Source organism: Aythya ferina (assembly GCF_964211825.1).
Source record: "Aythya ferina genome assembly, chromosome: 1".
NCBI classification, from domain to species: Eukaryota; Metazoa; Chordata; class Aves; order Anseriformes; family Anatidae; genus Aythya; species Aythya ferina.
In genome coordinates this window covers 126,970,586-127,114,764 of record NC_140296.1, presented here as the reverse complement: position 1 = coordinate 127,114,764, position 144,179 = coordinate 126,970,586, and the positions used below count along the sequence as shown (strand labels likewise).

The following is a 144,179-nucleotide window of genomic DNA, read 5'->3' as shown; positions in this document are numbered from 1 at the left end:
CTCAAATATGATGGACAGTGGCTTAACAATTTCATTTGTCAGTTCCCTCAGGGTCCATAAATGCATCTCATCAGGTCCCATGGACTTTCACATTCCTTAGATGGTTTCAAACCTGATCTTCTCCTATGGTGGGTGGTTCTTCATTCTCCCAGTCCCTCCTTTGCCTTCTGTAACTTGAGCTGAACTCTTGCCAGTGAAGCAAAAATGCCATTGAGTACCTTCTCCATATCCCAGGAAATCAGCTTTCCCATTTCCTTCAGGCGAGGGCCCACAGTTTCCCTAGTCTTCCTTTTATCACCGATGTACCTATAGAACCCCTTCTTCTTGCTCTTGACATTAGCTTTCCTAACCTCATCCAAGGTTGCTCAGATGATTTCTCTGTATTCTTCCAGGCTATCTGTCCTTGCTTCTACCCTTTGTAGGCCTCCTTTTTCTGCCTGAGTTTGTCCAGGATTTCTTTGTTGATCCATGAATGACTCCTGGCATTTTTGCCTGACTTCATCTTTTTTGGGGATGCTTTTCTCCTGAGCTTGGAGGAGGTTATCCTTGGATATTAACCAGCTTACTTTGACCCCTTTGTCACTGACACTGGCATCAAACTGGCAGGAATGGTATGGATTGAGGTTCCACTCCTCCAGCAACTTTAGTTTAAAGCCCTCTTGACCAGTTTGGCAAGCCAATGACCAAAGATGCTCTTCCCCTTTTCTGATGGATGGATCCCATCAGCCCCCAGCAGACCAGGTTTCTCAAAGTGTGTCCCTTGGTCTACGTAGCTGAACCCCTGTCTGTGGCACCAGCCCTGTAACCATCTGTTGATTTGCCAGATTTGACTGGCCCTTTCAAATAATTTTCCTTTAACCAGGAGGACTGATGAAAAAACTGCCTGTACTCCTGAGTCCCTAACTGCTGCTTCCACAGCTCTGTAATCTGTATTGGTACTCCAGGATACTCCATTTAGCAGACTTCTTCAAAACAGGTGGATGTTGACACTGAGTAGCCTGTGCTGGAAAAAATCTCTTTGCTACATAGCCCAATAGTAAGAAGCTAGAAAATGGACACATATATAAGGTACTTGATAACCAAATTTCATCTGTAGACTAACACCAGAAAGCTGCCATCTCACGGCCAGTTTAAATTACTAAAAGCAGTTGCTGCTTACCCTTGTGTCATGGCTTTGTCTGAAAGAGTTAATTGTCTTTGTAGAGGCTCGCATAATTCTGTTTTGTATTTTTGATGAAAATAGTGATGATAATACACCAATGTTTTTAGTTGTTGCATAGAGTACTTACAGAGATTCAAAGACTTTTCTACTGATGCTGCCCTGCCAGCAAGGAGGCTGGGAGTGCACAAGGAGCTGCGAGGGGACACAGTCAGGGCAGCTGACCCAGACTGACCAAAGAGACATCCCATATCATACGATGTTGTGCTCAGCAATAAAAGCTGGTGGAAAGAGGGAGGAAAGGAAGGCATGTTCAGAGTGTTGTTGTTTATCTTCCCAATAAACCATCACATGTGATATGCCCTGCTTTTCTGAAAGTGACTGAAAATCTGCCTGACAATGGGAAGCAGTGAATGAATACCTTGTTTTCATTTGCACACACAGATTTTACTTCACCTAATAAACCATCTTAATCTAAGCCTGTGAGTTCTCTCACTTTTAACTCCATCCTGCCATGGAGAGAGGGAGAGAGCAGCTGTGAGGTACTTAGCTGCCTGCTGGGGTTAAACCACAACATCTTGTGTGCCTCTACAAACATTCACAAAACTACAAAATTAATTGCATGCTATATTGCTGAACTGATTGAACCTAGAACTAAGCTACAAGATTTCATTTCATCCCATATCACTCCACCTGGCTAACTGCGTGGTCATATGCAAATTCATGTGCACATACATGCAAATACACAGTAGAAGGTCAGCAGGTCAGTTCTGGTCACAATGCTCATGTCAGAAGTTACTCCACATAACTTGATTCCCAAGGTGTCATTTCGACAGAAATACTTTGATTTTTGAGGGCCACATCAATGTGACTGAAGAGTTACATTTGGGACACAGCAGCAATATTCAATCATGGCTGAAACGAGCACTCACGAAAGAGCAGGGTGCAATTATAAAGATCAAATTCAAGCCTTCAATAAAGCTGGATGCACATTTGGAAGTATGGATTCAGATTTTCAAGAAAAATGGTCAGACCACTCAAGGAATAATAAAGCCTCATTTCCTTTGAGCTGATTTCTCTTTTACTTCCTTCCAAAGCTACCTGTTTTCTATAAGTCTTTGCCTTCTGTTTCTGTACTGAGAATATCTATGCCTAGTATATATGCAGGACAGTCCTACGGCAGAGCTCTGAATTGTAAATGGAACCACCTTATTGAAGAATTCAGAAAACATGGAGTATTTGAGGATTAAAATAAGAATATTCATTCATCTTTTGGAGGTTTGCACTGTCTCCATGAAAACTAAGAAAACTCACACCTTTGCACATACATGGGCACAGTGGCTTGAACGCTTGCAGTAGAAATGGAATTCTGCATCAAATCTAAATAAACTTTCTTCTCCACTGAAAACAAGGTTAAAAACTGTAAGCATTTGATCTCTACTATTTTTTAAAATTATTATTATTATTTAAAACAGTGATTCCAGCTAATTCTAGTTGATCATGCATGTATATGCACATTCCTACTCGAACCATGCAAAAATGTGACCCTTTTTCTGCAGAAAGTCAGAAGAACAGCATTAAAGTCCAGAACCTGCCTCTGAAATTCAGGCACAGTGTAACTTGGTCATCTTACCAAATCATTCGTCCCCCACTAATATGATAAGACTGGCATATTTGATTTATCTGCAGCACCCAAGTGCCCTTAGCTTAGGGATATGGTTTAGTGGGAACTGTTAGTGTTAGGTCAGAGGTTGGACTCGATGATCTTGGGGTCTCTTCCAACCTAGAAATTCTGTGATTCTGTGATTCTAATACCTTTACTTCTTTGAGTTCAGCTGAGACTGCAAACCCAGCCTACATCATTAGCAATGCTCAGTGTTTGACTGCCAAGAGAGGCCTGGAGCAATCCAGGCAGGACAAGCCTAGTTCTGCCTCAACTTGTCCTGAGAACAGCTGCTTCACATGGGAGCAGTACATGCATGTCCCCTGCCAAGACTTTTTCACAATTGCATTCAGAAAGCCAGATATGAAAGGCAGCAGTTTCTGGAGTACTGAAATGACTGAGGAGCCCAACTACCTTTTCAAAGGAACCCTTTTCACTTACAGAGTTCCTTTCTGAAAGTTTTCTGAATCTAGCAACTGATTATTGCCACACATGTTTACTTACTTCTTTAGATGAATGGCATGCTATTCAAATAGGAAAAATACCCAGAGCATGGGAAAGTTGGAAAATAATATTTTCCTTTTGTATTAGAGCAGAAGAGGAAGAGAAAAAGTCAATAATGATAGTCAATATAAATGAATATTTCCATCCACTTAGCATCAGTGACAATAATCCCAGTTAGTCTGATCTCAAAAAGCACCTGGCACACGCTGTTTCTGTGAGTCTTGTTATTGTTCTTGGCCCTGGGGTAAAAACAGCAGTCTCTGTCCATCAGTATAATCTTTTTATCCTGAAAGAAGAGCAAAGAAAACAGAGGTTTCTTGGCATTTATCTCTACCTGTAACAGACAGTCCCTCACCTTTTCAATTTTATTATGTCTTTCCTCCTCCAGTCATTTTTTGCCATTTTTTTCCCAGAAACTGATGCCAATTTGTGCTATAGGCCAAGATAACAACTGAAACTTCTTACACTGAAATTTTATACAAAATACAGGTCTTTTAATTAATCACATTGTGGAGACTAGGTCCAGGGAAATAGAAGGGCTTGGTACCTCTATTTCTGCTCTCTCCCTCAGTTTGATGCATAAATAGATGCTATTTTAAGAACAGTATTTGAATGTGCAAATATTTAGGATGTACTGTAATGTTGCTAATGAGCACATCAGACCAACAGGACTCACAGAAATATCAGTCTGCATCTAACACTTTAATTCCTGTCTGAAAGAGATGAATCTGACTCAATAATGTTTTCTGAACAACAGCCTACGTTCATCATGATTGAGAAACTAAAGAGCTAATTGAAATGCAAAGTTTTCAAAAAACGTAGCTCCTAACTTTAAATCATGTTGTGATTCAGTTCCATCAGTCACTCAGGGAGGAGGCAGTATCTCTAGGATCAAAATATACCAGCACAAGAGGTATCATATATTTGAGCCTTGTACATACATGCTGTTATTCCACTTCCTGGATGTCAGCAATTATTCTAAACCAAAGAGTCTTTCAGTGTCCCCCAACTGTGAAATACCTAGGATACACTAGGATAAGAGGAGTATTAATAGACAATTCTCTTCGAAACCTGCCTTGTCAGAAGAACAGAGGAAGCTTGAGTTGAGAGTTGAATTTCAATGCCAGTGTGGAAAAACAGGTCTGTCTCACCCAGCATTTGACCCTCTTGGGTAAGGTGGAACAAAGTCTCTCTTGTCCATGTTGAAATCAGGATAACAGAATTCTATCTTCAAGGGAGAGAAAAACCTTCCCATACTCAGGCAGGTTTCCAACATGACCACTTGTTATCCAAGAATAAACATAATCCCTGTCTATCACTGATATCAAGACTGCAGGTGGTATCAAATCACTGTGAAACTCTGCAAAAAAAAAAAAAAAAAAAAAATCACTGCAAGAATATTCTTCTGTAATTCAGCTCAAACTGTTTCTCTGTCATACAAAGGGACTACACAAGGAAAAAGAAATGGTTACTGTCTCAACATTACCAAACACACATCTGTAGGGAGACAACTGCAAAACAATCAGTTGGGTACTTCATCCTGGTGGCAGCGATCTCCAGCAGTTTAGAGATTCTCTGTGCAATGATGGGTTAGGTCACACAGAACATTTCTCCATTTCTCCAGAACATCTCTCCAATTTGAGACTTGTTTCCAAACCTCACCATAAACTTTCTAGACAGCCAAGAGGGCAGAACAGAACATATAATGGCAATGTCCACCTAGCTTTTTGCAGCAAGGAAACTGTTACACCAAGAAAGAAATTAAGATGATAATGCTCATCTGCTGGCCCGCTGCAGGTATTTTACCTACATTTTCACAAACTTATGGGAAAGGTGGGACTCCATTGTAAATACTACATCCCCCTTTTAAAGAAAATAGGAGATTGACGTCTTCAAAGTCTGATTTAATATAGTACATATTTTCAGAAGGAATAAAAGCATATGATATAACAAAACTACTGGAGTCACATCCTGCCCCTACAGGTCATGCTGATGCAGAGATAGTAGCTGAATGCTGGATCATCTATGTGCACTGAAGAATCAGATATCCTCAGCTACGCTCCTTTTGACTCGTGTAAATACAAGTGCAGCTCAGACTGCAAGCCCGGGACAGTAAGCATCACTCAGGTGTTGATCTGTATCCTCCCCAAAGTCAAGGTGTAGCAGAGTGGAACAGCCTCCCTTGTTGGATGCTAGTACTTTAAGACAGTGACAAAAAGATGTCAGATGAGCAGTTTTGTCACTGTGAAATCATTTCAAAGAAGACAATATTGCAATTATGCAAAATTCAGAAAGGAACAAATCTAAAGTCAGTGCCATAGAGATTGAATCAGACATAGCAGATTTACATTCAGCAGATACAGGCAGCATACAGAACACATTTCTTTCATTTACTGATAAAACACTGACAGTTTTAGATAACTGGTTACTTTAATTAAAATTTGAAACATGAGGGAGATTTGAAAACCTGACATTTAATAAATGAGCCAGGTATTTGAGAAGTGTCATTGCTTTCAGCATGTTGCAGTTACCATAACCTTGTTACAGTTACTCTCTAGTTCGTAGAGACTGTGACTTCATTCAACTCCACATGTCAACTAATTGTCAAGTAGTGCTATGTGTTGAAAACAGGTACAGTGACTTGGACATACTCTTACAGCTGGTGTTTAAACATCAGAGCTCAACTAACTGACATGCAAGTTTCCCTTTTCCAGCAGGCTGAAGAGGCTGGACTCTAGAACACAACTCAGTTTCATTAAGTCCCTCTAAAACCATATTTGCATGTTAAACAGATTACAGAAGTAGCTTTTAATTAAAATATGCTTTGAATCAGCCACAAGACAGCACATCAGAACCCAAGCTGTCCAAAACAAAGAAGTCAACATTTCTTACAGACTACAGGAAGCTACTAAGTTGGAAAGAGAATTCACTATCTTCCCTCAAAACACTGCTAGTAAGAAAGGCTGTGCTATAAATCTCGAGAGAAACTAACTGGTCAACTTCTTATATCTGCCCTTCCATGGGACCAAAAAGTACATTTTGATATAGTTCACTTTACTGCTCACTCCTCCAGAGGAGTAGCACATCCCACTGCAATTCAACTGCATAGAGGAACACTTGCAGTTCATATCAAGTTGCAAATTCAACATTCAATAAAAAATTCAGAGCTGGCTTGGCAAAGGCTGCATTATTCCATCTCATCTGAGAAACACCACTGTGCTAACTCAGCAAGAGAGGGAGACCATTTGCAAGAGACAAAATCTAAAATTCAAGGTCTTTTCAAGATATTAAATGTTAAATAAATAAATAAATAAATAAATAAATAATCTGATGTGAATTCTGAATCAGCAAAGGCCTGAAAAAACTCATTCACTTGGAACAATCTCTACTTGTGGAAGGTGAAAGCAGGGAAACCATTGTGACCCAGAAGGAACCAAGTGTCCTTTTAAGGATGCCCAGGAGTGCAGAGCTAGGCTTCAGGAAAAAATGCACACATGGAAACACTAATTTCCTAACTCAACTGCAGATTATTAATTTCAGTAGACTGCAGTATAGACTAGTCTCCACTTTTAATTTTTGTTTTTGTTTTCTTATTAATGGCATGCTTTTAGCCTGCCAACACATTTTAGTGCAGGATTATGAATTAACAATCAGCTGCCCTTCTCTAAGAGTAGGTGACATAAAGGAGGTCTTGTGAGAGTCTGAATATGCTGCCAGAAAGATTTACTAAAAGGTACACCAACAGCAAGAAAAAATTGTAAATGATCTGAGAGCTGATGCTTCCTACTCCACTCACAGCTTTGGAAGTTTTGGTCTGCTTGGTTCTCAGGCTTTTCACTGAAGTGCTTTTTACATTCCTTAACACAGATAATAAATTTTACTTACTTTTTTCTTCAGTACCCATTTTTGGGAGTTTACAGAGCATTTTCCTGTGAGGTACAATATGCTACTTGCCCACTTGTGTAAGAAAGGTGTATTGTAACCTCACTGGCAGCACCTTTGGGTTGTCATTATGGTTTGGTTAGTGGAGGCACAAAAGCTATTTTAAATCTCCTTGTGGCAGGGCAACACACCTGAAGTTGCAGTGAGATGCTTCCATTCCATGGATTGATGCTGATGCTGCAAACATCCTCCTTGTCTCTCTGCAGTTACCTTGCCACCCTCAGTCACCTTACAAGTCCCAGGATGCTGGTGCCCCACCATGACAGCTGCTTCCTGCTTCTGACTGAGCCTCTCAGCTCATCCCACCAGGGCCTGGCAGGGTGGCAATGGGCAGGGTGCAGCTCGGGAACATGCCAGCTCCCGACAGCCCTGTCTTGTCAGCAGTGCAAAGGACCAGAACATGCAGAGTACAGAATACTCCCAGACTGTGCTGTCCCCAGCCCTGTTCCCAGCACATCCCTCCCTGCCAGTCCAGGGCTGGGCACTTCCCCTCTGTAGTAGTCATGACAGTCCAGCCCAGGGTCTGGGGGTGCGTGGCCTGGCCATTTTTTCCATGAACTCCATGGGATGCTCCACTGGGATTTGTCTCCTCAGCTCTCCTCAGCCACTGGGAGGGACAGCACTGCAAAGCTAGGGGTTCCCCACAGCCCAACAGCTCCCTTCTGGGGCAATACAGAAGAGAAGTAGATGAATTACTGAGGCTATTGACTCCACATACTGCTATGGCTCATACTGCATAATCTTCTCCCCTCTTCTGGTTGAAAGCTTTGCCTGCTGCCTGGAAAGCCAGAGCTTCTCCATTAGCATGATGCAAGGAGGTTGCAGGTGTCATAGCCTTGCAAAGCAAGTCTTCAGGCAGCTCCTGGAGTCCCTGAGATGTTGGTCGCCCACTGCCCAACTCTAGCCTGCTGACAGAGATATGTCTACAGTCATCCCCACCAACTTGCTGCTGGTTCATCTCCTCTCTCTCCTTAGCAGTCTTCCCCATCTGCCTCTTCAGCATTTGTCTTCAGCATTTGTCAGTATTTGCCTTGCTCTGTTTGACACAGGAGCATCTATCCAGTGTCAGCTTTCCATTTAGTTTCCCTTTGCCTCCTGTTTGCTCATCCATGCACTTCATGCCACGCCTGTGCTCACCACTCCCAATTCCTGGCAGTTGCAAGCATGTCATCCAGAGAGCTGTGTGTGATAGCTCCTTAATTACTGAGTAATCATTCCCAGATTATGAAAACTGTAATCATGGTTTATAATGATGCCACTCTGTACATATTGTAAGGGTATTTTGGCACTGTTGTCTAAGAGCCACAGGGAAAGATCCTATGGCTGCAGCAGCACCACTGTAGCTTTAGTCTGTGGTTGGAGGGTCTCATTCCTCTCTGTCCAGGGCAGTCCTGACTTATGCAGCAGGACTAGTTCTTGTGTTCACTCAGGAACTACGATTTTTACTTCTCTGCAGCCTGAAGAACAAAGGGCAGGTGGCTACAACACAACAGTGTAATCCAGGATTATAATGATTATATGCATAGTGAGGATGGCATTCATTTTAGTTTGGGGAAACCATGTAGTGATCGGTGTTACTGTGGTGGTAAGGGCTTATTCCTTCAGATGCAGGATATCCTTTTACTGTCTGAGTCTCATCTTAGCAGTCTGAATTCAGTAGCTTTTTCCACAGCAGCACCAGTCCCTAGGCATACTGTTGCAGACTGGAAGGTGACACAACTCAGTTCTAGGGATCTTCAGATTTTCTTTCAGTTGTCAGTGTCCCTAAACATTTACTTTCAATGGCTAGGAGTGTTAATAAGGTCCTTATATTTATATGGATGAGCAGAGAGATACTGGAACACTGGTCCATCTTCCGTTCCTGTTAGGAAAGTTCAAGTTTATACAGAAGTGGATTTCATGTAACATGCTTTTTTTGTCACAAACTCACAATAGCTTGTCTTTCAATGTACTATATTTTGCAGAGACCACATTATTAACACTCTGAAACATGCTTTGTGCAGTAGACAATGTATCATATGTACTGCAGTAAAAACTGAAACGCGGACTCCCACCTTCTGTTTATATAGCCACAGCAGCACACAGACACATTACTACTCCATTTCTATTTTTCCTGCTGTCTTGGATGAATTTGTTAATCTTAATTGAGTTCTGTACAAATGTCACTACCCTTAGCAGTTCCTAAGACAGGTATTTCATGTCTTTGACATTTTCTTTTATGAAGTGTCTTTCCTTAATCAGGATACAGAGCTTTATGTTGTGTTTCAGTATTTTAACATATCGCTTATTGGATACATTTCAAAAGATCTCTCTTAGGGAGGGCAGAATCTGGAAGCCCAACAGAGGTGAAGTTGTTGCAGCTCCTTGCTCTCAGGTGCAGCCAGTAGTGAGGCTGAGCATGTTATTCCCATTACACACACAAACACACACACACCACATATACATATATACATACATGTATATATATACACATGGCTGCCACACAGATCTACACAGACACATGGAGCACTCACAAGAACACAAACAGTATCAACAGCCTCAATCCTGCTTCCCTCTCTGGCTGAGCCAGATAGAGGTCCACTGGTGGGAAGCACATAAGCATATACAGAAGGTACCTCCAGCAGCTGGGCTTGGATACTCAGTCTGCCTAGTGATGGGTTTCACACCTGGAACATGGGGGCTGAGACAGCCCTGGGAGGGGCCCAGGAAGGGTGTTCATTCTTCTGAGTCCTTAATTTGGGTTCCCAGATGCCATTGTACCACTGGAGATGGGCCCTTAAAGAGCTGATGGGCCAAAGGTTAGCTGGGATACAGTATTATTTGGGTTCCTCCATCTGCCATTGTTTCTATCTGCTTCTTTATGGATGTGCAGAGGAGCTTTTTGTCACATAAACTAACAATATCCCTTTCCTGCTGTTCATCTTAAAACACAATATTCTGATTGTTATAATGATTTCATGTTGATGTTTCAGTTTCCAAACTCTCTGAAAGGAATTCTCCTCTTAATTTTCTCTGGATAAATCCAAGAACTGTTCTCCACGACAATGTGGATATAATTTTGATCATTAATAGCTTAGGAAAGAGTACCTGTTTTAAGCTTCTGTACAGAAGGAGCAAAGAACAGATGTGCCTAGAAAACAAAGATTGCCTTCACTTCATCTAGACAGTTTACTTACATGAAGACTAGTTAACTTTTGTTTCCTTCAATTTACCACTCTCGTGAAATCCAAAATATTATCAAGTCACTTAAAAAAGATAGGCAATGATTTCCATGGCTTGGATATGCTATATAAAGATAGATGAAATTCCGAAAATAACTTTGGAATTAAAAAAAATGCTTTTGATATGTTTCTGTCATTTGGTTTGAGATCTCATTGTCAGAAGTAGCTTCTTGTCCTCATAACAGTGAAAATATCCAGCTTTCGACATCAGATGAGTTTTGGTGTTGAGCTCCTTTTGTCACTGAGTGAAGGCAGCTATTAATCAAGTTTTTGTTTTTGCGTCTGATCAGCTGTGATGCAACCCAGTGCTCCTCAAACATCAGGTCCTATCCACAAGCTAATTGAGAAAGAAAAATCTGGTAGTTAAACCATGGAAATGTGTTTCACATTTTATTTCTGACGCATTTTATTTCTGATGCATTGTGATTAAGATCACAACCCTTGTCTGTACCATGCTTCACTTTCTTTTATACTATAGGCTGAATATTTTCTTTTAGACAATGAAAATAGCATGACCTGTATTGCATTTTGGAGCTTGTGTGTTATCTAAGCAGCTCACACCGAGGTAATTTTTAATCGGCTGCTGGTGGTTACTACCCCACAAGCAGATCTGTAGGGCTCAAATTACTCAGTATGAGCTACAGATTTTCAAGTCACCAATAGGAAAGAGCAACTCCACTAAGAGATGTAAATAGATTGCCTCCACTTCACCAGAGGAAAGTGACCTTCCTCAATATAACATGTCCTGCACTCGTATTTCCTGCTGTAACTAATGGACAGTCAAAAGGAGACAACGGAGACAGTATCTCCACTGCTAAATGCATCTTCCTTAGGGAGGGCTCTCTGATCAAACCATCTGATGATAAATGCCCTATGTCCACCAACTCAGGGCTCTAGAACAAATTGGTGTCTGTATTGCACAGTCTTAGGCCACTTCTTTTCTGTAAATGCAGAAATAACATGAGGACTTTGCTGCAATCCACGGGTCTATGTGTTATATGTCCTGACATGTCTAATGGAGGCATGTGAAGGTGACTGCAAGTACAAAGCCTACTGGCAAAACAAAAAGCAGACCTAATGTCGATGGGTCCAACCCCTCATGACTCAAGTACTGGTACCTGCAATGAATTATCTACAGAACTGGTTGGTTCATTCCATAATGGTTCACTGAGGTGAATTGATACCATCTAAGGTGGACAAACCAGGAAGTAGGACATGGGAGCCAGGTGATCTGATAGTGCAGAAAATACCCACATACGCAGAAAATGAGATTTTGGTGAAAGAGCAGATCATGACCACTTGATACACACCTGTGGCAGAGGTGATGTGTGAGAGTATACAGGTGTAGAAAGGTGGTAAAACCCTCTTGGGGCTTTGTAGTATTTAAGGTGTTTCTCCTGCAAAATGAAGGTTCTTCAAGAAGATGAGTGCAGGGTGATCCCATTGTTTAGAAAAGGTGAGGTGGACAAAATAATTTGAGCTGGGTAATCATTGTTCCCTGATCCTTGCAAGAGTGACAAGCTCTTTAGGCAGATGCAAAAGCCTTGTTTTTGCTGCCTGAAGATTTGCTCTTGAAGTATTTTCTAGTTTCTGGTCACTTACAGGTTAGCTTGCTTAGTGTTACCCTTTACAAAGTTACAGTGGGTACCACGGGATGTACATGTGGCAAACTGCAGTTAGGTCATACCATCAGGAAGACATTTTCAGCAGCCTCTAAGCCTTTGTTACAGGAAATAACATGCTTGAAAAAATGTCTTGTACTAAATGGAAGTCTGAGAGTTGAGAAGCGTGCTGTAGCCATTACTCACGCATTACTCAAAAGACTGGGAAAAGCAGGTCTTAAAATACAAAGTGGGAAGTCATCACTTTAAATAGTATCTTTTATTAAAACTAGTGATTTGCCTGAACCACTGGCATCTCATAAGACTTATTAACTAGTTCTTAGCGTATCCATGATGTCATATAGTCTTTGCAATATATACATATATATATGTGCTTTGTAATATAGTCTTTGTAATGTTTTCAATTAACAGTTTCATGATCAAGATGCCTGTTTACCTGCATGTGGTAGTTCACTTGGTAGTGATCCATTGGACCAAAGAGCCGGGAAACTGTTGCTCTCTGGTGTCTGTTCTGACTTGATTCTAGCTGATGGTACAGAGTGAGGGTCTGCTCTGGCTCATGGCTCAGCTACAACTTTAAACTGAGCATACCTTGTGAAACCTCTGTTACCAAGGATCATCAGCTTAGGGATATGGTTTAGTGGGGATTGTTAGCGTTAGGTCAGAGGTTGGACTCGATGATCTTGAGGTCTCTTCCAACCTAGAAATTCTGTGATTCTGTGTGATTCTGTGATCTCAAAGCAGCAATTTTTTCAGGTGTCAAGCTCTGCTCTCCTGTGATTGCAAAATATTCTTTTGACTTACAGAGTTTGCAGGTTTCCAGGAGAGTGAACACAAGAATATCTCATGAAATGGGTGATTGCTGAATGGGCTAGCGTAGGGGCAGACTTACTGTTCTCTTTGAAAAATTAAATATAGACCCCAAATTAACTCCTTTACCACAGAGAGTGGTAGGTTATTTAAAATCTGAACCTGGAGGAAGTGATTCTAACACATTTTCTTTATAATAGAATGCAAAATCTGAGATGCTGTTTTTTCAAAAAGGAAAGTCTGAAGTCTGTTTCTTTATTTTACCTCAATTACTCTTTGCCTTTTTTTCATCTATCTCCAGCTAAAACAAAAAACAATTTGAGTAAAAGAACAAGGGATATAATAAAGACTGGAAAACTTTTCTGTTGAAGGAAGTTTTTTGTTTGTTTTGTTTTGTTTTGTTTGTTGTTTGTTCCTTTCCTTATTTTGGTTGGTTGGTTGGTTTAGTTTGGTTTGGTTTGGTTTTTACCCTTCAAAATGTTTTTTTTTTGTCCTCTGTGATCAAGTGAAATACATGTTCATGGGTCTTTATGGCAAAAGTCTGTAATAACAAAGCCTTAAGTTAAATCAGTATGCTTTTGTTTGAAGATTTTGAGCTAATTCAGAATGGCAGTGATGTAACTAAAGCATCAGAATTACATTGTCCATAGATTGTTGGCTATTATTTGAAAAATTGATTTTTTATATAAAATAGTTTCTTTAAATGCAGTTATATTTAACACATGTTAGATTAACTAAAACAATAGTGAGTAACAGTAATTGCACTGCTCTTGCACTCTTCTTGACCTTATCTTCTATCCTTTTTGTCATGAGTCTCTGTGGATTCTCTGGCAAAAGAATTCTCCCTATTCCCATTGTTTGTGAAGAAAGATTTATTATTAGTTTTGAATGGTTTTGTTACTCTTTTATAAACTCTCTCTTGGCCTGCCTTGCTACTTTAATGTCCTCTTTTTTTCATGTTTTGGACACAGCAGGCTTTTTTTGAGACATCCTTATATGTTAAATTTTATAGATAAGAAAAATCAATGGTATTTCAAGTGTTTTGTTCCATATGAGGTTGTAAAACATACGTTGACGGCATGCTGATATATTTACTAACAGCCTACCTATAACAAAGATCTTGTAGGAGTTGAACAGTGTTCTGTTTACTTTTCCATATATAGGTGTTACCATGCTTAATGTTACTTGATCTTTGTTACTACAGAAAACATCCAATATCAGAAAATGTTCCATCATTCAACACGAAATGATGCGGCATATTATATCAATAGCACTACACACTGCCTGCTGCTGGCAAACATATTGACATCAGCTGATAGCCTAAAACCTTGCAGATAAGGATAGGCTTTGGAAGAGTGGAAGGCAATGAAGGTAAATTCATCTAAAACAACTAATCTCTGAGATATATACACTATTAAGAGACATGTTGGCTTTTTAAAACAAAATATTTTGTCAGAATGGGTTTGATAAATGTGTCATGGGAAAGCATCTCTCAAATTACAACAGAATTCCTTTAGAAAGCTAGCAAACTGTCTGGAACCTTTGATGAAGGTATTTGCACAAGTGATATGGAAGCTGGGGCTCTGACTCCTGATATATCTCTTTTAGAGACAAAAATGAGGCAAATTTTTAAAGAAGAAGAAGGAGGAGGAGGAAGAGGAGAAAAAGGAGAAGGAGGAAGAGAAGGAGGAGAAGGAAGAGGAGGAGGAGGGGGAGGGAGAGGGGGAGGAGGAGAAGAAGAAGAGATAATGCAGTGTAGGTTGGATTGTTTGTCCTTCATCTCAGGTTAAGTCACAACTTAGAAAGTACTCCCAGTTCTTGACTGTTATGCAAATGTAAAGTGGAACTGCCAAAGAGAAGCCAGTAATTACATATTACTCATTCTTTTGGAAAATCCAAGACTTCACTGCTGAAAGCCATTCCTATTTCATTCCTATTGAACTGCTGGAAGCCTTTCATTCTTCCACTGAACATATGTTCACTGTGTTGTGATTTAACCTGGCCAGCAGCTAAGCACCACACAGCCAGCTGTTCACTCACCCTCCCACCTCCCTCTCTGGGTGGGGGAGAGAATTGGAAAGAAGTGAAAATTTGTGGATTGAGATAAAGACAATTTATTAGGACAGAAATGATAATAATAATAATAATAGTACTACTAATAATTTGTATGAAACAAGTGGTGCACAATGAAATTGCTCACCACCCGCTGGCTGATGCCCAGCCTATCCCTGAGCAGCCAGGTCTCCCACCCTGGTCAGGCCCCCATATTAATTGTCCAGCATGACGCCTTATGGTACGGAATACCCCTTTGGCCAGTTGGGGTCAGCTGTCCTGGGTCTGTCCCCTCCCAGCTCCTGCTGCACCCCCAGCCTGCCCGCTGGCAGGACAGAGGGAGAGGCTGAAAAGTCCTTGGCTTGGTGTAAGCACTGCTCTGCAACAATTAAAGCATCAGTGTGTTATCAGCACTCTTCTCATCCTAAACCCCAAACACAGCACCATACCAGCTACTAGGAGAAAAATTAACTCTATCCTAGCTGTATTTTCTCTGACACAACAGAAAACAGGCATGACTTCAGATTTATACTGACTGAGAGTTTGAATTCTCCGCTGTTGGAATATGTGGTCTTCTGGGATCAGTAACTTAACTAATGTAATGAATTCAATGTCAAACTTCCAGAGAAGCAGGTGCCCTTTAATTGAACCAAACATAAAGTCATAAAATTTCAGATTTTCAAGTGCCTTATCTTTTCCTTTTTTAAAGTCTATTCATTTACTGCCAAGAACTCTAGAGGCTTGCTGCACTTAAATAAAAGGTGATGTTCTGGAACGATTTGCACCTAAGCCTAGGAATTGATTGCCATTTCCTTCTCCTTCTTTAATTCTTCTTTGTCTATTGCTTAGGAGCCGTGGACTGCTAGAAGTAATACATGGGATCTGAGGTATTTCAAAGCTACAAATGCAAACACATCTCCAACACACTTATCTGCCTTCTGCCCTGATTGCAAACAATGCAGCTGCTTTCCTCACAATGTTTCTGCCCTGTTTGCACATCACCCACCTGCCATGCAGAATTGTCACGTTAGTGACAGGACATTCGGGGAAGCTTTGTGCAATGTTTCTTGCTAGGAACTCACTGGGAATAGACAGTAGCTCCAGCAGCACCTTAGGCACTTCTGTTTGTGTCCTAACTTGGTCATCAGAAAGCTTCTGGGAAAGAGGAGCTGGTTAGACAGGAGTAGTTTAGAGTATTGCCTGTGCTGACAGAAATAATAACCCCTGTATGGCTGAGTCATTAGTAAGCATGTATTATATCATGAGAAATAAAATTGATAGGCTTTCAGCAGTTCTACATCCATTTGTACCACATCACTGTAATAGTCCTCATTTCCTTCTTACAACCCTTAGATAATTGCAGGCCCACCCTGTACTGCCTAACCTTTATTTCATTGCCCCTAGCTCTCTTCTGTGTCCCTAATTATTCCTACAGTATACTCAGCTCTCTCTCCCCTTTTATCACTTATTTGGCTAAAGAAGAGGAAGAAGAAGAGGAAAATGTGGAGAAACTGCCTAGGGTAGGCTGCAGTTACACACATGTTGATTAGATACTTTGTTGTTGGTTGTTTTTTTTTGTTTGTTTGTTTTTTGTTTTTTTGGTTGGTTGGTTTGGATTTTCTTTTCATACAGAAGAGTGTGAATGCAGTCCCCTACCAACACAGATTATTTAGTTTTCTATGTTCAGGATATATTAGCAAGAGTGTAGCTAACACATCGTGGAAATTCACTCTTCCCCTCCACTCAGCAACTGTGAGACCACAGGTGGAGTTCTGTTTTCAGATTTTGCTCCCAAGTACAAAAACAACATTAGTAGACTGAAGGGAGTCCAGTGGAAGGTAATTTGGATGGTTAGTGTCTGGAACAAAGAAAGAAACTGAGACAGTCTGTTTTACTCAGCCTGGAGAAACAAAAAGGGAATATAATTGCAGTCTTCCACTATGTAAAGTGGAATTATAGAGAAGACATCTTCTCAGAGGTGCATAGTGAAAGGACAAGACACAAAATACAGTAACAGAAATTCTGATTTAAAGAAAAAAATATATAGAAAAAATATATAGAAAAAAATATATATTATATCTATCTATATATCTCTATAGAAAATATATTTTCACAACAATGTATGGTTAAGCATGGGAGCAGATGATGTGGACTCTTCATCCCTGGAGATACTCAAAACTTGACTGGATAAGCTTTGAAGTTAGCCTTACTTAAAATGAAATATTGGACAAGACAACATCAGAAGGTCTTTTTCAATCAAAATTATTTTATGATTATATATATATATAGCTTGATTATTCTAAAACTTCTCCTTCTTGGTCAGATTTGCTTAAAATTCACCAACAGGCTTAAAAGTTCTATGATGAGGGGAGCAGGAGTGGAAGAAAAAAATGACTGACAGAGAGATGAATGAACAAATAAAATAAGGTTATAAAATTCCTTTCCCTAGAGATATACTTGTCCTGTCCACTGACAGGTAGACAATGGTAGACATTTAGCCAACACCATTCCTGAATAGTACTGAGTGCAGTAACAGAGACAGATTAGGAACAGGAGTTTCCTTCTGTGTTGTACTGAATGTTGTATTTTTGCTGCCCAGATCCCTATGTAGGCATACAATAGCCCTGAGTTATGATTACTTCTGTTTGGTGAGATGTTCCTAGGGAAAAATCTTCACAGAACAAGGAAATACTTTAGCAATGGCAAAAATTAACAAGTTGAAACATTAAGCAACCTTCACACAATGACGTTAATCACAGAGCTAAGCTTCAATAAAACAGATTGGCAGGAACCGGTCTGGCTAGCTTACAAAGCTATGTGAAGTATGAGAGCTTTCCTAATCTGTTGTTTGAGAATTCTAAGAGTGTGAGAACATACAGGTGAGAGGAAGATGAACCTATGCAAATTTTATGTAGATATTTTTTTGTTAGAATATGACTGAAGCTGTGAAGGAGGAGCACCATCCCAGGCCAGTTTAAAAGCCAGAAGACAGGCTGTCCACTTGAGATCAGTCTCTCTTCTTTCTTCCTCAAGGACAGAGATGTGGTCAAGGATACTTCTCAGTATTTTCTGCTTGAGTTGGATCACCACAGTGTCTTCTGAACCGTAAGAGATAATACCTTATGTGATTTTATGATACAATATTTCATTTTTTTTTCCTTCTAGTTAATTTATCATGGAACATCAATAAGTAATGTAACCTAGATTCTGAAATAAGTTTGAAATTGAAGTAGATAGCAATGAAGTATGGTTTGGAATGATGTTCTCCAACATAAATCTGCTGCAAAAATCTGATTTGAGTGACAGAAACCTAGAACCGGAGTAGGTAAAATCTGAAGTGCATTGAGAGGACATTAAAGACTAGCTTAGCAAGTAATACTAATGATCAGGAAGAGGTACATATTGGCAGTACAGAGTGAGAGTGTCCTACTGGGCAGATAATGTCTGGTTCCAAGGAGCTATGCTGAACAGTAATCCTGTTGTTATTATTGTTATTGTTATTGCTACACTTGCTATGCTATGAGGGCTTATACACCACTGTCAGTGTCTATGGCTTTATGAAAATCAAAGATTTCAGTCACAGTTTTGAAAAGTACATCATTTGAGAAAGGGATTTAACCCTTCTCAAAAGTGCTAAAGGAAAGCACTGTGAAGTGTTTAGCTTTCTCAGATACACTGTTGGTTTTAATTTTTGTTTTAATTATTATTTTAATTTTGATCTTTGAATATCATACATTCTGACTTAAGCAAGTGAAAATAGCAATACAGACAATATGAGTAAGCAAAAATCGAGGTGGAGGGAAAGGAGGGAATGGATCCAATTACCAAGAAAAGATTGTGATTCATATTGCATTGAAGACCTAAATCATCAGCTCTGTCATGCATTATTTCTTTCACATGTATAGCATTTCTGTGGTGTTTTCCTGTCCTGTTTGCTATTGTTTTCCTCTATGACTGAACTCTCTGAACTGGTCTTGCCTTCTTGCAGTCAGTATGTGCTGCTGGTACCAACAGTAGTGAGGAGCGACTCTCCACAGACCGCCTGTGTGCAGTTCCACAGCCTCAGCGAGCCTTTGTCCCTGAGCGTTGTCCTGGAATACAACAACATCCAGACAACTCTTTTTGAGGAGTTTGTAACAAAGAATGATTTCTTCAAGTGCTGCGAGTTCAAGGTATTTTATCTTTTGAGACTACTAAAGAGGGTGTAGAAGCTGGAAATATTTCAGTGCCACTGTCTTTGTCAGTGAGAGCATAAAGGTGAAAAGTGCAGGCATACAATATGACAAAAAATAATAATAAACTGTTGGAAAAGCTGACAATAAAGACAGAAGAAAAAAAAAAAAAAGATATCTGGGCTGTAGAGGAGAGCTGGAGAAAGGCTTTTCATCTCCATTCATAGAGTGAATAGAAAAACGCTTTTAATTGCCATCCCAGGTGCATACGTCCTATGGAACTGTCATAATTGCTAAGGGAGAATTGTCAAGTCACTGGAGAATCCAGAAGGGAAATGCTCATTCCCTTTTCTATGACTCTGCAAGATCAGGACAAATATGACAAACAAGACCCAAGATTATGTCTTCCAGAATGCAGCAGGAGAAACACATCAGAACTGAGCTGTACAGCTAGGAAGCTTGCCTATAGGCACGTAGCTACATGAGATGAGCAAATGCTTAGGACAGGGCATAGCTTAAAACCTTGCTACATGGTGACAGAGATTTCCACAGCATAGTTTACCAGAGACTATGTCACTGGTAAATGTGGGGTTTCTCATGACTTAGCACAAGCTATTAATGATTCACTTCACAGTCAGTATCTTACTCAAGAATCCAAAGCATCAGCGCACTTCAACATGCCTCATTTAACACTTTTCTTCTGGGGTTTTGTTTCTCTCCAGGTTCCTCCTGCTGGTTCTGACCCCTTGGCATTCATTTCTTTCTCTGCCAAAGGCTCCACAGTTCACTTAGCTGAAAGAAGATCAGTGGCAATCGAGAATGTGGATAACACACTTTTCATCCAGACGGACAAACCCATCTACAAACCAGGGCAAAAAGGTGGCTTGGGAGTTTGAGTCAGATAGTGACCTGGGAAAATAAGTGCAAGGGTGGGTCAAGAATGACAAGGACTTCTCTTGTGGAGGAAAAGACTGCAGAATACGAAGGCAGTGTATAGTGTATAATTGTCATCAGATAGTGTGTAATTGTCATCTGACTTTGGGCACATCAAAAGTCAGTGAAAAACAGAACCATTTCATAGAATTGCAAGAAACAAATAGGGTTCATGTGTATTTTCTGAGTTAATTTCATTTACATAATTTTGAGTTCTGCCAGATTTACTGAGATCAATCATGTAAAGAGCATCCTGAAAAAATACAGAAAATAATAGGTTAAGCTTGGAATTAAAATTCATATAAAAATTATTTGAGCATGTCGTTTCCTGTCAACAGTTCTTTATAGTTAACTGCTAATCTAATTCTTAGAGCTGGTTTAATTACCATAGTTAAATGACTACTGTCTGTGTTATAGTTACTTGTATCTTTTGTTTAAGCAAGTTACAGTGCTGCAGGGTTTAAAATCAGAATAAAGATACCGTCTTCCTTCATTTTGATTGTTTCATTGAAGTGTTTTGTATAGGTAGTTTCTTAGGAAACACTCCAAAGAACTGAATCCTTCAAGAACAACTGATGATAATGTAGGATATTTGTATTCACTTTATAATTTAGTTTAGTCCTGGATGGTCAGTATTAAAGACATTTCAGCTGATAAGTGTTTTGTTTTGTTCTGTTTTGTTTTTCACTGGCTAGGATAAGAAAATGTTTTCTAGTTCTCTAATTTCCAAGTACTTATTAGTTCCTCCTAAAAGCCTGAACAAATTTTGTTTCAGTTATACATTGAAAGTAATTTACCACTGATAAAGTAAATAATATTTTTTTGTCCTATATATTTTTCAGTGATGTTTCGTGTGGTCAGTTTGGATAGCCAGTTCAGACCTGTTCAGGAGATGGTAAGTAAGAGTGATAGTCAAGATTTTTCAAGCTCTCTCGTGGGGTACCCTTTCAAATAGACTCTCTCATTTGTATATTGAATAAGAAGGGACTGGAACAGGCCTCCTGCTATTTTGGGAGAACTTCTGTTAGTTGACACCTCATCTCTTTCCTGCCTTTATAGAGGGCAAAGTTTCTGAAAGCACTCCTGGAAATCTCTCACAGTGCTCAGATTTTGTAGTCACTCCATGTTGAGGGATTTTTTGAAACAGCAAAAATCCCATGGCTTGCTGTAGCTGAGCAAACCAAGCTACCAGGGCAACTATGAGAAGTTCCCATGACAGTGTTCCCACATCGCCCAATTGAGGAATTCACAAAAATATTGTTACCAGTAGCTGGCTTCAAGGACAAGGTCTATGTGACTGCTAATCGCAAGGGGGTTGTTTTCTTGCAGGTGGGGTTGTTTTCTTGTAGTTGTTTGTCTGAGTGCTTTTGACCAATAATCTTGTGTGAAACACTGTCCACCCCTGTTAAGTTCACAATAAAAGTTAGGCTATTCAGGCAATAAAATGGAGCATGATCTGACTCTACTGGTGTTTGTCATGCTTTCGGCCGTGCTTCCTGCAACAACTTCACTTCACCTGCCCCAGATCTGTAGAAAGAGATTGGATGCTTCTGTAGAAAATATAAATTCATAAACAAGTTGTCTCCCTAGAATTATCTCTTAAATTACAGACATGAATTTCAGATCATTTCCCTGACACAGTCTTCTGTATTCAGAGAAAGGAGTTCACAGTGTTCTTTATAGCCTAGTATTTTTCAAGCTCCACAGTTAATTTCTTGAAGTTTTGATCATTTTTTTCTTTTCTTTTCTTTTTTTTTTTTTTTTTCTCCTCCAGTATCCACGAATCTTCATTGAGGTAAGAGACACCACATCATTAAAGTGCAAATTTCCTTGGAAAGGCCACAGCCTTTCCAATGCTTCAGCATTCCTAAAACATGGCTTTCTCTTTTTGCCATTTCAAATGCATACTCCTCACTAGCCCTTCTGTGAGTACCAAGTATCCAAAACAAATGAAATCTATTTCCATCACGATTTAGGAAACTTGTCATACACAGATTATGGAAGAAGGCTCACAGAAAAGTGTTCCTAGATAATATCAGCTCTAGTATACAAGTAGTGCGTTTTCAAATGCTTGTGTGAAAAAGGTTCATATCTAATACTATGCAAGAATATTTACCAGAATTGTAAATAAAGCTCAGATAATTCATTCTTAATAGAGATGTATTATATTTAAGAATCACAGATGTCAAATGTGTCAAATTTTTGTAAGTCAGAAGATGTGGGTCTTCTTTCCACCTCTATTAAAACTGTTTTAATACAACTTTGAAACTGAAAGTTTTCTCCCAGAATCTTTGGAAGTCAGCATTGATTTAGGTCAGCAAGACTTAATATCTTTAGATGAAGGAAGACGTAGTTTTCACATTTTCCCATGGACTTTATTACATTGGATAGAAAATAATTACACACTGCTGTAGAGGTTGCAAGTGGTTCCTTCTCAAGTAATTTTAACAATCATTTTTTAAAAAAACTTAGGCTTGTTTAATGCGCAAAGAGATCTGGAAAACTAATGGTAAATCAGAACACACATCATCAGCCCAAACTCCCATTCATACAGTAATGCACTAAGCCAGCATGCCTGGGTACAAAACTTAAAGAAGACAAAAAAGAGGGTGACAAAGGTTTTCATTTTTCTTTTTATCCCACTCTCCAGGACCCAGAGCAAAACCAGATCCTGCAGTGGTTGGACGTAACATCTACACATGGCATTGTCCAGCTTTCCTTCCCATTAATCCAGGAGCCAATCCTGGGGTCCTACCACATCGTTGTGGAGAAGAAGTCAGGGGATAAAGAGTACCACTTCTTCACAGTGGAGGAATATGGTAAGCAAGTACTGTGAACTTCACTGCATCAGAGGCTGGCTCTGTCCAAGTCAGATGGGAGGTTTTAGTAAAGACTTTAAGATCTTTGAAATGTTTATGTCTAAGAAAGAAACACATGGAGAGAGCTGGGTGGAGCAAGTGAAGGCAAAAATTAAAAAAGAAATGCTGAAAGAGACAACATTTTTCATGAATTAAGATCCATGTCCTATCACTGAGGTGTTACATTCTTCATTTGTTCAGAGGCAAAATTAATGAGACCTGACTCATTCCTGTCCTGTTTTGTGGAGGTCATCATTGTATGAAGAGCACTAGGATAACATATGCAGCAGAAATCTGAGGAGGTTTTCTATCAGACAGTAGATGATGGTTACCAGGTCATTACTGGGAGACGCTGGATAACCAGTGGAAGTGCAAGGTGGAAAATAATGAGCAGTGGAGGTGCCAAAGCATTCATAGTGATCCCCTTACAGGGGAGTAACCCAATTAATTTTAATTTCACAACTTTTTCATCTTATAGGTTGTGGCAGGTTTTCCCTAATAATGCCTAGAGAAGGCTTAGACAACTCCCAGCCTTTTGTTCTCTTTCTTTTTCTTTTTTCTTTTTTTCTTTTTCTCTTCCTTTTCTTTTTTTTTTTTTTTTTTTTTTTTTATGGCAGTGTAACACCTTTCCTGCTCACCCACCAGATTTCTTTCATACCTGTCAGTCTCCTGTGTACAGGTGTGTGAAAAAAAGGCCTGTTCCAGCTGTGTTTTTGTTATTGCTGGTGACCTGGAATAAAGGATAGGCTGAAAATGGGGTGTGACAAAGGAGTGGGACCTGTTTTATTTTACTGTTTCACTTAATCAGTGACCTTTCTCCTTCAGTAGGGCTGGATTGCATAGTATCTTCTGCTCTACAGGGCTTAACTATATTTAGACATCAGTATTACTCCCACATTTCCCTTGAAGAAAATGCACACCCAACTAAAGTGATTTATCATAGTTTCTACTGTGGCTATTATCATTATTATGATGATTATTATTGCATTTAAAAGTTATTCATCTTACTGCTTAAGTTAAATTTATTGTCCAATAATATTTTACAGTGAAATCCTAGGTAGACTTCTCTCTCCCATGTTGGTGAAAATGCTTTTGACAACTACTGTTTTTTACCGTCTTCCTCATACACACCTGCTTATGGCATGCTACTGCTGATCAATCATATTCACCTTGCTTTCCCAGTGCTGCCGAAGTTTGAAGTGACAACTAGTGTGCCTAGGAGGATCTCCTTCTTTGATGAAGAAATCAGGGTGAATGTTTGCGCCTCGTAAGTATTAAAGCTGAGAATAACATATCTGTGAACAAGAAACATGGGAAAGAGGAAGGTGTGACATGCTGTGAAACAAGAAGCCTGCTGCTGATTCATGTATGGACTGTAGGAATTCCTTTAGCTCTGGCTTCCATGGCATGAAACATGATGATAACTCCACTCTGCTCCATAGAAGAATTAGAACTGGGAGGATTTGTGTGTGTTCAACAGTCTGAAGGTGTCAAATGGTACATGCTCAATAGCTGTTGATTTTATAGTACAGAGGAGAGAAATAGTACAGGAGGACAGACTATCAATAGGATTTCTGGTTGTAACATTGCCAAAAGACAGAGTGGCATAAGCCTGAGCACCAAGGACTGCAATACGTCCTGCTTTGTGTAAGGCAATAATGAGGAAAAACAAGCAGGAGGGAATAATATCCCAAACCTGAGTCCAACATCCCTTTCCAGCTGCAGGCCTTAAAGAATGGCTGCACCAAATCAATCATAAAGTGGGCTTTTTAAATAAGATGCCAAAGACTGCCTAAAAATATTTGAAGGGAATTCAGGTAGGGCTAACTGGTCCTAATTCCTAGCTGCTCTTCTGACTGTGCTCTGGGCGCTTCTGAGGGATTTAGAGCCTGCAACTCCCCACAGTATTTGCAGGTTTCATGCTAATTTGACATAATTGGATTCTTGCTTCTTCTCCTCTCTTAGGTACACTTATGGCCAACCAGTGCAGGGGAATGCAAGAATCAATGTGTGTCAGGAGCGTTTTTATAGCCCACGATGTAAGCAAAGCCAGAAACCAACCTGTGAAGCTGTCACCGGACTGGTATGATACAGGCCTAAGGCTTTCTTTCTGTTGAACTTTACTACTCAGCATGTAACACAGTGTATGAAGGCCCCATTCATTTCCTGGGGAACACCAGAGAGATAATCCCAGAGGCATATTTTTGTCTCAGTATCTTACAGGCAATGCTGAAAGACCACAAAGGTAGTTTTTGCCAATGACCTCATAAGGAGGCTGGCTTTTGCTGTTCCCCTTCAAGAAAGGGGGAGAAAGGAAATAATTCTTCATTAGAAATTTAAGTTCTGACACTTAAGAGTCAATTGGAGGGATGGAAACTTATAAAACTATGAATTTGTGATTATTCCTAAAATGCTAGATCTGTGTTCTTACTGGGGATAATCAGCAGACCTCTGCTGGGAGTCTTTGAGGACACATTGTTAAACTGATGATTAATTTCTCAACTAGATCAGGTTCAAAGTGCTTTAAAGAAGCTCTTATAATAGAGCTCAAGCATCATACAAGGTGGGTTTGAGAAGGGATGTGAGTGCAGAGAGGATGAGGGGGAGGGAGGAGAGAAGATTCTCCATGAAATGGTGGGGAGCTGGAGGGTAAGAAGTGTAAGGTAGAAGGGGAGTGAGTAAAAAGTAAAAGCTGAAGGAAATGTGAGCAGAGGCATGAAGCTCTTCAGAGACCTGATAATATAGGTTGAGGAGCAGTTTTCCAAACCTTGAGAACAATGGGCTTTTCTATTTGTGCTTTTTTCAGCTTGGGAAGGATGGTTGTCTCAGCACTGTCATCTCCACCAAAACTTTCCAGCTCTACCGCAGCTATGCCAGGATGTATGCCAGGCTCAATGTAGAAACCATCGTCACTGAAAATGGGACAGGTAACACTAAGTGAAGGTTGAGAAGTAGCTGAGTAAGTCTAAAGGGTAATACTTTTTGAGAGGAATCTCCTGGATCCCAATCTGTGCATCAAATGGTGAACAATCACCATTTTATGTGTAGCTCTTCCTCCAGAACACCACTTCTCCATATAACTTTCAAAAGAAACTGTTTCCTGCCCATTTCTGTTTTCTCCCCTTTATACTGGGTGTGTCTTACAGGTATCCAGATAAAAGACTATGACTATGTTGCAGTTAACCAAGAAAATGACAGAGTGATGTTCAGGAATATGGATCTGTATTACAAAAGGGGAATTCCTTACTTTGGTGAGGTGAGTGGCTGAGAAGATACATTTAGAAAGAACTCCCTCAGGTCCAGCATGATTTCTATGTTGCCCTGTTTATGTCTGCCCTTTTAGTATGTACTGATAGCTTCCCTTGATAATGTTGCATAGCAATGATTGCTGCATAGTTCTGACATTATATTAGATGTTCCTAGAAAAAATAAGAAAATTGTATCGATAATGCCCTCAGCCATAATTAGAGAATGCCTGAGAGATGTGTAAGTGAAAGGTCATATGTGGTGAAGACAGGTCTGCAAGAAACTACCGCAGCAACAGCAGTGCCTAACTGAAGGCAAAATTTACCCTACATTGCATCACACAGTCATGCGGATGTTTACTTATAGCAGTACAAGTGCTAGAGAACATCCAAATTCTTCCCAACCTGCACATTCAGGATAAACCCAGGCACAGAAATAAGGATGAGCTATTTAGCATTGTCCTTATATGCACTGCAGAAGAAAGGTTGCATATGGATGTCCAGAAGCTTACTGAATTATACTCCCTGAAAATGTCCTTAGTGTTTAAGTTATTATCCTCTGGTGAGCAGAAAATTTCTCACTTTTTTTTTTTTTTTTTTTTTTTTTTTTTTTTTTTTTTAACCCAAATCCTTTGTGTATTTTTTGTGTTCAGATCAGTGTGACAAATATGGAAGACAAGCCTCTTGCCAATAGGATAGTCGTGCTGGAGGTCAATGGAGAATACCATGCCAACTACACCACTGACAAGAATGGCATTGCTGCCTTTTCCATCAACACGTCTGACTTCTTTGATCCCAGTTTTAAGCTGAGAGTAAGTATGAGCCCCAGTCTAATTCCTGAAAAAATACTTCATCAGAGAGACGAATTAGAAGCAAACAGCGGGTGCTGGCAAATTGTTTCAGGTGGAGAAAGCAGGCACTCAGTCCACCAACACCTGCAACTTGTGCAAAACTAGTATGAGAAAATGTTAATTCCTGAGAAGCAGCAGACTGCACCTCAGGAGCGTTTTGTCTGCAGTGATCTTCATCACCTCCCTACTTTTTCCTCAGCTTAGAAGCCCTTTGTGTTGCCATCTTCCTTCTTTTTATTCTGTGGACTAGAGGACCTTCTTCACAGCCTGCCCTGCCTTCCCCACCCAGCTTGGCAGCACACCCACCTTCTTCCCTGCATTTCTGCTGTCAGATGTCCATGCCCATTACCACAACATGGTCTTCTCATGTTCTCATGCCTTTTTTCTGTTGTGATGGGACGAGGTGAGAATCAGCATGGTGTTTGAGACCAAAGCCATTCCAACTCAACATTAAGTCCTAACAACCTGTTCCAGTCCATCAAGAATCTGAATTACCATTCCTCCTGCAATGTGCCATGGATGTGTGGATATATTGAGGTATCCAGAAATGCTTCCACTGTGGACTCGAGGAACACAAATTTTTCACACCAGCTCTTGCTCTTAGTTTAAACAACCCCACAAAATCAATTTCCCAACAGGTTATTTTAAAGGAAAGATGCCTTTGTCTCACCTGCCAATTTATTATTTTCCACTTTGTTGATTCCTCATGTATACCTCTTCTGCATCATAGGCTACACAGGCACCAGATGACTGTGCAGACTTCTTGATGTGGAGAAATGACAATGAACCCCAAGCTTTGTTCTTTGTCCGTCGCTTCTACTCACGGACCAACAGCTTTGTGAGAATTGAGCCAGTGGAGGAGAAACTAAGCTGTGGCCAGCAGAGAAAGATCAACGTTCACTATGTCCTGAACAGAAAAGGGTATAGAAATGCCAACCACACAAACTTCTACTATGTGGTAAGTGCTACCTCAGTTCCCACAATGCCTCTTTTCTTCCACCTTCTCTTGAACACTATACAAGGCAGAAATCTCCAGGTCAGCCAGTGGCTATAAATCACAGCTTGACTTGATAGCCCCTAAAGCTTCTCAGAATACCACTCAATGCCAATGATTTTGTGGGGGAAGGTAGGAGGTGCTTTTGATTCCATCTCATACATTTTTCTATGCTTAGGTGACGGCAAAAGGAAAAATTGTTCTCAATGGCCAAAAGCAAGTCAGCATCTCTCATGGTAAGTTCTAGGCTGCATTACTGCTGTTACTTCAAAGCATCATTCCTAGTAGCAGAGCATTAGTAAGTTATGTAAGATGAGATGAAAGCAGAAAACTACAGCTAAATCAGATGCTTGTTCTTAAACTTCATCACATTTCACCACTTACAGTATCATTCACTTTTGATGCAGATTCTAATACTCCATATAATAATCAAATTGATCTTGTAAGTTGAAAGATGAAAACAGGAGGAATGTAACCTTTTCTGTTTTATTTCTTCTTTATCTCTTTATTTCAAATAATATTTACAATTTCAGTTACTCTGTGACATCCAAGCCTTCACCAATTAAATATTAAAAAATTCTGAAGTTTAAAGAATGGGTGTCCCCTTTGAGAGGGATATTTAGCAATTAACTGCTTGGAATTCATTGAAGTTTTGGAAATCTCCAATGAATGAGAAGAATTTAATCCTGCAAATGCAACAAATAGAACTCAATTTTTTTCTTTGTTAAAAACATATTTTCTTGCAGAACCAGGTCCATTTCCAGTCTTCAGTAGGTGTGTTAAGTAAGCCTAACTCCACATATAGGACCTGTAGTTTAGTATTTGTCATCTTTGGTCTTTCTCCGGGTACTCAGGCACTATGGCTGCACAGTATGTATTTCACCACAGTTTACAGAGAGGCAGCCCTGTCACATGGTTCTCCCTTCATTAAATCAGCTTGAAGCCATGTGGTTTTCCCATATTATTGGTGGCTAACCAATAGTAAGGTATGCAATAATATGTAACTCACCAAAATATATTTGAAAGCTTAGTCCCTGCTCTAGTAGCTGTGATCCATATTGACAAGAACTTCATAGTTCTTAGTGTTAAAGAATGTTCTTTTAGCTGGTCTATATAACTGGTCTATCTCGTCTGATATAGGAGGTTCTAGGTTTGAGATCCAAAGGCAAAGTTTTGCTCTTTTTGTAGAATCATGCACAGATTTTGCTGTCTAGCTTATACTGAGCTCAGAACCCTCTTTGCAAAGTATCTTGCTCATAGCATTGTCTAGTTTGTATCTGGCATTTTGCTGATAGGAGTTTTTCCTCAGCCACTGAAAGATCAATCTCTCAGTATCCAGCATCCCTGTTTTAAAAGTTGCAGGTGTAGGTAGGTTATGAACAAATATGTAGTCCTTCCACCAAAGCTGAGACCATGTCTAATCTCTTTTGTTGGCCTCTCTTCCCCTGTTCCATGCTTCTTCCACAGTTCCCAGAGGTACATTCTCCATTACATTGACCGTCAGTGAGAAGCTTGCCCCCAGTGCTAGACTGTTGCTCTACACAGTGCATCCTCACGGGGAGATAGTGGCTGACAGCTCCTGGATACACAGTGATATATGCTTCAAGAACAAGGTGAAAAACTTTGCTTTCTTATTGAGGGCTACACCTGGTGGTTTGTTGTTGTTGTTGTTGTTTGTTTGTTTGTGTTTGTTTGTTTGCTTGTTTGTTTGTTTGTTTCCTGAGGGAAGAGTTAGGGAATGACTTCATTATGAACTCTGCACTCAGGATGGCATTTAGGAACGGAAAAGGTACAGACATGCCTCGTAACTTGAGAAGCTGTCCCTGGAATTGACACATATACTCAAACTCAGACTAAGTTCTCAATGGAGTGGGGAGGAAGAGATGACTAGGGAATTACAGTGACTAGGAATTTTCAGTGAACAGAGATTCAGAAGGGCTGTCTAACAGCAGGAGCTTTGCCCCACAGAGAACAGAGAATAGAATGCATGCTGGTGAAAGGGAAGATTTAGATGCATGTGCCAAGATAATTCTCCTAATTTCTATTTGTTTGTCTGACTTATTCTTTTCCAGCTCCGGCTCAAATTCTCTGAGAAGCAGGGTCTCCCAGGCTCTAACATCAGTCTCCACCTTGAAGCTGCTGCCAACTCCTACTGTGCTCTGAGAGCTGTTGATCAGAGTGTCTTTATTCTTCAGCCTGAGCGACAATTATCTGCTGAGAGCGTAAGCCACATCCCCCAGGTTGTTATGTTTTGATCTAGGGACATCCAGAATGACAATTCCAATGCCCACCTCTCTCTCTGTTGCTGACTGCATTTTTCTTTTTCCTATATAAACAGGCACCTCAGTGATTGAAAAAATAAATAAAATAATAGCAGTTGTGCCCTTCAAAGCTGGTAGTGGAATACTTAATTTTGGAATGCACAGCAGCATTATACATTTAAACAGTATGCCGAGAGAAAGGGAGAAAGGGAGAAAGGAAGGATGGAAGGAAGGAAGGGAGGGAGGGAGGAAGGAAGGAAGGGAGAAAGGGAGGGAGGGAGAGAGGGAGGGAGGGAGGAAGGAAGGAAGGAAGGAAGGGAAAGAAAGAAAGAAAGTCCCATACTTTTGAAAAACTATAGAGATCCTGCTCATTTCATGCTTTCAGAGGCAGTTTTGCCTTGAAGTGAGAGAGTGGATACATGCTGCACCATGAGGATGCTTTAGAACGGACTGCTTTGTAAATCCTGTCACATAGTTTTCACTGGACTTACTACAACTACACTTTCAGTCTGCACTCATGAAAGTTTTTCATGGTATAACAGACAGAGCCCTTATACTGTATCACTGTGTCTTAGAGCTGGCTCACCAAAGCCAAGGGCTTTGGTGAAGCAGAATTTTGCACCTGCCTGGGACCTTTCCTTGTTTTTACATCTGTTGTTCTCACCTCCCAGGTGTACTACCGGCTTCGTTTGAGTGATTTACATGGCTATTACTACAATGGACTCAACCTGCAAGATGACAAAATCCAGGAGTGCACCCCAGTCAAAACCACCTTTTTTGATGGCTTGTACTATGAACCTGTTAATGTCAGTCGTGATGGTGATGCCTACAAGATTTTCAGGGTATGTGCTCTATGTGGCTCTTTAAGTGAGAAGTAGTCCAGAAGAATTCGTGCACATTAGAATTAAACTTTCTCAGGCGGTGGTTCTGATCCTTGGAACTACCTTAAGCCTCCAGTCACACAATTTCTGCCTTCTCAACCCTACATCTTACTCAGGAAGACTGAGAATCACTATTAGACATGTTCACTGGAATCCTGCCCATGTTTCAGTACACATTTCCTAAACAGGACAATGACCTTGGCTCATGACCTCAACAGTCCTAGCAAGGATCCAAGTCCTTTATGCAGGCCACTGGTTTCCATGGATGTCTCCATGACTTTCCTTGTCCGGTTGCAATGAACCTCTGTCAATACTGCACTTCACAGAACACCAGGTGTCTGCATCATAGAAATGACATAGATGTAGGAGAGAAGAGTGACCTGTGACATTCAAGGTTGAAAGGCTGGCATGTGAGGAGGGAGAAGAAAGATGAGGGATGATAACTCAGATGGGAAACATGGCATAGTATAACATAGCATAGCATGATAACTAGTACATGCACTGAGTGACAAAATTAATTGATTTGTTTACATTCAGGATATGGGCCTGAAGGTTTTCACCAACTCTGTGCTGCGGAAGCCAGTTCTGTGCAACGAAGACATGACAAATCGAGGAGATGACCATGTGTATTTAGAACATGGTGTCACTGGTGGTGCCTATGGCGCAGGTAAAAGAAAGTTCATGATGTGTCTCCATTCCCAGTGTGCCTAGTCTTCAAAATTGCTGCATGTAGAAAATACAAGATAGCATGCTGAGTTTTGGAAATAGGTCTCTGTTTCACAGTTTGCCTCTTGTTATCTCTTGCTGACAGTCCTCACAGAAGTGAAGTCACTTCTCTCTCACTTAGGTACAAGGTGAATATGGGAAAGACAGAGAATATTGGGATGCTGCTTTCATAAATTGATATCAGTTTTTCATTTTTTTTTATTTTTTTCACTAACTCACAATTAAATATTTATATATATATATATATATATTCCTTTTAAATAAAAGGAAATGCCAATGCAGAAAAATAATGCAAATTCCCAATGTTAAGAATTCACACAACATTTAGCATACTTAGCAAATAGTCTCAAAAGCACTTTATAGATCAGCAAATGGTATGGCTATTTTCCCTCCTAGTTAAGTTTTTACAGCAAAAGAGCAAAAGTAATCGTCATAGGTTACCACAAGGGAAATTACTGTTCAACACTAGGAAGAAGTTCTTCTGCATAAGAGCCATGCTGCACTGGAAGAGGTTCTCCAGGTTTTGGGATTTCCATCCCTGTAGGTTTTCAAAATGGAGCTGGACAAGACCCTTGAGCAACATGAGCTGACTTTGAAGTTTGTCCTGCTTCAAGGAGATTGGACTGGAAAACTCCAGAAGTTCCTCCCAACCTATTTTTTTTCTATGATTCTGTGATTCTATGATTCTAATTTCAGCAAAATAGCAAAGTGCTATCATTTCCATGATATAACTGACAAGTCTGAGGAAATTGGAAACACCTCCATGCTACATTGTTTGTTTAACATCTCATCCAAGTCCACAGAACCATGGTCTTAGGTTTTTAATCTCAGTCATGTAATTTGGTCATCTGAATCAAAGTAGTTTTCCAGTTGAGTGGATATTCAGCTCTATTTTAGTTGTCTGGACAGGGTAAAATGATCGAGTTCTAAGGGAGGTTTGTAAAGCTGTATATACTTTGGTGAAATTCTGGCCTGTGTTGACATTTGCAAATTGTAGAGAGCTAGTGATAGAGGACAAAGAAATGCCTTTGTAACTAGATGATGAGACCTTTCGATGTGAAAAAAGGTGAAGTGCCTTGTGAAATATCTACATTTTCCAGTATTTTCCCTTGGGAAGACAAAATAGGTAAAAAAAAATGTTCCTTCTTATGCCCTATATTTGTTAGAGTTTTCATTTTTCTTATGGGAAAAAATGGAAAAATGCTCCAATGGAATACTTAGTGTACATTTATGGTCTCACGCATATTTGATTGCAGTTTAGATCTCATTTAATTGTTTGTTCTGGCCTGACCTCTCTAATAGTATACTTAACCATATACAATCTTCCTAGATGAGTCAAGGATTACTGGTAATAGCCTTGTTAACACTGTTCGGAAATACTTCCCTGAGACATGGATTTGGGATCTGATTCATACTGAGTGAGTATTTTTACCTTCATTTCTTACCTTTTGTGGATTTTTGAGTTGCTGCATCTTGCTCAAATTAATTTTGGGAAGAATCAATGGAATGTATGTCTACTTTGTAGATAAGAGTCTCCTTTTCTCATTGTGCTCACAGATCTTTGACATCCCAGTCTTGTTTACAGTATCAAGCTTCCTTGAACCGTGACTCATATCTGCTCTTTTCTCTGCTACTATTATTCTGATGAGGAGAAAGAATAAGGGCTAAGAATAAAATAAGAGAATTTATTTAGACAAAAACAGGAGGAAAACTTGTTATTGTTCATTATATTTTTTATTTCCACCAGCAGAAAACTCAGTTGTTTTTTTTGTTGTTGTTGTTTGTTTTGTTTTGGTTTTGTTTCTTTCCAGGTTATAATAGCTTCTGCAAAGAGAATATCTCTGTCTTAACTATGCATCCATTCTAATTTTTTTTTTTCAGTATGTTCAACATTTACAAATGATATTTCTAAATTTAAAAAAACAAGTACTCTTCCAAGTGTTTTTAAAACTTAGCTCACCAACACCTTCATCTTTACCTCCAACTTTATATCTTTTAAAATATGGAGAGATATCTCATAAAAACTGAAATGAAAACAGAAGTACTAACTCAGCCAGGGGCCTATTCTGTAACTTTCCTTGAAAGTGCCAAAGATAACTTCTTAATCTGTTTTTCTTGTTTTCCTCAGTTCCCGTGGACAGGCTAATGTCTTTTACACCATCCCTGACACTATCACAGAATGGAAAGCCAGTGCTTTCTGTTTGCAGAACGATGTTGGCTTTGGCATCTCCTCACCTGTTTCGCTCACAGCATTCCAACCATTCTTTGTGGATCTCACCTTGCCATACTCTGTCATTCGGGGAGAAAAATTTAATTTAATAGCCAACATCTTCAATTACCTCGACAAATGCATCCAGGTACATCAAGTCTCCTTTCAATTCTGATACGGTTTGCCTGTTTCCCAGAGTTCCTAACATTGCTTCTGTATCCTGCATAACACATTAGAAATACAGAAATAAGTGTTTAACTTATGCCATAGCTTGACACATTACTCTTTCACCCTCTCTGCCAGTATCCATTCTTGATTCATCCGAAAAGGCCAACTAGTCCACAGAAGTTTGCTCCTTATCCCTACACAATTCAGTTATTTTTGCTCTTGAGGAAGGAACTTGAGCAGACGGTATGGGTACTGTGCAGTACAAAACAATACATACAGAGTATGTAGTATGTAGCAGTTAGTCATAAGAAGGCCTGACTGATAAAACAAGCACAGACACCTCGGCACACTTCTGTAAAAACAGCCATTAACAGTGGGCGGAAAAGAAACAGGCTTGCTACCTCCTTAGAGAAACGTGCCATCCCTATTTCCCAGAACCATCCTTCAGAATCAGATGACAAATAGCTTCTCCAACAAGTAACCATCTACTGTGACCTGCAACTTAATTTTAGGGACAGTCTACTTCATTTGTAATCTTCTTGCTCTTTCTCTCTGTTTCTCAGGTCAGTGCCATACTGGCAGAGTCGAGTGACTACAAGGCAGAAGTCCTTTCACCAGAGGGAAACACAGCAAGGGTGTGTGCCAATGAAAGAAAAACCTATATTTGGGCTGTTAGCCCCCTCAGTCTTGGTAAGGTTGTCTTTTGGTTACCCTGATTTATCCTTATTTTATCTTTCTACCTTTGTTGCTCTGACTCTTTAATGAAGCATCAATAATCCACAGGCAAACGTTTTTGGACAACTCCATTAGTTGTGTCAAAAATTTAATATTGGACCTCTGCTAAAGTTCTCTTATATGCACTGAAAAAGCAGTGAGTTGTTCATTTCCTGTCTACTTTAGGAAGAACTGTTCACTTGCGTCGTTATGTATGAAATACTGGCAGGGTTTCATGTGCCTATGATCCTTCAGTTTACAGTTTTACACCTAATGAGCTGTATTCAATAAGAATAAAATTTGCTAATAATTTTGTAGTGGTTTCTCAATAGGCAGAGGATATTGGTCCTTTACAGTTTAACAGTAGTGTCTATTTACACTGCCTTGAAGTCAACATTGTCTTTTAAAAAAAAGCAATCATAGTAGTTTATAAGTTTATATATGTTAGTGCCTCAAAAGCTGAAGTACAAAACAAACAAACAAAACCTTAAATTAGCAAAGATTCTTCTCAAAATGAACTACAGATAGGACTTTTCTTTAAAAGATGGTGAAAACTGATAGCGAGTACTGTCATTTGTTTAGCCAGGATCCATCCCTATTTCATCCCTTGTACTATGTCCCTAGGAAAGTACTCCTTGCCAATAGTGGACAGATGTGGAGTTTTAATGAAATTTGTTTACATTGCCTTCAGACTGAATACATTTATCAGCTGTCAGTCAGACTAGGAGGAGGCAGTGAAAGCCAGGTGTAACTGAAGATGATGAAAATAACTTTTATTCTTGGGCTGGTGGCTGGCTCTCCAGGTGAGGTGAAATTCACAATTACTGCTGAGGCCAAACTGGATACTACGGATGCCGGAAAGAACACGTCTTCAGAAGAGAGGACAATTCGCAGGGACACCCTGATTCAAACATTACAAGTTGAGGTACAGTAAAAAATTTACAAGGGGTTAATTCTTTTTGGAAAATTCAGTGCCTATGGCTGTGGGTTAGAAGCAGTTAACTAGTGTGAGGAGGCAAGACAGCTGACAGATAGAGCTATGTGCAGTAGGGCGTCTCCTTATGAATCCAAGAGTGGAATTCACAATGATCCATGGCATCCAAGAGCATACATGTCCTGACACTCCTTGAATGTCAGCAGAGCTGTAGCCATAAGGGACATTTAATTCCTTACCTGTATGTGCCTTTCACCTGTGACTGTAATACCAGGGAGGAGAGGACAGATATGAAAGGAATGGGATTTACCTTGAGCATCATAAAGCAGCAGGCACATGACTGTCCTCAAGTCCTTCTCAGAGGCTGGAACTGTCTATTTTATAACTGTTTTCTAAGAAGGATGGTGCTCAGCACAGTTTGTGGTTTAAGAAACAGAGTAAGCCACGGCTCAAGAGATATTGCAGTGGAGATGGCAGGACAGGGTACAGGAGGGTGCATTCTCTGGATAGCCACTTCCATGTAATGCTATACACTGCTTAATTGTTCCTGATTTCATAGTGACATTTTAAACTTTTTTTCTCTCTCTGACAACTTCTCTGCAATCAAACAGCCTGAAGGTATCAAAAAAGAATTGACTCAGAGCTCCCTAGTTTGCACAAAAGGTAAGGCAAATTTATTCATTCATTTGAAGGAACTGATGGAAATACCTCACTGCCTTCTTAATTTTCTCCTATGAAAACAGAGATCTTCCCAGGGGAGGAGGGATGGTCTCAGGGTTAAGGAGCTGGACTTACAATTCAGAGTTTTCAGAGATACCTTAGACTCATTGGGTATGGGCTTTGCAGTGGTTTCTTTACCAAGACAGCAAATAATAACTGTAGTAATGCATAGAAAGTAAAGATCAGGGGAAGGAAGATGTTTTCAACAATTCTTAGCTATATTTTCTTGTCAGGCAAAACAGTTTCAGAACCAGTGTCTCTCAACCTGCCAAGAAACCTGGTGGAGGGATCAGCCAGAGCTTATTTCTCTGTCATCGGTAAGTTTAGTATCTAGACTAAAATTAAAAGTAAAGCATTTTTTCCCTTATGATGAACCCAGAGCCATCATGTATACACATGCAAAACTAAAGTTGAGGAGATACTTCATCTGGATTTAGAGAAAATGTTTTCTACTTTCCAAAATGCCAAAGACAGAAGTTGCTCAGAATTATCTCATATTGTATCAAAAGAGGATAGAAAAAAGCAGTCAGATTATTACAATATATTACATTCCAGGTGATATCGCATTAGCATATAGTGTAGTATGTGTATGTATATGTGTAGTAAAACAGTTGATTCAGCTGAAAATTAAGCTACAGCAGACTTCTTGAAAAAACAAAACCAACACATTTTTATTTCTTGGAAAGAAGACTTCAGAGATATGCTGACAGCACAATTCAAATTTATACCTTTGCATAATGAAAAACAATTGTCAGTTTATAAATACCCATAGAATGAGACTTATACATCCCAATCAGCTCTGTGAACCTTAAAGTCATTATTAAGACCAACAGTTCTCCTCAATGAGGTTCTGAACTCAGATTGCTTTCTAAAAGTAATTGTTTTGCATGTCTGGGTCAGTGTGTGGTGTGATGGGACTGTGGAATACAGCCTCTGTAGCCCATCAGCAATATACCCCCAAACCTCATTTTCATATGTACCCACCAAATGGGAAGCACATTGTAAAGGCCAGGGTATTCTAACCCTTCTAAACATTCACAGCTAATTCTCAGAAAACATACCAGTCAGCATCAATCATTCCAGTGATTGGTTCCTTCCCAAATTTGCAGTTTTGCAGGCATTCAGCACCAAAAATCAAAATAAATATGGGGGTACTTCGGTCTTTCTTCTAAGCTGTGTCTTTGGTTACTGTGCTTACTATGTATTGGTCATATAGAGTATCATAATAATGAGCTCATAATAATGTAGAATGAAACAATGTAAAAAAATATGTAAGAAAATAAAAATTTGAACTGAACTGGACTCCTTATACCTTTCATTCTTCAGGAGACATCTTGGGCACAGCTCTGAGGAATATGGAAAACCTCCTTCATATGCCGTATGGCTGTGGAGAACAGAACATGGCCTTGTTCACACCCAACATCTATGCCCTTGATTATCTGAATAAAACTGGGCAGCTGACTGAAGAGATTAGAGCCAAGGGTACTGGTTATTTAATTACAGGTGAGAGCCTTTCACATTCTTCCATTGTGATCATTGTGATAGTACGCACTGAACTCTAGACAGTGAACACAGATCTCCGAATTCTAGCACCACATGTACTGCACACAAGCAGTCAATGACAGCACCCCAAAGAAGCAGTTGGTACTCTCAGGAGCAAAAGTAGCTAGAAATCCTAATGGCTGATATTATTCACCAGACATGTAGTACTTAATATTAAATACCAAAGTCTTACTGCTTCAGTTGAATAAACAGCAGGACTAGTCCTTTTCTGTGATAAGAAAATGTCTTCTTTATTGTACTTTTAGGCTACCAAAAGCAGCTATCATACAAACACCGGGATGGATCCTACAGCTCCTTTGGGACACAAGATGGGGAAGGGAGTGTGTGGTAAGTGGTGACACTTTCTATTTCCTTAGCTCAGAATCTTTGAAACAAGTTCAAAATTTTAAATGGTTCTTATTTTTAATCGTCTAAATGGACATAGCGCAATTAATTTGATCACCCAGTAAGTGAGATACTAATAAACTGGAGAGAATGCAACAGAACAATTATAAGATGATTATTGACTGGAACACATAATGTTCGAGGAGAGACAAGGAACTAGATTTGTTCAACCTCCAGAAGAGGAGTCTAATGGATAAACTAGGTGCAGCCCTCCACTACCTAGATCAGAAGATCTATAGAAAAGACAGAGTTGGACTTTTATCAGAGGTACACAGAGTAAGGAAAAGAGTTTTTCCATACAAAATTTATGACAGGGAAAACTGGACAGAATGAAAAAAAGTCTTTCCCATGAGAAGGGTGCAACACTCAACCAGGTGCCTAGGGTGGGTGTGGAAATCTCCATCCCTGGATCCCTGGACTAGACAAGACACTGAGCAACCTGACCAAGCTTTGAAGTTGGCCTTAGTTTAAGCAGATGGTGGGACTGCAGACTTACAGAAGTTCCTTCCCACACAGATTATTTCATAGTTCCATTAGTTATGATAAGAAATTACTATCATCAGTCATCAAGATGTGTCTATGCTTTACCCCTGCTCTGAAGGAATGGCTTTAGCACAGTAATAGAGAAGTTTGTAATACCAGGATTTTAACAATTTATTTAAAATTTATAAAGTACTCGTTTCTTTTACCACAAACGTTATGGAGTTCATTCTATGTTTGCTTCAATGCATATCCAATTGCTGGTAAGCATTCTTTATCTTGTTCACAACTATTTGCTTTCTGTTTCTGGCTCACCTGCAGGCTCACTGCCTTTGTGTACAAGTCATTTGCACAAGCCAAACGATACATCTACATCGACAACAATGTCCAGTCACAAACTTTGATCTGGCTGGCAAGCAAACAGAAATCAGATGGCTGCTTTGAAAATGTTGGGTCACATTTCAACAATGCTTTGAAGGTAACTGAGTTCAGTATATTCTGAAACTTCCAGTCCTGCCACTGGGATTGATTTATATTATTTCTGCCAGACCCAAATTTATTATCACACCCGTACTCTTCCTAGTACCGTTCTCTAGTGTTGCTCGTGTATAAGCTGGGCAAGATTGTTATGTCTTCTATTGATTATTAGGTAGAAACAAATAGAACTTTCTAAGCTAGAAGTCTCAGCTTTTATTTTCCACCACTGCATTTAGCTCAAGGCTATAATGTGCTTTATTGAAGACATGTAAAAGAAAAAAGACAGCAAAAAATTACAATTTTGGCTTTATCCTGAGTGATCTTTATTTTTCTTGTTCTTGTGCACACAGGGAGACAGAAGTTGCTTCTGGTCTCTACTCTATTATCTAGACCATGAATGAATTCATATTTCATTTCTTTCTAGGATAGCTGTACTGACCTAATTTTGCTTGTGTTTTCTTCAGGGTGGAAAAGAAGGTGAATACTCGCTCACAGCGTATGTTGTGGCAGCATTGCTGGAGGCTGGACACTCTGTTGAGGTAGATATTTTATGTTGTTATCTTTTATTAGCCTGGTCAGCCATATACGAAATAATGTGCAAGTCATAATCCTCCCATCCATATTTTTTATGTCTTAGATATTGATTCCAGGACAGTATGGTCAGCTCAGGAAATCTGTCTACAGAACTCTGCAGCTGCCAGAAGCATTTGATGTGTATTATAGATTAGTTATTTATCTAGTTTGTATAAGTTCATCTGAAGGTGTAAAATCCCCGAGGAATCCAACTGTGTTAAACAATCACAGTCTATGTAGGTATAAAATCTGGACTGAATTTGCCCACTCCATCCAGAGTCCAGTCTAGAATTCTCTCTGAATTTGTCCAGTCCAAAGTCCAAGCTATCCAAACCTCCAGTCCTACAACTTTCTCTGTGCCTTTATATCCAAGTTATGTTTCTATATTCCTGTGTGATTGTTAACACTGGAAGGAAATGATGAGATTTTTGAAATACTTAGCTGGCTGGAATACTTAATAGGTTTGGGGGAATGAGAACCGAGTTTTGTTCTCTGTAATACGCCTCCTGTATATCCTTGAGAACCTGGCCCAAATCTTTGTTCTTCCGTAAAATAAGGAAGAAGAGAATTGTTCCCAGTCTGACAACTGTATTCTAAGCACACTAAGTTTTACAAGACTAGATGCTGCGAGATGAGGCATCATTTCTGTATCTAAGATAGACAGGATAAAAACATTTTACAGGATGATTCAGTCTTGTGGACTTAGTTCCCAATGTCTGTGAGAATCTCTGAAGCCTGGTGTCACCCCTATAAAGTAAGGCTGCAGTCAGACTACAGTTAACAGTGTGGTGGTGATATCTGAGCTGAAGCAGTGCTCATAGAGAGACTCTGTAAGGCTAAAAGGGTGAAGAGTTTTCTTGATAGCTAAAGCTAGCAATGAGTAATAACATTCATCTGAGAGAATGTACTTCATTGTGAGTGATCAATATACTTTACATGACTCTTTAAAAATATTCTCTGTTTTATAAATGGAGCAACCAAGAGTCAAAGGATTCACCTGCATAAGATCATCACACAAGTCAGGAAAAGAAACCATGCTCTGTTAGTCATGCTGCCTCTAAATAAATGCAGAAAGAAGGCAACACTGCTGAAAGACCACATTTTATAGAACACACGCTGCAGGCCTTTAAACATGTAATGGATTGCATACATCTTAGCATGAGGTGTCAGTGATGGCAGCTTAAGAAATGATGAAGATCTTTAAAGAGATGTCGAGACACAAACCCGAGTAACCTGACAACCCTACTATATTTTGTATTACTAGCATCCTGTGGTTCAGAGTGGCATGAACTGTTTGGAGACTGCATTTAGCAATGGGATCCACAACCTGTATAACCAGGCCCTCTTTGCCTATGTTTATGGCTTAGCTGACAAAGAGGAAAAATCCAAATTTTTCCTTGAGAAGTTGGATAAAAGAGCTACCAGAGATGGTAAGTGAAGTATGGCCTTGATGCAGGCAATACAGCTGATGGGAAGGCCTTTGTTATGATGCAATTATTCTGATGTACAGTATTCTCATTCATGTTGCTCCCTTCTTATTTCCTGTCAGCTATGCTACTGAGTTTACCTCTATGATCTCTCTTCATGTCTTTTGGCCTCACAAAAGATTGAGCTGTGGCCTGGTGTTCTTAGAATTATGAAATAATCTAGGTGGTAATTGATGTCAGGAAGACTCCGGTCCAAGGCAGTGGAAGACTGCACATAGCCTCCTCTTCTACAGGCTGGACAAATCCAGTCTTCCCTTTACTGTGTCATGTGCTCCACTCCATGACCATATTGGCATCCTACTGCTGCACTGCCTCCACTTCATCCCCCACTTTGACTTGTACAGCTTCACTTTATTAATTCCTTTCCCATCCCTTCCTGTGTTCTTTTCTGTACTTAAACTAAAACTCATACAACTCAGAACATTATGGGCTGAAAAAAAAAAAACTCTTAGGTAAAGGAAGGTGGGGAATTGTATGCGTATCTCCCATGTGATTCTGCAGTGAATTAATCAGCAAGTAACATTTTCATGCTTTTTACATCCTGCTTTTCTCATTTCAGGTAGTTCAGTTCACTGGCAGAGAGAAAATAAGCCACCAGCAGAACATTACCCCATCTTCTATTCCCGTGCCCCTTCTGCTGAGATTGAAATGACCAGCTATGTGCTGCTGGCATTGCTCAACAAAGCTGAACTCACTCCAGATGACTTATCATACATTTCTCGCATCGTGTACTGGCTTGTCAAACAACAGAACCCATATGGAGGCTTCTCATCCAGCCAGGTGACAAATGGGTGTGGTAAAAAGAATAGATTCTGGGAACAGTCCAGCCTGCAAGCTGGATCTCAAAAGTATGATGTTTCTTCATCACATATTTGTTTGAATAATATTTGATAAATGGTGCTCATATAAGTCCCCTTGGTAGGGCACATTATGGTCTTCGTAGGCAGCTTCATACATTTTTGAGTTTCAGTAAATGGGAATTTACCCAATTTTCAAGTTAGCAGAAGATAAGGGTAACTGTTGACAGAGCATTACATGTATACCAGAGTTTCTGAGATAATTCAATCCCATTAACCCAGAACTTGTAGCTTCTCTCCTTAGCTCTTTACAAAGGCCTCCTCCTTTTATGACTGATCACTGACAATGGAAAATGGCAATTTTGCTAATTTCATGCTCTATTTCACAGCTGTGTATCTGTCTAATTAGGGATCGTATTGTTCTTTTCAGGACACTGTTGTTGCTCTCCAAGCTTTAGCCAAGTATGGATACCTGACCTTCACTAAGGAAAGCCATAACACAGTCAAGGTCAGCTTCATGCAGTTCCCCAGTAAGGCCTTCCAGGTGAATGACAAGAACCGCTTCTTACTGCAGCAGGCTTCCTTACCCACTGTTCCAGGGAATTACAGCATGGATGTGAATGGCACTGGCTGTGTCTATCTGCAGGTAAGCAAGCTGGAGACTCACCACAACCCTGGTGAGAACTAAGCAGGGGTCCTCTTTACCTCATTTCCTTCTATACCTCATGTCAAAGCCACCAAAATCTGTAGATCTATGACCATCTCATGCTTTCCATCTCTTTTAGACAACCTTGAGATACAACGTGCATCTGCCAAACCAAGTTGCAGGATTTTCTCTCTCTGTACAGACGGCCAATGTATCCTGCACAAACAACTTCCCACCAAAGTTTGACCTTGTCATCTCTGCCAGGTAACTTCCTCTTTTTGATCTACCTTCTTGCATTCTCAGTTTGGTAAAATACCCAAGGGAGGATTTAAGTACAGGCAGTTAACTGTCATTGTGCGCCTGCAGGAAGACAAACGGGACAATATCCTAACTCTCTCATCCTTCACTACTAAATTTCTCTCACTTGCTGTAAACCAGTGGAACATCAGAGCCATCCAGTTTAGAGATTATCTGAGTTGTTTGTGAGTTAGAGCTGAAAATTTCATTCACCAGTCTCCTCTTCATTTGGACATTAATAGAAGTTTTCTCATTTCAGTTACACAGGGAACCGCCACGTCTCCAACATGGCTATTATTGATGTGAAAATGCTCTCAGGTTTTGTTCCCGATAGATCTTCCCTGAAAAAGGTAAAGAATGGGAGCAAAGTGAATGGTAAACCTTGAAAATAGAGGAGGTTGGCAAAAATAGTCACTGATTAGCAAATTGTGGACCAATGGGGATTCTACAAAGTCCCTGGTCACAGTCTTCTGTCACATACTCTGTCAAATTTGCAGCTGTTCATCTGCTGAAGACAAATCTGTTAGGATCTGCCAAATTCAGTAGCTCAAAAAAGGTGAGACTGCATTCTCCAAGTCCAGTCAGCAAGTAAGGCTAAGCATGTGTTCCCAATAGGCACACATGCACACAATACACCTACACAGCTATAAATGACTGGCCACACAGATCAAATGAGACAGAAAAGGCACATATAGCACAGGTGGCCTTATCCTTTTCCTCTTTCTGTCTGATTAGGATGAAAGCTCATTTCTGGAAGTGATATAGATATATATGCATTAACATAATGTGGAATATCCCCTGGCAGCTGGCCTCAGACACTCAGTCTGACCAGTAGCTGCCCCTGGTTCCTTGGTCTGCCACACACTGCCTTATACTGGCACTTGGACACCTTCAGGGCCGCTCCAGCCACTCCAGTGTCTGGGACTGAGACCTCTTGCACCTACACATATGCATGGTGGGTACCTCCAATACATAGACCTTAGGTACGTAGTCAATAATATAGCTGGACTGGTATGTTTTCCCAGTTGCCTCATGTAGACACATACAGACACAAACACACACAAATAAGTCTCTCTGCTAGCTAGCCCAGACTGCTGGCCTATCCAGTATGTGACCCCAAGACCTTATTAGTGTCTCCAGTAACAGACCCAGACTTTCTGGTCCCTCCAAGTCAGATCCTCTGGTCTCTTCAGTATTTAGCCCAGACTTGTGGCTGCTTCAATACTTGGCTGCCAATCCACATAACTTGTTATTCCTGTTATTCCATTTTGATATACACTAGCAATCATGAAACTTAAACTCCGAGTAAACAAAAAGAACAATGCAATTTATTTTAGAATCTTCTCACAGCTTGGTGCATCTAAAAGCACGTATCATTCAGGCATGACTTTTTGATTTTCTTTTTGTCTAGAACTGTAAGACATTCATAACTTTTCTTTGGAAGATGAAACCCCATGATGATGACATTATTGACATCCCACTCATTGCATCCATTTGGCAAAAATAGCTTGTTTTAACATTATATTTTATTTTATTTTTTAATAGTAAAATCATTTTGTTCATGTAGTTTTCTAAAACTTTTTGGCTCTATTGTAATATTTTTAAAAAATATACTACAGAAAGCAAGTTAGTTCAACCTGCATAAATGATCGTGTGATTGTAAATTCTCGTTGAAATGACACTATACTTAAGCTGATAAGGAGACACACACACCAAACCTGACCAGTAAAACCAGGATAATTTTCATTCAGCTTGCCATTGTATGAAAACACCCAACTTTTTGCATTTTTTATTTTGGCCACTAGATGTCACGGTGGCACAACAGGAGCACAGCAAACACTTTAAACATTTTGCTAGCGTATAGCTATTTGTAAGTCTCCTTGACAAACCTCTTACGTTAAAATCGGTATCACTTGCCTTATTCATAGCTTCAGTACCAAGATTCTGTTGTGGATCGCGTAGACATCAAGAACAACCACATCTTCTTTTACCTTCAGAAGGTAAGTTTGGGAAGTTTCTTTTGGGTTTTGTTAAAATGGAAGTTTAAAATAGGCTCCCAGAGAAAAAGAAAAATCACATCAAAAGCAGATTAAGAATACAAACCTTAAAGAATTAAAGGGACTTTACCCTGTCCAACCTCCAGTAAGTAAGTTACCTAGAAATACAATAGTTGTAGTGTACTGTGAAGAGCTTTGTTACTACTTTTAATACATGAAGAATGCTATGTGATTAAATAACATTTTGCAAACATAGCAAAGTTGCATTCCATATTGCAAAAAGTCATGGTCAACATAATATTCCTGAGCCGCTAAGTGACACTTTTCATCATTTGATGAAAGCTGAAAGTGTATCATATGAAGTCAATATCATCCCCTCCCTTTTAGAGAGAGGTGTGTATGAAAAGAGTGCTCCTCCCACATCAGTGACATTAACAAAGGGAGTGAGGGAGAAGGAAGAAAATCAAAACACAAGGTATCTTAAAATACCGAAAGGGGAAGGAGGGAGGAAGCAAAATTAATTATATCTACCTTTTATACAATAATTGTTATCAGTTGGTCTGCAAGGATCTAGTAAGGAAGATCGGAGGCAGTATTCTGAATTCACAGAGAGCCTGAGATGTTGAGATGGGAAGGTTTACACAGCAGGGCACCAGTATTGCAGAAAGCTCTACAGAACCCCTGTCCATGGCTCCATTCCTATAAAGAGATCAACAAGATAAAAACAAGAATAAATGGAGAGGAAAGCAGGGTCACAGTCCCAGACATACAGCAGAAAGCTTGAAGATGAAGAAGAGGAGTAAGGAGGAAAGTTTGGGTCTGGCTACAAGAGTATAGATTGAGGAACAAAATAATAGGGGGGGTTGGGAGCCTTGAATTCAATGTGATTAGAGGAAAAAAAAAGGGGGGGGGGGAAGGTTCATAGGAAGGTGGTTTTAGCTGGAAAAAAGCAAGGAAATAAAATATTTACCTTTTAGTGAGAGGAAGAATGGTGATGTGCTGAAAGCTTCAGTAATCACAGAATGGTTGTATTATAGGCAATGGAAGTATGAAAAGAAAGAAGGAAAATAGCTCACAGGTTTAGCAACAAAACATATTTAGCAACAAAACATGTTTAGCAACAACATTTAAACAATTGTCTGATTTGATTTAAAGATTACAATCTGGAGAGAAGTGTAGAATGGTACTTTGTCATCTAGTCTGGCCCAGATGCATCTACTCAACCTTAGCCTCAGGACTAGACATGTAAAGAAAAAGTCCTCATCTTTTTGTCTTGCCAATTCCAGCTCTCCCAGAAAGCAATCAGCTTCTCCTTCAGTGTGGAGCAAAGCCTGCCTGTGTCAAATATCAAACCAGCAGCAGTACATATTTATGATTACTATGAAACAGGTAGGTGACCTCAGCAGACACACACGCACACCAAAAAAATAAAATAAAATAAAATAAAAAATAATAATTAAAAAATATTTATCTCAGCATTTGCTGGGTGGGACAGTGGATTTTCCCTTACTGTCTCTGTGCAAGCTTCTCTTCATGTTTCTGCTGCTTTTATTTCTCTTTGTTAGAGAAGCAAGCTAGCAATTTTTCTGCTTTCTCTTACCAGACTGCAAAGGGTTTTCAGACATAGACAGCAGATGTCCCCATCTTTTCATTTCTTGCTTCATTTAAACATATAGCAGGTTAGAAAGTGATGTGTCATGAGTTGCTTTCTTGCAAATTATATACAAAAAGTTCCACTTTCTTTCCCCAGTTTGGACATGATGGTTAAAATCAGCAACCCAAAGACAACAGCATTCATGACTTCACTAATCTAGCTTGTCTCATATTTTTACTTTACATGGCCACTGTAAGCTGTGGTCAAAAAACTAGTCTATACTGGAATTCAAATACTTAAGTAGGAATGTCAGTACTGCTGAACTCAACAGAAGCTTAAGCATGTAATTAGAATATTAAGAGCCTGACCACCTTTCTAGATATGTCCTCAAGGAACTACAAATATATCAGGCATTACCCAATTGTGGCAGTTTTGTTATCAAAACTGTGCCTCAGGTTCTCAGAAGCTTTTCTCAAGTATAACCTAATGGTATAACCTTTGGGAACTATCTCAGCAGAATAGCAGCAGTATCCAGAGAATTCTCCCTGGAGTGCCTGTTCTACTACCCGATCCACATCCCATGTCATAACAGTAATGACATGTCCTCACAAACACTGTCAGAGGAGTGCATTAGGCACTGACTGTGCAGACCTGCAACTGAATGCCTTGACAACTGAAAGACCACAGCAAAATTTATAAGATGTTTTCCAATTCAGCATAATGTGTTAATCTTATGCACAGGAACTGGGGTCTGAATGATTTCTTACTCTCATACAACTGTCATCTTTCTTTTTTCCTTTCCAGATGAATATGCCCTTGCAGAATACCAAACACCCTGCTCTGCATCTTCCAACTGAAATCAGATACGTGCCAGAAGAAGTAATGGGTCAGAAGGTATAAAACAAGCATTTGTAGGGGAAGAAGAGGATAAGAGACTTGGTTGTTTATGGGGAGGGCAATGAAAAGTGTATAGAAGAATAAATCCCAATGTGACATCAATTAAAATGACACATTCTGGCCCAGGCTTTAAAAATGTTTTGGGTCAGTGAGGATCAGAAACTGCAAATAAAGTGGTTTTCCTAATAAGGGAGATAACTGTGCAACCACCCATCTTTTTGGAAACTCGTCATATATTTCAATGGTAGCTTTATGTAAAAGTAAACTCCTGAAACATGTATTTTTGGCCACTGATTCCTCTTAAGAAACCTAAAATTAGGAGAATAATCTGTTGCTGCTTCTGTAGATTTTGATTTGTTTTGGTCTTTCCATTTATCCTGAAGGAAAACTCTGAAGAAATGACATTGATTCTCACATTTTTCCATGACAGAGCTTGGAGAATGTTGTTTACAGATGTTAGACTTCTAGTCACAGGAAGACAACTTTATGCAATTTTTACTTCCACTTGGAAAGAGGGATTCTCTCCAGATTAACATCTCATTTTTTACTGTTCTTTGGAATAAAACCTTCTGATTGATAGTCTCAATCTCCACTTCTTGCCGTAAATGGGGACTGTAAGGTTCTTCATAAACTAAATGATTCATATAATTCATAGTCAGTCAGTGACAATGACTTACTGACATCAATGACATCTTCACTCAAAGGGTGGTGAGGCACTGGAACAGGTTGCCCAGAGAAGCTGTGGATGCCCCATCCCTGGAGGTGTTCAAGGCCAGGCTGGATGAGGCCTTGGGCAACCTGATCTAGTGGAAGGTGTCCCTGCCTATGGTGGGTAGGGGGAAGGGAGGTGGAATTAGATGATCTTTCATATTATTAGATGATCTTAAACATAATCAGATGGTCTTCTGTACTCTTTCAGTACAGAAATTTTTCCTAATATCCAACCTATACCTCCCCATTTCCTCTTGTCCTGTCACTTGGTGCTTGGGAGAAGAGACTGATCCCCACCTCACTATCAGTTCCTTTAAGGTAACTGTGGAGTGCAATAAGGTCTCCCCTGAGCCTCCTTTTCTCCAGGCTAAAAGAACCCAACTCCCTCAGCTGCTCCTCATAAGGCTTGTTCTCTAGACCCTTCACCAGTTTCATTGCCCTTCTTTGGACACACTCCAGCACCTCAATGTCCTTCTTGTAGTGAGGGGCCCAAAACCGAACACAGTACTTGAGGTGTGGCCTCACCAGAGCCAAGTACAGAGGGACAATCATTTCCCTAGTCCTGCTGGCCACACTGTTTCTGATACAAGCCAGGATGCCGTTGGCCTTTTTGGCCACCTGAGCACACTGCTGGCCCACATTCAACCAGAATTGACCAATACCCCCAGGTCCCTTTCCAGCGAGCAGCTTTCCAACCACTCTTTCCCCTACCTGTAGCGTTGCATGGGGTTGTTGTGCTAGAGCACTCCTACCCTGGAGCAGATCAGTGCTTGCACCTAACTTGGTGTCATCTTCAGACGTACAGAGGGTGCACTCAATTCCCTCATTCAGTTCATTGCTAAAGATATTGAAGAGAACTGGCCCCAGTACTGAGACCTGGGGGACACCTCTAGTGACTGACCTCCAGCTGGATATAACTCCATTCACCATGACTCTTTGGGCCAGGCCACCCTGCCAGCTTTTAACCCAACAAATCATACACCCATCCAAGACTTGAGCAGCTGGCTTCTTCAGGAGAATGCTGTGGTAAAAGGTGTCAAAAGCCTTACTGAAGTCTAGGTAGACCATATCCACAGCCTTTCCCCCATCCACTGAGTGCATCACCTTATTGTAGAAGGAGATCAGGTTCATCAAGCAGGACATGCCTTTGATAAATACATGCTGACTGTGCCTGATCCCCTTGTTGCCCTGTAGGTACTCTGTGATGTCACTCAAGATAATCTGATCCATAACCTTCCTCAGCACCAAAGGTAGACTGGAAGGCCTGTAGTTTTCCAGATCCTCATTCCAGTCCTTCTTGTAGATGGGCATCACATTTACTAGCTGACAGTTGACTGGGACCTCCCTTGATACCAGGACTGCTCATAAATAATGTAAAGTAGCTTGGAGAGCACTTCCACCAGCTCCCTAAGTACCCTCAAGTGGATCCAATCTGGCCTCACAGACTTGTGTATGTCTAAGTGGAGTAGCAGGTCACTAAGCCTTTCCTCATGGATTGTAAGAGCTTCGTTCTGTTCCCTGCCCCTATCTACCAGATCAGGAGGCTGAATACCTGGAGAACAATCAGTCTTGCTGCTAAAGATTGAGGCAAAGAAGGCATTAAGTACCTCAGCCTTTTCCTCATCTCTTGTCACTATATTTCCCCCCAACATCCATTAAAGGATGGAGATTCTCCTTAGTCTTCCTTTTCTTGTTTATGTATTTATAAAAACTTTTTAAATTGTCTTTAACAGCAGTAGCCAGATTGAGCTCCGGTTAGGCTTTGGCCCTTCTAACTTTCTCCCTGCACAACCTCATAACATTTTTATAGTCCTCCTGAGTGGCCTGCTCCTTCCAAAGAAAAAAACGTCTTTTTCTTCCTGAACTCCAACCACAGTTATTCCATCATTTTGCTAAGAGTTTATCAGGTCTCAGATCTTTGTACGAGGACTGCATTTCTTTAGAAGGAATGTTGCAAGGAAACATCATACCTGTGTTGCAACCAAAGCTGCCACTTTCTAGTCTGCAGTCTTCCCATTTTACCTCGTTACTTTCATTATTTTTCTACAGGAGACAGGTCTGGGCTTCAATAATGTTGGTTCCAAACAATTTACTAAAGGAAAGGATGTCATCCAAAGGGACACTGACAGGTTTGAGAGGTAGGCCCATGTGAACTTCATGAAGTTCAACAAGGCCAAGTGCAAGGCATCGGGGCCCTGCATCGGGGCAATCCCAAGCACAAATACAGGCTGGGCAGAGAATGGATTGAGAATAGCCCTAATGAGAAGGACTTGGGGGTCTGGGTCAAAGAGAAGCTTGACATGAGCTGGCAATGTGTACTTGCAGCCCAGAAAGCCAACTGTATCTTGAGCGGCATCAAAAGAAGCATGTTCTGCAGGTCAAGGGAGGTGACTCTCCCCTCTCTTCTGCTCAGTGTGGAGTGGCAACACAGCCTAGGGAAAAAAAAAAAAAAAAAAAAAAAAAAAAAAAAAAAAAAAGTAGAATTCAGAGTAATTCGGCAACATCAGGACCTGGGAAAACTTGGAAACCAGCTGGACAGTTGTTCTAAACGGCGGAAGGTTTGGGCACAGGACCCTAAAGTGACACAATATTTTTGTGAATTTAAATGCAGGCTGATGTGGGATAAGTGCCTTGACACCCACAAAAACCTGAATCCATGCTCTGACTTTATTTTCAACTTTCCAAATATACCACCTGACATTTGAAAGTGCCCAGAATTTGGCAGCTTTTCATGTGAAAACACAGTGCATACAGATAAGTCTGAAGGGGCCCTTGTAACGAAGAATATTTACAAGCACGTCATGTCATATTTTTGGATACTCTCCTGAGAAAAGACAGAAAAGGGGATGGGGATCATTCCTTTGGGTTGAATTTAGGTGCTGCTTTATTGAAGGACAGGAATAAATAGTTCTCTGGCAATTCCAAATGAATGCCATGCAATGTGAATGTTGAGAGCTTCTACACATTTTGAAAAAAATGAATAACCTTTTGAGAAAAAGATTTTGTGAGGTGGTTGGCTTTAACTTCTTCTAGTTCTGCTCAAAACCCAAAAGTCCTGTCCCCGGTATTTCTATCCCCATAAGAAACTTCCCCCTGAGCACAATATCTGACCTAAAAAGTCACACAAAACAATGTTTTTGTATTTGTTACAGATGGCCACTTGCTGAGGAATCAGCTATGACTCTGAGGACATTATGGTGCCAAGTTGCCTTTTTAGTGACCCCAGGCTCCTCCTCACTCTCCCATCCCTGTCAGCAGAGATTGTGTGAGCTTAAAGAGTGGTAAATCAGGCTAGTTCAAACCACTTTCTTCAGCTGTGTACACTCAATCTGCTGTAAAACAAAGGCCTTTGTTTAATGCCATTCCAATGAATGGTCAACTGCAAGACTGGTCAGATGGAAACTGATATGAAATGCAGCTTATTTCTAAAGCGCAGCATTTAAATTTTGTTACAAATTACCAAAACACTAGGCTGAGAGGGAGTGGCTGTGACAATGTCAATGGTATCTAGCAAAATCTGCATTTTATAACCTTTTACATCTATAACTTTCCTGTTTTACCTCCAGTACATCTAGTGACCTAAAGACTGTTTCTCACGGAGCTTGCATCATGTGAAGTTGCTGATGAAGGAACTTGGGAGTTCACTCAAATGTAATACAAGTCTGACAAGTTAAACTATATCCCACAGTCTCAATTATTTGAAATTTTAATTTTATTTGTTTGTCATGAAGTAAAAAATAGTGCGTTGGGGCTGTTTCACCTGACTCACTGATATATCTATACAATCCCCTAGCTCACACAGAAAATTTGGGAAACTTGTCTGTCTCTATGTTATGTTGTTTCATTCTTTCTCCCCATATTTCACTACCTAAGAAATTTAATTTTAAATTGATTTATGAGCTCCGTAATAAAGTCTTGATTCTTAAATAATGCAAAAAATTAGATGCTGCATAGAAAACTATGACAGTAACAAGCATGTCATCTTGCAGTCAGTCAGTTGTCCACTAAAATATTTTTCCATATGAGTTCCATATCTTCTCACATGGCTAAGCCACCTAGCTCCTGGTATCTCCTTACTAAAGCAGAATGCTTTCCTGTAGACAGAACTTACAAAAATATTACTTGAAAGAACAGAAAAAGATACAGAGCAAATACAGAGGAAATCTGACTTTATGTCTCTGACTCAGTAACTATTCAGGTGAATCCTTCAGCTCAGTCACCTTCTATAAACTTTTGATCAGTGCTGGAGACTTTGCTGAGCTCATGGTCAATATATTAGCCCTGCCTATTGTCACTCAGAACAAACATATGCAACATTACTAGCAGTGTTTCACATTGAGAGGCGTCTCCAACAATTAAGCTGTAATTTTTTCTTTCCTTTAACTTATTGCTTCCTTCTTGTCACATTCTCTTTGCCTTTATTTGAGAAAGCCAGCTGAATTATATCAGCAAGGAGTCCCTGATCAGAGGCTAATTGGCCAGAGAACTAGGGAGGGAAACAAGAATGAAGAAGGGACAGATAACTCTTCTTCAGTATTTCAAAGGAAGATCTGTGTGTTCCTTCTAGGTAGCCTTCACAGCCTTCAGTATTGCTGTATCTTCTTTGAATAACACCAGGCTGTTATTTAATTTTAGACCAAATCCACAGACTTTTTTCTCTTTCCTCTGGTGTCAGTGGAACAATTGACTGTTGAAGATATTAGCTTTCTCTTCACTACCTTCACAATGGGAACCACTGAATAAAACCACTGAACTAATATCTGCTTTGTACTCTGGGTTTTTATTGGGAGAGGAAAATTTTTGTATGTGCTTATATAGTGTCTTCTTGTGTGGACCTTGCTTCTGGAAAGAAGCCTGAACTACTCATTTAACTGTACATCCTTTTTACATCCTATGGCAACTTTAGATCTCCAGCTTGCATGGCTTTACTAGAGAATTTTTATGTGTCTGTTCCATAACTTGTTTTTATTTCACTTGTCAAAGTAAGGCTTGGACTGGTTTTGTCCGAGAGAAAATATTCCTGGAAGAGACAAAAAATGGTCCATTTAACCTCATCACACCAGGAAAAGTCTAGAATTAAACAGAATTACTTAGCAAGTCTGCTATCTGTAACTTGCGTCCCAGACTGACTACATATCATGAAGCACTTTTTTTGAAATGCACCTAACATCTGAACAGAGTGATGACCTTGTTACTTAAATGGTTGAAATGAACCTTTTCTGAATAGTTTTGACAATTCATTCCAGACCTCTCCAAATGATCAGAAGTAGGAGATGTACATCTAAGAAATAATCAAGGATTACGCCAAATCATTTCATTTAGTTTTAGTCCTCTGTGTCTCTTTCCTAAGTTTCACTTAGTCTTCCCAGACTAAATAGGAAAGCTAGGGGAATGTATGCTTTCACTATTACCACTGTTTACAGGATCACCTCTCAGATCATGCTAGTCCATGACATCTCTCTTTGTTTGATATAGAAACAGTAGGAGTGTAACAAGAACAATGCTAAGTCACTGAATCCCCTCCAAGCATTCATATTCAACCAAACCAAGTGTCAACAAGCATAAAAAACTCACGAGACAACAATGAAAAAAGTCATGTTAGATGTAAAACTCAGACAAAAGGGTTTAACTCCTGAAAGGCCAAAGGAAAAATGCATTGGGTTCAGTGTCTTGCTAGTGATCAAATTCTGGAGGGAGCTGCTATACTCATTACACTCATGAGTCTATCCTCATTTTATACTTGAATAGCTGTAGGATAATGTCATTGAGTTACAGCTTACAGAAACTTGCTGTGTCAGAAGAATGTAGCTTGCTTATCTTTAGCAGTCATCAATTTGAAGCTTATTTTTTAATTCTTTATACTTTTTTAAAACTTAAAGCCTAAGTATAGCTAAGATAAGTGCAGAAGACACTTAGGAAAAGGACTGACCCTACATATTAAAGATTATGAGAAAAAAAAAATCCTCTTTTATATTTTCTGAGGCCTGGGGAGCTTTTATTTTCCTTAATTGCTCAAAATTAGCAATTCACTTCAGAAAAACTGTCAACAATTTACTATTTCATGAAAAAAAAAAAAAAAAAAAAAAAGAACCATGTTTTTACTGGAAACAAAGCACTTCCACCCTAGATAGCTTCAAAAATCTTGATTCCCCCCAACAGAAAAGGCTGAGAGTTTTGGTTTGTGCTCTTATTTGTGCTCAGGAGGGACTGTTCTAAGGCTTTTCTGAAGGATTGTTCTTTTTGTGGTTGTATTTAGCAATATCACTTCTACAGCAGGCCAATTTATGCCTGAATAGTGTCCAGAAGGTAGAGTTTTCTATGTCCAAACATCCCTCATATTATAATAAAGAGAAAGCTTGAGGGATATCATTTCCCTCTGTGGTGTCTGTTGAGCAAGTGTCTTTGGTCACATAGATCATTCAATCAACTCACTGAAAGGCAGAGTGCATTGTTTGGCACAGGTATCACTAATGAGTAATATTAAAATGTGGTATTCTAAGAAACACTTCAGGTTCTAGATTTTTTAACATTTTCTGTGCTATTGAAAAACTAGGAACATCTTTAATACTCACTCAAACAGTCTTGATGCTTACTTTTCCCAGTTGTGAATGTCTTCTCTAGTACATCCCAGTAAATAATGAATACCTCATTAAGCCAAAGCCTGGCTTTGCACCTTCACTGCAGAGAGCTCAGGTGAAAAATCACTCTGCTCTTACTTACTCTGCAGGTGGAACCGGTGCAGTAGTCCACTCCTTTTTTGGTTGAGGTTCTAAGAATGTATTTGGAGCTGAAATTGGCAAACGTGCAAATACCTGAAGCTTTACCAAAAACTGCATGTTTTTTTGAAAATGAGCTCCAAAATTAATAGTAAAATAAAATTAAAAATAAAATAAAATTAAAAATAAAATAAAATAAAATAAAATAAAATAAAATAAAATAAAATAAAATAAAATAAAATAAAAAAGAAACTTCTGGCCTTATCTGAAATAGATTTGTGGGTGACTCAGGAATTAGTTTTTCAATGGCAGCTTCCTGGACATTGATATTTAGAACAGGAGATTAATAAATAAGCAATTTAATTATAGGATCGGAAGGTGGGTTTCAAAGCATTAGAGCTCCAGTAACAAGAGTACATATTTGAATAAAAATTAAAATGAACAGTAAAAGAAATGCTGGAAAAAATACAGTGAATGAGCACTCTTGAGGCCCAAAACTGAATGTTTTCCAGATCTATTTAAACATACTAGTCCTAACCACACTCCCATTTCTTTTGCGGATGATTCTTCAAATATAAAGTGCTGCCAGTGTCAGTGGTGGGCTCACAAAATAGGTTGAAGAACTATAAGCCTATCACTATGTAGTTCAGGAAAAAGAAATTATTGAAAGCCAGAGCAAAGGTGATAGTAGAGACTCTGGAAGCTTTCCTCAGAAGCGAGAACTCCCATGCCTTTGCCACTTGGCAGAATTTCTATACAATTCATGTGAAAGCAAAGTGATTGTGCTCTCCTCAAGCTAGCAACAAGGGATGACTTTACACATGGACGTGACTCTTCAGTCACTTGCTGATGTCCACTCAGGGCTCTCCAGCTCTCCAGCAGATGTTTTTTGCCTGGCACTAGTGTTTTATTAGGTAGTAGCCTTAAAAAACACCTAGCTCTTTAAAAGGGAAAACTAAGCAGCAGGGGCTTTCTCTGACTCACTGTTTGCCTGAAGCTGACTTGTTTTCCCTCAGCCTACTTGGAAGCCTCAAATGCTTGGAAATATAATAGAAGATAATTAGGAATGACAGCACTTCTTCAAGACAACATCCTCCTATATGTTCTGTGCAGTGCTAAACAGTTCAATGTATAGCTGCAGAATACATTAGCACTGGAGAGGAAGCAGAAATAGCCTTTCTGTTTGAGGAATGAGTACAGAACACTTCTCAGGCATAAGGTCAGGGGTGTAAGGCACAAACACAGGCTCTCCCTGGGGGAAATCCTTGAAGTAGTGCAATTATATTGGGTAACACAAGAGTATTGTTGTGCTGCCAAATAGATAATAATAACAGATAAAGGGAGAGAAAGCTGCAGGCTCTGAATTGCATGCCTCCCATAACGTATCTGGAACAAGCTCAATTTCTATTATATCATGGTGGAAAGTTTTTTTTGTTTGTTTGTTTTGTTTTGTTTTGTTTGTTTGTTTGTTTTTTGTTGTTTTCAATAAACAAAATTAATTTGGAACTAGGTATTGGTCAACAGCAAATGTTCAAAGTGGCTCCTATGTATCATAAAGGGACTGTAGTCTCAGACATTTGGTGTTATCATAGAATCGCAAAATCACAGAATTGTAGGGGACATGTAAAATATGTAAAGGCATTACTCCTCCACCATTCCCTCCTCACAGCCCAAGTTGCTGTTCAGAGGGATGTTTGAGAGATATTGTGTCAAGAGCAGCCACAACTCCATGAAAGAAACTTAGGGGTAGAATTATGTCCATAAAATCTTTTTAGGCTTCACACTCTGTTGGATGACATCCCAAGGGGAAACAAAACTCCTAGATCTCCCCTCTCAAATCATTCCAGAGAAGAAGGAAGCCCAGTCTTGCGAGCAGAGAAAAGTTATGGCAATTTGAAAGCCTCAGATAGCTAATTCTTTCTATGTGGGACTGTTAGTAGTTGTCACTTAAACTTAAAGCAAATGCTTCTACTTACAGAGGGCAAAACTTAGGGCTCAGGAGACAGGAGAGTTATGTGTATCTGTGAAGCAGAAACAAGGAGTCACGATTTTCCTGACGAGCTGAAAAATCAGAGAATATGTTTGGCACAGGTCAGCGTGCTAAAGAGGGCTTTTAGCTTCAGGTGCCTTGCTAGCCAGGAGAGCAAAGTACACAGCAACATCATGTGCAGCTTGTGTCACAGCATTTTGGTAAACAAGAAAGCCTCTCAGTACCAACTATGAGCTGAGGAGTGTTAGCATGGGATGTTTAAGGAGGGAGCATGCAGTCAGCTCATTGTCTCACCAAAGAATATAAATTAACTAGCTATATTTTTGGAAGTCTATGTCAGAAGTTCCTGTCTTGATGTATCTAATTAATCCCATCCTTCCAAGGAAAGCACTAAAACAGTAAAGTACCTCATGAACAAGTACAGACTAACTTGATAGCCGAGCTGTACTACAATGTCTGTAGCTTAGCCTAAGCTCTGCAAGGTAAGCTATATATAAGTAGGAAACATAATTTCTTTAATATACCATTATCCATTCAGGTTTTTCAGGATCAGAGACAGTAGTGAGACTCCAACTGTACCCAACTTTGACAGGCATGTTTGCCAGTAAAACTGCATATTAAGGACAGTCTTACTACTTCAGCTCACACATGGTTATGTCTGCTCACCTAGGCCTCATCACACAGGAAGATAAAGGTGCCAGTTTTGAAAATAGGTTCTAGATGATCCATCAACACTCATATGAGTCACGAGTGTAACAGAATCCTTGCAACTGGCTGACTATCGCATAGCACCTTTTAAACCACTGCCTCTTCTGGAAGTGAAAACATCACAGACCACTGAAATGAATTTCAGCAGCCCTCCCTCTACCACATTTTGTTGAATGAAATTCTATTACTCATCAAAATCACTGCTAGCTGTGACAATTCCTCCAGTGATACACTCATTTCCTATAATGAGCTCACTGTTCTTTTGGCTAGCTTTGCTTGTAGGGAACTTTTCCAGGGCCCATGTATCTTAGAACAAAGAAGGAAATCTTGCATGCTTGACTAGAGACCCTATTGGTCAAGCAGGACTTTACCAGCAGTTACCGTGTTTCAACATTGTTCCCCAACCACCTGGGCCAAACCAAGCATTTCGACCTTTAGTATCCTAAACAAATTGTTACAACCTAATCTGCTTACAGAAAGTTTTATAGGAAGCATAGTCAAAGTCACATATTGCTTCAGTGCTTTTCAATTAATTCATGTAGCTGTAATGACTAAGTTTCTTTGTGTTGATCCTCCTGTGAATGCAGCAATTAACTGATTTACAAGAAAAGTGCCAATGTCTACACCACAAAAATAACAGTTACAGATTTTGTAGGCATATCCAAGTCAGCTTCAGACTGCCAGCTGCTAGCAAGGCAATCATGGAACTCCTCAAACAGGCTTTGCCAGAAGTCATGCCACTACCTCACTACTGCAGTGCTCAGCTAGCCAGTTTAACATTGCTCTGCTGTACTGTGCAAACTCCCAAAGAACTGCCACTCTCCTTTCCTACATTACTTCTGTCAAATACAAAGAATTATTGGAATATGACAATAAACTGCAAAAGAAAGAAGTACTATAATGAAATTAAATGTGAGCAGCTACAAATACAGCAAAATAAAAATAAAAATAAAAAACACAGAACTCCAGAGACTACTGGAATTTTCCAAGAGCCATTTCATGACTCCCACAGGGAAAAATAAATAAATAAAACATAGGGCTCTGAGCAATAATAATGAGTAAAATTTGAGGTCAGGTCACTCCCTGATGCAGAAGTCACTGTGACCATATCTCTTGGGGGTTCTGGTAGATGAAAGGCTTGACATGATCCAGCAGTGTGGACTTGCAGCCCAGAAGGCCAACTGCATCCTGGGCTGCATCAACAGAGAAGTGGCCAGCGGGTTGAGGGAGGTGATTGTCCTCCTCTGTTCTGACCTTATGAGGCCCCACCGGGAATGCTGTGTCCAGATCTAGGGCCCCCAGCACAAGAAGGATGTGGGGCTGTTAGAGAAGGACCAAAGGAGGGCCACAAAGATGATCAGAGGGCTGGAGCACCTCTCCTACAAAGAAAGGCTGAGAGAGCTGGGGATGTTCAGCCTGGAGAAGATAAGGCTCTGGGAAGACCTCATTGCAGCCTTTCAGTACTTAAAGGGGTCTTATAAAAAGGATGGAGAAGGACGCTTTACTCAGATAGACAATGACAGAAGAAGGGGGAATGGTCTTAAACTAAAAGAGGATAGAATTAGATTAGACATTAGGAGGAAGACCAGACTAGATAGGTCCTCGGTCCACCTGACATAGTGGGTGGTATCCCTGCCATGGCAGAGGGGTTGGAGTTAGATGATCTTTAAAGTCCCTTCCAACTCAAGCCATTCTATGATTCTATGATTTCTTGTTTGCTTATTTCATAATCACCTTCTCCATTATGATTAGTGGAAAGTTTAAACTAACATAGTGAATTGTTTGGACATAGGATGCATGGATGATTTCTGTCCCACATTTGGTTACCATTCAGAAGGCATATATGCACAGAAGACATTGTGGTTAGTGCCAGTTCTTGAAGATACGCATGGACTTTCTAAACAAAGCCACAATCCGACCTATAAATGGGCAAAACAAACTTCATTATAACAGGAAGTTAAAACTTTCACAGCTAATCTATCCTACCTATACAACATTTGAATGTCGCCTAACCCACCTGATCTTTTGTTTACACTTTCAAAATTAGCCTCAGAAAATTATCTGTGCAGGAATACACGACTGCAATAATTATCAGATGGACCTCTCTGAAGTGAATATTTTATTATGGTGCAATAAATTCATAATTACCTGAGAAATTCAGGAAGAGCAAGAACATGCAATATAAGCCATTACTTATTTTACAATGTCAACTCTAGTTCAAGTCTTTGATAGTGAGTTTGTTTTTGACAGCTCATGGTATGGGTATCTTGTTACAGAAAAAAAAAATAAAGAAAAAAAAATCTTAGTGAAGCTTCTGAATTGTTAACACAGGTAATCCCCTTTAATTGTTAGGACAAGGAACTTGTCTTTCAGAACAGAATATCAGAATGTTGTCTGTGGTCTAAGCAACCATAGCATGCCACAAACAAAGCTCTGGGTGACCACTATTTGCTGCTGCCCTGTTTCAGTTTTGTATTTTTTGATGCTCTGTGAAAATTTACAGACATAAAGGGAGAAAGTTTCATAGCTGTCCTGGGTGGCACACCCTACCACTCCCTACATCACATTTTAGCAGTAAACAAGAAGAGGCAGTCACAGAGTTTATCAGGAAAACAGAGAAAATATGCTTTTTTGAAGATGCCTTTGAAACCATATCTCTCTTTAATAAATTTTACCCATTCTGCTAATATGTAGTGGGGGGTTGACACTTCCAACATTCAAGTACCCACCCTGCCTTTTGCTCACTTCCCTCTCCTGAAGAATGGAGAGAAGAACAGAAGGAAGATAAAAATATTTGATTCAGATAAAGACAGTTAATAAGAAAAGCAAAAATGTTCACATAGAAGTAAAGAAAAAAGAGGAATCTATTCACTAGTTTCCATTGGCAGGCATATGTCCAGCCACTAGGTGGGAAGCAGGGCCTCAGTACACATAGCAGTTTCTTGTGAAGACAAGTGACTTAACTACAAATGTTCCCCCTCCTCCTCCTTTACCCAGCTTTTACTGCTGAGCACGATGTCGCTTTGGTCAGTTGGGTGGACTGTCCTGGCTGTGTCCCCTCCCACTTTCTTGCACACCCCCAGCCTAATGACTTTTTTTTTTTTTTTTCTGGGAGAGAAAGAAAACCTTGACACTGTGCAAGCACTGTTCACCAACAGCCAAAACACTGTTTTATCAACACTGATTAGCCACATATGCAAAGCACAGCACTATACAAACTGCTCTGTGAAGAAAGCTGGCTTCATAAATTTATCCTAGCCAGACCCAGTACACATACACATAGTACAATATGAATGGGAAGGTAACTTTTCTTCATCCCCCCCCCAAAAAAAAAAAAAAAAAAGAAAAAGCTCTTTGGCTCTTTGGCTGAAAGTAGATTTTTTTCCCCTAAAAACAAAACAAACCAACCAACCAACCAACCAAAAATACATTACACACATACATACAAAACAAAAACAAGCAAACAAACAAACAAAAACTAAGTAGCTTCCACAGAGGTGTAAAAACTAGAACCCTGAGAAACTCAAAAATGCTATCCTGAGGATCTACCAACTGGCTAATTTCAGGCTGAAATAAAACAGACTTCAACAATACTGCAAAGTGCTTAATGGACAGAGATTAGTCCATCTCACCAATATTCAAAATATCTAAGAAGGAAGAGAAAAGAGAGGCCAACACATTATTTTAAACAGAATCAGGTGTCAAAGCATAGAAAACTATTCTACTTCACCCCGACTGGGAATCCAGGAGGTAAATTACAAGAATGAAGGGATAAGCCCTCAAATATTAATGTAGTTTGACAGGCTCCTTCTGTTTTAGGTCATTTCATTGTTTTCTGTTCCAAGTATCAGCATAAGAAGAAAAGCCCCTCACCTGAAAACAAGACTGCTAAGGACACTTTGTGCAGACATTCAGAGAAATGCAGCAAAGTGTTGCTATCTGGAGACAGTGGGTTGGTGGTGTAGTTTGCAGTAGGGCTAGGGGAGGTTCTTGAAGGAATTAGGATAGACTAGGATCTCCACCCCTTACTGCAATTATAAAGGCACTAGCATCTAAGGAAGGAACCAGAGAGGAGTTGAAGGGCCAACTCCTTTCATCTGGAGCTCTTGGTGAGGAATGTTGCAGAACTGTTAAAGTAGCAAGCAACGCATTACTTCTTGGGAAGAGAATTTATCTCTTTCTTCTGTTTCCCAGTGAGAAAAATGTGGTTGAAGTTTCTTCTGGCTATTGTCCTCCTGCATGTAACAGCTGGAAAGGAACCTGAGCCGTAAGAACTACCATATTATTACTAATAGTATTCATTGTAAGGCTTTAAAGACAGTGCTAGTTGATGCCACTACTTTTACTGTAAATATTAAATACTGTTATGACTCATCTTTCATATCTGGAGAGCTAAGTTAACCTGGAGTGTGGACATCAAATGAATGGTTCTCATTAAATACCAAGCAGACCTTCCACCTGTTGAAGAAATTCCAGAGAAGTTGATGTTTGTGTTCAGAAAGGACAATAGCAGTAGTAGCAACAATATACTTTGCTAAAAGCAGAAAAGCAGATGATTCCAGGAGTAAGGTGATGGGCTAAAGCGTAACAGTAGGGAGCACTGGCAGAGCTGTGTGGGGAAACAAAGGCTGAACTTGTCGGGAGCTGTAGGGCAGAAGTGGGGGGCACCAGCAAGAGTGTCTTATGTTTTTTCCAAACCAACCAGCAGGTATTGAACAATACAAACTCTTTGCATTTGTTTCTTCCTGTTGAGGCTGTTTCTCGATTCTCTATGATGTGATCACTGTGCTGTTGGATCTCACAGGCAGTATGTTCTGATGGTGCCTGCTGTCCTCCAAAATGACTCTCCAGGCCAGGTTTGCCTACAGTTCCTCAACCTCAATCAAACGATATCTGTTAGAGTCATCCTTGAGTATGGTGCTGTTAACACCACTATTTTTGAGAAAACCATGATGGCAAGCAATGATCTACAGTGCTTCAACTTCACGGTAAATTAATTTTAGTCTATGTCCTAATGGAAAAGTTAACTTGTTGGAACGGCTGATGCCAGAGGCTTATAGGAAATGTAGGGAGGGTCAAGAAAGAGCAGGAAGGAACAAGAAGCAGTAGAAATAAGACACGTTGAAGAAAAAAAAAGGAAGTGGAGAAAAGGTACGTAGTGACAGACAAGGAGAGATTTTTAATAGACATAAGAAATGTGGAAGGTTCAAGAAAGACATTTCAGATGATGGGAGTGAGATGGGTTTCTCTTTTTAGGAGTCTAGTCCATGGGTAGTCCATGGGTGTTCAACAGGTTCTGGAGCAAATGACTTTGAGACTAGCGTCGTCCCTTTGTTTTCTTGTTTCCTTACAGATTCCTCCTGTCAATTCTGTCCCACTGGCTTTCATTTCCTTCTCTGCCAAAGGCACCACAGTTAACCTGGAAGAGCGGCGGTCAGTGATGATTTGGAATGCAGAGAGCTTTGTCTTTGTGCAGACAGACAAACCCATCTACAAACCAGGACAGAGTGGTGAATATCTGTTTAGTTGATGGCATTTTCCTTATGCAATTTCTTCAGATAAAATTTTTATGAAGGGTATTCCTCAGGCTGAGCTACAATCTGGACACCTTCAGAATTTCTGTTAAAACCATGCTGGGTGTTTGCTGTTAAGTTCAGAGAGTCATCCTCAGGATGGCAGAAGACTACCGTCAGACAGTCTCTATTCATTTTATTTGTCCCTTCCTCAATTAAGAGAAGAGGGGAGCTTTTACTGCTGTCATTTCATTCCTGGTAACAAGCCAAGCAAGTAGAAAGAAGTGATAAGATCACTATTTATATTGCTGGCTGAAACAATGCTCCCACAGTCTGTGATACTAGTCAGCTTCAAAGACCGACAAAAGACCAAGACCATGATTTAAAAATGAAATACAATTTTTTATTATTATTTTTTTTTAAATAAAAGATCATGTTATTTGCCCTCTTAGTTCTCATAGCTTAGGACTTTATATACATATATATATATATATAATTTATTTTTTTCCTGCAAAGTTGAGACATTTATGCTATTTAGCTATCCATACTTCTCATCTTGCTGTAGAGCAGAACTCCACATACACAAAGCCCTATTTATTCCCATCAATTTCTTAATTCACTGCTAGGTTTTAAGGTTTCTAAAACAACATTGTGGGAAACACTGAAAGAATATTTCTTTCCAGAGGTAAGCCAAATAACATAGCAGTTAGACTGGATCATCTATATTTTAATTGGGGATGAGTTCTGTCTTAACAGATTGCAGAAAGGAAAGCTTACCAATCAGAATTTGGTTCCACCAAGGTGTCTCACAAACACAGACTGATTATTTGACAGATTGTTTGGCACTGAGGTGGGGGGAAGCAGTAGGTTAAATTGAATGAAAAAATAATGGTTTGTAAGGACATTTTTGAAGCATGCTTGTTTCTGTTTTTTATTGTGTAGTGATTGTCATTCTTTCAGTTCTGCTCTTGTAAAAAAAAAAAAAAATTAAAAATGTGTACAAGATGAGAACAAACTTAACTAACAAGGATTGTACTGCATTAGGAAAAACTGACACTTTGCTGAGTTGCAGTAATATTAGGAGCTTTCATATGTTCAAAGCAATAAACCTCACTTTAGAGACTGGGTAATGAAGAGGAACAAATTTGCTTACATCACGCAGACAGCCACTGAAAGAATTATGGCAGTCAGTTGAGACTACCTGACCTGCACTGCAGTGCAGCCATCCCCTTTCTCTGAGGTTAAGCAAACTTTCATGAAAGAGTGAGAATACAATGCTGGGGGAAAGTGCACTCAGCAAAGTCCCCATAGCATTCTTTTATCTTCAGATGCATTTTATTACTTACATCCTGTGCAAGCGGGTTTGTTAGAAGATCCAATGAAACTGGAAGTGCTAATAAAAGCAAAAACTCATGCTCAGCTAAATTAGCTCCAGTACCGTTAATGCCTTGTTCCATGTCTTTCCAGTGATGTTTCGTGTTGTTGCTCTGGATTTCAATTTTAAACCTGTTCAAGAGATGGTGAGTGATGTGAAATATTTCCCTGTATTTAAAATTACTGGGACACAAACTCCCCTCAGATTTTAAGTAAACAGTTTGCTGTGGGAAAAATAAATAAATAAATAAATAAATAATAAATAAATAAATAAGAGTTTTTGCAGAGACTACATGCGAAAAGTAAACAAGATTTCCTAAGCAGGTGATATGTTCTACCCTTACCTTACAGTCACATGTAACTGGACAAGTCTGTAGCAGATTGCACTCTTGACACAAGACCTCTTGCTACTGCTGGGAAAGAGGCTTTAAAAACCCCCTGCCTTTGTGCTGCAGACATTATTTATAGCTCTGACTAGAAAGCCCACTTGACAGTCTCCTGCTATTACCATTCAGCAATTGTTGCTTGCAAAAATAGGCAAGTCAACCACCTACGGTACTTTGCTCGTTTTAAAAAAGAGGAAATGAAAAGACTTACCATGACTGTTTATTTCATCAGTGACACTTTTTTTCATTGCCAGTAAGCTGTCTTCATGCTAATGGTACATAACACAAGAGATGGAGGGATCTTTACTGGCCTCTTTTCATGTAGTTGTAAAGCAGAAGACAGCACAGTGTTACCAAAAAACCTGGTGCTATATAAACAGAGGGAAGATGTAAGATCAAAGAAGCCCAAATCATGATTTACATGCACCACTGTAACTCTGCATAATCAACTGCTTCTGATTTCCCCTAAATCCAATATGATCAGAGCCTGTCCCAACATTATCATTTCATCCAGTCCCTTGTTGTAATCTACTTATTGATGCAGAATTGCTATGAAAACTGATTATGAGATCTAGAATTATACTTCTTATTAGTTAGGCAGTCCTCACAATCCTGGAGAAAAATAATTTGTGTTTGTTCAGACATCTAATTTCTTCTCCCATTTTTTTTTTTCTTTTTCCTTTTTCAGTACCCCTTGATCGCTATTCAGGTAGGAGATTTTTCTCTTTGTAATGTACCACACTTATAAACAAAAAATCTAGAGCACATATGCTTATATTAGTTTATATTAAGCCATATCCTGCTCATGAATACACTGGCAGAAATTAACAGAAACTCCATAAAATTCCAGGATGCTGTTCAATCTTTACTAACATGGAAAACATATCTACTTTCATCTCAGCAGTTATAAAAGTTGTACTGTTCCTATGCCTGTCTTTGACTCCCTTACACCACGTCCAGTTTGTTCAACTTGTTTTGGAGTATATCTTTTCATAACTCAAAACTGTGAACAAATATAGGCAGTGAGTAAAATTAGTAGCTATACTGGCACTTCCATTGCATTTTGCAGTGGTTTTTAATCACAAAACACATCTAGACAATATTCCTGCAAAATTTTCTTACACTGCGAAATCATGTGATATTAGTTTGTGTTGAATCATAAATATTTGGAGTTTTGTGTGCATTTTTTTTTCAGTCTGTGTTGTAAAGAGTTCAAGGAAATTGCACGAGTTAGTATTCTGTAACCTAACTAGCATAAAATACAGTCAGAGGCAAAAGACATTTCAGTATAGAAGAAATGTTCCCTTCCTCCTTCTGGCAGCAGAAAAAAAAAAGGGGGGAGGGGGGAAGGGTCATTAAGGGCAAGATTTGTTTAAGCTAGGGTGAAGGAGAAGCATGAAGAAGGGATTTTCTTTCTTTCCCCCCTTGACACAAAACTAGTAAAATACATGCTAAGAAGCAGGGGAAAACAGTGTAGTGCAACTTCCTCTGATCATTGAGACTAATACCTAGGATTGCAAAGGATAGCCAAATCTGAGATCATCAGATGAGAATCTAGCAACATTAATAACTGGAGTACCAAGGTACAATTTATCTCAATGAGTATTTGCATTAAACAGCTTCTTCAATGAATTAAGAGCAACTTGCCCTATGCTTCTTTGTTTCTGGTTTTGTATGCTAGTTGCAAAAGATTTCTGAGGCAAACAAACTGTGAATCTATATACTTTTTTTCTTCAGGATCCATGGAACAACAGGATCTTTCAGTGGCAAAATGTGACATCAGAGATGAATATTGTCCAGATTGAATTCCCACTAACTGAAGAGCCTATCCTGGGGAACTATAAAATTATCATAGAAAAGAAATCAGGAGATAGAACAAATTATTCTTTCCTTGTGGAGGAATATGGTAAATGCCACCTGCTGGTTTTAATTCAGAGTAGAAAACATTATTAAAGATGAGTCTTATCAGGCAACCCTTATGATTGCTAATACTTCAAACACCTTCCTGGCAAATGTAACTTCAATTATTTTATTTGTCGTTAAGAAATAGAGGGGAAGAAAAGTAAAAAGACAACAGAAATTAACCAATTTGCACAGATTCATCTGGGAAAAGAATCTGCATAATAAATCAATAAATTGATAGAAAAATCCACTGTGATGAGCTAACCTTCTCCCAGGCAGGTCCACTAACTTTCTGGCCATAGCTTTGCAAGAGTTCTAGATATCACAGAATTCATCATTCAGAATGGTCATTTTCATCATTCTCATCAAAGCTTTGAATTAATACTTAAACGAACCTTCACTGATCAGGCCATTTCTTGGCTATCTTGACACCCCAGTGCTGAGCTTTCATTCCATCTGTGACTAAAGTTATATCTAATTTCATCTCAGAAGAGACAATATGACAGTGTTGGTTTCTTTGTCTTTTTATTCTTTGTTCTAGTGTTGCCAAAATTTGATGTTATAGTCACTGCACCAGAAAGTCTTACAGTCATGGATTCAGAGTTCACAGTGAAAGTCTGTGGAGTGTAAGTACCAGGTGCAGAGCGATTAGTAAACATACTGAAGAGCAAGAACTTCCCAAAGACTGGGGAAAGAGAAAGGACTTAGAGAACAGACTAGAATAAATAGGGCTTCAGAAGAGGTTGGTCAGGGCTGACTTGATGGTTGGAGTTTTCATTTACTTGTATTCTCCTCTCATTTTATTGTATGAGTATTCTCTTCTCAATGGTGTTTGGTTGGTTAACCAAATATTTCACGGAGTCCCCTTTTAAAGTACGATGTGTCTTCTCCCAGCAAATCACCTTGGAGGGGGGCCTTTGTTCAGCTTAACACTGTTAAATTCTAACGTGGGTCTTAATGTTTCAGCTGTCTTTAACTTTCCCACTAAGCTTAGTCCTTTGGAAAGACCTTGTTTACTCTAATACAAAGAACTTGTAACTTATAACTATTGGTTGGAATCCTGAACCCCTTACAATTATGAGGAGTTTTGCTTTGATCTCAGTGAGTCTAGGACTTCTCTCTAAGAAGAAGAATGGAGAAAACAGTCATAATTTGGTTGGCAGTTACGTCTGGGCATCATCCTTATAGGTGTATTTATTTTGACATTTATGGTATGGTTCTGGTTCATGGGTGAAATAAAACTCATCAGTATTTCAACTTGCAATTTGTATTATCTTTCTGTAACAGAAAGAAAGTTAGAAATAAATTGTGAAATCACCCTAGTGTCTGGCTTGCTAGATCCCTTCTCAAGCTGGGTCTATTCCTGCATAAATTCCTTAAGCCAGTTTTTCAAGCATCCTCTCACTGACATTTTTCTTCTTCCCCTAGGTACACCTATGGCCAGCCTGTTGAGGGGAAAGTCCAGCTGAGCGTGTGCAGGGATTTTGATTCATATGGAAGATGCAAGAAAAGCCCAGTTTGTCAATCATTTACAAAAGATGTATGATGCATAATTATAATTCCTCTTTGTGCTTGCCTTTTCCTCCATGTTCCTGCTTCTCTCTCTGCTCACAACATTTCTTTATTTTATTTCTTTTTTTCTTTCTTCAATGTTTCACTTCATTGAACTCACCTATTCACTTAGATCACTAGCCAGAAACTCTGGGCACTTAATTGTCCTGGTTTTCCACCAGGCCTGAAGAAGGACTGACATGTTCTTTCTTTATGACCCACCTGAAAAGTGTAGGTAGTGGTATCTCCATCAGTTCTATATAGATCAATTCAAAAGTAATGGGCAAAGACTCCTTTTTGAAAGCTATGGAAAATTCTTCTCTTGACTGCTGAGAACTCATTTTATCTGATAGAATTCAGTAACCAATTTTTCCCCATTTTCACTCTGCTGTGGAAGGCCTGGCATTCTTCAGGTAGAAGTATTTCCCAGATGTGGGAAATACATGTATATAGACCCAAGAACTTTACTTTCACTTGTCTCACCAGTTGAATACCCATCTAGTTAAGCAGAGCTGTCTTCATACAAAACTATGCAGCACAGTATTTCCAAAACAGTAGACCAAGAATTTCAAAATTAAAAATGTAAAGAAAAGAGATCATGTGATGCATCCACAGTTGGTTTCACATGCATTAGTAATCTACCAGGCAGAGTCAAGATCTGCCAGACAAGGAGAGGAAGATGCAGCAACTCTTTGTGAGAGTTTTTTCTCTCCTGTCATGCAGAAACTGACAGGAGTGCCTTTCCTCTCCCATTGCTGCCTGGCAGTTACCTCTCAGGACATTTCAACAGGAGTTTGATGGAACATTGCATGCTGTCCTGGGTCATGGGTGTTAGGCAGTGTCATAGGAAGCATCTGCCTGAAACTTCAGTAATTTTTAAAGATACTACCAAAGAAGGGCATTGTATATTGCCAATATCCTTAGTAAGCTGTGATCCTTGGTAACATAATTTTTCTTCCCTTTCCAGCTGGAAACTGATGGCTGCCTCTCCCATGTTTTCAGTTCCAACATCTTTGAGCTAAATCGCATTGGTTATATGAGGAATCTTGATGTGAAAGCCATTGTCACAGAGAAAGGAACAGGTAATCCCTTTTAGACAGTCAGAAACAGCAACAGTGGTGTGGTTAGAAAAATACAGTAGAGGATATTCAACCTCTGTCTGCTGAGCACAAGGATGTCTTCCTATTTTTATAAGCATGGCAATAATTTCCAGGTAAATGCTACCTCTGATGTAGCTATATACAAGACAAAGTGTATTTTCTCTTGACTCCAGGCATGTCTTACAGGCCTGCAACTTACAGCTACTCAGTCTATTTCCATAACTCGAGTGATGAGCAGTTTGCAGTTTGAGAATATGGATCGCCACTACAGAAGAGGAATTCCCTACTTTGGACAGGTAAGTGAAGGCACAGATAGTTTGTAGTGAAGGTGACTGATATCACAAGATTGCCAAGACGGGAAAAACTAGGGGACTATTTTGGGGGGATTGTTTTCTCCCCAAGCTTCTTTCTTTACATATAGAGTGCCTTATCAGTAATTCCGAATACTGAAGAGTATAAACTTATTCTGAGTTTGTTTCTGCCAGAAATACTTTGCATCAAAACAATCCATTAATTAGTATTTTTCTAACTTGTGTTTTCAGTTTGATACAAATCACTGCTTCCCCCTTCAGAACTGACCATTACAAATGAGAAAAAAAAATAACACTGGGCAATGAGGGAAGACAGAGTAAAACAAAACAAATATACAAGGAAATATGCAGGAAACAGTTTCTGTCTCAAAAAGCCTTTTCATGATTTTATGTTTGTTGACAAATCCCACATCACTCTGTCAGTGATTTAAAGTGGAGGTATAAATGTATCTTTCTTTGTCTTACATTCAGTTCAGCTTTTTTCAGTTAGGAAAGGATAAGGTCATCTTACCAGCAGCACTGAAAGGAAAGGATGAAAAACATGCATATCTACACAGAGAAAGATAACAAGATAAACATGTCTAGTATTTTCTTCTCCTATAGATCAAGCTGGTAGACAAAGACAACTCCCCTCTTTCCAATGAGGTCATTCAGCTATTTGTCAATAACAAGAATGTAGACAATTTCACCACTGATGTTAATGGCATCTCTGAGTTTAGCATTGACACATCCGAAATGTTTGATCCTGAGATCAGTCTGAAAGTGAGTACAGAATGGGGGCGGGGGGGGGGGAGATAAGGGGGAGTAAAAAGGAAGGGGGAAGATGTGAGAGAGGGAGGGGGAGAGGGAGAGGGAGAGGGAGAGGGAGAGGGAGAGGGAGAGGGAGAGGGAGAGGGAGAGGGAGAGGGAGAGGGAGAGGGAGAGGGAGAGGGAGAGGGAGAGGGAGAGGGAGAGGGAGAGGGAGAGGGAGAGGGAGAGGGAGAGGGAGAGGGAGAAGGCTAGTCTCAAACTGAACCTCCAAAAGATTGGATGAGGTTTGAATTCTGGTAATAAAAATGTCCATTTTTTGTATTATTTAATATTCTAGAACTCTCAAAAATAAACTCTCAAAAAATAACTCCCAAAAAATAAAAGAAGTGAGGAAAATACCTGAGTTGTTACAATTCAATGGCTTGCTGCAAGGCTGCAAGACCAGTGTGATATTTCTTCCTTCCCAGATTGTCTTAAGATGTTCTTAGATAGTGCATTGTGTGAACTAATCATTTTGATGTGAGCACATGATAACGTTTTCCATAGTGAGTCATGTTTGTTTTACTTTTCTTCCCCATTACCTCTCCTAATCAGGCAACATACAAAACCAATGACCAGTGCCACTCTGAAGGCTGGATAGAGCCTTCGTACCCCGATGCATCTCTCTCTGTCCAACGCTTCTACTCCTGGACTAGCAGCTTTGTGAGGATTGAGCCTTTGTGGAAAGATCTGAGCTGTGGGCAGAAAAGGATGATCACTGTGCACTACATATTGAACACAGAAGGATATGAACATATCAACATCATGAACTTCTACTATGTGGTGAGCGTGGGTTTCTTACAGAGTTTCACCGAAAGAGCTTTACTAGGCAACTATTTGGGCAGTGAGCTTTACCCCCAGCAATTATGGTAGTGCTTTTCCAGACTCTGGATAGCCAGCCACCACAATGATCCATGAACAGAAACAGTACTGAGCTGACTTGGCAAAAGTACCTGCTCAGGCAAAATAACCCATAATTTCTGGTTGTGCTACTTAATTTTGTAGCAAGTATCCCCCTTCATATTGGCTTAGGCTATGGTTAATTTCCCTTCTCTACCAGAAACTCTTCATGGTATTCTCTGCCCTACTCCTTTCCCTTCCTTTTTATGCTGCTTCCTTGCCAGTAACATCAGCAGTGCCATATGGCTGATGTTTAAGCATGTGAAGCCATCCCAATGCACATGCTTCAATTGCCATATCAATGTACATTGAACTTGATTGTCATTTTCTTCCTCCAAACTCTACCAACCCATAAATGTATTGTTGTTTTCTGTACAGGGCATGGCAAAAGGCAAGATTGTCCTTACAGGGGAAATTAAAGTTAATATCCAAGCTGGTGAGTCAAGTTGCCATCATGGTTCTGCAATTAAAAAAAAAAAAAAAAAAAAAGAGGGGTTAACTGGGGACCAAGACAAGACTTCTTGGAGGTACCCAGCAGCTGTTGAGTTGTTAGTATTCCTCTATGTCCATGCACAAGTGCATTACTAATAAGATCACTATAAAATCATTTAGTCAAGAAACTAGTTTCAGATATAATTCAAGAAATAGTGTCCTGTAAAGATGTCCCCAAAGGATAGTGGAGGGAATGCAGAGAGTCTGTCTTGGGGAGGCTGTCTGAATCTGGTCACCTGTTCAAACTGACAATAAATCTGAGGGCATCTGGGTTTAAGCCCTGACATGTCACCTCCTGGCCACTCCCTGTCACTCCAGGATTTTTCAGTTTATTGTTTGACTACAGGTTGCTCCACTGACAGGTCCTGATGCATGTCTGTCTATGATGGCTACTACAGCAGTAGTACAGCCACCTTTGGGTATGTTTCTTTATTTGTCTCTTCCTCTCTAATAACAGATCAAAATGGCACTTTCACCATCCCACTTGAGGTCAGTGAGAAAATGGCTCCAGCCCTTTGGCTGCTAGTATACACCTTACATCCTGACAAGGAGCTGGTGGCAGACAGTGTCCGATTTCCAGTTGAGAAGTGCTTCAAAAACAAGGTGAGAGACACCGAGACAGAACGAGTCTTACATGTTGCCAGATAAATACATATTCTTTATGCACACGTTCGCAACAAATTTCCAGTTTTACTTCTCGTTTCCATCTACTTCTCTCAGCATCTCTCTCTTTATTCTCCTTTTTTCTCTTTATTCTTATATCTTTCCCCTACCACCACCTCCTGGTTTTACTGCCAAAAGGCAAATCCGCTTTAACATTAAAAACTACTTTTCTGGAAACACACTACTCCCATATTGTACCCACTTCTCCAGCACTAAACTAGTGTCTTATTTCGTTTTGACAGTCTATGCTTTAACATAGCAAACATACTTTAGTCTTACCCCACTTCACAACGTAATCTAATTTTTTATAGTTTTTCTGTGGAAAAAATGTAGTTTATGTTTACAACAACTAAATACATATAGAAAAGGAAGCAAAAATAAAAATCTTGGGGTCTAAGGTTATGTGTGTTTTTTTTTTTTCCATTTTTTTTTTTTTCCGGTGAAACGTATTGATTAGCCATTTTGAATTCAGATTTCACTTTTAAGATTTTTCTCATGTTCAGTTTCTGAAAGCTAAAAGATCTCTATCGTGAAACAAAACAGAAGAAAAAAACAAACAGTGTTAAGGATAATGTTTTCATTTACCTGATACAGTCTCTTCCCCTCTCCCCCAACACACACACACACTTTTCCCCTCTTATGTAACACAAGTATCAAAAAGATTTCTCTATGACAGGATTCATACCAGATCTGTACTGCAATTCCTAAGGTAGCCCATGGACCTAGTAAAAATATGATTTGCTCATTGTAGTGCTTATTACATGTAGTCAGTGTCATAATCAGATTTGGTTAGACAATAGCAGCAACAGAATCACACTTCTTTTTAAATCAGTTAAGGTTCTCTTCATTTAAGTTACCATAACGTGGGAGTCTTATTGCCTAACACCCCGTTATAGTTGAGGCCTGGTCAACAGAGGCAGTGGAAACCAGACATCACCCTCTGGTCAGACCAGCTGTGCTTTAACAAAAGAGCTTTTACTCTTTTTCTCATCCTCCTTTCACAGAAATCTAGAGAAGCCTTGAGTAGTAGGGATTATCCATACCAATATGTGTTTGATAAATTTTAGGTCCAGATGCAATTCTCTGAAAAACGAATGCAATCAGCTTCCAATGTCAGCTTAGTTATAGAAGCTGCTCCTAATTCCTTCTGTGCTGTGAGGGCAGTAGATCAGAGTGTGCTGCTCCTGAAGACTGAGACAGAACTGTCTGCAGAAATGGTAAGCTATCCAAACAAATGCACTGTCTCTTTCTCTGAAGCACTGTTTTCTTCTCCATTGACATGTCTCTCTACTGGAGACCGTGTTAAACATCTACCACTTTTTGCATGTGCTGGCCATGAACCATCTATAATATGTAATACACAGCCTTTGTTTCTTGGCAGTCAGAAGTCCTATAAAGGACCTGGGATTTGATTTAACCAGTGACTCTAGGACTCATATGCTCACATGGGAAACTTCAGTAGATGATCACAAGTCAACAGGCAGGCCACACAGGGACAACAGTGCTATCCTGGGTACTATATATACCCAGAATGGCCAAGGACAAGAAAAGAGACTTGATAAAGAGTAAAAACCCAAAAAGGAAGGTAAAGTCCCAGATTACTCTCCAAATAGATATCCCATTATTCTTATCCCATGATTCTCAGCAGCAATCACCCAGAGGGACACCTAGAACAGGTTGCCCAGTACCATGTACAGATGACTTTAGAATATCTCCAAGGAGGTGAACTCCACAACCTCTTTGGGCAACCAGTGCCGGTGCTCAGTCACCCACACAGTAAAGAAGTGCTTCCTGGTGTTCAGAGGGAAGTTCCTGTGCTTTGTTTTATGCCCATGGGCTCCTGTCCTTTGACTGGGCACTGCTGAAGAGAGCCTGGTTCTATCTTCTTTTCACCCTCCATTCAGGTATTTATGTACATTGATGTGATCCCCCTTGAGCCTTCTCTTCTCCAGGCTGAACATTCCTAGCTCTTTCAGACTTTTCTTATATGTAAGATACTTATCTTTGTAGTGTTTTGTTGGACTTGCTCCAGGAGCCCCATGTCTCTCTTGTACTGGGGAGCCCACAACTAGACACAGTTCTCCAGGTGTGGACTCACCAGTGCTGAGTAAAGGGGAAGAATCATCTCCCTCAAGTGGCTAACTACACTCCTCCTAATGTGTTGGAAACCACTGGCCTTCTTTCTTGCAAGGGTACATTGTTGACTCCTGTGCACCAGGACCCCAGGTAGAAGCAGAAGCAGAGAAGCAACACCGCTTTTCAGCTGATAGGCCCCAGGCATATACTGATGCATGGGGTTATTCCTCTCCAGGGGCAGGACTTTGCAATTCTTATTTTTGAGCTTCATGAGGTTCCTGTCAGCTCATTTCTCCAACCTGTAGAAGTCCCTCTGGATTACAGCATGAGCCACTAATAAATCCACTACTCCTCCCAGTTTTGCATCATCAACAAATTTGTTGAGGGTATGCTGTGTCCCATCATCCAGATTATTAATGAAGATATTAAACAGGGTCACATCCAGTATTGACCTCTGGGGTACACCATTAGTTACCAGCCTCAGACTAGACTCCACTGATCACCACCTTCTAGGCCTGGCTATTCAACAGCTTTTAATGCAGGAAACAACATTGCTTCAAACAGGACAGCATCTCTGCTCTGGCAATGGCCAGTACATGACCATGTAATGAGGATTGACCTTTGTGTTTCCTTCCTTCATAGATATACAGTCTGCATCCCCTTCAAGACCTGCAAGGCTATATCTTCAATGGGCTCAATCTAGAAGATGATCCCCAAGACCCCTGTGTCTCATCTGACAACATCTTTCACAAAGGCTTGTATTACACACCTGTAATGTCTGGATTAGGCCCAGATGTATATCAGTTCCTCAGGGTAAATGTCCTGTACATTACTTAAATCTGTTAAAGTGAGCTTCCACTTATGTAGCTTTACAGCTTTAATGGTTTGTTAGCAGAACACGTGCATGACAAATGCTCTGCATGGACATCCATTCTCAACTGACTGTGGTGTACTCTGAATTTCTGTCATGTACAGAACTCAAGTCAGTATTCAAAGGCAGTAATGGGAAAGAGGGAGGAATGCAATAAACCTCATCTACCGTATTGTTATGGCTGACACCAAAATATGTCTTTCACAGGAAATGGGCATGAAATTTTTTACCAACTCAAAGGTTCGGCAACCAGTTGTATGTACTAGCGAGACTGTAAGACCTGTGCCATATTTCTTGAATGCAGGATTCACAGCTTCTACACACCATGTCAAATCATCAGGTAATATAGGAAACAGGAGAGAGGTTTTATATTTCTGCTTAAATGAACTGTGGAAAAGACATGGACAGTACTCCCAGATCTCATTTGGCGATGTTCAAACTTTCTGAACTCGTCATTTGAATCCTGGTCTGGCACAGAATGAAATAGCTTATGATGATGGCCAATGGCCAAAAACAAACAAAAACAAAAAAAAAAAAAACAAAAAACAAACAAACAAACAAAAAAACACCTTTCAGCCTTTCAGTCTGCACTTCTGATTCATGTCCAGTTCTATGCTAGGAAGTGTTGGCAATTGGGAGAGTGCCAGACAAAAGAGATGCTGTTGACAATGATTCCTTTCTGAACAGAGGTTTTTGAAGAAAGAGTGCAACAGTGTGGCCAGGACACATATCTAAAAGCCAAATGTCCCAAGCCCTAGTCCTAGGTCTAATGTTCATGTATGGAGACCAAGAGCAGTTAAATAAATGTTTTCTTGCTTAATGATGTAAGTTTATACCAAATTGAGAGACACTTATATGGAAATACCAACAGTCTCAGGTAAACATAAATGAATAAACACTAGTTATCCTTCATACTGGTCCATGTAAATTAAAGCTTGCCCTTTTCTGGAATGAGGATTGATGAAATTTTATGAGGAGTGGCTGAGGTCACTAGGCCTGTTCAGCCTGGAGAAGAGGAGGCTGAGAGGAGACCTCATCACACTCTGCAGCTTCCTCACAAGGGGGAGTGGCGTGGCAGGCCCTGATCTATTCTCTGTAGTGATCAGTGATAGTACCTGAGGGAATGGAGTCAAGCTGAAATAGGGGAGTTTCAGGCTGGATATCAGGAAGAGGTTCTTCACTGAGAGGGTTGTCGTGCACTGGAACAGGCTCCCCAGGAATGTAGTCATGGCACCAAGCCTATGGGAGTTTAAGTAGAGTTTGGACTCTGCTCTTAGTCATATTATCAGAATTTTTGGGTAGACCTGTGTGGTGCCAGGAGTTGGACTTGACTGTTGGACTTGGAGTTGGACAGGAGTTGGACTTGGAAGATCTGGATAGCCTGGACCGATGGGCTGAGGCCAACTGTATGAAGTTCAATGAAGCCAAATGCCGGGTCCTACACTTGGGGCACAACAACCCCAAGCAGAGCTACAGGCTGCGGGGTGAGTGGCTGGAAAGCTGCCTGGCAGGGAAGAACCTGGGTATATTGGTTGATAGTCAGCTGAATATGAGCCAGCAGTGTGCTCAGGTGGACAAGAAGGCCAACAGCATCCTGACTTGTGTAAGAAGTAGTGTGGCCAGCAGGACCAGGGAGGTGATTGTCCCCCTTTACTTGGCTCTGGTGAAGCCACACCTTGAGTACTGTGTTCAGTTTTGGGGCCCTCGCTACAAGAAGGACATGGAGGCCCTGGAGCATGTCCAGAGAAGGGCTATGAAGGCAGTAAGGGGTCTGGAGAACAAGTCTTACGAGGAGTGGCTGAGGGAGCTGGGGTTGTTCAGCCTGGAGAAGAGGAGGCTCAGGGGTGACCTTATCGCTCTCTATAGGCACCTTAAAGGAGGCTGTAGTAAGGCGGGGATTGGTTTATTCTCCCTTGTTCCCGGTGATAGGATGAGGGGGAATGGGCTAAAGTTGCACCAAGGGAGGTTTAGGTTGGATATTAAGAAAAAAAACTTTACTGAAAAGGGTTGTTATGCATTGGAATGGGCTACCTAGGGAAGTGGTTAAGTGACCATCCCCAGAGGTCTTTAAAAAATGTTTAGATGTAGAGCTTAGTGATATGGTTTAGTGGAGGACTTGTTAGTGTTAGGTCAGAAGTTGGACTAGGTGATCTTGGAGGTCTCTTCCAACCTACATGACTCTGTGTGATTTTGTGTGTGATCCTTATGGGTCCCTTCCAACTTGGGATATTCTATGGTTCGATGAAATTTCCATTATCTCTTAACAGCTGAAGTTGCTAGAGAAGAACGTGGGAAGAGACTCATCCTTGAGACTATTCGGGAATTCTTCCCTGAAACTTGGATTTGGGATATAGTCCTTGTAAAGTGAGTATTGCTTCTTCTCTCTCTTTGCCTGTTTTTAATGATTACAAAATATGTACCCTGATGTTCTTCTGCATGACTGCAATTTATTGCCACCTCTTCTCACAATTTGGCCTGGAAGAACTGTCTTTTTCAGTCATCACCTGATCACCTGCCCTCCCATGATAAAATGTCCCCAGAACATCTATTCCCACAATGTGTGTACCATGACTCATACTCTGTAAGAAGAGGAACACATCTGTTTAAAACATGGTTTTGCAAAATGGGTCTGCGAAGAATTCTAAGTTTTCTTTCCAAAGTCAGGTAAATGATGAGCAGAAGAATTTTCAGATGGACTTATGTCCAAAGATTTAGGTGATAAATTCTGAGGGGACTCAGATATGGGATTTCTACAGACAGAATAGAGCTAGTGTTACTGTGAAAACGTGGAGCCTCTATGGGAACTAAGGTATATGAAACTTCCCCCGTCCGGACTCATTCTTTTTCCATTTCCATCAGCTCTACTGGAAAAGCCAATGTCTCATACACCATTCCTGACACCATAACTGAATGGAAAGCCAGTGCCTTCTGTGTGGAAGAGTTGGCTGGATTTGGTATGTCTGTGCCTGCCACCCTGACAGCCTTCCAACCTTTCTTTGTGGATTTGACCTTGCCATACTCTATCATCCGGGGAGAAGATTTCCTACTTAAAGCCAATGTCTTCAACTACCTCAACCACTGCATTAAGGTGTGTACTTCTGCCCACACTATTAGTCCCTACACCATTTCCAAAAAAGACTTTGTAATTTGGAAGGAAAAAAAAAAAAAGGTATTAAAAAGATTGGTGTAGATGACTGGATCTGTCTCTGCTCTTGATCGATGTACTGCTCGATCTATCTGATGATAAATTGTCCTGACTGGATTTGTCTTTCTATGCCACTACAAAGCAGAGGGAGATCTGTGTGAACTGTGTCTAGGACGGGTATGCAAACAACTGTCTCCAGAGGTCTAAACAGGAAAGAAAAAAGTGTTTTGTGGAGGATCATTCACACTTCACAGCCACACAATCCATCAATGTCTTTACTGGGGTCTTTTCTCTAGGGATATGTGTGAAAGTGTGATGAAGTAAAGTGCTTGTGCCTCCCAAACAGAAGTATGTGGGAAAAGCAAGAAGTGGAGAGCAGACAAACCCTCCTTCTCTGGGACAGAAGTTCTCAAGAGTACCAAAACAGGGAGTACCAAAGTCCCAGTACATGCCCTACAGAGTATGTGTCCAACTAGAGACTGTACGGCTCTCAGATGCTGGGTGCTTATACTCTCAGTACTCTGCACTTTTCTGATAAAATGCCTCCAGACCACAGGTGCACAGCACCTCTGTATTGAGAGAGCTTACAAACAGTTTAAAACATATTTAAAGATAGAAAAATAGCTTTTTTTTTTTTTTTTTTTTTTTGGACTTCTTTCTTATGTTGTATTTGGAATCCTTAAAAGAGAGGCAGGTACAGAGTTTATATTTCTTTTACTTAGTTTGAATGTTGAAAGTTAGCCCTCCAGTCTCACAAGGAGACCACCACAAAAGGAATAAAAATCAAGACATATCTTAGGAATGATCTGTTATTGAGGATTTCATCTCTTGACCTCATTTTTTGGATATTCCTACAACAACAAAAACATAAATATTAGACAGCATTTTTCTTTGCAAGTTAGTTCAAAACCATTAGCACCAGGTCAACTGAACATAGCTCAAAATTCTGATCAGGAATCACAAGTACTTGTTGGATATTTAAAATCTCAATGGAGAATGTCATGAGGAGCAAAAGAGAACACTGTCAAGGTTGTATATGATAGATGATTCATCTACACACCAGCATCCAGGGCATTAAATCTCTTCTACACTGTTAATTCTGGACATAAATAGAGATTATCTGACCACCCTCTAACAATAAAGCACCATTTGCCTATGGTATAAAATCTTCATCCAATCACATTCCTCTTTCTGTTCTCAGATTAATGTTTTGCTGTCAGATTCCCTTGATTATCAGGCCAAACTAATCTCCACAGATGATGATGGATGTGTATGTGCCAGAAAAAGAAAGACCTATGCCTGGAATATTTCCCCCAAAGAAATTGGTAAGCGCCTGTGAATCTATCTGGTTTTCTGTCCTGAGACTACTAATAATCAATTTATGCCTCACCTGAAGACCTATTCTTTTTTTTCACTTGGAGAAATCTGCCTACCCCTATTTCAGGAGGATCAAAAAGTCTATCCAGAACTGCAGTTTGTTTATCATTCCAATTTTCAGAGATCTGTTCGTTTTCCTTGTCTCACCTAGATTGACTGAGCATTCATTATGCTGCACTACTTACTCTACTACTGTATAGACAGTCATTATCAAATGTAATTTCTTACTTTAGTCATAATTCTTTATGAGAGAGGTCAAATTTCCCTCTTTTCTGCTACTATTTAAGGTCAAGTAGCATTCAGAATTACAGCAGAGACCGAAGATGATGGAGATTGTGGAGATGAAGCACCCAGGAACATCAGTATTGGCTACAGGGACACACAGATCAGGACACTGTTGGTTGAGGTACTGCTGACAGCTCTTACTTTTTTCCCTGTACTCCCTTTCATGAGGAAAGGAAAATGCAGCAAAAGTACCAAAAAGAAGTACAAGTTTTTCAGGTTCGGTAAAGAACTTACGGTTTTGGCTCCACCTTCGTCTTGCTAGGACGGTGTCCTGCTCTTTGATATAAGACCAAGTCTGTTCCCTTCTTATGTCCTCTTCCATGAGGATCACTGGATATTGGTTGGTCAGTGCACATCTTCCTCCTCTTCCAGAGGAGAAACTGAAAAAGAGGGACTCTCTGATGGGTACTTCGCTTTAGCAGCAGCCACATCAAGTATGAACCTGTAAACTATTCCTTTAATACTGCCGTTTTATGATGCAGAAGGCTGGGTCTGGGTGTGGCCCTTCTGTCACTGCATTACTTCTGCATGCTTTGTTCTCATCTGTTGCATGTGTCTCTTTTCCCCATCACCATCCAGCCTGAAGGAATCAGAAGGGAAGAGACCCAAAACTCCCTCATCTGTACAAAAGGTAAGTGCTCTATATACTGCTGTCCTGAAAGGAAATGAAGGGAAGGCTGGAGTTTCTGCTCTTTCCTGCTCATTGGCGCTGTCCCCTTGCTTTTGCATGAGGTGCCTAATGGCAGCCAGTGTGAGTGCTTAACAGTTCAGTTCCCTGCTACAAAATTAATGTGTGATCTGGTGCATGTCACTTAGGTAGTATCTGTGCTGGAGTCAAAAGTGCACAGATACTGAAGGAAGGCTGTTATAAACGTATCAAAGGGAGAAAACCTTTCTGTGCAAAATCTATTCTGGGCTGCATGCACTCATGTTTGGCTGCTGTCTTCTATTCCAAGGATAACTGTAGCTTGTAGTTTTCCATTTCTAGTGAGAATTGAAGAGGGAATACTAATGTATCCCTCCATCCCATCTTGGTGCTGACTGCAAATGGTTTCCAAAGTTTCCTGGAAGCTGTCTAAAAGATGCACAAGGGCAGCCCTGTCACTCCCCAGTGACAGACTGAAGAAATCCCCAGAGTTCACAGACAATAAATAGTCTGTGAACAGCAGCCTTATCTCGTTTAATTTATTTCTGTTGAACAATGACAACTACTGCACCATTTGGGCTGTTTTTCACTAGATTAGTTTAGCTGTGCTACCTTCTCTCCTGATGTTCTTCGTGTCAATAGCGAGTTTCTATCTACTGCTGTCTCTTGTGCATGATTTTGAACTGTGCAATTTCTCCTGAGCATTTCATTTCTATAACTAATGCTCTTACACAAGTGACCACAATGTACTTGATATTATTCTTCGCAGATGATGTCATTACTCAAGGTGTTGCTTTAGACCTACCTACAAATGTGGTGGAAGGATCAGCCAGAGCTTCCTTTTCTGTTGTTGGTAAGTAAAAAATTAATAAAACATATAAGGAAAGAAAATTTTAAACTACAAAATGAAAGATTTGTTGGGAACTTTGGGCTTGGTTACATGACTACATATTGGCTTTGTAGTCACTATATATTGGCTTTGTAATACTGATAATCTTAGCTCATTCTAGAAATCTTTCCTTGAAGTAGCTATTTAGATGTGGCCTATGGTACCTTTACATAGTTAACGTTCCTTTTCAGCATCAGTTGTTAATTCTGTAATACGTGGTTCAATGTAACATCTCTGGGCTGTTTACCTCTCCTTCTCTAGAAAGTGAAGTTTCCGGGAAGTTCTTCTTTTCAATTCTAATAAAGAACATCAGTTTGAAGTGGCACTAAAATAGGCAGTATTTCTGGCATGGGCAACTTAGCCTAAAAAGAGTCAGTGTAGGGATTTTTTTGTTGACTGCAAAGCAGAACAGAACAAATCACCCAGTAAGCACTGGGAACTTCAGGCTTTTTGGAAAGTTCTTCAGTACCATAGAGGCTTACAAACCCAGCCAGGTTTTTCCATGACTCTCCCTAGTGAATGAAATTTATTGTTTATTTCAGTGTCCATGAACTGTGCTAATCCCCATACACACCTCTTCCCCAGGTGACATTATGGGCACTTCCATGCAGAACCTGCACCAGCTCCTCCAGATGCCGTTTGGCTGTGGGGAACAGAACATGGTCCTGTTTGCACCCAACATCTATGTCCTGGACTATCTGGACAAGACGAGACAGCTGAGTGAAACGATCAAATCTAAGACCGTCGGATACTTAGTGAGCGGTGAGCGTTTTTGCTTCCTTTACAGTGTGTGCCAAAATCCCCACTGAGGTCCAGTGAGCAGAAGCAGTAGCATGGCTATCCAAGCTGTATGGCACTGATGCTGTAGCACAGCTCAGTTACCCAGGGGACTGCTGTGACATTTGCTTTCTTTGATTTATTTTTTTTTCTTTCCTCATCCTGTTTTACTGAAATGCAGATGTCATGTTTACTTTGAGGTCTGTCTTTTAATCCCTTTTTTCTCTTCAACCCAGGCACAGCATCTATCCTAACCCTGTCAATTTAGGTGGAGCACAAAACTGACACAGAGCTACCTATTCTGTGACTCCATGTTTCTACAGGACAGGATGTTCCATGCCTACATTTAAGCTCCCTCAGGGCTCCCTCTTTGCTTGGTAGATATATATCACCTTTCCACGCTTTCCCACTGTGATTCCATACAAAACTGGTAGAAAACAAAATTAGGTTTTGTCTTTAAATTAGGTATCAGTTCCTTCTTCCATGTTCTTGCAGGCTACCAGCAGCAGCTATCATACAAACATCCCGATGGGTCCTACAGCATCTTTGGCATCAGAGATAAAGAAGGGAACACCTGGTGAGTGATTTGAAGCAGAAATGACTTAGAAATGAATTTGCATTAAAATCACGTGGTGTAGGTAAATGTTATCTTTGCTAGCTAAATCAGGTGTACAGAGCTGGGTAGGACTGGGACTCTGTAAGTACTAAAAGACATGGTTCTCTACCTCCTGTCAGGGAGTATATGCAGACAGAAGGCTGACTAAAGGCTCAGCTGCCTTTCTGATTCCCACTCTTCCTCTCTCCTGTGGAACCCAATGCACTGCAGTGCTCTGTAGCCAGGACCAGACCCAGAGTGTGCTGGTCTTCCTCTCTGGGTCCCAGCTAGATGTTATTCTTTTTGCTACCCTCTCCTAAGGGAGCACACAAGGACAAAGCAAGTCACCAATTTGTTGGCTGTAATTATTCAGGCTTGTGCCTAACGTGAGTGGAAGGGATGACTTTTTCTGTTCCTAGCTCAGCTCACAGCTTCATGGTTCCCTTGCAGGCTCACTGCCTTTGTGTACAAATCGTTTGCACAAGCTAGTCGCTTCATCTATATTGATGACCATGTCCAGGCTCAAACCCTGATGTGGCTGGCAAGCAAACAGAAGCCAGATGGCTGCTTCCAAAGCGTTGGGACACTCGTCAACAATGTCTTGAAGGTGGTACAGAATTACTTTAGTCAAATTTACACTGTTATCATTAAAAAGATGTTCTCCTGTTCCTGCCAAAAACAATACTTTCCTCCAAATGCCTGTCTTCTGCAAAGAGCTCTCTCTCCATATCTTAGGTTTAGTTGCTGAAATATTTCCAGTTCAGTCAGTTTCCTCACACTATCTTTTATACTTCATGCACAACCAAGATAGGATTACAGGATTGCAACCTTGAGGGAATTACTGTTTTGGGGTTTTTGAGGCTTTTGTTTTGCTGTTGTTGGTTGTTTGTTGTTGAGATTTTTTTTTTTAATTTTTAATTATTTTTTTTTTTTTAAGCAATGGGTTTCTCTTAGTTTAAGTTCTTTTCCTGATGTGTGTGTGTTTCTCACTCATTCCATTCAATGATTGTTCTTCTCTCCATGTCCTTTTCAGGGAGGAGTAGATGATGAGCTGTCACTTTCTGCCTACATTACCATTGCCATGCTAGAGGCTGGGCACTCCATCTCGGTAAGGAGGCTTTCCACTACTGGTATTCAGCTGGAATTGGTCCCCATTTGTTACCTTGGATTCTGTGTCTGCTACAAATTGTCCAGGTAGTAAAGATGGAGATAGGGAGAGAGAGAGCTCCCAGGGAACATGACCCTGCTCTGAATGTATCCAAACTAGTTGCTGTGATAGAAAAAATCCCCATCTCTACTGCACTTCAACCACTAGTTTTCAAGCAGGAATTCTATACACCTCAGTGGAATTAGATCTCTGTTGGAGAAGCTTAGGATATTAAATGACACCTTTGAGCTACCAGATAAAAAAACTTGCCAGGCAGTAGCCCACACACCATGGCTTAGGCTTAAACATGGCTTAGTCAAGAAGGTATTCCAAGTAAATCTATGAAGTCTACAAATGGGACTGAAACCTATGTTGGGAAAAGGCCACTTGGGAAGAATACAGGGACATGGTCAGAGGATGCAGTGATGAGACAAGGCCAAGGCCCAAATGAAGTTAAATCTGGCAAGGGATGCCAAGGACAACAAGAAGGGCTTTTTCAAATATATCAATAACAGAAAGAAGACTAAGGAAAATGTGGGCCTGGTGCTTAATAAGGTGGGTGCCCTCATGACAAAGGATAGGCAAAATTGCTGAATGCCTTCTTTGCTTCAATCTTTGCTGCTAAGACCAGCCCTCAGGAATCTCTAAACCTACAGACAAGGGAGGAAGTCTGGAAAAAGGAGGACAAGACAAAGAGATCAAAGAGAATTGGGTCAGAGATCTCTAAGGCAAAATTGACACCCACAAATCCTTGGGCCCAGATGAAATGCACCCACAAGTGCTGAGGGACCTGGTGAATGTTATTATTAGCCCACTCTCTATCATCTTTGAAAGGTCATGGAGAACAGGAAGGGTTCCCAAGGACTGGAAGAAATCCCATGTCACCCCTGGCTTCAAACAGGGCAAGAAGGAAGACCTAGGAAACTACAAGCCAATCAGCCTCACCTCCATCCCTGGAAAAGTGATGGAATTACTCATCCTAGAGGTCTTTTCCAGGGACATGGAGGAGAAGAAGGTGATCAGGAGTAGTCAGCATGGGTTCACAAAGGGGAAATCATGCTTGACCAATCTGATAGCCTTCTATGATGGAATGACTAGCTGGGTGGGTAAGGGAAGAGCAGTGGATGTGGTCTACCTTGATTTCAGCTAGGCTTTCTCCCATACTGTCTCCCATAACATCCAAGCTCAGGAAGTGTGGGATGGATTAATAGACAATGAGGTGAATTAAGAACTCACTGAATGGCAGAGCTCAGAGGGTTCTGATCATAGTTCTGAGTCTAGTTGGAGGCCTGTAGCTAGTGGTGTCCCCAAGGGGTTCATACTGGGTCCAGTCCTGTTCGACCTATTCATCAGTAACCTGGATGATGGAACAGAGTGCACCCTGAGCAAAATTTGTGGATGACACAAAACTGGGAGGAGTGGCTGATACACCAGAGGGTTGTGCTGCCATTCAGAGTGACCTGGATAGGCTGGAGCATTGGGTGGTGAGGAGCCTCATGAAGTTCAACAACGGCAAATGCAGGGTCGTAGGGAGAAATAACCCTATGCACCAGTACTGGCGGGAAGCTGAAATGATGAAAGCAGCCTTGCAGACAAGGACCAGGGAGTCCTGGTAGACAACAGGCTAACCATGAGCCAGCAAGGTGCCCTTGTGGCCAAGAAGTCCAACGGTATTCTGTGGTGCATTAGGAAGAGTGTTGCCAAAAGGTCAAGGGAGGTGATCCTGCCCCTCTACTCAGCCCTGGTGAGGTGTCACCTGGAGTACTGTGTCCAGTTCCGGGCTTCCCAGTACAAGAACGACATAGAGCTCCTGGATTGAGTCCAGCAGAGGGCAACAAAGATGATTAGGGGGCTGGAGCATCTCCCAAATGAGGAGAGGCTGAAAGAGCTGGGCCTGTTTAGCTTGCAGAAGAGAAGACTAAGAGGGGATTTTATCAATGTATCTGAAGGGAGGGTGTCAAGAGGATGGAGCGGGACTCTTTCCAGTGGTGCCCAGTGACAGGACAATAGGCAATGGGCACAAACTGAAACAAACTAAATATGAGGAAATGTTTCTTTACTGTAAGGGTGACAGAGCACTAAAACAGGTTACCCAGAGGGGTTGTGGAATCTCCTTCTTTAGAGATTATTCAAAAACCACCTGGATGCAATCCTGTGCAACATGCACTAGGTAACCCTGCTTGGCAGGGGGGAATTGGTCCAGATGATCTCCAGGGATCCCTTCCAATGTCAGCCATTCTGTGATTCTGTGGAAAGGAAGGTCCATGAGAATAAAAAGCAGATTTGTCATTTTAAAAAAAGTGACTAGTACAAAAAAAAGAGTATAGCTGGGATGTTAGACTTCAATATATGAGTTTGTCTCCAGTTTGTCATGTGCTTTTTGAGGACCTTCCTGGTTAAGGAACACATTAGTGAGGACATGGGGTCCAATGGTGAACTTCTTTCACTTGGTGTAAACCTAGTGCAACACCACAGAATTAAATTAAAATTACAGCAGAGTCACTAAGAATAGACTACCCCAAAATGCTGGGTTTGTTCAAGGCAACAGAATCTTGAACATACAAGTGCAGTGTGAATTGTTAGCATAAAGGTAAGCGGAAGGAATTATGTGTGAAAGAAGCAGAGCAGTCTTTTGTTTATACACCTACATCTTCAAGAACACACTGAAAATCTGCTCTATTTGTATGGTGTTTCCATCTGAAATCCCTCCTTAAGGGGTTTTGGATTCTCTTTCCCAAAGTCACTATACAAACTCAAGTCCCATTCTAGTTGCTATGACAGGATAAAGAATAGGTTTAAAGACACATTCGATCGGGTGAAGACAACTGTTCAGAATTCAGACCCATGTTACATTTTTGCTTTTTTGTTTGTTTGTTTTTGAAGTACACAGTAATACGAAATGCCTTTTATTGCCTGGAGACTGCATCTGAGAAGAATATCAGTGACATTTACACGCAGGCACTCATGGCCTATGCTTTCTGCTTAGCTGGCAAGGCAGAAATATGTGAATCATTCCTTAGAGAGCTACAGAAATCAGCAAAGGAAGTTGGTGAGTTTCAGCCATTTCAAGATTTTGAGAGGCGGGAAGATGGAATAGATCTTACTGATGGCATATGTTCTAACCTTGACAATATCGAGAGTATAGACACATAAATCTTCCACCAGACATCCCAAAATAATTTTGGAGTAAACTTACAGCATATCTGTTGCTCCATAGTAAGTAGCTATGAGAAAGAGACGAGGACATATTCATATTACATCTCTGAGGCAGCATAGAGCAGTGACTCCCATAATCCATTCTCATCGCTCCTTACCCTCTCTTTGTTTCTTCAGATGGTTCAAAGCACTGGGAGCAGAAGCAGAGATCGCCATCTGAAAAATCCCCCTTCTTCCCTGACCATGCCCCATCGGCTGAAGTTGAGATCACTAGTTATGTTCTGTTGGCATTGCTCTACAAACCCAACCGGAATCAAAAGGATCTCACACAGGCCTCAGGAATTGTGCAGTGGATCATCAGGCAACAGAATCCCTATGGAGGTTTCTCTTCCACACAGGTGAAGAAATTCCCTTCCACTCCCCAGGCAGTCCTAGGAACTGGGACACTATTTCAGTTTTGTCAGTGGGGCTATGACTACCTAGTCTTATTTCTCTCTTGCTATTGCTGTCTCATACATGCAGAGACCAAGCGTTTCTGATGGAGGGTTACAAATTCTTTTTTCTTTTCTTTTCCTTTTTTTTTTTTATCTTCTTTTTAACTTGGTTAACAAAGGTTAAATCCATGAAGGAATGATTTGACTAGCAACAAATAGAGATATTCATGTCAAGAATAAGGCTAAAAAAAACTTTGGTTTTCAGGTCGTCTTTGTTATATGATCAAGGGGTGCTCTGCAGTTCCCTAGGAAACATGCTTTTCCACTTGAAATATCCTGCTGAAAAACTTCAGAAGTGTGCTCTAGTGCTTATATTTTATGTTCTGAGACCTTCATTATGAGAAGAGAGTTTTCTTCCACCCTGAAACATACATGTCAGAATGAATTGGATCCTTCTATATGGGAAATTATACACAAAATTATACTTTAATTAAATTATACACAAGTTCAGGTTATTTTTTAGACAGGACAAAGTGACTTTGATTTGTATTGGAACCATGACTTTGATTTCCTCTGCATCAGTCACACTGTGTAGCTAATTGTCTTTTATTTCAGGACACAGTCATTGCTCTTCAAGCCCTTGCTGCTTATGGTGAGGCCACCTACAACTCTATTACAAAAAATGTAGTCAAGATCACTTCCGAAAAGCCTTTTGAGAAGGTATTTACTGTCAACAATGAGAACAGGCTCCTGCTGCAACAGACTCCCCTTCCTGAGGTCCCTGGGAAATACAACCTAACAGTGAATGGCACCGGGTGTGTACTTATGCAAGTAAGTGTCTGCCCTTCTCTTCATTGTGTCCCACATTCTGCATGCCATACAGCCATGTTTCTGATGACTCTCCATCCGATTTCTCTTTATTTTTCCTAATGATTTGATTTTCCTAAACTCTTCAAACAGTCATTTCCTTGTCCCATACTCTGACTCCCATGATGGGATCACAGAATGGCAAAAAAAAGAGTCTTTTCTGATCATCAACTGGTTTCTCTCTGGGTGGTGACTGGGTACAAGCACCTTTATTGTTAAAGAGCAGAAGTCTGATGAGTCCATCTTTGACATAATCAAGGATCTTCAACGTCCCCAGGAAACTTCACGAGGTCCGATGTTCTTTTTTAGAATTCACAGAAAATCCCTTGGCCTCCTTGAAAAATACTTTTTCTCCTCCTCCAGACAGCACTGAGATACAACATTCACCTTCCTGAGGGGGCCTTTGGATTTTCTCTCTCAGCACAGACATCAAATGCTTCCTGCCCACAGGATCAACCAGCAAAATTTGATATTGTCCTCATAAGCAGGTAACGTACTATCAACAAACCATCTGAACTGTTGACAAGACGTGCCAAGCAGACTGCTGTGTATATTCAGTTTTGCTTAAAGTCATAAACCATGAGCTGATCTGTGCTGGAGAGAGTTGTTGATATCAGCCTATAAGATTTATCCCAAAGGACCTTGTAATACCCCTGGTATTAGCACATATGGTGCTTGTACATACTTGACCCCTTCATACCAGGGGCCTCCCCATTGTCTCCCATACAAGCCAGTCAGTAAGTGCATGTGATTCACTCCAGTTGTATGAGGCCAGAAACAGAAAGTGAGATTTGCTGCCCTTAACACAGTCCAGACTGACAGGTCACTCTGTTGTTTCAGTTACACAGGGAAGCGCAGTAGCTCCAACATGGTCATTATTGATGTGAAGATGCTCTCTGGCTTTGTTCCTGTTAAGTCTTCTCTGGATAAGGTAAACTATAGGAACAAGATTGAATGCGTCATCCCAGGGACAGAGGAGATATCCAGTTGTGACAACAGGAGCTGCATGAAAACATAGGCTTGGTTAAGAAGAATTCACATACAAAGTGCAAGGTTTTCAGATAGCATCAAAGTGGGTGGGAATATTGATCTGTTTGAGGGTAGGAAGGCTCTGCAGAAGGATCTGGATAGGCTAGATGAATAGGCTGCATCCAATCACGTGAAATTCAACAAGGTTAATTGCTGGGTCCCACACTTGGGTCACAAGAACCCCACAGAGGGGGATAAACTAGGGTAAGAGTGTCTGGGAAGTCACGCATCAGCAAAAGACCTGGGGATGTTAGTCTGAACATGAGCCAGCAGTGTGCCCAGGTGGCCAGGAAGACCAGTGCCAACCTGGCTTCTGTCAGAAATAGTGTGGCCAGCAGGGCTAGGGAAGGGATTGTCCCTCTGTGCTCAGCACTGGTGAGACTGCACCTCTAGTACTGTGTTCAGTTTTGGGCCTCTCACTACAAGAAGGATATTGAGTTGCTAGAGGGTGTGAAAAGAAGAGCTAGTGAAGGGACTAGAAAACAAGAGTTAGGAGGAGAGGCGGGGAGAATTGGGGAAGTTTAGTCTAGAAAAGAAAAGGCTGAGAGGACACCTCATTTCTCTCTATAACAACCTGAAAGGAGGTTATAGTGAGGTAGATGTTGGTCTTTTTTCTCAGATAAGTGATAGAACATGAGGCAACAGCCTCAAGTTGCACAAGGGAAGGTTCAGATTGGCTCTCAGGAGGAATTTATTCATGGAAAGTGCAGTTAGGCATTGGAACTGGCTGCTCAAGGAAGGGGTGGAGTCACCATCCCTGGAGGTATTTAAGAGATGTGTTAATGTGGTGCTTAGGGACATGGTTTAACAGTGGACTTGATAGGGCTAGGTTGATGGTTGGATTTGATGATCTTAAAGATCTTTTCTACTCTAAATGATCCTGTGATTCTATGAAAACCTGTGAGGTGTCCGTATGGCTGCACCATCTTCATTGCTGTGTGGAGGAATGCCCTACAAGGAGCTGTGAGCATATAACACAGACCTTCACACTTTAAAAATTAGGAAGGGTTCCAGCTAAAGCCGGACAAGCTGGCAACTGCAACTCAGAGCTGGCTAAGTAGGGAAGTACTAAGTAGGGAAGTACTAAGACTACTATTAGGGAAAGAGTCAGAAATCTACCAGGCTAGATTGGAAACCTATATGACAATGTAGGCAGGCAGTTTTCCCTTAAAGAACTGCAGTGCATCCCAACTTGGGAAGTGCTCATAAACTCTGCTAAGTTAAGTGCCAGTTTTTGCTCGGTCCCCCCTATCTATTCAGGAAAATTTGGACTCTAAAAATGTCAGCTGCCAGCCATTAACACCAGACTATGAGCAGAATGAATCCCAAAGCCACAGGGTGGTAGGTTCTAAGATAGCACTTGTTTTTTAATGATTTATTAATATGTCAGTTTATCTCCATTTCCTTATTTTAAAGCTCGTTGATGGCCACACAGTGATGCAAGTAGAATACAAGAAAAATCATGTTCTCCTTTATCTGGAAAATGTAAGTTCTAAATTCTGGCTATTTTATTTACACAAATGATAAAAGTGTTGTGTAATATACACACCTACAGAGAGGATACACTCTATAAAGTGCATTATTATGTTCCCTTCCCCATCAGCTTTGCCCTCTATTCACTGAGCTGCTTGCTCCTCAAACTATGTTATACCCCAAACAGCTTCAAACTGACACCTGAGCTACTAGAAACTAGAAAGAAATTAATCCAAAAAAAAAAATTTTAAATAAATTAATCAAAAAATCATTCTCTTTTCAGTAAGTAGTGGATAAACTCCAGTAACGTGGTTCCTTTATGTGTATGTTCCCTTGGTAGGGTCCTAGTACAACTCAGTCCTTCTAACAGGATGCAGAACAATACCCTGATCTCTCCTGAAAAATTTTCCATTCCTTCTCTTATGCCAGTTCATTCCCAAACCTAACTTGTAATCTAACCTCTGGACCAGAATTTGCATATTAAAAATACATTTGCTTGGAGCCCTGCAGGACTAACAACAAAATTAAATCTCCCAGTGGTGTATATTGGTTCACAGCTTCTTGGTGACACATAATACCTGAAATGGAGGAATTAGAATACCAGACTTGATTGTCCTGACCTTTGGGAGATCCTGGAGAATTAAGCTCTCAATCCTTTGGGAGTTTTTAAGACTCTCTGGCCTGAAGGCAATAAAATGTGTTTAACTTACAAAATAAGGTAATACGAACAGGATAGGAAACACATCTCTTCAGTTTCACTTTGAACTCTCTGAAAATATTTCTTCAGCTTGGCAGGCAGGTAATGTGTATCTGTATGTGGGGCATCATTGGGATTGGAATACATCATTGATCAGATCCCCCTGTCTGCTCCAAGACTGTTATATGAATAGAAAGTCTTATGTGATTCCTGTCCTTCGGTTCCCAGATCTTGCAAAAGAAAAAGAAAGAAATCACTTTCTCAGTTGAGCAGGACTTTGTAGTGACCCATCCAAAGCCAGCTCCTGTGAAGATCTATGATTACTATGAAACAGGTAGGTCTTTTTATTTTAACCAGCATGAAGTGTGGGGAAGGGACAGGGAGAGCAAAATTACTACATGTGTAAGAGACAGAGAACCAACCCTCATGGAACTAACACTCCTCTGAACTGTATTAGGAATTGGAGCTAATGCCAGGGGAAAGATCCATCTCACTTTAGCGAGCTTGGGCTGATGTCCAAGGTGACAAGTGGGCATGACTGGAAAGGTATGAAAATGTATGTCCCAGAACAAAGGAAATTTCAAGAATCTTCAAGGATCTTCAAATTAAGTATATGTAGGGTATATACATCACCAGGGAAATGAACAAGAAGTGGTCTCCAGGAAACATTTCTTTCCCTCTTTTTCCAGAAGAGTATGCTGTTGCTCAATATATGTCACCTTGCAAAGATGCTGTTGCAGAAATGGATGACTGATTAGTAAAGGTACGTAAAAGCCAGGAAAAAATAATAAATAAATAAATAAATAAATAAATGAACAATGACAACAAAAGGTGGCAATGAGGATGAAGCACTGGGGAAGGAAACAAGAGAGAACAGTTAGTAAAAAGAAAAGTGAGAAGGTGAAGTATAAAACAACATGAACATAGGAATTGGCCATATGAGAAGAGTGATAACTATACTTTCAGAAAAGGAGCCTTCAACCTCTACCAGGCTTCCCAGAAAGCAGCCAAAGACAGTGACCAGACCCTCTCCCATGCTACATGCTCTGTGGAGTTTAAATAGGTACCTCTGTGCTGTTCAAGAGAAGGCCTCAGCTTCTCTGTAGCGTGAAAGCCAAAATGCAGAAAAACAGAGACACTGTAAAATACCTTCAGAGTCTTCTCAAAAGTGACAGTGCTTAACAAACTATATTGTACCTACAGCCTCCCTTGAAAGCCTCCCCTCCAAAGCCTGTGCTTCATGGGCACAAGCAAGATGTTTCACATGGACTTAAGAAACCACATCCTGGCCAGCTAATGCATATTCTGAGGAAAATATTTGAGATGACATCAACCATGGAGGTGGTGTGTTGACTAGTTAGATATACAATGCTGTCTTACTGTAGGGTAGGTCCAGGTCTGTGTGCTGCTCAGTGTAGCAGTTATGCTGGCTGTTATCTGCTGAAATTCTCTTGGTGCATGGGCAGAGCTTGCTGTCAGTCCTTGGTCTAGCTCTTATCTGCTTTACACAGAATGGGCTGCCTATTCAGTATCCTGAAAGTGTATTTTATATCCCGTACCTGCTGTTTGATTTTTTTTTGTTTGTGTTTGTTTGTTTGTTTGTTTGTTTTGTTTTGTTTTCTTATTAAGGTTATTTTCTTTTTTCCCCTACAGGATCATGATGTATGTTCAACAATTGATCAAACACCCTATTTTCTTCTGTCATTAAGTCCCAGAAAGGGTCTTTACACCTGTCTAAGCACAGTGGGAGTCTGTGATATTGTTTGTACTAGTGGCTGTTTCTTTATTTCCCTTCATGGCATATCTCTTCAGATCTGTATCATAATCATGTATACTTTTTCATCAATAAACCTCCTTTTTACACTGGGTATTGGCTTTCTTTCGGTATCAGAGAACAGTCAGTTTAATGACAATTCACATGTTATGGTGGCTGGCTGGAGAGGAACAAGAAAGAAGCATCTCTGTCCCGCATGTGATATTCAGCCTCCTATGCCAGCTGCAGCTGATAACTACTGGTAACTACTGCAACATGCAGCATGTTCAGACACTCCCAGCCTCTCATGTCAAGTTTAGTCCCTGTTCCATGTGGCTATTGAGCAGCCTGACACTTTTCCCCAGCCCCACTAAGGGGCTGCCTCTGCTCCTTTGACTTAAAAGTAAGGTTTTATGTACAGACATCATGGAGTGTCTTGGCACTGCACTAAGTAGAACAGTGAGTGAAGAAAGGGGCAGGTTTCAGGTCCCACATCACGGGACATGCATGCATGGCAGGTACCTCCTTATGCTGTAGATGCACCAGGCAGCATGCGATAATGACCGTGACTGTGCTACTTCCTCCTAGTCCCAAATCTCAGCCTGCCAAGCCATCCAGTCCACCGGACTGGCCAAGACTTTTTCCAAGAGAAACGGTGAGAGCCTCGAGCATGTTGCCCTGGACTGATACAAGCCACAAGCCCGCTGCCACCCTGCACCTCTCCTCATCGCCCACTCAGCTCTGCCCAGCTCTGCTACACATGGAGCCGCGGTGCTTTCCGCACGGGAGGGCTGGATAAATGCTCATGGGCTGAACCGTGCCAGAGCCACAGCACAGATGTCAACAACGCAAAATACACCTGGGGGCCGCCGGGCTTGGGCCACGGCCGGAGCGCGGCAGCGGCCGCCTCTCTCCGCCCTCGCCCGCCGGGCGGCGCCCGTGCTCCTCGCCGGGCCCCAGCCCGCCATGGCGGCGCCGAGCGCTTCAGGAAGCCCCGATGAGGGGGCCTCGGGGCCCCACTGGGTCGCGCAGCAAGAAGCAGGTTTCGCAGGGCAGCGAGGAGCCGCAGTGTCGGAAATAAAAATCACCTTCGGTGCTGGTGGATGGTTGGGAAGTGGGCTAGAAGGCTGGCTGGAAACCAGGTCCGGCCGCCTGGTTTATTTGTGGTGTTTTGTAGGGTCATATTGGGTCTGCTACTGGGCTGTGCTGCCGGGGGCTGACCATCCGCCACACCAGCCTCACTGCTGGCTCCTGGCCTGACACGTTGCCAGGAGTTAGGGCTGCTTGGTGCAGTCTCAGTGGGCATGACCAGCTCCTTTGCATGCACATTCCCCCATCAGAAAAATTTCAGTAAAAATCCTATCACTGATTAAATTCCCTAACAGATCCTGGCCTAGAGAGTTGTCCCAAGTATGTGCTAGTCCCAAATAAAGTGTCAAGTGTAAAACTTGCAAGAAATTAGGCCTGAAATTATGTATGTTGAGGACACTGACATTTTTGAACAAGCATGTTTAACAACATTCTGTACGATGTTCTTAGCATGCCATGCACCATTTAAACTGTGGCCAGTATTTTCATGCTGAACTCAGTGGACTCCGAAGTTGATAGAGTGATTTGCAGCTTACAATCTACTTTAAAGAAGACCAAAATGGACAGAAGACAAGGGGGGAGAGGACTGGGGGAAAAAAGGACCTGTCATGTAAATAATAATATAAGTGCAGATGAGAACTGTTGAAGTGCTGACGGCTTGTATATATGTTGAAAGGAACTGGGAAAGGGATCCATTTCAGTGGTTAATTTGCTAATGATGCGTGTGGAAAATAGAGACTTGGATTTTTTTTTCAGGCAAAATGAATCTGCATGTCAGCACAGAGTATCACCCTTCTCAAACTATTTATTTTTTTTCCCCAAAAGGAGCTACGCAATTAGAGAAACAACATGATTTGTGCTTCTGAGTTCAATCCTGAAGAAATCAGATGTCTGAGTCTACACAGGCAGCAGGCTACCCAAATACTCACAGGATCTATCAGCCATATGTGATTTTCAGAATTGTGAAGGGCTGGCTGTCCAGGATCTGCATGATACTAATGTTATATAAAAAGGCATTTCATTAAGTTTCACAGACAAGAGGAATTTGTGGGCCATGAAATTGCTTTGGGTAGAGTGCAGATTTCTGTGCTGAGTTACAAAATTAAAACTTCACTGGCAGTGGCAGGGAAGCAAGCACAGCTGTGAATTTTGCTGTCCTGGTACACTCCAAACGGTAGCAAATAGGCTTGATTTACATCAGCATCAGACTGCATTAAAGCAAGAGATCACAGCAACAAGGCTGAAAAGGAGAGCAGGCTGAGTGGATGTGGATATAGGAATATATCCCTTTTCTGGGGAATTTGAGGCTAGTTAAGCGAAGACTTCAGTGTTCCACATGGAACTCATGAAAAAAGCCCTCAGGTCCAGCCACATGTTATTGTGCTCAGGCAAACATCATTTTCTGGGAAAAAACAAAGTCCTGAAAAAAAAAAAAAAGAGAGAAGTGAAGAGAAAGAGAAGAGAAGAGAAGAGAAGAGAAGAGAAGAGAAGAGAAGAGAAGAGAAGAGAAGAGAAGAGAAGAGAAGAGAAGAGAAGAGAAGAGAAAAAAGAAAAAGAGGAGAAAAAAAAAAAAAAAGAAAGAAAGAAAGAAAGCCTGCATTTTTATCATTCTTGTGGAGCCTTCTTTTTCTCTTAGGCCAAACCTGAACTATTAAAATATCAGAAGCGTATTTCCCACTGCAGACTCTTCCTCTGCATACTGAAAATATAATATTTATATCCTGATTTTATCTGGTGACTCAAAGAGCTAATTGCCAGTTGGAGTCAGATCTAATAAACATCCCATGCTCAGACTCTTCCTCCAGATTTTTACATATAAACCATGTTCTCTTTGGCTCCTGCTTACACAAAGAACAACAGTATTTCTTAAAGTGCATTCCAGCAACTCCCAGATTTCTGAAACCTGGGTGTCTTGTTTTAGCTATATGCTTCATGGCACATACACAAAATTGAAGAAAGTTTCTTAGTTGTTCACTAGGTAAAGCAGGAACACGCAAAAATGACTGAATGTCATTTCTTCCTTCTTAGTCCAATAATATTGAAGTGTTATATCATTCAATCCTAGCACCTCAGAGAGTGTTATAGGTCTCAAAAGGTCAGAACTACTTTCATTTTGGCAAGATATACATGCTAGGCAAACTGTTTCCCCAAGCAGAAAATCAAGCCCACTGTCCCAAAAGGTGCACTTGGTTTACTGTGCTCAGTGTTGCACAGCACAGCTTCAAAATCTATCAGAGAACAGAGACAGATAGAGGTATCTGCAGAAACTGTTGTACAGGTTTGTGGACTGTCAGAAATGCTGCAAGAAACAGGAAATAAATTCACTGCAGTGGTCTGCCAGTGCCTTCATGCCTGCTCTGCAGCTTATGTATGTTCTATGGATCTATCCATGCCTCTATTAAAAATGCATTAAAAGCTATTCTGAACTTTGGATTTTTATGAGAAAAAATGGGATAACAAAAGTATAATCACATGAGAATGTCTTTGACTAAAGTGCTCAGTCATGCTTCCCTTTGTGTTTAAGCCTTTTTTGTAGTTTATGTGTGTCATGGGACTTGCTTTGCTGCTTATGTGGAGTTCACAGTGAAGAGTTTGCTAAAGGCTGATGTGACCATTTCTAATGACCACATTTGTTCTGGAACCTGAACATACACTTTTTTACTGTAGACCATAGGTCTCACCCACAGTGCAGGCAGCAGGGTGCAAAGTCTAGAGAAAAAAAAAAAAAAAAGGAAAAAGTATCTCACCAAGAAAGATGAGCTTCAGTGTAGCAGTGTTCTCTTGCTGAGGTCTCTCAATTGCTTACCCAGTGCTCTCATTTGGAAAAAGAATCCTTGGTTCAGGGCATTTGGATGCTTCATCATTTGGCTCAAATCCTCTGTGATTCCAGTGATTGCAGTGTCACAAGTTAATAGAGCCAAGCTGTTAACAATGGCACAACTAGAACTCTGTATGACTTCTCTTGTTTTCCAGATCTTGTTCCCTACTTGTTGATACTCAGGTCTTCTCCTGATCACCTCTGTCAAATATTAAGTGTGAGTGATGACCAATGAACTCACTGAAATGTTCAAGAGGAACCTTCTATCAAGGAGTGGTGATGTGCCAAAATGCTCTGAGAAAACAAATCAGCCTTGCTCTCTCATCATTCCTCTGTTGAGTTCATTTGCCACCTTCCTGGTGGGCAATTAGTAAGGTACTGCCATGTATGCATCGCCTGACACCTGATTCATCAGACAAGTGGCATGATCACATCAGTGGCACCAATGGTTGTGATAAGGGTAGCATCAGAAAAGGACTTCTTGAGGAACAAGTGAAAAAAATATATATTTTTTTCTCTTTCTCACTCATGTACAATTTGAAATTGTGTATTCAGTGTTAAAATGAAATGTTTTGTATCTCCTCAATTTATTTTTTTTTTCAAATGGAGAAGAAAAATTTTATCAGCTAGTCCTGCAGCTCAACAGCAAGACATAACTCCTTTCTGATCAGTTTCCTAAAGGGTCACCTTTTGAGGGTCAGGAAATTTTTTAAGCCAGGCATCATATTGGATACAGGACCTACAAGCCTCCTCCAAGGAAACTTCTCAGTCTTCCCCTCTCTGATCTTCTTGCAAGCTCAACACACCAATTTTCTGATGCCCTTTGATCCTGTCCTGGAGTTGTTCGCTCCTTGCTCCAAAGGTTCCAGTGCTGGGTAAACCTCTCTTAAGAACATGATTCCAGGAGGGCTCCTGGACCCTGTGTTCTCACACTGTGTATATAACCTGGCAGCTGGGAGAGTGAAGAATTCTTACGTGAAAGTGAAGATAGAGTAAATATGAACAAAGAAGGCAGAGGTGGAGGGAATAAAAATCACCATACTGTGTATTGACAGGGCTCTGTGTGCATGCCACAAAGTCCTAACCTTGCACATTTTTTTCTCAGCCTCCCACTCTTTGGCTCAGTACCCACTGGGAGGTGAAGGCTAGGTTATTACCAGAAACAATTGCATAACCACGCCACATGTTTGCCTTTCCAACTTCACATTACTGGAAGTGATAAGCTCTAGACCCTACTGGCTTGGGGTATTAGTTGAAACCTGTTCCTCCCATTGCTGTCCCTCCGGTCAAGGCAAGGTGTGTCCACGCTTACTTGCTGACCTTATGCCTACGCCATGGTAAAACTCTTCTAGGAAGTCCTATACATGGAGTTTGAGATGCACAGCTAGATCTGGAACGCACAGCTCTCCTGACATTTTCTGGCTCCTTAGGCAAGGTCCTTGTGCAGTTAGGACTTGTCCTGTTCCCTACCAATCACTTGTGTCCAATGCAGGGTATTCCAAAACATGAGGGAAGTGCAGTGGTGTAATGCAGCCAGGGCAGGCTCTGTAGCAGGATCCTAAATTCAAAAGGAACCTGTTCTCCAGCATCATGGCTTTTACCCCTTTTCCTGACCCAACAGGGTAAATGTGACACACTGCGCTGCCCACCAAGGTGCAATGTGGAGGTGTATGGGAAAGGGTTAACCATAAGAGTATCCTATTTCTTTGCCTAATACTCCATCAGGACTTCTTGTCCTGCTTTCTTGTAGCATCCTCTGTCTCAAAAATCTTTACAGACACATCTTTGGTCTGTACAAAAATCTTTGTACAAATCTTTGAAATCAAATCTTTGACTTGCCTATGCTGTGTTACCATGGTCTTTTTCTGTACTGGTACTTTTGTGCCATGAAGTTTGGACAATCTCCAGGGATGGCAATCCCGTGGCTCCTCTGGGCACGTGTTCTATTGCTGCACCACCCTCGGAGGAAGCATTTTTTCTGTCTGTTCAGTTAGAGTCTCTCTGGACACAGCTTGGCCCACTGCCTCTGCTCATGCCACTGCCTAAGATAAGAGCCTGTCTCTCCCTTGATGCTACCTGCCTTGAACACCAACCTTAGGACCACCAGAACCACCTCAAGAGGTGCTTGTATCTCATCTGAGGAGAAAGGGAGCCTGGATTATAAAATCACAGAGAGAGATCAAGTGAAATTTGTAGTTTTATATGCATTTTGTATGACTTTATGTGGTGAAGTTTTATCTGAAAAGAGAAGACATGAGTCATAAATAGTATTGTTAATTATCTCATATGCTGTTTTCAGACACATTTGTAAATACTTTGGCTTTTCCCCACCCTTTCTGTGCAATAGCCTGAGAAATACAAATGTAATAGCTTTTCATTCTTTACATCAGGGACCGTCTTCATTTCTCTGTAATATCAAAACCATATCTGTCAACATGAAACAGCTAGTTTCATGGTTATATATTTAAAAATTGTTAATATTATTCACTGATTACCTTGGATGGATTTAATGGCGGGATTTTAACAAGTGATCCCATTCCACTGTGCTCTGTAAACATCAGACTGACGCACTGCAGATTTCTCATACCATAGGGTTAACAACTTTGGTCGCAGTCTTTTTAGCAACATACAGCATAGGTTTCTTTTAAGGCAAGACAAAAAGTATAAATAGAAGTAATGTTTGTTATAAGAAGTTGGGAAAGGTGGATTAGCCCTACTTCATATAGGGCTTGCACTACCAATGGTCTTGCCTTGCATCACACACAGTTAGTCACAATCTATTTATAAAACCCAATGCATTACAAAGCACACTAAAATGTGGGTAATTCATTGATGCCTTTACATACCTGAATAGATTTAGTTGTTCATAGGACACCACAGAAATTTATATGAGTTATATTAGACAGCCCAGATGTCTGCACTCAGGAAAGGCAGTTAATCTGCCACCAGAGCCTTCTGTCAAATTAAGATATTCAACAGGCCGCTAAAGTGGATAATCTTTATTTGCTTTAATATTTTCAGTTTAATTTGAAGTTCAGATGATGAAGCCTTTTTATGGGCCTTCATTTCATTGAATATCTTCCTTCATCTGCACGTTGCGACTTGTATAATGTTCATGCTTTCTGAGTTTTCCTAGTAAGTTTTAGAGGAGCTTCTCTTCACTACAGCCTGTGAAATATTTTGTCTCCCACAAAATAATAAACCCTTTTTTTATCCTTCTGGGTACTGTTGTTAATCCTATTAATATGTACAAATGCTTTTTCTTGTAATGCTTCTTATTTATTTATTTAAAGTAAATTGCTTTGGGTTTGTTTCCTTAGATATCTCTTATCAGATCAGCTACCCTTGCTGGAAGAAGTAAGGTATGAAAAAGAACCAAAAAGCTTTCAAGCTAAGTACAAGTTCAATTGTTCTGCACTTAATGGGATAGGTACCAGATAGACTGCCTCAGTCAGTGCTTGTGGAGCAAGGTGGGCAGCAGGATGTCAGAGACCTATTGAGTGGTTCCTGGGGGACTGAGAAACAGATGTTTTGTGGATGGGAAATAGGTGAGTAGAAGAAAGATCACAGTGAGCAGGATCTCCACTGAATCCCCACTTCTGATAGTCCTGTAGATCTATGAATTTTAGTTTTACATGCTCATCCTTAAAGCATACTGTACGTGTCCATTCTGCTTTCTTTTTGTTTTCAGTTCACAACATCCTGAGTGAAAACAGAACACGTGGGGTGAGTCATGTTTTCCAACAAATATCCAGGACACAATTGCTTTGAAAACTGCTACTTTGCACAAGTTATTTACTGGAGAAGACGGAAATGGGAGGGAGAGGACAGACAATAGGGGGCATTTTTGGAGAAGGATCCATATGGCTTTTATTACTTTGTAGTTACACAACCAGATTTTATCAATATTTCCATCTCTAGCTGATAATCTGCTAAATCTTTTGGTTTCTATGACTGTGTGTTCATTTCTTTTTCACATTACGCTTATATAACATTTCTCCCCAGCACTGGCTGCCTCCTGTTTGTTTTCCTTATTTTTGTGGTTTATGAAAAGGTGTTGAATTTTATTCCATGAGAGACCGTGCCTGATTTTTGAACACAGTTCTTAAATTTCCTTTAATCCTCAGGCATTTCTCCTTATCCTTTGCACTGTTCTTCCCTGCAGTTTTCTGTCAGCACAAGAGTCAAGACACACTATGTAGTTAAACTAACATTCAGTCTTCATTCATTCACTATATTTCAAAGTTTAATATTCAGACAAACCAATAGTGTTGTTGTGATCTTATAAGTGCTTTTGTGCAGATCAGAGAACCTCTGCCACTAATGTGGCTTCATATAATCACATGCAATATGATTTGTGCTAAAGTATTTTCTCTCCCGAGTATTCATACAAAACAGGGCTCTTCACAGGGGTCTTGAATCTCTAACAAGAGCGCGACCAATCCTTTGATTGCAGAAGCACTGCAGGGCAAGCTGAAGCCCTACAGTTGCAGTTTTTGCAGTCTTCCATGGACTGATACAAATACCCCACAAAGTCAAGCTACTCACGGAGTTCTGGTAGCTTGGACTGAATATTTCATTTCTGTGACCAGCTGGAATGTAGCAATCTTATTTATTTATTTATTTATTTTACTAAATTCAACTTCTGGATAAGCTGCTGCAACCAGACATTCACAGACAACCAAGCCAAGTGAGCAGCGCTGTCTCTGAGTGATTTTCATTATGGATGCAACTCACAGCAGCACAGCTCTCAATCTGGCAAAGGGAAAGGGGAGGCACCTGGAGCACCTGGAACATCTTCACCCCAGACCAGGCAGTCTCAGAGCAGGCAACACAGAATGATGGAAGATGATCACCATGCTGAGGGGGGGGGCAGGAATGCCACCTGATGGCATTGCCTAATATTTATGCATGTTCACAGTGGAAACAACTTATTTCCATATCTAGACTTGCAGCCACCTCACTGTGGACTGTATAACTGACAGGCTAATTGTCTAACCTAGCAGCCCTGTTAGGGGCTTGGTCAGCAAACTACTGCAGTATTCTGTTAATGTAACATGAGCAATGCTTTTCCCTGTGGGTTTCATTTTGATCGTAACATACCTATAAGCACAGCTTTTGACTTCAAAAGATGGCATTACCGGATGTCGGAGTGCTGAGATTGGATGCCACCCTCAGGGAGCAAGCTTGTGTCAAACCTAGTTCGTTTTCCCAAGACTGTGGATCTCTGATGGGTTAAAGAAAGCAGGGTATGAATGGTTCAAAGATTTCTAATATAAGTATTGTCCAATAAACACCCTTCCCCCACATTGAAAGTCTCTAGCCAAATACTGTCCCTCTGCTCCAGCTCCTCCTTATATGCCTCTCGCCTCTCCCCATTTCCGGATGGGTCCTGGCCCTCAGCCCTTATCTCCTCTAGCCCCTGGGCTGTTTGCAGAGAGCAGTTAAAAAGGGGCTGACCCAGCAGAGAGTGGAGGGGAATTACAAGGTGCACAAAAACAACAGCACCAGACCAGACTGGATGTCTGCTTGAGTCACCACAGTCCTGCTCTGCACCATGGGGAAGGACTGGCTCTTTGGCAAACCAAACATCTTCCTCCTTTTCCTCTTCTTCCTCCCTGGAAATACCTCTCCCACTACAGAACCGTAAGCTACACAAATGGAAGGGGGAGGGAGGTCTTAGTGCTCTTTTTTTTTTTTTTTTCTTTCTTCTGTCATTTTTCTTCCTTTCTGTCATTCTCCAAACAGCCGTGCCAGTTTCTCCCATTCCTACCCTGCATCCCACTACTAGCCCAGCTCTGACTTTCCTGCACATCTCTGCCAGTGTTGCCTTTTCCCCCCGGTACTCCCCTCCTAGTCCAGCCCTGGTTCAGCACAATATCTCTGCCTAAATATATTCTTACCTAAAAATCTTCAGGTGCTAGGGTTTCTGTGGGCATGCATGTACTTACCTTTCCTGTAGTATCCTTGTTTTGGTCACTGAGTCATTTCTCTGCGTTCTCCTGTTTCTTTCAAGCTGGTTTGTTCCCTTTCTCCTGTTTCTTTCATCCCAGTTTGTTTCCCTTGGCAGCATTAGACATGCTTGTTCCCAAAGAGGATCTGTGACCTAAATTCCCTTCCGCCAGCATGGAGTCTGGCGCTGGCACCCTCCCCTGGGATGTCCACGCTGGGGCTCTGCAGGTGAGCAGCATGGCTGCAGCACTCACACTGCAGAGGGCCCCATGGAGAAGCTCTGCAAGGGCAGATCAGCCTGGTCTCCTCACCTCAGCCTCACCTGCCAGAGAGGGTTCCGCAGCCTCTACTCTCTCAGGCAGAGCAGTCTCCCTCTTTAGACTCTTGCTGCTGTCACAGCGTGCCTCTTGCTGTCCCACAGTTCTCTCCTCTGTGGTTCTGAAGCTGGTCTTGTGATGCTTGCTAGAGAGCTCATGCCCACAAGCAATGCATGAGCACTAGTAGCTGTAGTAGCAGAAGGTGCAGCAACACTGCTGTTGCTTACTGTGTGGTCAGAGGTAAAGTGGTGACTGGCTCAAAACTGAAGGACCTTTGACTCACACTTCACCATCAGTCCCTCATTCACCTGCCCTATTTGGCTGCTTCTGGGGTAGATAAGCTAGCCAAGTCTGCTTTGGGGTCAGGCAAAGCTCTCCAGTGTCTCCACAGTAATCTCTTGGCATCCCTGCCCAAGATCAGATGGAAACTGCTTGGTCTTTTCCTCGCATAAGCAACATGCTGCTCTTTTTCTCCAAACTGAGCATCATTTTGGGAGAGGAGAAAGAGGAAGGGTTGAGAAAGGTGTGAGGAAGAGAGGTATATTTGGGATGACAGAACAAAGATAGGAGCTGAGTGCAGTAAGCAGTCAGGGAACAGGTAGGCAGTGCGGTCTGAGTAAATTGCTAGGCAGGTGTGAGAATAATGAATCTCATTCACACTTGGTACCAAGTGCTGCAGGGTTGATCAGATGCTGTGTATAACACAGGAGGGAAGCTATCCTAGAACTGAAGACCTCCAAGTCAAATCAAAATGAAGCTTCCAACCAAGATTTGCTTTCTGCATCTTGCACAGGGAGATAGCTTTGATGAGCAGCAGTTGCTGCTTGTTCTTTTTCAGAAGTGACCATCTGCACAGGAGACACAATTAAAGTTCAGATTAGATATTTAAAAAATAAATAAAAAACTTACTCATAATGTTACTGCAGCATCGGAACAGGTGACCCATTGCAACTTCCTTTTCCAGGAGGGATGTTGGCTTGAGACATCCACATGTCCTTTCCAAACAAACAAACAAACAAACAAATATGTATATATTTATGATACTACAGCATACTGACAGTAGGATTTTTTTTCTTACTCTGGATCTGTTCTGGAAGAATTCAACAGTAGGCATTGTTCACCTATACTGATATGTGGTTGTGCATATAAGCTTTTTTACAATGTAGTATATAATGTTTGGGAATATATTTAAGATACCCAAAAATGCTAGCCCATGATAGTACTTGAATTGACAGATATGGATATGGATTGACAGAGCTGATGAAACTTGGTAGTTTCTTTGGTTGAATGTTTGTTCCAGGAAGCAGCTGAGGGTTGACACATGGAAGTATCGAGGGTCATAGAATCGTGGGTTCTAGGATTCTATAATTCCAAGTTAGCCCCTCTTAAGCTAGAGTATTACCTCCTCTGTATAGACAAACTTAGCATTTTTGAGTCAGGCACTTTCTCTAGGGTCCCTTATCCCTCCTTGTTGCCTGCTTCTGATGGAGTCACTGCCTCTGTTTTCAGAATACTGCCAACCTTGCTGGCAGTGAGGCTGGTGAGGTCTCTTCTGGTAGCCCAGAAGCATTTTGTCCTGGAATGGCTATATATGGACTGTGTGACCCAGACTATTTAAAGCTTTCATAGTACTTCAATTCATCTAGCCCTTTTCACCAACACATCTCACAACAGTTGAAGGGAGGTCTATAAACAGCGTATTTCATAACCTTGTTTCAAAGACCGTGAAGATGGTGTAGGGGGAAGTTCTGTGCATTGGCCAAAATTTCAGTGAAACAGTGAACAGGAAGAGGAATAAAGCCAAATTCCCTATGAACTAGGTCACACTGTCCCTTCAGTAGTCTGGACATTGCAGTCACATTGCCACTGACAGGATGCAAGGAAAATTAGATTAGGGGACGCAGAGTGAAGCTGTGGTGAGAAGGCTATGGAGGAAGGGTAGTGGTGTAGCAAGCAGCATAATCAAAAGCTGTAAGTCATTCCCTGGGTGGCTGGAGGTCCCTCCTTTCACTGCTTCTGCAGCTGCAAATAGTGGCCAGAGGTGCCTGCTGACTTCTTACTATGCTTTATCCCATTTTCTGGTTTTGAGGGAAATGGAGGTACTCCCTAGGTCCCACTGCCTTCAGAGTAGAAGTTGGGCACTTTTAGAAGTGCCCAAAAGCTCAGAGCCTGGGCAATAATGTAGCTCCGGAATGTACCCAGCTATCTCTTTCCTCAGGTCTGAAGGGAGACCACTCTATTTCTACACTTCTCACATCAGCTCTGTCTAAATACACTCAGTCCTGAAAGTAACTATTTCTTCATTCTGCTGCCCTGGGCATGATTTCCATCCCTCAGCAAAGCTGCTAGTACACCACCATACTTTTTCCTAGGTCACTTGTGACTGTGTGACCTTTACAAAGTGTTTTTATTAACCATCTGGTAAGGTGCACATTACCCTGCCCCAGTGGATGGTCCATGGCAAAGTGGTTTTAGCAGTACTGACCCAAGGTTTCCTGCCATACAGCAATTAACATACCTTTCAGATTGAATTGCCACCAGGACCTGCTACTGAAAAGCTTGAATGTACACAGGGAACAGGGAATACCAGGTCCATAAAAATGGCCCTGCATCACACAAGAAGTGGTAAGTGATCGGTGCTGAGGGACAGAATAGAGGAGTAAGGCAGGTACTGTGCCTGAGTTTTCCAGCTGCTCTGCCCTTATGGAGCTTCTATTTATCAGAAATTCAAGGTCTTCTTGTAGCAGGGATTACATCTGTGGCCCTATGTTTTCTAGCCCCTTCTGAACAGTGAATTTACCCAGGCCATTTTTGATAACCTTCCTATCAAGAATAGCTGGTCTTCTTGCCTTAATTTGTCTCATAACAAACTTAATGTAACTGGGACCATAGGGCACAAACCATATCCTAGAGTTACCTGCAGCTGGGAGTGACAGCTTCTTTCTAAGGGTCTGCACTTGGCTGCACATGCAGGTAGGGTCCTAATTATCAAATTCAGTAGTACCTGCTGGCTCCTTTTGTTCTTTACCTAGGGAAGGACAGTCAGCTGCTGTCTATCATATGATGCAGTCTGGGTATATTTGCTCTTCTTGGACTGTGTGAGAACACCAGAAGGTTCAAGAGCCACGGCTAGTCATACCAGAATTATACTTTGGGCTTTATAGTACCTATTACCATTAGATTCCTTTATTTAATTTTGCACCTTAGTGAAGAAGTTTCTGCTTCATTTTATTTTTCATGAAGTGTCAGTTAATGTTTTTACATGGTGTTGTTTAGTACGTGTATTGTTACAGCTGATGAACAAACCATACTTTAGGAATCCTTTGTGCATAAGCTTTCTCTCATTCCTTTTTTTCCAGGCTAAAGAATCTTAATCTTTGTAGTGTCACTTCCTATAAAATTATTCCAGATTTCAGACCATCTTTCATTGAATCTTTCTTCTAGATTCTTTTTTGAAATGGGAAGAAAACAGCATACCATATTCGAGATGTGGATGCAATTATACATTGGCAAAACTGTGTGTTCTGGTTTGTCCTCTATTTCTTTCTTTACGATCACAGATTTAAGGATAGTTCCTTCCAAGCCATTTGTCACTTATAACTGAATGAAAATTTTAGAAGAGTGTTTAGCAGAGTTCATTTCTTAGTGGTAATAGCCCACTTAGTGATGCATGATATACATGATAGTATTGGGGGTATAGTAGTGGGGGTGGTATTTTCTTCCTTGAATCATTCTTTTCCCTTAATGAACAGTTTATTTGACATTTTTGCTATAGTCCCACAATATGATAAAAGTTTTTCACAACTAGTTCACAAGTTTTTAGCTTTTCAACATTTTCTTACTCTGGATAATTATCAGAAAAATTTTACTTCCCAGATCACTTAGAAGTAGATTGAACAACAGGGGTCACTACGCAGACCTTTAAGATTTTCATTGGTGACCTGCTTCTGCTGTACAAATACACAATTTGTTCTTACCATTTACATCCTATCTTCTAAACACTTAATCCACATCGGAATTAATAATTGGATTTATTAACAAAAATTAGTAAAATTATTCCTTTTATTGGAGGGCAGCTTAGTTTATGGGTCTTTTGTGAGGGACCTTTGTCAAAAGCTCTTTGAAGATGCAAGTGCACTTCTGTTGCAATAAACCACTGCTCTCTGAAATCCTTTGTGTGCTCATCTTAATAAGGTCACAAACTGCAAGCACTCACATTTTTGCTCAGCGTGAGAAGGGTTTGGAAACCTGGATAAGCAAAAACAGGAGCAGCCACAGAAGTAGGTGGTTTTTTCAACCCTGTAACTGCTGAATTTTCAACCTTTTTTAGCTAATGCCTTTGAGTCTCAATAAGAGATTGTGGGATACACAAAAATCAATTAACAGCCTGGAACTTTTCACGCCATCCTTACTCCCTGCTGTGAAGCTGAACAAAACAGCCTTTATAAAGGGCTGTCTATTAGCATAGAAATTGTTCCTGTACTGAAAGCATTTTCTTGCTTTTAGGCTAATTAGTTAGGCAATTTAACATGTATAAACCCAAAATAAAATGTATGTGTTCATGTGTATATGCACTGGAGCTCACAGAGATAGTAATGGATTAGGCTTGCTGATTAGTTAATTTCCTTTCATTTAATACTGTTTTCTTAATACCACTTCACAATTCTGATCCTTGCTTCCCCCCTTTCTAGGCAATACATGGTGCTGCTGCCCTTTCTGATACACACCGATGCTCCTGAGAAAGTCTGCATTCAGCTGACCCATCTGAACGAGTCTGTGACACTGAGTGCCACGCTTGAGTATCAAGGGGAAAACAGGAGCCTGATTGATGATGTGGTGTCGGAGAAGGATATATTCACCTGCATCCCTTTCTCTGTGAGTATCTAATTCCTTTAGGCTGATCCTTTGTGCTTATTGCTAAGGCGTAGTATTACTGAACAGTTCAGAGATGAGAAATAAGATGCTGCAGTTAGAGGCTTCTAAGCTAAGCCAAACAAACAAACAAAAAAAGAATTTGATGTGGAAAACTGACTGTGATAGCCTTATGAGGATCAATTTTCCTCAAATTCTGTATCCCATGTATCACATATTTTTGCATGCACAAAAATATGTGATATTTTTGTGCATGCAGGGCTTAGGGAACTCTTTTGTGCATGCAGGGCTTAGGGAACTCTTAGGGAAAGCTTATAGATGACGATAGGGAAAGGCTTCCAGTATTGGAAGGACAGGCTGAAGAAGCATAGTGAAAATGCAAGGAAATGGAGAAGAGAACAACCCCAACTCTCAGCCTGTCTTCATAGGAGAGGTGCTCCAGCCCTCTCTATCATCGTTATAGGCCTCCTCAGGACCTGCTCCAACAGGTCCATGTCTTAAACTGGGGGCCTCAGAGCTGAATGTAGTTCTCCAGGTAGGTCTCACTAGTAAGGAGTAGAAGTGGAGAATCACTTCCCTCAATGAGCCCTCCAAGTTCACATCAGAAAGTCATGTCTTACTCTTGTTTCTGGCCCTGTATCTTTGGCATTCCTTCAGAGAAGTTTTAGACCTAGCTAATATTCTGTCCTCCAAGGGCTCAGTCCAATGAGATGAATCACTGAAGTAGTAATTCTCTTCATTTTCCTCAGCTCCCAAAATCCAATAGCACATCAGTGGCATTTCTCACTGTGATGGTGAAGGGGGAGACGCAGCAGTTCAGAAGCCGCAAGTCAATGCTGGTCAAGAATTCTGAGAGTTTGGTCTTTGTCCAGACAGACAAACCCATCTACAAGCCCGGACAGACAGGTACAAGGAATTGGGTTGATGTTGACTCTGACAGCAAAAAAACGTCTGAGCTTCATTCCTCAGAGGACTCATACTTTCATTAAAGTTTTCAGACTTCTTCATGGGGGTATTTACAGCCAACAATAAATCTTACTTCTTTCAGCTGAGATCTAGGCCATGTGGTACCTTTGTCATTGCTGCTTTCCATCCTCCAGGCAGAGCATCTTATTCAGATGGCACAGAATCAAAAAGAGGCACAAATGTGGGATGACTTCAAAGCACAGTCTCCCATGGCTGCACTTGAATCAACAGAGCAGAACAAGCACCCCCAAGGGACAATTCATTTAAGCCAAGAACTGATTATCCTATCCTATCTATCACCATCTGAAAGAGAGAGACCCTAAATTAGTTGTTTATATAACTTAGGGATCTCAGTTCAGAGTTTGTTGAACACTGAAGTGAACCTGAGTTATAAGTTATTGAAACATTGACATTTCCTGGTAATGGCTAAAAATGTAACAGTGGAATTTCCTTCTTTTCCATTACACTCTTCAGTTCTATTTCGGATCGTCTCTCTGGACAAGGACTTCCACCCACTGAATGAGAAGGTAGAGACATAATTCCTTGTTTTTAACCAGAAGGTGTAATTCCCAGTTAATACCATTACTATCCTCATCCAGAACCACCAAAGAGAGCATTTAAAGCAAATAATCCTTTCTTATTTACACCATCCTTGACCCATCCCATATGTCATATCTGGTCCTGGGACACAATTCATCTGACTCCATTGACTGAGAAACCTCACCCCTTTTTTCAAAGGGATTTAGATGTTTAGAACCAGATAGCCAAATGAATGTATGTGGATAAGCAAGCATGTAGGCAGGGATTTCATTAGAGAAAAAATGGGTGAGACAATTTCCATTGAAAGTGACAGATGTGTAGATGTTTTTGGCAGCGGGTGCAACCACATGCTTAGAGACAGAGAGCAGCATGAAAAAGACTTAGTTTGAAGAAACTGGTCATTGGTGTAGTTCACCTTTTAGCTTATTTGTCAGTCAGATCCTCATACAGTTCTTCAGAAACTCTTACTTTATCACATATTCATACTGTGGTAAGACAAAAAGCTGGAGTTCTAAAATATTATAGGAGAGATTCCCTTATCTATCAAGAACTAAGGAAGCAGAGCAAGTACAGAAAAGAACTCAGAGGACCTCTTATGAGGTTGTTTTTACTCCCTTCAGTTCAAATCAGGAAATTGCTTCCATCTGCATGCAACCTGTGTTTCTAACTCTGATTTTCCTTTGTTCTTTCCCCACAGTTTCCATTGATCTATATTCAGGTGAGTGGATAACTACATGTATGTTATTTCAGCAGAATATGAATGCACAGAGGTATTATTCCCCAGCAGTGGTATTTGTAGGCTGAAGTGCAAGGGAAAAGAGATGGGTGCACGACCTTTTTCCTTTGTGTAAATGACAGCTGATTAGTAGGGCATCAAAATAAGTTCTGACAATGGTTCTTTGATTGAGGAATGTGCTGTAGCACCAAAATAGTTAATGAGTACTAGCCATGCTGTGAACAGAATTACACATGCCTAGAGGTCATATTAGAATGGCTTATTCCTCTTCCCAAGCAGAGCTAGGATTCTCTGTCTGCCAAGTATGACTGAAACCATAAAACTGCATTAAACAAATTAGCAAAATTAAAGAAATAAAATTATGTAAGTAGGCATATCCCCTATCATCCCAAACCTGCCTGTTTTTTTATTATTATTATTTTATTATTATTATTATTAATATTTTATAGTTGAACCTCAGTGATAGACAAAAGTTGAGGGAAGGATGATTCTGTCAGTGAATGAGGTACCCCCTATTTCAGCTGAGTAACCAGAGGTTCCAATTACTATCAGAGACATCTTCTAGCAGAAAAATGATAGGAAGGACCCAGTGATAGACCCTGAAGTCATGACAGCAGCACAAACAGTGATGAAACCAGCATTCACAATCCTCAATTTGGTTTGTGTGATCCTGAATCCTATGTAGTCAGTCCTAGTAGTGCTCCCTGTGGCTTGAGTTTCCTGTCTCCATTCTGCGCTCTCTCTCTCTAAAGCTGGGAGTGTTGCCACAACAGGGGGAGCAGAGCATGGGCTACAAACAGGCTATGTTCTTTTTTTCTACGCTCCTGCCAGAGTGCTCTTATTCTCCCTTCATCTCAGCAAACAACCAGAACAGAATTGCAGAGCTGGTGGGCTACTGACAGTCTATGAATAGTGGAAGAAAACAGGGTAAGAAACTTATGGTGTGGGACAGGAGGATGAGAACATCTCAGAACTGCTCAGAAATGCTGAGGTCTGTCTCCTGGGTGCAGTGCCCCAAAGGAACAAGTCCCCTGAATACAAGAATTTCATGAAATGAGCAAGAAGAAAGAAAGCCTATGCACTGCCTCCTGAAATCCTATATGTCTTTGTATAAAAACACTAATAATTTCATAACCATTCTTGTACCAGTACCATGAAAAGCTTCTGTTTGAAAATACCAGTAAGGCCTGGATAGCTTTCAGCTCCAGCCTGTGATGCACAGTGTTTGTCAGTATTGTTTAAACCAGCTTGTGTAGGCCTTGTCCTCCATTCCCACCAGCACCTCTCCCTTCCTTACTGCTCCTTTTCAGTCTAGCACTGCTGTTCAGCTTTCACAGACATCTGTGAGACACTCTTACAGAAAGACTGGGGCTTATAGACATAGACTGGGAAACTCACCTGGCAACAAATTCACCATTTGTTTTTCCCTAGGTTGTTGGTTGTGATTGTTTTTTGTTTGGTTGGTTGGTTGGTTGGTGTTTTTTGGTTGGTTGGTTAGGTTGGTTTGTTTTTTTTTTTGGCCAGATCAGATCCACCACAGTTTACCACATTCTTGCATTAAATTTGGACTGGACCAAAGAAAAGGGTGGCAACACTGAAGGAAGGTGACAGCTTTAAAGTTAGCAGGGCTAAGGAAAGGAATGTTCATCATTCCATCCTTAACATAGCTAACTGATTATAGTCGACCACAAAGGCAGATATTAGGATGAGACTATTTCTGACCTGTTATTTTGACATTGCTTCTGTCATTAAAAAATAAAAAGACTTCCTGGGAAAAACACACAAACTGACATTCAGGCTTTCCCCATAAATCCATCACAGAAATGGCAACAAGATTACAAGCCCATCTGTAAACATTTTATGAATTCCTCCCGTAAGGATGCCCAAGTGGTGTTCTTCAAAATATGTGGTGAGCTTTTTTATGATGAAGAGGGTTTGGTCAGAGCCACAGACACTTCACTGATTGTGCCTTCCCTACGCCTGGGAGTGCTTCTTGGGAGCAAGGCTCTGCTGCCCTCCGACTGATGACCTCCAGCTATGACGTTGTTCACATCACATTTTTACTAAGCCCAGGGATAAAATCTCAGTGAAGTAAATGTACCCAATCAGCAGTTACTTACCTTGAGCTATCTAGAGTAAACAGGGTTTTAGTGACAGTCAAGGTACAATGCATAGAGCAAGCAGAAAATGAAAGGCTGTAAACATTAACTGTGCTGCTGAGGGGCCTAGAAAGGGTACATCAAGCTTCAATGCACCATTGCATTAGTTCAGTGACATCTCTGAGAAATTTGTGGCTGTCTTGATGAATTTGGAGCATAGCCTATTGACAGTCAATTCACAGCGAGCAATACTCAGCTGTTACAGTGATGAGGTTTCAGCCCCAGAATTAGGAATGGCCAGAGACAAGGGAGAGGTCTCAGCTGGGTGCACTTATCTGGGATGTACTTTCCCTATCCCTCTGATATTCTCCCTGTTCCTTCCCCCATGTCCCACCCTTCCACAAACTTTGGGCTCTTAAACATGTAGATTTCTCAGTCCTATATCTCATTCCTCAACAGACTATGCACTGGTTCTCAAGCAGACTCTACTCCAGGCACAGAAAAAAAACTTTGTACAAGCAAGTCAAGAAGTCTGTAATGAAACTTTCTTCCTTTCCTCTCATGCTCAATTTATTCCTGCTGTCCATCTTTCTGTTGTGTTACCTTGTCAGTCTTTCCCAGCCTCTGCGCCCCATACTTTGTAAGCATGCAAGTGTTGTTGAGCAGGAGAGAACACAAGACCTCCAGAGTTATAAACTGTCTGCTTTCTTTCATGGTAGCTATGCAGAACTGACAGGTAAGTGCTCGTGGAGTCACACATCCTCACAGATTACTGAGTAATTACAGCTAGGCATTTCCTAGCTTGGATGTATATTTCCTGAGCACTCCACTGCTCTGTCCCTGCGAGCATCCTGCACCAAACTGCCCTGTTTATGTACATAACTTACTGCCTTGTGACTTAGAGTTATTCTCACCTGCAGGATCCACAGAGGAACCGTATATACCAATGGCAAGGAGTGGAACTGGAGACCGGCCTTATAGAACTGTCCTTCCCTCTCACCTCTGACCCCATGCAAGGCTCCTACAAAATAGTCGTGCAGAAGAGCATTACCTCCCATGTGGAGCACTCCTTCAGTGTGGAGGAATATGGTAAGAAAAGAAGGGAAGGGCTGCAAGCAGGGTTGACAGAAATGTCTTTTACCATGGCCTGTCAATCCTTTGGGATTTCCTGGGAATGGCATGGAAAAGACAGGGATTCTGAATACACAGGCAATGGAGTTCAGAGGAGCTACCATAGAAGCTGCCAAATACCAGAGGTGGTTGCTTAGTTTATGGCTTGTGATCTCCACCTCAAAAATTGCATCTGAACCCCCCAGTTCTGCAATTAAAACTTGTGTGTGCATTTGAGGTGGCTCTTTGCCCTGTGCTCTGTGCTGGGTCTTCCCTGGGGCTCCCCCAGCTGTATAAAACCTGGAACACCCAGCACATTGCTCAGAACTTGCAATTTCTGGAAAACACAGAGTGCAGAACCAAAGAAGACTGTATCTGAAATGCTTGGGAACTGGCTTATCTGATTTGCAGTTAGTCATTGTGGCTAGTATGAACATGGTGAATAATCTGAACACAAACCAGGTTACAGGCTCCAGCCTGCCATGGTGACAATTGGGCTGTGCCTCCTCCCACAGAGATGTCTCAGACCTCCTCCCCAAAACAAAGATGTATATGCCTTTCCTAGCTTCATGCTAAAATAGTTTTTCTTTTATTCATTCTTTAGCCTTATCCCCATGAACTTCCCCTGTTGCTACACCTGTTAACTCTGTTACACCTTAGGTAGAGTCTTTTGAGGAAATGTATCCTGGGGTTGAATCACTGAGCTGAGGAGGTGCACACCCTCCTTTGTCTTACTCTCTTGTACTGGGAAAAAAAAAAAAAAAAAAACAAATCAAATCAAATCTCAGGTACAAAGCCTGGAAGCAGGCCATTGTATACTTCAGTGCAGTCCTGGGCTTGAGTAGCTGGGGGGGCTTAGTGTTGCAGGATACAAAACAGGAAGATGGATGTAACTTAATGAGTGGCTGAGAGAACTGGGTTTATTTAGCCTGGAGAAAAGGAGGCTCGGGGGAGACCTTATCACTCTCTACAACTACCTCAAAGGAAGCTGTAGCAAGGTGGTTGTTTTCCCAAGCAACAAGTGATAGGGCAAGAGGAAAGAGCCTCAAGTTGCACCCTGGGAGGTTTAGGTTGGATATTAAGAATTTCTACGCTGAAACAGTTGTAAAGCATTGGAACAGTTTGCCCAGGGAAGTGGTTGAATCATCATCCCTGGAAGTACTTAAAAGATGTGTAGATATGGTGCTTAGGGACATGGTTGACTTGGCAGTGCTAGATTAACAGTTGGACTTGATGAGTTTAGAGGTCTTTTCCAAACTAAATGATTCTGTGATTAATACTGAGGAGTAAAACATGCTTTTTACCTGACACTCTTTATATCAGGCCTTATTGCTGCTTAATCCACTTGAAAATGTAGAACTGATTTTCCATGGCTAGACACAGTAGAAACATATGTACATGGAGGACAGTTTCACATACTACATATCAGTGAGCCTAACAGCAGCCTGGGATCTCCAGAACAGTAAGAAGCAGCCAGAGAGTATCAATGATTTGAGCTGTTTCAAGGTGTTAAATGACACAGGTGGTGAATGTGCTGCTCCAAGACTTAGCTCAAATTATGTGTTTTGAAACATGAAACACAACATACAGTACCGGTATGTCCCTCTGAATAGGCATATGTGAGGGGTCTACACGGCTGTCTGATGACAACAGGATCTCACAAGCATGTGCTGAGGGAAGGTAGGGGCTAGAACAGTCCTTAATTCCCTTTAAACCCAAATGGTGGTGAAGTCTGTAAAAACATAGGAAAGGAGTAGCAGAGCTGTATTGAACACCACACAGAAGTGATGGTTGATATTAAGCTGATTGTTTGGGTTTCTGCGCACTCTTCATCCTTCTCATCAGACTTTCTCTCTCCCATCTAGTGCTGCCCAAGTATGAGGTCCTGGTGAAGCTGCCCAAGATGATCACTATTGAGGATAAGGAACTTCCAGTGTCTGTCTGTGGTCTGTGAGTCACAGAATTGTAGTAAATCTCTCACTCCTACTTCATTCCTCCTTTCTGCTGAGCACAGAAAGAAGACCTTGGGAAGGCTTTTCATACTATTCTAAGACATCTAGTGCAGGTTTGTTCCACCTTATCTGTTCTGAGCCTGCTACTTGGCCTTAACAGACAATGAGAAGTGGATTCTCTGTGTTCCTTAAAAGATGATGCCAAACCAAGCAGCATTTCTCTCCTCCCAGTTTACTCTACACTCTCTTTCTCATTTTACACTTCTGCAGTTAGAGATTTTCTGCCATTCCTGAACCTTGGAGATGTCAAATCAGACATCACTTAAGCAGGTTGTGCAAACCCAGTGTTGTAATTTTTAATTATTAAATTGATCCACCTGAGCCCCTGTTCAACCTTTCTGCTTCTTCATTGAACCCTCAACAGTTTGACATACAGGAATAATCCCAGCTGAAATAGTTTTATACAGACAATCTTTTCCTGCATTTCTGCAGATGTCTCCCACCTAGAACAGATTCTAATGTATGATGTAAGAATCTCACCACCAAAATGATGGAAAGATAATCACTAGCATCATTAAAATATCAGATTAGTTAGGCTTTGAGAAGAAATTTTATAAAGTCATCCACAGAAGTTCTTAAGGAGCTATGTTTGAATGTGACTCTGACTGGCATCATCCAGTATATTGTTTAACACTTTCTAATAGGTACACCTATGGGAAACCTGTCCCTGGTTTGGTGAATGTCCAAGTGTGCCGGAAATTTTCTCATTCTGGTTCACATTGTTATGGAAAAGATTCAGAAGCTGTGTGTGAAGAATTTGTCAGGCGGGTGAGTTCCAAGATTAAAATGTAGGGGTCTTCCTTATGGGTAATGGGCAATGTTGTCTAATGGAGGGCAAATTTATGACTGTTGTGAGCTGGTAGAACATCAATGATAACACTCTGTCAAGGGAAAAACAGATGTTCTAACAGAAGGATATTCTTAAGAGGTCAGTCATTGAACTGGAAACAGAAATGATGAAGAAAACCCCACAGATGAAATCCTTACCCCATTGGTCACAGGTCTCCAGTTAGCCGCTATGAGGCCCCTGGTATTGATCTCCAAACTAAGGAAAGAATCTGGGAAATAATTTTATAACTGTGGAAAGGACTGGCAGGGATCAAAGAGTGTAAAAGAGGAGGAGAAGACAAGAAAGCAGTATAGTATATGGGTCAAACAAAAGAAGAGAGAAAGGACAACAATGAAGAGAGTAAAGACAATGGAAGAAACAGGAAGAAAAACAGGGCTAAGGTAGAAGGGAAATAACAAGGAAACCACTGCATGGCTTGGAGAACTAAGTATGAAGAGCCTCACAACACAGAAAATAAGTGTGTGAAACACATGGAAATGGGCTGTAAACAAGTGCTGGTGTTGGAGACAACCCCAGAACATGAGGCTGAGATTACGTGAACAGCAGTTAAGCATGTTGGGTTTGTAATACCTATTCCTGTTTCACGAGGCACCAAATTTGTTCCAATTTTCTCTCCAACCACCTGCTTAGGCAGATGCTCGTGGGTGTGTTTCTGATGTAGTAAGGACCAAGATATTTCAGCTCCAGCGCAGCGGATATAAAATGAACATCGAGGTGCAAGGCAAGATCACAGAAGATGGCACAGGTGCGTATCATATGGAGATGGCAAAGTGATGGCACGCCACAACAGGAGGGCCTGGCAAAGATGAGGAACATAGAGTGACATGTCTATAAATGTTGCAGTTCATTAATAATCCCTCTTTACTGTGCTCTTTCTCAGGAATAGAGATGGTTGGAACAGGCTCCTGTGAAATCACATCCATCATGAGCAAAGTCAGCTTCCACCTGTTGGACTCTTATTACAGACCAGGGATCCCACTCTTTGGGATGGTAGGGAACTTCTGAGACCTTGGAAAGTGAATGGCACAGCAGACTTAGCGGTGCATAATCCCATCAACTGGAACAGCAGTGTGTTGCAGAACATAATGCAGAAGACATAGTCCACCTTCCTCTGCCTCTGCTTAGGCAGGCGAATTGGTGTCAGTCAGAGCACCCTGACAAACACATCACTGAACTTTCCAGCAGTCATACCAGTTACATAATAGAAGGCCTTCTGTTCTGACACATGAGAATAACATTAGGGAGCTGTAAGAATGGGCTATTCTACACAGGAAAGTGAGCCAGGAGTAAAAGGTGACCACAACACAGGTAGGAGTAGTGACATCATCACTAGTTGACATCAACCAGACTGGGCAGAGCAGGAGTGTTGACAGTACCTGTTTCCACCAACAGGCCAGTAGTCACCAGATAACATAAGGTGAAAAGTCAGGGCTGAGCTCAGTCAAGGAATTCCAGTCAACAAGATGGGAACAGCAGGAGAAAGCTGAGTGTAGATCTAACTCCAATGTAGCTTAGTCAAAGACTGGGGCAAGGCACAAGCCTGAACTCATAGTTCCTGGACGAAGAGATGATACTAAAACCTATTGAAAAACTCAAGGCCCTGACAGATAATTTCCATGGGCCAATCAGATTGTTTTGCTGATGAAGATCTGCTACCTTAGACAACTTAGGACTCACCTGCACATTTCCACATTTCCACGTTCATCTCTTTAGCTCTTCTCCATAAGAAACACTCTGCTTGGCAAGGATGACAAGGGGAAAGGGTTTGTAGGACTTGGGAATTGTTATCTATTTCTAGTCTAAAACCTGAAGTTTGCTTTTACTTTACTAGGTGAAGCTCGTGGATGGTACTGATGCTCCCATTGCCAATGAAACTATCAGAATTTCTGTGAATGAAGACAGTTACGAAGGCAACTACACTACAGATGAACAGGGACAATCCTGGTTTTCCATTGATACTACCACCTTCACGGAAGCCTCCCTGGAAATCCGAGTGAGTGGCAGAGACAGGGCAGAGAGATTGGGGTAAGCCTCTCTCTCTTCTTGATCAGCAGAGGAATTATCTATCCATGGGTTATCCATGATTCTATGATCAGTCTTTCTGCCAAACAGGAGATATAGCAATTCTTTTGGCAGTTCACCTCTCTTCTCTGTCTCCTGTGCATGTTCTTCTATGTCTATCTCCCTTTAACTTCATCTAAGAATGGGAAAGATAGAACATAGCCAGATTTTTCCCATGCATATTTATGTGATCTGTTACCTGGTTTTGGTCAGCTGTGAACTTTTTATTCTCCTTTATCAGGCTGAACATAAACCTGAACTGAACTGTTATGACAGCGACTGGATCACGCCTTCATATGAGCATGCTTTGCATAGCATAAGTCGGTTTTACTCCCCCAGTAACAGCTTCCTCAAAATTGAGCCCAAGCCTGAGACATTAAGTTGTGGCTTCCCCACAGAGGTCCGTGTGCACTATGTCTTCACACCAGATGTTATTGGAGAGCAGAGGAAAATTGTCATTTACTATTTGGTAAGAATTGTTCCTGGTTACTTTAATCCATGAACACAGAGAGCGCTGTGGCACTACTTTCCATACAGCAACCACAGCACTGCTATGCAATTAGTCCTTAGCCAGTAATGATAAAGGGAGTCTGAAACTGAAAAAGTGTGGTTTGTGACCATAGGATTTAAACATATTTCCATAGTGTTTCCCATGTTGTCTTCTGTGTGCAGACATGGTTATGTTGCCCATGTTTGATAAAGAACAGAAGAGGGTCAAAATGTTGATGTAGAGACTATTGTCTTTGGTGCAGCCAACACTCCCATTTAATAATACTCTACTACTAGTGTACCCTGTTCCAAATTCTGGTTCATATATAGTCACAGCTCAGAAACCAGCATCCTACAAGAAGATGAAAGATGAGCTAGAAGCCTGCCTCATACTCAGTTCTTTGGGAGACACCTGACCACAGAAACTAGAGCAAGACCTCTATCTACAGTACCAGTACCTGATAAGCTTAGAGCTTTGTTCGTAAATCAGGCAATGATTGAAATTTTGGGATCCCAAAGCAACTGGAACAGACTATACCATGCTTGAATTAACCATGATTTGAATCATTCTTGGGGGGCAGAGAAGAGAATCTAACTGAGCTGTGACTGAACAATGATCTATCACTTTTGTTTGGGGGAAGAGAAAGAATCAGATGACTATTCAAATAGAATTTCTCTCCCCCTAAATTTGTTTTCCTGGTTATCCCATTTAATGATGCTAGAATTAAATACAAGACAGAGTACCTTTGCAGAGCTAGAAAACATAAGTGGAACAGACACTTCTGTTCTGATGGATAATAAAGGACATTTAGGAGGAGTTAGACTGAGATTACAAGAAAATAGGAAACTATGGTAGACATGTCTATGTGCTTATTTTCAAGACTGCTAACCATAAATTGAGCACAAGATTCCTGTTTATCCTAGTGGCTTAGTAAAGCAGATCTTAAGTATATACATGCAGCAGGTAAGAAAACAGTGAGGAAACTTACATTTTTGTAGGTGTGTTTCCCACACCTTGAAATTAAAATATAGTACTGTGGAATAGATATACTGCATGGAGGACAAGATTATACAGTAATTGTATAAAGAACATTTTTGGCTGTGAAAAAGGAAACTATTTCTAGAGATAAGGAAATCACAGCTAGCATTCAGGCTGTTGCTTCAAACCTGACTTCAGATACTTTATTCAAATACTTTTTTACAGCCAGTGTTCTTCTATTCAAACTCTATGTGAGTTATAATAATAATCCTGATTCAATCTTTCTCCATCCTGTTTCACAAAGCAAGTGAGAGTGGAGTGAGGAGAACCTTTGATCATCAATCTGTTCCAAAATGTTAGAAATGTGCATGTGACCCCCCAAACTTATGTGTATTCAGAGGTAAAGTGCATTTGAACCTGATACAGTGTGTACAGAAGGTGGAACTGATGAGGAAACACTAGTCCTTCTAGGAAGGCACGTTTCTGGCTCCAAAGACCTAGTAAATTCCAGTTTAGTATTTGCTTAGTATCTTCTTGGTTTTGCTCACAGTTGGCAGTGCTATTCACACACCCTACAGCTAACCCAATGAACATTCATTCTTCTTCCTTTTGTCATGAGTAACAACAATTATAGGAGTGTTTCTCTGTCACATAGGTGATGGCCAAGGGAAGCATTATGTTAGCAGACACTCATGATCTGACTGTGAATCCTGGAGATGGTGAGCAGAACTATGTATTTTTAGCATGTCTGATGAGATGGTGGGCAGGAGGACTTAGAGAAATTATTGCAATTCAAGCATTCAAGAAAAATTGAATTACATTTTGAAAATTAATTCCTTTTAGATTAAATGGTTTGAGTCAGTTTTGTTTGGTCCGAATTCTGTCTGTTGCTGTACTTTTAACTAGAGTATTTTAGCAAATTCTATAGAAAATATATAGAATGTTTTGATTATTTTTTCCTTGAACCAGTGCTTTCCACTGACCTCCATCACCAATTCTGACTGTGGGTACTTGCCAGTATTTTAAGACCCATGTGTACAGTGAGCAGGAAAAAGATTGTCTCCCTTTCTTTCTCTCTCTCACTTTTCTTCATTTTTGGGGTGTTACTTCTTCCTCATAAGCATGCAAGCTATATATATATAGGTATATATATTTATGTATAGCTTGCATGCTTATATATATATATTATATATATGTATATATTCTAACCAATCTTTTTTTTTTTTGTATATATACAATGTTCAAAGATTACATAATTGAATGAGACTGACTATGATGCATCTTTAAAAGTCTTTGGACAAGAAGACCAGGAAAATCATTTTAGAAGCCCATGAGAAGGAGTATGCAGTATGTGAAAGTAAAAGATCTTACATGCTGCGTGAAATGATGTTGGGGGTGTGACTGAAAGTTCTGCTACCTCACTAGTTGTAGTGATTAAACTAATACCTTGGTTCATATCAAAAGATATATATCAAAAGATTTTCTATCACCTTCATCCAAATTGTGACAAAAAGCTCAGGTCAAGCTAGAATGTGGCATTTCCTACTACAGTTGGAGTGACAGTTTGGTGTTTCAGGTAAATACTAGCTTTGGAGTTATTTTGAGGAGTTATTTTTTCAGTTATTCTGCAACCTTGGCTGCTGCCACCTATTACAGCAGTCCCTTATTTCCATGTCTTTTCCCTCATCTGTTTTTTTTTTTTTTTTTTGTAAACTGCAGATCTTAGAGCTTGAGGAAGAAAAAGGTTGGGAACAGCAGGAGGTGATTCCAGGTGTTAGCTGGGGAGAATCTAGAGGACATGTTGAGGCCCACTAAACATCTCATTTGGCTATTACATGATCACTGTTTGAATGCAGGTGTCTTCAGCAATAGGCATAGACATCAGTCATGCATCAGTACTCCTGCCCCTGTTAACTAAAATGTTCAGCATGAGTGAACTTGACTTCTTTATCTGAAGAAGGCAGAACTTCTTGTATATAGCTTAGCATTTCTTCTCTCTGGTAGCTTACGGGATATTTCGGTTGACCTTTCCTGTTGAGGCGACCATTGCTCCCAAGGCACAGATGCTCGTGTATACCACTTTACCCAGCGGGGAAGTCATCGCCAGTTCAGCGGATTTCCAGGTTGAAAGTTGCCTCCCCAATAAAGTGAGTAAGTCAGGTTTTATGTAACCCATGTTTGCTTCATGGCCAGTAGTTCCATTATTAGTTCCAGAATGGAGGCAGAATTCACATGGAATGGTCTGATCAGATGTTGGCTGAGGATTAGTGACTGAATAAGTTACAAAGCCATAACTATAAAAGTGGAGGAAGACAGAATAAGAAAAAGAATCACTGCTCATTATAAACCACACTAGTCAAAGCTGAATATGTTAGAAGAGCTGTAGAGCACTAGCAGAACTCAGTTCACAAGGCTAGATACTTCAGTATAATAGTATGTAACTGCATCCAGCAAAGTTGCTGCTTTAACCTACTTTTGGGGTTGCAGGTCAGCTTGAGTTTTATTCCCAAGGAGGGTCTTCCTGCCTCCAACACACGTCTGCAACTCCATAGCTCACCAAAGTCCCTGTGTGCTATCCGTGCCGTGGACAAAAGTGTTCTCCTCATGAAGCCTGAAGATGAGCTCTCTCACAGATCTGTAAGTCTTGGCTGTTTCTGGTAATGAACAATACAAGAATCAACTAGGATGGACATAAAGCCATATATTTTTATAGCTGCATTCACTATACCTGTTTTTATAGAAGCTGTCTTTTATCACTTGATCATTAGGTAGTGTCTGTGTCCCCATGAGTACCAACCTGCCACATTTTTCCCTGGTTGTTTGCATTTTCCCAGTTGTATGATCTTCTCCCAGAAGAAATGAAGGAAATCCAGGGCTACAGCTTCAAGGACTACTATTTGGAAGATGACAATGTAAACCCCTGTTTGTCGCTTGACAACATATTATTAAATGGATTTGTCTACGTACCCATTTCTCCTGATGGCAAAGGTGATGCCTATGACATTCTCAAAGTAAGCACCAGCCTTTCATTTTTATTAGTTACTCCTTTTTGGAATACAGTATCATCTCCTCCTCTTCCCTGTCCTGAAGGTCTTTTTGAATGAACTTTGGTGTGAGCTTGCTATGCTGTGTATGCAAGACATACACAGGCCCAGGCCCTGCATCTATGTAGCCTATTGCTCATACCTAAGCGCTTCTCCAAGCCATTAAAACTTTGACAGGTCCCTTCGATGCCAGGACAAAAACCTGTGAATAGGCTCAAATAAGGAAGCAGTACTGAGAAATGACCCCTGGTGCCATAATACTAGAAACCCTTTCCGTAGTCGTGCATGTTGTCTCCCTGTCTGCTGTAGTTAGTGGTTTAATAAAGTGACAGTTACTTTGATAACCCTCAAACATACCTGCACCCATCTACAGAGTCATGCACAAGACTTTTTAGATAGGTACTCTCAATCCTTTCACACATCATTTTCAGTCACATGTCCCCACGGTAGACCTTGACTTTCTGCCTAATCATGCCAGCATTTAGCTTTAGGATGAGTATGTCATGACAAGGCCTCAACATCTGGGTTGAACCAATCTATCGAGTATTTATATATAAACCTTTGCTATTCTGCTCAGTTCCAGACATAAGTATATCTATTCTTGACATAGTAAAAATAGTATAATTTCAAAAGTTGATTGTACTTTCTTTTTGTTTAACAGCTGTTGGGCTTAAAAGTTTTCACTAGCAGCAAGATCCATAAGCCTGAAATCTGCCGGCGTTACAGAGAACACATGATGGAAAGGAATTACATGGTTTCTGGTAAGAAGGCCTGCTTCACTCTACCTCCACACAACTACCTAAAATTTTGCATCGTGCTTCTTTCTTCTCATCTCCTTCTTTGAATATTAATTAGAATCACAGAATCATAGAATATCCTGAGTTGGAAGGGACCAACAAGGATCATGAAGTCCAATTCCAGGGTCCACTCAGGACCACCCTATGCCTGGGAGTGTTGTCCAAACGCTTCTTGAACTCCAGCAGGCTCAGTACTGTGACAACTTCCCTTGGAAGCCTGTCCCAGTGCCCAAGCACCCTCTGGGTGCAGAACTTTTTCCTAACATCCATACTGACCCTCTCCTGTCACAGCTCCATGCTGTTCCAACAGGTTGTGTCGCTGTCCCCAGAGAGCAGAGATCAGAACCTACTCCTATACTCCCCTCACGAGGAAGCTGTAGGTCTCCTTGGGGTCTCCCCTCAGTCTACCTTTCTCCAGGATGAACAATCCAAGTGACCTCAGTCACTCCTCATGTGTCTTGCCCTCTAGACCCTTCTTGTTTTTTAGCCCTCCTTTGGCTATTCTCTAACAGTTTGATATCCTTCTTATACTTTGGTGCCCAAAACTGCACACAGTACTCAAGCTGAGGCAGCACTAGCACAGAGCAGACAAGTTGATTCTGCTCTCAGATATGCCAACCTACATCAGGATCATTTCCTTCAGGATACAGTCCTGAGATATGAAACTGATACAGCTCTCTGTGCTTATCTCCAGCTAGTCAGGTATGCCTAGTTAAAACTGTGTGTTCTCAGTGAATCACATGCCAGGCCTGCAGCAGAGATTCTGTAGACACTAAGACCATCTACCTTCGGATGGACTGCCAGCATAAAGTATAAGCTTTGTTCCTCCATCAAAAAAGGCCCATCTGTAGAAACCTTAAAAAAAAAGGACAGTCTCTACTTCTAGGTAGGTACATTTCAGCAATAACTAGGGGAACAACAATGGCAAAAGTGGACCAAGATAAATGAAAAGGTGGTATGAATCTGTGGGTTTATGTTTTAACTCTGGGGGCTGAAAAGCTTCATTCTATTCCCAGTTCTTCCATTCACGTGATTGTAAACGTCTGGGTAGGTCACTTTGCTGCTGCAGTGACTGTGAAGATAGAAAAAAGATTTTATTTTTTTTTCTAAATAGCTCTGAGATTAGAAAGGCTATATAAAACATTCTCACCTACACCACTTCCTATCACCGACTTTTAGTGGTACAATATTAAAGTTACTATTAAAAACAATAGTCTTTGGTCAGGTGAAATTTTCTAGCCTTCTAGTTAAAGCATATCAAGTCTTTTGTTTGGGAATGCCAGATCTGTCTTCAGAGCACAGCATGAGACAGCTGGCTGCTTTGAGAAGACGGAAAGTCTTCTGAGACTGATAGAAAGTGTTTTGTAAGGCACAGCACTATGCAACACTGTGAGGAAGAGTTCCCTTTCTCCGGAACTACTTATTTGCTAGTGGCCATACATGCAAAGATACATATTCAGCTCAAAAGAATCTTAGATGGAGAAAGGGAGGGATAAATGTGGCTGCTGTTTCTGGCCATGTATAAACATAATCATTTTTTCAACAAAACTTAATAAATTATATGAAACAAATATCTAGAGGCAGTGAATTCCACATTTGACTTCTCTATTGCAATAGAAACGTACCCTTGGTAGCCTCATAAGTTAGCTCCTGGATTTGCTGGCAGTGGAGGAAGAATGATCAACCCCACCCAATCTCTGTAAGAGCAGTAGCTTTAGGAAACATGAAATATTGAGATGACAACAGAGCAATACATTTGTTTTCAGTGGACAGTCTATATGAGGTTAAGAATGTAGTGCAAGGATCACTGTGATCTGTTACAAATAGAGACAGCTCAAAGTTTGAGTCTGTGAGGCTGGCCGTAATCAAGTTTTCTAAGCTGTTATTTAAATTTTAAAATTTTAGCTAAGAATAACCACTAAATGGAAGCAAAGTATCCTCCTTGGTTAGAAATGAGTTTGATATGTCTTTTTCTTTCTTCCTTTCCTTGAGCGGATTTAGGCAGTTCAATGCAACCTTATTATGATTCAGACTATGAAATGATGGAAGAGATGGATGCTGGCCATCCTGTGGAGACCATCCGGAAATACTTCCCTGAGACATGGATCTGGGACATAGTTTCAGTGAAGTAAGTGTTTATGGGAATGTAGAGTGTGGTCACTGGGGCAAAACCTCAGAAGATAGTTAAGCTTTAATGAAAGTGTCAACATTTTGGTGAGAGGGGTCTTTCTAGTAGATAGAGGGATTTTTCAAGGCCACTAAGCATAGATCAAAATACGACTGAAATCTTTCTCTCTGTCTCTTGCCAGCTCTGAAGGAAATGCTGAACTAGATGTGACCATCCCTGACACCATCACCGAGTGGAAAGCCAGTGCATTCTGCACTTCATCAGACACAGGCTTTGGCCTATCCCCAACAGTGTCTCTCAGAGCCTTCCAGCCCTTCTTTGTAGAGCTCACCCTGCCTTACTCTGTAGTGCGTGGTGAGGCCTTCACACTGAAAGCCACCATTTTCAACTACCTAACAGCCTGCATCAGGGTAAGAGATATTCACTACTTTGCTCAATCTGACAGCTTCGGAAAAACTACAATGGGCTATTTATAACATAGTTTCCCAAGCCAGCTGACTGATCCCTGATTATAATTTCATATGGGTGTATGTATGTAGGAATTCTTGATGGATTTCATGAAGGAGGAATAAGTTTTTCCAGCAAAGTTTTGAAAGCTATGTTCGATTCAGAATCTAAAGCTCTGCTAATGAGGCCTCTGGCCTTGACATCCTATAATTATTTTACTGTCCTATACAAACAAGGAACTTGTTATAAGTTATCTTCAGACCATTTAGACTTATAGACCACATAGACTTCATATCCATAAGGTCATCTGTAGACCACAGTGTCATTGCCTACCGATATGGAAAATCCAGGCTCACAAGAGTGGATACACTTTTTTAGCCTTTAGTCTCACCTCATGATTCTGTGATCTCACAAAGTATCATGCCACATTTTCTGGAATATGCTTCCTCTAATTGATTGCATCTAACCTTAAGACACTGAGCAGAACTGTATAGCTTTAGTATTCTTATCTGCATTCTTTCACCATCAAAGGAGACAAGAGAATTTGAGAGTTGATCCTAATGAAATCTCAATCACTTTTGCTTGGTGTTTCACAAACACTGATGTATATTCTGAAAGGAAGCTGAAACAAGGAGGAATACTGATCCAGTCATTCAAATGCTGTATCATTTCCTTGTCTTTCCTGTTTTGTTTGCTATTTTCAGGTTCCTTATTCCACCCTCCCTTGTTACCTTACTAGCTTTCACACTGCTGGAGTTTTACCTCTTCACCTAATTAATTGTGATGGAGGATCTTTAACTCATGGTTTCATTCATAGACATTGCTTTGTCTTTATTCACATAATTGATAAATGCTCTCCATTTTCCTTGAATCAGTTTCCTTTCTAAAGAGTAATACATGTCGTGTTCTCCACATTTATCTCACCAATCTCTTAAAATTTTACTCACCTCAGTCTTTTTCCATTTTATTGCCCAGTTCTTGCACTGCCATATCCATGAAGTTCTCAGTCCCACAGTATAACCAAGTCCATGCCCATGCCCATGTACTCCAGTAACTTCAGCTTCTCTGTAATTCCAACCTTCTTGACACTTCTCTGTATAAATGGCAGGTCAGCGTGTCTCTAGCTAAATCTACTCATTTCCTGGCTGCTCCAGTAGAGAAGGAGGAAGAATCCTACTGCATCTGCCTGAATGAAAGGAAAACTGTGGCTTGGGCAGTAACACCAAAATCTCTAGGTAAGAGGCTGGACTACATGGAAATACTAGAATAAGATATCTGTGGATAGCATCAGATCTTTGGTGTGAGGAACTAGGACCCCAAACCTGTCTGGAAGTAACTTATCTGTGCTAGAAGTGGGAAGTCCAGCTCTGAGGCTGAGACACAATATTAGGATGCAGGTCCTAAACAGACTTTCTAAGGATTGTGGCCTTTTCTCAAAATTTGAATAGAAATCACAAATTCCCTTAACACTTGCAAAATGCTTAGACATTCCTGTTGTGGAGCTATGAAGTACCTTAATGTGTCTGGGTCTGAAATATTTAATTCAGAGCTAGCTTTCTCTGAATCATCCCCTATCAAGACTGTTTGATTTAGAAGACCTGCCCCTCCACTGCTCTTCTTGCTGACTGATTAGCACCTGCTTGGGTGGCCATCACAAAAGAGGTGGTCTAGAAGGCTGCAGCTGGATCAAGATAAAACACTGGCACATATTTAGCTCTTCTCCTGGAAAATCTCTGTAACACAGCTGAGAGTGCCCAGCACAAACACAAACCCCCATTTCCCTTGTGCTGCCCGGCAGGACTGGCTGACCCCTGTTTCCTCCAGGGCAGGTGGAGTTCTCAGTGAGCGCTGAGGCCCTGCAAAACCAGCAGCCCTGCGGGAACGCCATAGTGGAGACCCCTGAGAAAGGACGGAAGGACACAGTCATCAGACAGCTGCTGGTGGAGGTATGGGGGATGCTGAGTTAGGTGGCAGAGAAGAGTAACAATAATTTCACGCTACATAGTAACAGTTGCTGCATGATAAAGATCTTTAAGTCGTGATAGCAGAAATAATGGCTCTTATTCTGCATGCTTCATTAAACTAAGAGTTGATAAATCTTATACAGGCCAACAAATCCTATAACTCATAAAAGCAGTGTGTTACATTACATAAACAGGAAACATAAGCAAACATGGCAGGTTCATCCCAGAGATATCATCTGGGAGAAAAATGAGAACTCCTTGGTGTTGCCTGTAATAAGTCACAGGGAGAGGCTACAAATGGAAGCTTTGCCAGAAAACTTATGTGTCTCCTCCAGTACATGGCCAGTACTCTAGATCATGAAACAGTTGCCATGATCTACATGTATTTCAAAAAAAAAAAAAATGCCATCACTGTTTTGAAATGTTTTTATTATACTTTTAAGAATGTTCAAAACAGTATGAACTGACTTTTTTTTTCATTCTTTTCTACATTTTTTTCTTAGACACTATTTTACAATGATTAAACCACAGTTTTTATGATAAATAGGCAGTCATAAAATTTATCCACAGTATTAAGACTCCCTGTGATATTAATGGCAAACAAAAAATACTAGCTTTTTGCATAGTGAGTTCTGTACTATATCATGTCACAACATTGTCACTCCTATACATGAAAGGAAAGAAATAATCTTACTTAAGAAAATTTAGTCAAGACATCGCAACTCCTCCATAAATTGTAGATATTCCAATTTTCAGTTAGGCAGATCTAGGATTCATATAATATATAACTTCAGAAAATGTTTTTCTGACCTGTATGTAATGATGGAACAACAGTCCTATTTTTGTCTGTTTTGTTTTATTTTTTAATTTTGCTTATTTACAAATGAATGTGATTGTACAGTGCATTTCATGTATTGGGGCACAAAGAACTATTGAACATTTCAGGAAAAAAAATGCAATTTCATACATGCCTTCAGGAAAAAGAGTAATTACTTTGTTCTTTGAAGATACTGGAAGATAATTGCTTCTGAATTTTAAAAGAGTCTTTTCTCCCAGATGGTGGGGAAGTGAAAATAACTGAATAAGCATTAAAATAACTTCTGTTGGGTTGTCTAAGAGATTACTGGTATCACTCTGTTATTGTAATGAAGTAATTAATCTACCCCATCTAGCCCTGAGTGGATAGAATCAGAGATTAGCATCCAACAATTAATTAGCAGGGGTGGATACAGTGCAACTTGCTTGGGGTGGAGCTTCATTGTCCCAAACACATGGATGTCAATATTCCCTGCAGCAGGTCATGGGACTCTAGGGAGAGCAAAGGGAGATGACCAGAGTCCATGGGGCATTCTCTTGCCCTCAGGAAACCAATCCTTGATGAAAGCTAATTGGGATACAGGATGTTTTTTGTTTTCACCCAAGAATTGCATAGCTGGAAATGAAAATCTTTTGAATAATTAGTTTTGTATATTTTAATTTCCTGTTGAAATGTTCAAAATCAAACAAAACAATGGAACTCATTTAGTTGCATTTCAGGGTGGTACACTGAAACAAACACTAGGCACCTTTGCAAACAAGCATTTAGCTTGGTTGTAGTTTATCCTAATGCTTTCTCTCTTTTTATTGGATTTTGAATTTTCCCCAAACTTTTAATCTTTCTCCATCTCTTTTATATTGAAGAATGAGAGACAACATGTTTTAACTGTGTGAGAATGTCAGGGTAATACCATTTTTTACATACTGGAAAAAAAAAAATCTTTTGGCAAAAGCTGGAAACCAGTAATGAAGGAATGGCAAGTCCTCTGTTTGGAGGATAAAAAAATGTTGAGGGGGTCTTACTAAATTAAACTCTGAAAAAAAAATTCTAGTAAAGATTTGATTCCTTAGTTTTATGCAGAATCTTCTAGATCACCTCAACAGAAAATATGTCTTCTTTTCTGACTTTTCTGAAAAACGGGGCTAGAATTTTCTGAAATAGAGGAACAGAAGTTACCCTCATTAAATGTAGTCAAAAATCACCAGTTGAATGGCGTATATTTAAATTTTGGTTTTTCTAATATGTAACTTGTGGGAACATTGGAGTGCTTTAGTTATCACCTGTCAAAACTCTTGCATGAATATCCTGTAGTGTCACAATCAGCTGTAAACAGTCTGAAATGTTCCGCTAGGCTGGACTAAGGAACATACCTGTGTTACAGATGACAAAAGTCATCTACCTGGACTTCTGTAAGGCTTTTGACACAGTCTCTCATTCATGGCCTTTCAATACTTAAAGAGTTCTTATAAAAAGGATGGAGAGGGACTCTTTGCTCATGTATCTATGACAGGACATCGGGGAATGGTTTTAAACTGAAAGAGGGGAGATTTAGATTGGATGTCAGGAAGAAATTCCTTACTCAGAGGGTGGTGAGGCACTGGAACAGGTTGCCCACAGAGGGTGTGGATGCCTCACCTCTGGAGGTGTTCAAGGCCAGGCTGGATGGGGCCCTGGCAAACCTGATCTAGGGGGTGGCATCCCTGCCTATAGCCTGGGGGGTTTGGAACTAGATTATCTTTAAGGTCCCTTCTAACCCAACCCATTCTATGATTCTATGATTCTATCATCAGTTTTGTGTACAGAGGAATGTCTTTGTAAGCAACTTCTAAAGGCTTTGCATTACGATGAAGTAATTACTACAGGAGAATTTGCAAGTTTTTTGTTTTCTTTTTAGTGTCCCTTTTAGTTTCTCTATTGATCATTCTTTTATTTCTTTTTCTGTCTGTTTCTCACTTTTTTCTTTTTTTCTTCCCTCTTCCCCAAAGCCAGAAGGGATGGAGGTGGAAACTACATATAACTCTGTGATCTGTGCATCTGGTAAGAGCTTATTTCTTTCTAGGACTTTTTTTTTTCTTTTTTTTTTTTTTTTCCATGAAGAAAAGACTAAGACATAAAGAGAAAATGAGGCTTAAAAATTATAAGGATCTAATGAAACTGAATAAGCTACATGGATGTCCAACTGGTAGTGAAATTAATTCTTCCTAAACAGCTGTGATTGTAATAGCTTCTGCAATTGCAGAGCCAGAAGCATAGCTCTTAGGAAGTAAGGCTGCCTAGGTCCCTGTGGGAACAGAATATCTGGTATTTATTAGGGTTATCTCTAATGTCTTTAATTCTATGTAAGTAAAATCACAAACTGAACTCTGCCAGGCCTGCCACCAAAGCAGGAGAGGCCAGAAAAATAGGCTAGAAAGTGTATTTTCCAAACCAGGCCTGCTGATAGTGCAATGTAGAAATCCATAACATTTTGTGTGTGAGAGTATTGCAGGCCTAATGGAAAATGTGCAGGATAGGAGGATTCCACAACAAAAATGCAGATGAATGGATTTGTTGAAGGCAGGAAACCCTTGTGCAGTGAATGATATCTCAACCCATTAGCTGATACGCATACATGTAGACGTAATCAGGAAGCCTAACCAAACTGATCTGGTTGTTGTTCTTATTGTTTTTGTTTGTTTGTTTGTTTGTTTTCTGTTTTGTTTTGTTTTTGTTTTGTTTTTGTTTTTGTTTTTCCCCAGAAAAGTCTATGTCAGAGACAGTTGCTCTAGTTCTCCCAGAGAATGTGGTGGATGGTTCAGCCAGAGCATATTTCTCAGTGCTAGGTAAGTGAAGTACTCTCAGTGTCACATGCTGTTTTAAAACACTGCCATGTTTTTTTCAACCTGTGCATAGTTGACCTCTGAGCCCTGAATTATGCTAATGTGCCCTTGAAAATCTCTCATTACCCAGGTGACATTATGGGCACTTCCATGCAGAACCTGCACCAGCTCCTCCAGATGCCATTTGGCTGCGGGGAACAGAACATGGTCCTGTTTGCACCCAACATCTATGTCCTGGACTATCTGAACAAGACAGGGCAGTTGAGTGAGGAGATCAAATCCAAGGCCATTGGATACTTAGTGAGCGGTGAGCTGGGACATGGCTTCTCTGTTAATTCCTTTCCTTGGCATAAGGATAAGGACACTTTACCACTGGCATGTATGATCTGTGGGAGGTTTTCCTAGTGCATTCTCTGGAAGGGAACATAATACTGTAGTAGGTTGAGTGCATTTAACACAATACCTACAAGAAAGAATTCCGTACTCAGGTAGAGGTGCAGGGTGAGAGAGGACAGTGTCCAAACAGGAACATAGAAAAAGTCCAGAACTGGCAATAAAATAACTCTTTTCTATAAGAAAAGGGTTTTATGAAATATATAAATCAGTCTGTAACCAGTAACCTTGGCAGCTGCTTATACTGAATCTCAGGCCCCAAAAGGTCTTTAGAACTGAGATTTCAGAAGTGTTCTTCACCTTCGGCTGGGCCTGATTTTTTACAGCCAGAACAATTTCTACTACATTTCATTTGTATGACTCCTTGAAAAGTACTGAGACAACAAAAATATTCTGCTCTCCATTTCAGGGTATCAAAGGCAATTGAACTATAAACACTGGGATGGTTCTTATAGCACCTTTGGGCCCCAATTTGGGCAGGCTGGGAATACCTGGTAAGACTTCAGTACTACTGGCTTTGTATTTCTGCTCTTCATCCCCTCCCTTTTCTCGGTGTCCTCTTGTGCTTGGTCATTGTGAAAGCTGAAATGGAGGTGTAAGTGAAAGGATAATCATGACATCATAAATAATCATGTGGGATAATGGAACAAGGAAGGATGCTAAGGGAGATCCCCTTTAGGTTTGTAATGCTGCACTGATAGCTATTTACCTCCCCAATACCCTGGTTCAGCTCAAGTAAGGATGACCCTCAGGATGCCCAAGCAAGTTCTTCTTAACAGATGCTGATGAATCCCTAGAATGCAATTGCCCACCTACCCACAGTCCTCATGTCTGTGAATGGCAGTTACCTTTAGCATTGGTCCCTGTCTCAACAAATTGCTAAGCTAGTTTGCAGTTTCCAACCAGCCCACGTAACCAAGTTTTGGAGCTTCTACTGCTTTCTTCCGGAACAGTGATATCTGCATGGGCCCCATCACCAGTGATGGATACAGGGCTGGTTGTCTCAGTTCCCTTTGTTGCTTTCAGGCTCACAGCCTTTGTCCTCAAGTCCTTTGCCCAGGCCCGGCCATACATCTTCATATATGAGAAGCACATCCAGGATGCTTTGATCTGGCTCACTCAAAAGCAGAAGGAGAATGGTTGCTTCCACAGTTCTGGGACGCTCCTGAATAATGCCATGAAGGTAATATATCTGCCTGTTTGGCTCCATATCAGCTTTGTGAGGCTGGAAGTTGACTGTAAGTCAGCCTGGGACTAAAAGAGATATATCAGCACTTGGGGATTGGGAAGGAGGGGGAATCTATGTATATGAACTATTAAAAAAGCAGGAAGAAACCAATGGCAACTTCTGAAGGACTTAACGATAAGTAGGAGGCTAGGAAGAATTTGTCCTTGCATGATGTAGATAGCGTAGCACAGGGAGAAGTCAGTGGTGCTCTGTGGGAATGACATCTACTTTTGTGTTTCCCTGCAGGGTGGAGTGGACAATGAGGTCTCACTGACAGCCTACATCACTATTGCATTGCTGGAGATTCCTCTGCCTGTAACTGTATGTATCACCTGAGTCACTATTGGTAGTAATTTACCCTACTAGGCCCCCACAGATTATCAAGCCCCTTTACCTTTTAAAGAGGAAATACTGTCTGAATATTCTTTCTTTTCAAGCCCAGACTGGAATAACATTTCCTCCAGTCTCCTCCTTTGTCCAATCCTGTCTCCCACATAAACATTTCATTTAATCTTTTTCTAAGTTCTTTTGTGAAGGATCTTGCTTTTGCTCACTTAAAAGAGTACACCATGGATTAACGGTGAGTTAAATAATATTTAAATCCCAGAAATGACACGGATAGGTTTTCTACATCCAAAAAATTCTCCTTTTCTGTTGAAATTGTACATTCCTACCAGAACACTAGTAAGAGCATACTGTGTTGGCACAACACCCCATGCAATCAGTCAGGCAATGAATACTTTCCTAGGCAGAAGGATTAGAGCCCTACTTCCCACTTTTAAAATCAAACTGGAAAAGAAACACCGTAACATGATGTATTAGAAAAGAGAAGGTACTAAATAAGGAACAGCCTCTGGCTGTCCACTTGTTACCTGGGGTAGAAGACATGGAGGGGAAGGAATACATGATGGTACAATCTCCATCAGACAGAGCAGTGGGGTTTTTCAAGGGTCCATGTGTACAATGGACCTACTCTTCCTGTTTTCCTATGATAGAATTCAATGGGAGAGAGCTTGTTGCCCAGCCTCACTGTCTCCCTCTCCACAGCACTCAGTGGTGCGTAATGCTCTCTTCTGCCTGGAAACGGCAGCAAATGCAGAAGAAAACCACGTGTACACCAAGGCACTGCTGGCGTACGCCTTTGCTCTGGCAGGAATGGAGGAGAAAAGGAAGGCAATGCTTGGCTTGCTTGAAAAGGAAGCGGTGAAAAAGGGTGAGTGTACCTGATGGGACTTGCTTTCTTCCAGCCCACAAATCTTACCTTTTCCCTTGAAAAAACGGCTCTTGTTGGTGGGGCAGTGGGTGCAGGAAATGGCTTGTGTGGGTGGGGAAAAGTGTAGAGAGAGGAAACACTTGTGCAAGGTAGTTGCATTTTTGACAGCTCCCTCTCAGTGTCCAGTCCCACTTCTCTGCTCTGAGGGGAGACACAGAACATAGAATGGAGGATGATAAACCAGGGAAGAGAGAGATATGCTGAGACAGAAGACGAACATACGGGTCATTTCAGAGGCCCTAGCGTAAGCTCCGTGTCTTGCAGGAAACCGCATAAAGACTCAGAAGTGTTCTGGTAAAGTCAGCCTGGGCAGTCAGTTTGCCCAAGTGTTGTCTGTCACGGTGCTGAAGGAAGCACCACCAGCACCTTCTGCCTTCTGCACCTGCGGGTGGCTCTCAAGCCCTGCTCCTCACGGAGCTTGTTACTTGCCCCACCCGGGCATCTCTGCTCAAACTGGGACAGTGTCCCAGCCCGGTGCTCCGTGTAGATCTCTGGCTCCATGAGGTGTTCAAGCCTTTAAATGCCTCCATGAGCATGGAGTTTAAGTGCAAGCGGTATCCTGGTGCAAAGACAGGACCTCAGCACTCCTAGACTAGTTGTAACCGTGCAACGAGTGAGGCGCTATTTCTCTGCTCCTGTTTCACCCTGTGGTTGCATGCTGGGGACTCTGTCCTCACCGCAGCACCAACAGGGCCAGTAACTCCTTTGCAAGTAAGTGTTCCTTGTTGTCTTCTTTGCCCACTCCCTGCCTCCTGTGAAGATGGATCTGTTCACTGGCAGCGGCCTGGGAAAGAGATGGTGGCTGATCTCCCCTACTATCGCTACCGAGCTCCCTCTGCTGAAGTGGAGATGACGGCCTATGTGCTCCTCGCTTACCTCACCACACAGCCGGCGCCTTCCCAGGATGAGCTGTCGTTCGCATCTCTTATTGCAAAGTGGATCAGCAGTCAGCAGAATCCCAATGGAGGCTTCTCCTCCACCCAGGTGAGCAACTCCCCTCCCGTGAGCTCACACGTCAATGTCAGGAGAGTGTCAGCGTGTCAGAGAGCAAGGTAGGAGCACGGTAAGGTTTGCCCCGGCAGGAACTGTACCCCTGCAGTTAGCCCTGTAGCGTCTGCCGCAGCTACCGAGTTCCCAAAAGGCTGCAGGCCAATATATATGCCAAGTAGAACCAATGGGAGTGACTGATATTCGGATTCATGTCCTGGCTTTCTTGACGCAGAGGGACAGAATGGCAGTGGCATGAGTGACAGTGCAATTTGGGGTCCTCACCACAGTTTGTGTATGCACATGCAGGTGCTGCTTCCCCCTGTGGAGAATGCTTTTGAAGGCTCCACAGAGCTCCACAACAGGGAGTTGAGGGTCAAGCGAGTGCTGTGCAGAGGACACAGCGAGAGCATGGAATCGTATAAAAACTCACCTTTTCCATCTCTCCTTCCTTAAGAGTGGGGAAAATGGAGAGTGGAGGAGAGGGTGCCCACCGCCAGCAAAGGGCAGGCTCTGGGAGGACGGGTTGTGGAAGGGCTGACTGGGCTAACGCAGCCATCCCTGGGTGCCGGGACCCGTCTCTTGCAGGACACAGTGGTGGCTCTTCAGGCCCTGTCTCTGTACGGAGCTGTCACCTACGCCAAGAGCGGAACAGCTTCCCAAGTGACCCTGAGATCTGGAGGGGACTTCCAGCAAGACTTCCAAGTGGACCCCTCAAACCGGCTGCTGCTGCAGCGCGTCCCCCTGCCCCAGGTGCCTGGGGAGTACAGCGCAGAGGTGTCTGGTGAAGGATGCGTCTACCTGCAGGTGAGGGTGGTGGAGGCTGGTGCTGTCCCGGGAGGGGAGCCCCTTCCCCGGGACAGCAGGAGCCAGGGAGAGGACAGCAAGGACAAGGGAGAGGGGAGGCATGGGAGGGAAGGCTGTGGCGGAGGAGAGAAGTGTTGTTGTGCGGGGGAAAAAGAGCAGGAGGGACAGTGCTGGAAGTGTGAGGGAGCTGTGAGAAGGGAGAAGAGGGAGGGCTGGGCAGGTAGGCGACGGTCTCTCTCCTGGGCTGTGCACGCACACCCACGCTCACACAGAGCTGCTGGCTCTCCCCCAGACGAGCCTGAGGTACAACGTGCAGCCCACGCAGGAGGACGCACCCTTCACTCTCCATGTGTACACCACCCCAGAGACCTGCGAGGACTCCCAGGTCCCCAAGGTCTTTAACATAGGCATAAATGTCAGGTAAGTCCGTGCCTGGTCTGAGCCTTCCTGGGAAGCCATGGGAGCTGGAGGAGCTCTGGTGGTCCAGGGTGAGGCAGTCTGGGAGGGGCAGGGCAGCCCCCGCAAGGTGCGCCAGAAGCAGCCGTGCTGGGAGGAGGCTGTGGAGGAAGGGGGCGTCCTGCGGGGTGAAGCTGTGTGAGGAACCCAGGGCTGCAGTAGTGAGGGGTGGCACAGGTGTCTAGGGAAGTGCAGTGGGCTGGAGAAGAAGGTGTTGGGCTGCCAGAAAGCGGTGGGATGTCAGGCGTTAGGGAAGAAGTGGAAGTGCCCCCAGCTTTGACTCGAGGTGCTCTGAATCTTTGCTGCTTGGTTCCTCAGTTACACAGGTGAGCGCAACGTCTCCAACATGGTGATTGTTGATGTGAAAATGCTGTCGGGATTCATCCCTGTCAAGTCTTCAGTAAGAAAGGTAGGCGCCCATGTGAATTATTTCTCCAAGGATATCTGCCCCTAATCCACGCCCTTTTTTGAAGGTGGCCCTAGTTGTTCTGGTATCTTTTCCACTGTTAGCCCTGCCTCACTTTTTACCCTGGTTCTTTTACCGATCTCCTGTCTACTGATCTCCCATGGTGCACGAGGGATTCCAGTAGCAACAGCCCCTTCTCACACCTGTACCACTTTTGGTAGCTTGCGTTAATGTATTGTGTGGACCTGAGCCTGAGAGTTGGGAAGAGATGATCAGGCCCAATTTCAAGTATTCAGGAGCCTCAAAAGATTTTCAATAGCTGTGAAAATGCCATTCCCTCATTACTTTTTTTCTTTTTTTTTTTTTTCTTGTCAAGGAAGTGCAACAGCATCAGCTGGTCAGAACTGGCATAAGTCTTACTGTGAGGGGCTCTACACAAGAGTATTTGCTGATTCCTATAGGGCATAGTTTTTCCATGTTTTAGTTCTCAGCCTCTACCTGCTAAATGTTTTGTGATAGGAAGAAGATTCAGTGAGTTGAAGGATGAGTGACATCCCTTCAGAACTGTAACCTCTTCCTTGTATCCTCTTTCCAGCTTTCAAGCATCCAGCCTTTCCAAATCCAAAGAACAGAAGTCAGCTCAAACCACGTTCTGGTGTATATAGCGAAGGTGAGGACAAACTCAGGGTTGCAGAGGGACACACGGTGGAGCTCTGAATTACATTGGCAATAGCATGGACTTCTTTAAGTAGTGGAATGTTAAGCACCTCAAGTCTTGTAACCATGAAACACAAACCTGTTTGCCAGTCTCCTTGTCTCTCTCATATGGATGACTCTCCCATCCCAGCCCTCAGCAGGTTTTCTCTCCATGCCTGCACACAGATCAGCCCACACCTGCCCACCAACCACCGGCTCCCCCAGTGTGGGGAAAGGCCCCAGGGTTTCCCCTTGCCCCTCAGCCAGGCCTGTAGTCCTACACACACCCCCAGGGCCCAGAGCACTGGTGGCAGGGAGAGCACTAGTGGAATGAGGCCAGTGAGGAGACACCAGGAGAGACCAGGGCAAATGCAGAGGCACCCCTAAGCCTCCACTGCTTCCCTTCCCCAGCTGAACTATGAGACCTTGAGCTTTTCCTTCACGGTGGAGCGGGACATCCCTGTGCAGGGCCTGAAGCCAGCCCAGGTGAAGGTCTATGACTACTACGAGACAGGTAAGTGAGGGTCTGGGGGTGCCCTTGGGAACAAGCATGGGGAGTTCGATACGTGGAGGTGCATGGGAGCTCTGGGGACCCACAGCTGCCCCTGGCACCCATCCCTATGCCAGCCAACAGCCCTGCTCTCTCCTTCCCCTTCTGTTTTCCAGATGAGTTTGCCACACAGGAGTACAGCGCTCCCTGCACCACAGGTAGGGTATGGAGAGCCCTTCTCTTCTTCAGAGTTTTCTACATCTTCCTCACTGTGCATGAGGTTTTCCATTCAGTGCTTATGTCTGTCTGACAGTTATTTTGAATGAGATTTTCCCAATGCACATGCACAGATTTTGGATGCAAAACTGTGAACACAAGAGGCACAGTGGTGTTGTCTCATTGAAAACTGACTCTCCCTGTATTCTTACAGTCAGGTTCTCCTGGCTTGACTGAAGGTGCCCCATTTCCTTCTTCTTTGAGCTTGAGTTTCTTACATCATTTTTGTTGCCTTGGCATCAGGGTATCTGTTGGTTCTTCCTGAGTTCTCCTGCTAGTGTAGCTATGGGATCTTTCTGATCATGGGACTTGGCTCTTCCAAAACACCTGGCACTCTGCTTGCCAGAAGCGCTCTGTCTAAATCAATAGAACAAATCAAGGTCACCAACATATATACCCCATAGAGCAGCATGTCATGATCTGACCTTCCATGATACCATACTGTGCTCCAGAAGCTCCTGCCCAAGCATGGTATACCTTTCCACCAAAGCTGTAATATGGTACTGCTCGTAGCCCCTCATTTCCTACTCTGAGTATACAGCCATACCTGCAGCAGGAAGGAATCAAGGAGGAATCCTGTACAGCCGTTACTATTGAAGTGGTTTGTCCATTTTAAGAACTTGGGTTTGCCTCCCTTGTATGGTGAGAGAAAACTGCCCTGGTGTACACACAGCCATGTCATTTTATTTTTTTGGGGGGGGAGGTGAGGGGGGGGGAGCATAGCTGTACAATATTGCACCCCAGCCTGCTTAGCAGCTGTATGTGGCAAAGCCCTATGTGCTGCTGGCACATTGCAGCATGATACATCTTGCTCTCTCTTTCTCTCCACTTGAGAGAGGGAACTATCATATCACTCTAACTCCGGTTCCCTTCCATTTTCTCTCATCCTTGCAGAGGAAGTAGACCAGGGCAACGTGTGAGGAACACTCCAAGCTGCTAGACCCCACCTGCCTCGCTGTCACCACCAGCTATGGAGAGAATAGACTGACATTTGGATAGTGCCTGCAAGGAATGTAAAATGAACTTTACAAACAAATTAACTGTACTGACCAATGATTTTTGAACAGCTTATTCCCAGTTCTATTTCTTGCTGCTCAATCTCCAGTCACAGCTTTAATCTGTCTGGCTTCTTAGGTTGAAGAGCATCCCATCCAGCCATGCCTGTGTGCAGAACTGTAAGGCTGACAGTTGTGAAGATAGAAGATGATTTAAGTCAGGGTCAGCTTTTCTAATGTAGCCTTCTCCGAGATGTTTACTTCGAACTTGTTAGCTGAGATTCTGTCTAAACAATGGAGAAGGACAGGTACTTCTTGAGAGCAATTTCTCTTCCCTGGCTTAGAAACCATGACTTGATTGAATTGCCCTCTGCAGGTTCCTATCCATGTAACTTACCTGGAGGCACTCTGGATGGTCAACTAACGTTACACGAAATAATGTGCCCAGGAGCCACTCCATCCAGGGTTGTTTCTTATTCTTAGAAGTGTGGGAGCAGATACAGTCTGCCCTCTTCTAAGTTATATATGAAGCTTAGAACATGCAAGGGGTGTTGGGACAGTGGAGGGCCAGAGGGATATATGCATGTATTATGCTTTAAGCTGATAATTTATAATAATAGTGTGTTCTCCAGATGAAGCTTGGGCCTTCTTGTGGAAACTTCCATATGTTGCACCTGCTTCTTCTTGGAGGTTCCCAGGGAGTATGAGTAAAAACCCTCTTGGCAAGCAGCATGGCCTAGAAGCTTCCTAAAAGCATTTGCCAGTACCCTAACTATCTGAGTCTAGTATAAATAGCATGTTTATTTAAATCATGGAGTTGCTTTGGTGAAACTGTCCCTAAACCTCTTATATTAAGGTGTCTCCAGGTTGTGACTGTTTATTCTCATTAAATGCTTATTGCTAGATATCATGGCTTGTTGTATATCCAAAGTATGCACAGCTAGCTGTTGCATCCAATTTTCTCTTTGTGCACCTATCCAAACATTGGTACTGAAAACAAATAAAGTTCTTCAGCTATTTTGTTAAATATTAATATTATTTCACATTATCTCTTGGTGATTGGTGTTCACTCACCCAAGACCTTTTTGACACCTCATATTCAGAGAAGCCTATGAAATCAACAGGCTTCAGAGAATACTGAGAAAAATTTCTAATTGAGCACGAATACTAATTCCATTTTTATTTGATTTAGAAATAGTAAAACCATTTCATTTCCTAGCATAACATAATTTATTTTCCAGGTGCTAAAAGCGACATAGTTTTTGGGTTCTGAATGAAACTGTTTTGATTTTAGACCATTGCAGTTTGCCTTTGAAGCATGTAAAGCGTGCTCTATGGGGGTAGAAATGGAATATTTGGATATTCTTGTGCTTTCCTACAGTAGCCTTGATAAAGTTTCCTGTGTCATATGCCATGGAGGGCCTGCAAGCATGTGACAGACAATTCACATCCTAGTCAAGCAGAGGGATGTTAAACTACTTTACAGATGTGGGCTAGGTAGGGAACTCCAGCCAGATGATAAGTGATGTGGCTACTCATGGGCAGCAATTAGGTGTTGTTTAATTTAACCTGGCAGCCACAAAATATTGTGTTAACTCTTTGGTAGAAAACCATTATCCAAATTCTGTGAATGGAACATATTCCAGACATTTTACACATTTTTAAACTAAATTGTCATGATGATCACTTTGTTTCATTTGAGGCAGAAAAGATGCAGCAACATAACCATGGTAAACTACTTGCCAAAAAGCAAATGAAACTAAAGGAGCTGTTGACATCCATCTACAGGTTGCTGTAGATGGATCTGTATTTGCAAACCTATGTCTGCATGCACAAGTTTGCACACCTGGCACTTTTGAACCTGCTTGGCCTTAACTAACAGTCTCAGCGGGGACTTTGTATCTCCAATACTGTATCTCCAATACTCTAATAATCCCAAAGCAGGGGGACAACTATAAAAAAAGAAAAATGCCAGAGCAAATTGCTTTCCTCACAAAATGATGAGTTTTAGCTCATAAAAGGGAAAGAGGATCTTCAGACACCCACATGGATAATGACAACTCAAAGAGCTTAAGCAACATTAAAATAAATATGTTATTTGCTTAATCTGTGACATATTATTGACAACCTGGGTCTGTGCATATGAAACAAGCTGCATGAGGGATTCCTACAGATATGTTTGCTTAAGCTATCATTGGAAAGTTCAAAGGCACTTCTGCACACAGAGCAATTCAAATAAAATACACCACATGCCATATGACCTAGTGAGCTAGGGCTGACCTCTACTGCATCTTTGGAAGAGATCTTTGGGAGACTAGAATGTATGTGATAATTTGTGTAACTAACATGCAAAAAGTTTAACTCAAACTACCAGATAGGGATACAGGGCCTCTCATCTGAATTTTGCTGAAATACTCTAAGCCTAATTGTGAGCTTAGCTGTAAGCCTAGTTAGAAAAAAGTTAGAAACACACTAGCACTCTGGTTGATTTGTTTTGTTTCTAAAGGACATACCAAGATGATGGGAACTCAGGAATCAGACAAGCAATTTGGTAATTGTCCCATATAATTTGGCCAATTACAAGAAAAAGTTCCACTCAGACTTTTGTTGCTATACCCATTCAGAGTTTATAGGCACAGTAAGGTTGACACATAAGCATTAGAAAAAAGAGCATGGTTATTTGGTCATATAAAAGCTTCTACAAAAACACTCTGTCATGCTTCCTTTGGCCATCACACCTTCTAACCTACTGTTCACTCCATGTAACACATCAGACTAGGTCAGCTAGGGTCAAGCAAGATCAGCAACTTGTCAAAGGGGAGAAAATGAAAACTGTACGAAAATTACTCAAAAGAATAAAATAGTCCTACAGGCCTCCTCTGAGGGGAATAAGATAAAGTTTTCATAAAAAATGCAACAATTTTAGCTCAGAAGGTAGATCTTGTTTGAAATTCTGGATGATGTTAAGTTGCCAGTCCCCCTCTGATTTCACTTCAGCTGTTTGGAAACAGACAACGTCTTCTGTGCCAGAATGGGAAATGTTTCCTTTCACAGGTCCTCCCTTCACTTCTATCTGTTCTGAAAAATCAGTTTGGACAGGTTATACAGCCCA

General features: G+C 41.2%; 3 protein-coding genes and 1 long non-coding RNA gene across 10 annotated transcripts; 3 read left to right on the top strand and 1 right to left on the bottom strand.

The window, feature by feature from the left end:
* The first annotated feature begins 11,906 nt into the window (after positions 1–11,906).
* On the top strand, positions 11,907–51,752 carry LOC311426523 (ovostatin-like). 7 transcript variants are annotated; one of them, XM_084502935.1, is made up of 38 exons: positions 11,945–12,093; positions 14,126–14,292; positions 18,007–18,078; positions 18,962–19,145; positions 19,868–20,024; positions 20,921–20,973; positions 21,853–21,873; positions 22,729–22,897; positions 24,119–24,203; positions 24,902–25,019; positions 25,743–25,863; positions 26,083–26,192; positions 26,835–26,993; positions 27,763–27,990; positions 28,205–28,262; positions 29,494–29,639; positions 30,099–30,248; positions 30,959–31,129; positions 31,706–31,835; positions 33,225–33,312; positions 34,023–34,251; positions 34,835–34,961; positions 35,789–35,910; positions 36,531–36,582; positions 36,873–36,956; positions 37,966–38,142; positions 38,448–38,529; positions 39,388–39,544; positions 40,008–40,082; positions 41,381–41,546; positions 42,163–42,383; positions 42,831–43,046; positions 43,186–43,310; positions 43,603–43,693; positions 45,272–45,343; positions 46,627–46,729; positions 47,739–47,828; positions 51,695–51,752. In XM_084502935.1, exons 3-37 carry the CDS (start codon positions 18,014–18,016, stop codon positions 47,789–47,791), a joined length of 4,365 nt encoding a protein of 1,454 aa, XP_084359061.1. In that variant the 5' UTR covers positions 11,945–12,093; positions 14,126–14,292; positions 18,007–18,013; the 3' UTR covers positions 47,792–47,828; positions 51,695–51,752. The 7 variants fall into 7 exon arrangements, with proteins under 7 accessions (XP_084359058.1, XP_084359061.1, XP_084359060.1 ...); XM_084502934.1 differs by lacking the exon at positions 51,695–51,752 and adding an exon at positions 48,262–48,380; XM_084502933.1 differs by lacking the exon at positions 51,695–51,752 and adding an exon at positions 48,215–48,380.
* A 9,493-nt stretch (positions 51,753–61,245) lies between these two features.
* On the top strand, positions 61,246–93,155 carry LOC311440510 (ovostatin; the record flags this gene model as incomplete). The annotated part of the gene is made up of 36 exons (XM_084527517.1): positions 61,246–61,257; positions 62,096–62,223; positions 62,761–62,944; positions 63,310–63,466; positions 64,937–64,989; positions 65,918–65,938; positions 66,967–67,135; positions 67,673–67,757; positions 68,560–68,671; positions 69,650–69,764; positions 69,969–70,078; positions 70,697–70,855; positions 71,438–71,665; positions 72,161–72,218; positions 72,732–72,877; positions 74,005–74,154; positions 75,656–75,826; positions 76,092–76,224; positions 78,152–78,248; positions 78,744–78,972; positions 80,231–80,354; positions 80,694–80,812; positions 81,271–81,322; positions 82,107–82,190; positions 82,812–82,988; positions 83,499–83,580; positions 84,049–84,205; positions 84,632–84,706; positions 87,629–87,794; positions 88,079–88,299; positions 88,951–89,166; positions 89,566–89,690; positions 90,043–90,133; positions 91,648–91,716; positions 92,630–92,735; positions 93,091–93,155. The coding sequence occupies 36 exons, from the start codon at positions 61,246–61,248 to the stop codon at positions 93,153–93,155; spliced, it is 4,446 nt and encodes a 1,481-aa protein (XP_084383643.1).
* Positions 93,156–101,045: 7,890 nt separating this feature from the next.
* Positions 101,046–104,601, bottom strand: LOC311426552. The gene is made up of 3 exons (XR_014686852.1): positions 104,013–104,601; positions 103,165–103,288; positions 101,046–101,763 (listed from the first exon to the last, which is right to left on the bottom strand). It is a non-coding gene; the product is annotated as an uncharacterized lncRNA (long non-coding RNA).
* On the top strand, positions 103,453–142,100 carry LOC311426519 (alpha-2-macroglobulin-like). The gene is made up of 36 exons (XM_084502918.1): positions 103,453–103,707; positions 109,022–109,205; positions 109,952–110,108; positions 110,643–110,695; positions 111,406–111,426; positions 114,464–114,632; positions 116,519–116,603; positions 117,310–117,433; positions 118,146–118,260; positions 118,396–118,505; positions 119,347–119,508; positions 119,818–120,045; positions 121,700–121,763; positions 123,049–123,191; positions 123,532–123,681; positions 123,879–124,055; positions 124,750–124,849; positions 126,878–127,013; positions 127,195–127,423; positions 128,569–128,695; positions 129,285–129,406; positions 132,227–132,278; positions 132,980–133,063; positions 133,191–133,367; positions 133,863–133,947; positions 134,480–134,636; positions 134,928–135,002; positions 135,729–135,894; positions 136,715–136,938; positions 137,530–137,748; positions 138,041–138,168; positions 138,523–138,613; positions 139,206–139,280; positions 139,718–139,820; positions 139,973–140,014; positions 140,967–142,100. The coding sequence occupies exons 1-36, from the start codon at positions 103,619–103,621 to the stop codon at positions 140,990–140,992; spliced, it is 4,449 nt and encodes a 1,482-aa protein (XP_084359044.1). The 5' UTR covers positions 103,453–103,618; the 3' UTR covers positions 140,993–142,100.
* Positions 142,101–144,179: the final 2,079 nt, after the last annotated feature.

What these genes read in the sequence shown, in the direction of transcription:
- LOC311426523 (XM_084502935.1), top strand. Translation starts at nt 18,014, where the DNA reads ATGTGGTCAAGGATACTTCTCAGTATTTTCTGCTTGAGTTGGATCACC. An exon ending in ACCACAGTGTCTTCTGAACC is followed by an intron (nt 18,079 to 18,961) that starts GTAAGAGATAAT and finishes GCCTTCTTGCAG; the next exon opens with TCAGTATGTGCTGCTGGTAC. An exon ending in TCAAGTGCTGCGAGTTCAAG is followed by an intron (nt 19,146 to 19,867) that starts GTATTTTATCTT and finishes GTTTCTCTCCAG; the next exon opens with GTTCCTCCTGCTGGTTCTGA.
- LOC311426519 (XM_084502918.1), top strand. Translation starts at nt 103,619, where the DNA reads ATGGGGAAGGACTGGCTCTTTGGCAAACCAAACATCTTCCTCCTTTTC. An exon ending in CTTCAGTGTGGAGGAATATG is followed by an intron (nt 114,633 to 116,518) that starts GTAAGAAAAGAA and finishes TCTCCCATCTAG; the next exon opens with TGCTGCCCAAGTATGAGGTC. An exon ending in AAGGATGCGTCTACCTGCAG is followed by an intron (nt 137,749 to 138,040) that starts GTGAGGGTGGTG and finishes GCTCTCCCCCAG; the next exon opens with ACGAGCCTGAGGTACAACGT.